The sequence below is a fragment of the Odocoileus virginianus genome, chromosome 15, assembly GCF_023699985.2.
Source record: "Odocoileus virginianus isolate 20LAN1187 ecotype Illinois chromosome 15, Ovbor_1.2, whole genome shotgun sequence".
NCBI lineage: Eukaryota > Metazoa > Chordata > Mammalia > Artiodactyla > Cervidae > Odocoileus > Odocoileus virginianus.
In genome coordinates, this window is record NC_069688.1 from 58576002 (window position 1) to 58720180 (window position 144179).

The 144179-nt window shown below is 40.0% G+C and overlaps 2 protein-coding genes and 1 long non-coding RNA gene across 9 annotated transcripts; 1 reads left to right on the forward strand and 2 right to left on the reverse strand.

Moving 5' to 3' along the window:
* The first annotated feature begins 7275 nt into the window (after positions 1-7275).
* On the forward strand, positions 7276-64826 carry NBN (nibrin). 5 transcript variants are annotated; one of them, XM_020870017.2, is made up of 17 exons: positions 7331-7417; positions 8030-8221; positions 9267-9397; positions 13668-13816; positions 14552-14711; positions 17111-17214; positions 26531-26648; positions 27179-27372; positions 37740-37837; positions 43224-43353; positions 44675-44953; positions 47435-47879; positions 52794-52862; positions 54101-54256; positions 55504-55617; positions 63318-63367; positions 64659-64826. In XM_020870017.2, exons 4-17 carry the CDS (start codon positions 13743-13745, stop codon positions 64687-64689), a joined length of 2022 nt encoding a protein of 673 aa, XP_020725676.2. In that variant the 5' UTR covers positions 7331-7417; positions 8030-8221; positions 9267-9397; positions 13668-13742; the 3' UTR covers positions 64690-64826. The 5 variants fall into 5 exon arrangements, with proteins under 5 accessions (XP_020725674.2, XP_070333525.1, XP_020725676.2 ...); XM_020870015.2 differs by lacking the exon at positions 8030-8221 and having other exon boundaries at positions 7276-7417; XM_020870016.2 differs by lacking the exon at positions 7331-7417 and having other exon boundaries at positions 7531-8221.
* Positions 64827-72406: 7580 nt separating this feature from the next.
* OSGIN2 (oxidative stress induced growth inhibitor family member 2) lies at positions 72407-98822 on the reverse strand. 2 transcript variants are annotated; one of them, XM_070477426.1, is made up of 6 exons: positions 98687-98822; positions 88843-88997; positions 82210-82346; positions 81450-81641; positions 79064-79155; positions 72407-74294 (listed from the first exon to the last, which is right to left on the reverse strand). In XM_070477426.1, the coding sequence occupies exons 1-6, from the start codon at positions 98728-98730 to the stop codon at positions 73265-73267; spliced, it is 1650 nt and encodes a 549-aa protein (XP_070333527.1). In that variant the 5' UTR covers positions 98731-98822; the 3' UTR covers positions 72407-73264. The 2 variants fall into 2 exon arrangements, with proteins under 2 accessions (XP_070333527.1, XP_020725681.1); XM_020870022.2 differs by lacking the exons at positions 88843-88997; positions 98687-98822 and adding an exon at positions 82861-83041.
* Positions 98823-100032: 1210 nt separating this feature from the next.
* Positions 100033-114377, reverse strand: LOC139038500 (uncharacterized). Of its 2 annotated transcripts, none has more exons than XR_011491541.1 (3): positions 114294-114377; positions 101522-101645; positions 100033-100993 (listed from the first exon to the last, which is right to left on the reverse strand). It is a non-coding gene; the product is annotated as an uncharacterized lncRNA (long non-coding RNA). The 2 variants fall into 2 exon arrangements; XR_011491540.1 differs by lacking the exon at positions 114294-114377 and adding an exon at positions 106512-107010.
* Between the last annotated feature and the right edge of the window lie 29802 nt (positions 114378-144179).

The following is a 144179-nucleotide window of genomic DNA, read 5'->3' on the forward strand; positions in this document are numbered from 1 at the left end:
CCTCACTTTGAGGAGAAAAGTCCCATTTGGGACTACTCCAAGGCCTTGTGTCTTGAATCTTCTAGAGGGGGGAAGGTGCCTTGCCCTTCTGGAAGGATTCTGTTTCTCAATGCCCGGACCTTTCACGTTAGCAGGTGGTGGACGGCAGCAGGGGAACTGAGCGCTCGGGTGAGGAGGAACCCCCCCCCGGGAAGGGTGGAAAAGGGGGCCCGACCACCCCCCTGGGAGGGACTAGAAGGGGCACAGACCCACAGGAGCCTGGAATAGGCAGGTGGCAGCGATTGCTTTGGAGAAGGCAATGGCACTCCACTCCAGTACTCTTGCCTGGAAAATCCCATGGACAGAGGAGCCTGGTAGGCTGCAGTCCATCGGGTCGCTACGAGTTGGACATGATTGAGCGATTTCACTTTCACTTTTCACTTTCACACATTGGAGAAGGAAATGGCAACCCACTCCAGTGTTCTTGCCTGGAGAATCCCAGGGACGGGGGAGCCTGGTGGGCTGCCGTCTATGGGGTCGCACAGAGTCAGACACAACTGAAGTGACTTAGCAGCAGCAGCAGCAACGATTGCTTGGTACGCAGGTCGACGAGCATGTTAGGGATTAGTAATGAAATTTGTGAAGGTCATTAGGAGGTGGTGTCCACGCCGTCTTGGGGAAAACTATTAGCAAGCAATCGCCAGGGGACTGTTAGGAGAAGAAACGTGCTCTTCGTGTGCTCGTATTCTGCCCTTTCCAAGGAGGTGTCCCATCTGCTGTGAAATTCTTGACCCCCTCGGAATTGTCAGGCTAGAAGGAGGGGGATACATAAGTGAGTACGAATTGGCTTTTCTGGAGACGGCCTGGGACATGGTATATTTAACCCATCTGTGTTTTCATCTGCACCTGATCAAACCCACCAAGGCAGAATGGACTTTCAAAGTTAAGGGAGAAACAGTCTCGGACCACGTGGTGCTCTGGTTCGGCCATACTAACTGGCAGGTGAAGACACGCCGATCCCCCTTCTCCCTCTGGGCTCTGGGAGGTAAGGCTCTTCTCACCCCAATTAGGAAGGAGGTAGAATGGCAATTTAAGTGTTGCATTGAGTGGAAATATCAGAAGTACATAGGGTACCACGAACTTCGTAGACAGAACGAAAAGGAAAAGTAGAAGACGGTCCGAGCAGGTAAACAAGATGGGAGGAAATTAATCTAAGGCACCTGTATTGGAGTGCATGATTAAAAATTTAAAGAAGAGGCTTGGAAGAGACTATGGGGTGAAGATGATGCCTAACTGCCTCCACATACTCTGTGAAGTGGAATGGCCCCCTATAGGAGTAGGATGGCCACCAGAGGACACCATGAATTTAAAAATGGAGGAAGCAGACTATATAGTAGTCACAGGAGAGCCAGGACACCCAGATCAATATCCATGTATTGACTCATGGCTAGGGTTAGCTCAAGATCCTCCTCCTTGGATGAGGTTCTGTATCCAGAAGGGAAAGAGAAAAATATTAATGGCATGAAAATTGACTGATGATAAAGAAATTCTACAGGATTTGGACGGGGATGACCTGCCCCTTCCCCCATACTGGATGATGACACGCCCGCCGCCCAGTTCTCTACCAGGCCCTGAGGCCGCCTTACCGCCCGATGATCATAGAGCCGCCGTTTCCGCAGGCTCCGATCCCAGCGATGGAGACCTCTGGTCAACACCCGCGGGATTCCACCTCAGCCGGACCTCCTAGACTGTATCCACCTCTCCCGGTGAGTACTGATGGGAAGGGGGAAGAAAACACAGCAATTAGACAGAGGCTGCACTCCACCAAGGAGCAGGGGAAAGAACCTCACTCCAGATGCCCCTCAGAGAGCTATAGCAGCCTCCGGGTCAGGACACATGGAGCACTACCATCAGCCCCCTGTAGCCTGTTATCACCAGCCATTTTTCTCTACGGATACATTAAACTGGCAGAGAGTACGCTCCACAGTACTCGGGGGAGCCTCAAGCCATGATTAGGCTAACGGAGGCTGTTTTTCAAACCCACTGCCCTACACAGGATGACAGAATCCAACTACTTGTCTCCCTTTTCAGCCCTGAGGAAAGACACAGGATCCTAACTGAGCTCCGAAAATGGTTCAGAGAAATGGCACCTGAGGGCACTGCCAACCCGCAGAGGTGGGCAGAACCAGCCGCCCCCGATGAGAGCCCCAACTGGGACTGTGACGCAGAGGGAGGGAGGGGTCACCGGAGAGACATCGGGCGGCTATTTTACAAGGCCTCGAGAGAGGGGCCCGGAAACCTTTGAGTATGGCAAAACCCTCTGAACTGATTCAAAGGGAAACCGAATCACCCTCTGAGTTCTACGATAGTGTGAGGCCTGTAGACTTTATATGCCAATAGATCCAGAGGCCGCTGGGTCTCAGATGGTGATAAATGCAGCCTTTGTGTCTCAAGCTTACCCCGAAAATGTCAGATGGGGGGGGGGCACCAAGTGATTCATGAATTTTTATACATCCCTGAATGCCTACTACCTTTGTTGGAAAGAGATTTGCTATCTAAATTGGGGGCACAAGTGACCTTTCCCCTCCCCCACAAAAGACTCACTCTTCTAGTGGGCTCAGTTCAGTTCAGTCCAGTCGCTCACTCATGTCTGACTCTTCGCGACCCCATGAACCGCAGGACGCCAGGCCTCCCTGTCCATCACCAACTGCCGGAGTCTACCCAAACCCATGTCCATTGAGTTGGTGATGCCATCCAACCATCTCATCCTCTGTCGTCCCCTTCTCCTGTCCTCAATCTTTCCCAGCATCAGGGTCTTTTCAAATGAGTCAGCTCTTCACATCAGGTGGCCAAAGTATTGGAGTTTCAGCTTCAGCATCAGTCCTTCCAATGAACACCCAGGACCGATCTCCTTTAGGATGGACTGGTTGGATCTCCTTGCAGTCCAAGGGACTCTCAAGAGTCTTCTCCAACACCACAGTTCAAAAGCATCAATTCTTCAGCCCTCAGGTTTCCTTATAGTCCAACTCTCACATCCATACATGACCACTGGGAAAACCATAGCCTTGACTAGGCGGACCTTTGTTGGCAAAGTAATGTCTCTGCTTTTTAATATGCTATCTAGGTTGGTCATTACTTTTCTTCCAAGGAGTAAGCATCTTTTAATTTCATGGGTGCAATCACCATCTGCAGTGATCTTGGAGCCCCCCAAATAAAGTCAACCACTGTTTCCACTGTTTCCCTATATATTTGCCATGAAGTGATGGGACCAGATGCCATGATCTTAGTTTTCTGAATGTTGAGCTTTAAGCCAACTTTTTACTCTCCTCTTTCACTTTCATCAAGAGGCTCTTTAGTTCTTCACTTTCTGCCATAAGGGTGGTGTCATCTGCATATCTGAGGTTATTGATATTTCTCCCGACCATCTTGACTCTGGCTTATGCTTCCTCCAGCCCAGCATTTTTCATGATGTATTCTGCATATAAGTTAAATAAGCTCAACCACCTATTTACTCTCCCTCTCGGTAACCCCTCAAGATGAATGGAGGTTGCAGGATCTCCTAAAGGGAAACTGGATGGGCTCAATAGTTGAGAGAGAAAGAGAGAGAGAGAGTGTGTGTTAACTCGACAATTCCCTGAGGTCTGGGTGGAAGACAATCCCTCCAGGCTTACGAAACAACAAGTTCCACTGGTAATAGAACTCAAACCCTATACAATTACATCAGCACTCGCCTTGGGCCTGCCAGACCTTGCTAAGCCCTTAACTCTCAGTGAATGTAAAGGACAAGGTGGCTATGGGCGTGTTGTCCCAGACCATGCGGACATGGGATAGACCCGAGGCTTAGCTCTCAAATTGGCTGGACAGTGTTGCCACTGGGTGGCCGAGATGTTTTTGGGCAGTTACTGTGGTTGCCTTACTGGTCCAGGAGGCAACCAAGCTGACTTTGGGCCAACATTTGATTATAAAAGTCCCACATGAGATCAACACTCTCCTGCGAGGGGACCTACATACATGACTGTTGACATCCTGGATTACTCAGTACCAGGGACTATTACCCCATGTTACTACCGAGCTTTGTCAGGTCTTGAATCTGGCCACTCTCCTTCCTGTGAGAGAAGGTGGGCACTCAAATGAGTACCAGGAAATCCTAGAAGAAGTTTACGCCAGCAGACCTGACTTGAGAGACCAGCCAAACCTGGACCCAGATTTGGTCCTGTACACCAATGGCCCCAGCCTGGTGAAACGAGGACAATGACTGTCGGGATATGCAGTGGTCATGGAAGAAACCATCATTGAGGCTAGCTCTCTGCCATCACACTGGTCCGCTCAACGGGCTGAACTATATGCTCTGATCCGGGCCCTCCAGCTGTCAAATGGTAAGAAGACAAACATTTACACAGACTCCAGGCATGCTTTCGCCACATTACATGTACACAGGGCTCTGTATAAGGAGAGAGGCCTTCTGACAGCTAGTGAAAAAGATGCTAAAAATAAGGAAGAAATTCTGACCCTATTAGATGCTGTCTGGGAACCAGAAAGGGTCGCAGTCATACACTGCCGAGGACATAAAAAAAAAAGATGCCTCCCAGGCTCGGGGAAACAGACTGGTAGATAAGACCACTAAACAAACAGCTGAGGGCTTGGGGGCGACAAGTGAAGCCCCTATTAAAGCTCTCGTATTGGCAGAGCTGCCTGAACTAGCGCCGGACTCTCCAAAATGTGCTGAAGCCCAAAACCAACTAGCCAAAGCGGAAGGGGCCATCGAGACTGAAAAGGGATGGTGGGAATTGCCAAGTGGCAAATTATTGGTACCAGAGGAGCTGGCACCCACTCTGGTGAACCAAACTCACCAAGCGACCCACCTAGGCCATGATAAACTGGAAGAGCTAATTTGAAAATATTTCTTGGGTCCCCACTTCTCTTCCCTATGCAGGACGGAATCTCAGGGCTGCACTGCCTGCTCACAGGTCAATGTTGGCTCTCGGCACAGACAGAAACCTCCAGGGATTCAGGTAAAAGGCACGCTGCCCTTTGAACACCTAGAAGTGGACTTCACTGAAATGAAACCTCACCGACACTACCCTTACCTGCTGGTCATGGTATGTATGTTCTCGGGATGGGTAGAAGCTTTTCCTTCCTGGACTGAAAGAGCATCAGAAGTAGTCCAGTGCCTGCTTAGGGAGATAGTTCCCAGATTTGGATTTCCTACCAGCATTGGATCGGACAATTGCCCGTCTTTTGCAGCTGGTTTAGTACAAGTAAGCAAAACTTAAAACATCAAATGGAAACTGTACATTTCATATAGGCCCCATAGTTCTGGGATGATGGAATGAACCAACCGGACACATAAAGAGACACTCTCCAAATGGATCAGAGAGACTCACTGCTCTGGGTGGACTTGCTTCTGATGGCTCTGCTCAGACTCAGGATGACCCCACAGTCCCATGGGCAATCTCCACATGAAATTGTGTATGGGAGGCCCCCACCCGTAATAAAACAGGTATCAACAAATTTGCCTCGGTAAGGGGACATGAGATTTCACAGCAGATGGAACAACTGGGTAAGATAATAAATCAGGTAACTAAGTTTGTACAAGAAAGGGTGCCGTTCCCCCTTGGGGAACAGATTCATGAATTTGTGCCTGGTTATCAGGTGTGGGTCAAGAAATGGAAACATGCCTCCTTGACCCCACATTGGGACAGTCCATATACTGTTGTTCTAACCACCCCTACTAAGTTGCAGGTATCACTCCCTGGATCCACCACACCAAGGTGAAAAGAGCATACCACACAGACCTGGAGGACGCCAAGTGTTCTACACAAAAGGACCCCACTGATCCCCATGAAACCAAGATCATCTTAAAAAAGAAGAAGAGATGAAGCTCTACAATCTGCTGCTGCTACAAGGACTTGCCAGTATCAGCACAAAGAGGGACCTGTGCTATAATTAAAGTTGAACATTGTGTGTATATTCCTGATTTATCTGGCAATGTATCAGCTGCTTTAGATGACATGAAAACCCAGGTAAAAGCAAGGTCATGCGAAAACATTCCTTTCTGGACTTCAGTCCTATCTTGGGTGAAGGGTGATTTGTGGAAAACTATATTTACCATTGCTATAGTTCTGCTTTGTGGATCCTACATTTTATAATGTATTATGAACCTTGAAACCCAAAGGTGGGTGTCGCTCTCCCAAATTGGTGGTCGGAAAGCCACCAATAGGGTGTAATATATCCCTATGAATGATGCTCATACTATGAATTAAGAGCATCAAGGGGGGGGGGAGGGAATGAAGGAGGAAACAGACAGAACAGGCTCCATCTTAAAAGCAGGACTCCATCTTGGGCTGGACTGTGGACTTTGAGCTATATGCCCAGTATCTGTGGAAATGGCATACCAACTGGAAAACCAGACCCCCCAGAAGGAAGAGCCCCAGAGTTCATACCTAGACTCTCCGTCGCCTAAAAGGATACCCTAATTATTTGTGTAACCGAATAGAATCATAAATTCTATTATGCTTATTGGGGTATGGCCACAGGCCTATGGATAATTGTGACTGTTAACTATCTAGGCTTAAAGCATATGAATCATGGGTTAACTCTGATTGTATCTTTCTTTTCCTTTGTTCAGACTAGTTTCAGGGAATTTGGGGAACTGGCTACAACATCAAGACACACTGGTTGATTCCTGCGTTGGAAAGATCCTTTGGAGTAGGAAATGTCAACCCACTCCAATGTTATTGCCTGGAAAATTCCATGGATAGAGGAAACTGGAGGGCTACATACAGTTCATGGGGTTGCAAAGAGTTGAACGGGACTGAGAATGGAGCCACGAACGTGAGCGGAAGAAAGAACAACAGTAAGAAGCAGACAAGTTAGGAGAAGTTGACTCATGCTTGAAAAAGAGTAAAAATAATGAGTTTATTTTGCGTGAAATTCTTATATTCACCATCATGACCATCCATCATCATTAGGATCCGTATCAAGGAATGATTGCAATTTAAGAAATTGCAAAAGTAGGGAACTACATAACTGGTCACCACGTTAATATCTTTAATTAGAAAGTCTCTTGAGATGGCTTTGAAACTGATTTTTAAAGTAACTTACATTCACAAGCAGGAAAAAAGAAATCGATAATCGTGTGGATTCCTTGAAGACCTTAAAATGGGATCCTAGACAGCATGTTTCGATACAGAGCGGCCATTCCTTTCCTAACCACCGGGTGGCAACCAAGTGCCAGTGTCACTTTCTTGTGTGTCCCTACCCTTTCCTACGCGGGCGCGGCTTCCGGCTCTCCGGGCTTCCGGGCTCCCGAGCGCGCACGTCACAGAGTCTCCGCCGCGCCCGTCTGTCAGCAGTGGCTCAGCTGCCGAACGTTGGCCGGACTCTGAGGGACCTAGCCTCATGTGGAAGCTGGTCCCGGCCGCGGGCCCTGCCCGAGGTAAGGACAAAAGGTGGAAACGCGGGGGCCCGATTTCTCGAGAGCAGCTGCGGCAGGCGAGGGGTTTGCGGAGCGCACTTCCGGTCCGTCGTCGCCTCTTCCGCCGCCTTCCCGCGCTGCCTCCGGTCGCGCGCTGAGAGGTGGCGGGAACCGGTGCGAAGGCTGCGTGAGGGCCTGCGCGGTCTTCCAGGCGGGGGCTGCAGTGCTTGCGAACCGGGCTTTGGCCTGGCGGGTGGGATAGGCGTGGGGCGCTGGGCCGCTCAGTGATCGCCCGGGTCCTTTCAGTCCGGTCGGCCGCCCCACCTGGCGGGCCCGGCTCGGAGCCGGGTTTCGATGATGCGCTCCATTGAGCCTTGGCCGGGTACCCAGTTGTGACAGCTCGTGTTTTCAAGCTTTTGAGGAAACGCTCAGAATACTTTGACAGAGGCTCCAGGACCTTGGCGAGCACGTCGTTTATTTTTGTTGGGAGCCACGGAGATAACTTGTGTCAATGGCAACTACGGGAAAAGAGTTTAAGCTTTGTTTCCAAGCTTTTTTTTTTTTTTTAACCTTTTGGTCATCAGAACAACAGAAAGTTTTTTGCTTTTGTTTTTTCCTCTTTTGCATTTCTAGCAATGAAAGATGGAAATTGCATGTAAATTGGTTGCCTAGAATGTGTAAGCACTTGTTAGTTGGTAGCTAAGCGGGTGTAGCCTGTGATTGGTCTAGCCCTCAGGAAGTTTACATTGTGATTGAAAAAAAAGATCTCTGTAGAAGCTAAATGGACCGGCTGTGTAAGGCCGTATGGAGAGACCCAGACGAATGGTAAGGAAAATAAAATCTGTAATAATACTGTAAGTAATATTACAAAGACTCAAAGATAAGGCGCTTTGTGGATTTGGAGCATTGCAGAGATAGAACATAAACTGTGATGGACGAGTTTCCAGGAACATTTCTAGCCTGTGGCTGGCTTTTTGAGTTCGCCTAAGAAAAATGCCCCTAGTGCCAATGGGTAGCATTTTTACCTTTCAGAGGATCTTGAACTGTTTTCAGAATGCAATGGAAGCTACGGGGTGCCATCCTTCTAGGGAAAATGTGACTAAAGCAACCGCAAAAGTTTTTTGTTGAAAGACTCCACTCTAGGTTAAAAATCTGTTTGACAAAGTATAATCTAAGTCTGGTCAAGGCTTACCTGGACTCTTTTCTACTTGTCTAATTTAACTGCTCTAATTATCCTATCATTCCAGTGGTCCCAGACTAAACTCTGCTAGTCTTCAACATATATGCTGTTCCAGAAAAAATTTGTTATTTACAAAATTTTTTAATAACCCTGTCCCATTGTTCTAAAAGTTACCTTTAACGTAAAAAAAATTCCCAAAATTATGCACTTGAACCTGGTTTGGAGTTTTCTTGCAGTGATCTATATTATTTACTCTTCATGCGATACCATACTTTTTAACTGCTATCACTTTATGGGATATTTTGCCAACTGGTAGAGAAAGTTCCCCTAATAATTACATTTTTCTTGACAGTTTTTCACATTATATTTTTGACGGAATTTTGAATTTGTTTATCAAGCGCCAGACAGTATTTTGATTTTGTTTGGTGATGCATTAAATGTATAAGTTAATTTGGGCAAGCACTGACAATTTTCAAAATTATTTTCTCTTTAGAAAAGTGGTAGAGCATTCTGTTTAGATTTGCCTCCTTCAGTGAAGCTTTAATAGAAAACATGTTTGATTTACATAAAGTTGATTGTTAGCATTTAAATAGCAAAATAAAAATATTTAAATATTTGCCATACCTATGTATAATTACATGTTTATGTTTATGTGTATCTGTAAATTTACTTTTTTAAAAAATGTCTTAGAACCATACAGACTTTTGACTGGTGTTGAGTACATCGTTGGAAGAAAAAACTGTGGCATTCTAATTGAAAATGATCAATCGATCAGTCGAAATCATGCTACATTAACCTCTAACTTTTCTGTAACCAACCTGGTAAGTCACTATTTCATTTGCTGACAGTAAGGGAATTGAAGTCACCACAGATTACCTTGGTGTATATGTAAGAGAGAGTTTTGGAGACTTTTCATTTTATAGAACTGTTTTCTTTAAATGTTAGCAAAATTAAATATGTTTTGGCAGTTGTACTGGTGGTATTTGTTTATTTTGAGATTTGAAGTTTCTATTTCAGTATTGTACTGTTTGCTTTAGTGACTGAGAAACTCAAATGAAGTAGACCATATGTATATTTACTTGAACATTTATTGAGTGGTTTTTGTTGTTGTCATTGTTCAGTTACTAAGTCATGTCTGACTCTTTGCAACCGCATAGACTGCAGCATGCCATCCTCCCCTGTCTTTCACTGCCTCCCAGAGTTTGCTCAAATTCATGTCCATTGACTCAGTGATGCTATCTAACCGTATCATCTTCTCCCATCCCCTTCTCCTTTCCTTTCGACCTTTCCCAGCATCAGGGTCTTTTCCAATGAGTTTCTTCACATCAGGTGGCCAAAGTATTGAAGTTTCAGCATCAGTCCTTCCAGTGAATATTCAGGATTGATTTCCTTTCAGGTTGACTGGTTTGATTTTGCAGTCCAAGGGACTGACAAGAGTCTTCTCCAGCACCATAATTCAAAAGCATCAATTCTTTGGTGCTTAGCCTTCATTAGGGTCCAGCCCTCTCATCCCTACATGACTGCTAGAGAAACCAGAGCTTTGATTATGTAGACCTTTGTCGGCAAAGTGATGTCTCTGCTTTGCAATAATACACTGCCTAGTTCTGTCATACCTTTCCTTCCAAGGAGCAAGCATCTTTTAATTTCATGGCTGCAGTCAACATCCACAGTGCTTTTGGAGCCTAAGAAAATAAAATCTGTCACTGCTTCCACTTTTTCTCCGTTTACCATGAAAGGATGGGTTTGGATGCCTTGATCTTAAGTTTTTTGAATGTTGAGTTCCAATCCAGCTTTTTCACTCTCCTCTTTCACCCTCATCAAGAGGCTCTTTAGTTCCTTTTCACTTTCTGCCATTAGAGTGGTATCATCTGCATATCTGAGGTTGTTGGTATTTCTCCTGGCAATCTTGATTCCAGCGTGTGATTCATCCAGCCTGACATTTTGCATGATGTATTCTGCATGGAAGTTAAATAAGCAGGGTGACAGTATACAGCCTTGTACTCCTTTCCCCAGTTTTGAACCAGTCAGTTGTTCCGTGTCTGGTTCTAATGTTTGGTTGTTTTTTGAAACACGTACAGATTTCTCAGGAGATAGGTAAGGTGATCTGGTATTCCCATCTCTTTAAAAGTTTCCACAGTTTGTTGTGATCCACATAGTCAAAGGCTTTAGCATAATCAGTGAAACAAAAGTAGATGTTTTCCTGGAATTCCTTTGCTTTCTCTATGATCCAGTGAATGTTGGCAGTTTGATCTCTGGTTCCTCTGCCTTTTCTAAACCCAGCTTGTACATCTGGGAAGTTCTTGGTTCTCGTACTGCTGAAGCCTAACTTGAAGGATTTTGACCTTAACCTTACTAGCATTTGAAATGAGCACAATTGCATGTTTGAACATTCTTTGGCATTGCCCTTGTTTGGGATTAGAGTGACAGCTGACCTTTTCTAGTCTTGTGGCCACTGCTGAGTTCTGCAGATTTGCTGTCATATTGCGTGTAACACTTTAAAAGCATCATCATTTAGGTTTTTAAATAACTCAGCTGAAATTCTCTCACCTCCACTAGCTTTGTTTGTACTAGTGCTTCCTAAGGCCCACTAGACTTCACATTCCAGGATGTCTGGCTATAAGTGAATGATCACACCACTGTGGTTATCCAGATCATTGAAACCTTTTTTGTATAGTTTTGTGTATTCTTGCCATCTCTTAAAATCTTCTGCTTCTGTTAGGTCCTTAGCATTTCTGCCCTTTATCGTGCTTATCTTTGCATGAAATGTTACTTTGATATCTCCAATTTTCTTGAAGAGATCTCTAGTCTTTCCCATTCTTTTGTTTTCCTCTATTTCTTTGCATTGTTCATTTAAGAAGGCCTTATCTCTCCTTGCTATTTTCTAGAACTCTGCATACAGTTCGGTATATCATTCCCTTTCTCCTTTGCCTTTCGCTCCTCTTCTTTGCTCAGTTATTTGTAAAGCCTCCTCAGACAGTCACTTTGCCTTCTTGCATTTCTTTTTCTTTGGGATGGTTTTGGTTGCTGCCTCCTGTAGACTGTTACGAACTTCTGTCCTTAGTTCTTCAAGCACTCCATCTACCAGATCTAATCCCTGAATCTATTCATCTCTTTCACTGTATAATCATAGATCACACCTGAATGGCCTAGTGGTTCTCCCTACTTTCTTCAACTTAAGCCTGAATTTTGCAGAAAGGAGCTCATGATCTGAGCCACAGTAAACTCCAGGTCTTAATTTTTGCTGACTGTATAGGTCTCCATCTTCGGCTGCAAAGAATATGATCAGTCCATTTCTGTATTAACCATCTGGTGATGTCCATGTGTAGGGTCATCTCTTGTGTTGGAAAAGGGTGCTTGCTATAACCAATGTGTTCTCTTAGCAAAACTCTGTTAGCCTTTGCCCTGCTTCATTTTGTACTACAAGGCCAAATTTGCCTATTGCCTCAGGTATCTGTGGACTTGCTATTTTGCATTCCACTCCCCTGTGGTGAAAAGGATGTCTGTTTTTGGTGTTAGTCCTAGAAGGTCTTGTCGGTCTTCATAAGACCAGTCAGCTTCAGCTTCTTTGACATCAGTGGTTGGGGCATAGACTTGGATTACTGTGATGCTGAATGGTTTTCTTGGAAACAAACGGAGGTCATTCTTTCATTTTTGAGATTGCACCCAAGAACTTCATTTCAGACTTTCGTTGACTATGATGGCTACTCCATTTTTCTAAGGGATTCTTGCCCACAGTAGTCGATATATTGGTCATCTGAATTAAATTTGCCCATTCCTGTCCATTTTAGTTCACTTACTCCTAAGATGTCAATGTTCACTCTTGCCATCTCCAGCTTAACCACTTCTACTTTACCATGATTCATGGGCCTAACATTCCAGGGTCCCATGCAATATTGTTCTTTACAGCGTTGGACTTTACTCTCTCCACCAGACACATCCACGACTGAGCATCGTTTCTGCTTTGACCCAGCTGCCTCATTCTTTCTGGAGCTGTTAATAATTGCCCTCCTCTCTTCCCCAGTAGCATATCGAACGCCTTCCAACTTAGGGGGCTCATCTTCTCAGTCATGTCTTTTGCCTTTTTCATGCTGTCCCTGGGTTCTTGTGGCCAGAATACTGGAGTCGTTGCCATTCCTCCCCCTCGGTATGTAAGCACTCACATGTTGAATGCTTACTGTGTGTCAGCACTGTGCCACAGCATGGGAACAGAGCAGTGGGTGGACTCGTGACTCCTCCTTTAAAGAGTTCTGTAGCCATATGAACACTCGTATTTGCCGTATATCTTAGGTTTTCAGAAGGAGAATGATTTGCTTTACTATCCCTAGTAAACAGTTGGTATATATGCCCCACAGCTCCTTTGAATGACTGAGTTTGTTTTGGTCTGTTGGTTGATTTAATTATAAAGGTGGACTTATAATAAACCAACCAAAACACATATATAATTAAACCAGCCAAAACAACACACATATATATATCCAAGAGCTGTGCTCATGGTAATGCTGGTGGTAATGATGAAAGAAAAACCACTATTTTGAGGTAAGATTGTATCAGCAGCAAACATTGAATCTGTTCAGTAATGTTTAGGTTTTGTGTCTGTATTCTTTTAGATTAAAAAAAAAAGCATTATTGTTAAAAATCTTAAAGAAAAAATAGAATTGTTACTTCAGGTTAAACACTCTGGCCTTTTCTCGTTGGACTGATTTTTTTTCTATGTGATTTTGATGATATTTAAAAAAAACAAAAACCTTAGGAATGAAACTGCCATGTTACATATGAAACAGTGTGTACAAAAGCAGATAGTCCTCACATTGAGAGGTCAGGAAAATCTCCACTGACTTAGCAAAAATAAAGAAAATATATGTTCTAAGAGGAATGATTCTGAAATTAAGACAGTTTTCTCTTAATCGCTAGTTGAGTAATCATTCTTCCATGCAACCAAAACAATAACTGTATTGTGTACTGTGTTGGGATGTTAACCACCCATCACCTATTCCAAAAGTTATCAACCTTTTCTTTTGAAACTTTTGCCCTTAGGAATAGTATTTATGGAGTAGTAAGAGACTTTATTTATTTATTTATTTTTTTTTTTAGAGTCAAACAAATGAAATTCCTGTACTGACAATAAAAGATAATTCTAAGTATGGTACCTTTGTTAATGAGGAGAAAATGCAGAATGGTCTTTCTCAAATTTTGAAGTCAGGGGATAGAGTTACCTTCGGAGTGTTTGAAAGTAAATTCAGGTAAGAATTTTGAAATTGATATTAAAATGGACAACTTTATTTTGGACCAATCAAATTCTAAAGGAAAAGGATTTTATAAATAATGAATTGGAGCTAGTCTATTTAGATCCTACTTAGCATAGTAGGATGGAGAAGGCAGTGGCACCCCACTCCAGTGCTCTTGCCTGGAAAATCCCATGGAAGGAGGAGGCTGGTGGGCTGCAGTCCATGGGGTCTCTAAGAGTCGGACACGACTGAGCGACTTCACTTTCACTTTTCACTTTCATGCATTGGAGAAGGAAATGGCAACCCACTCCAATGTTCTTGCCTGGAGAATCCCAGGGACAGCGGAGCCTGGTGGGCTGCCGTCTATGGGGTCGCACAGAGTCAGACACGACTGAAGCAACTTAGCAGCAGCAGCATAGTAGGATAGTAGTGAATTTTGCCTGGTAGTGAATTTTGCACTGTATGTGGTTAGTGCATTTTGTTAATCATACCTAACTGACCAAAAGTGAATGAGAATTTGAGTGGGCCCTGAGAATCTTGATGGAGCTACTTTTGATTGATTCTGCATAGGTCAAAATGTACTGTTAAGCTTTTGATCATTGGTTTTTTTCTTAATTGCAACTTAAGACTGATAGTTTTCTTGGAACTAAGTTGGAACATGTAGTAATACATAAAAATCAAAATAACAGTGTGTGATGTGAGCTTGAGTTTACTATACAATAAATTTATGTAACTTATTTTTATTTACAGAGTAGAGTATGAACCTTTGGTTGCATGCTCTTCTTGTTTAGATGTCTCTGGAAAAACTGCTTTAAGTCATGCCATATTGCAACTCGGAGGACTTACTGTAAACAATTGGACAGAGGAATGTACTCACCTTGTCATGGTATCAGTTAAAGTTACCATTAAAGTAAGTTCAGTGCATTGTTATTATGTGAAAGTAAGTTCTGTAAATTTAAGTTTTTTCATTTACCCACTATACAAAAATGTCTTAAAAGTCATTTACTTTAAAATTATCTGAACTGTTGGTTGTAGATATGTATATGCCAAACAACTCCATACCTACCGTATAGGCTAAGAATGGTTTTTCAGAAACATTGTTTATTATCTACCGCAAGCAAAAAGCACATGAAATTATATTTCAAATTTTGATTTAGCATTTAAATGATTTATGTAATCCTTTCACCAAGAAATGTTTTCAGTCTAAAAGCAAAGCATTTAGAGATCAACTGCCCATCTTCAAAGTAAGCAGTCTATGTCTTTTCTTCCTCTCGTCTCTGATATATCTTACTGTTTCATGCTCTTTTGTTTAATTTTTATTTGGCTTTAGGCCCTAATCACAAAAACTTTTTTTTTATAGTTTAATATTACCTTAATGAACTGTCACAGTCTAGAGATATATAGATATATGCTTTTAGAAGATGCTATTTGTTAAAATAGTGGTATATTTTGGTATGTTTTCAGATTTTGCATCTTCATCAGATTTGGTTAATCCAAAGCTAACTGAAGAATGACTTTGGGAGGTGATTTGTCTCCTTTCAACAGTTTGTCTATAGATAATCTGAGATTGTTTTAGGCTTATATCTATGGTGAAAAGCAACAAATATTTAGATTCCTTTATTAGATGATAAAATCCTTTGCCATATAATTAATTAAATTAGAATATGTGTGTTATAGCTAAATAGGTGTCATAGAGAAAGAAAGGTTTGCTGTTCAGATTGAACCTCATGTTAAAACTTGTGTCTTGGTGGGGTTTTCTCTGATCAGAAATTGTATAAATTCAACAGAGTGATTAGCTTCTTGAGTACTAATTTATGCTAATAAACCCAGATAATAGATTCATAATTCAGAATGTCCGTTTATTAATTTACAGTAGAGATACACCTTTATAGTGACCAGAACGTTTACATATGGCTCCAGCTTAGTCCCCTTAAAGATACCAAGGTCCCTGAGAAATGAAATAGGTAATCACGCCCTTGCTTGGTGAATATAAAGCAAGAGCAAAGTCAGTCAGTTAGGTGGTCTTGAAAGAAAAGGGAACGTAAACATTCAGTTCAGCTTTTATTTTCTAAAGAGGACACTGAGGCTTGGAGCAATTAAATCCTTTGCCCAAGATCACATGTATTGGAGCTTACTCAGTCCAGTGTTGAATTGCTCATTACTGCTTCATGCAGGAAGTCAATTATTTCATTCATATTTGAGGTTCATAACTTTCAGATTCCATTCTTGAGAGATACCCTAAATTGCTTGCTCACATTTAGGTAATTCCCCATGTTTATTAGAAACATACTTAGAAGTTCTTTAGCTGGATTATTTCTTAGAATTATGCTGAATCTTCTTTATTTTCATTGCCAAAGGTGATATTTTTTAATCTTTCTCAAACTGTGGATATAACTTATTTGAGGCTTATGGCTTAATTCACTTGCTAGGTGAAGTTTCTTCTCTACTCCACCTGTGTATACCGTTATTCCTTTATTTACTTTCTTAAAAAGACTATTCCATAATTATTAATATAATCAGTTTGAAAGGCAATTAGGCTGAAAGATCTCTCTCATGTTTATCTCTTGATACTGTCTTCTCTAGGGCAGATGTTACATTTCCTTAATTCTAAGATACATATTTTAATGTTTTTATAATTAGTGTACATTTTTAAATTGACTTGTATTTTGTTATGTTGTTTGGCCCTGCCTCCAGCAGTTTTTACATCAGTACTGTAATTTGTGACTTTTTTTCACCTTTAGTAGTGATTGTTTATTGATACTTGAATTTGCCTATATGTTATGTTTGTTTGTTATTTCACAGGTCTCACTGCTTTTTTAGCATATAGGCCTTTGTTTTGTGGGGGTCTAACTTATATGAGTTTTAGTTACCACAGTTTATTTTTAATTTTTGCTTTATATTGAAATATAGTTGACTTCACAATGTTGTGTTTCAGGTATACAGCAGAGTGATTCAGTTATACATAGACATATATCTATTGTTTTTCAAATTCTTGTCCCATTTAGGTTACTACAGATTATTGAGCAGCATCCCTTGTGCTATACAGTAGGTTATCTATTTTCATTATAGCACTGTGTTTATGTCAGCTCCAAGCTCCCAGTCTATCCCCCCCATATATTGTAATTGGTAGCTTCTTATAATCAAGCAATTATATAGGGATATGTACTCTAAAACTAAGCCATGACCCAAAACTGACTTCTGTTTTATAGATTGTGTCTCTGTTATAAATTTAAAGTGACGCGAGGAAAACTAGAATTTTAAAAAAGCTAGGGTATGAGTATATGTATTCACATGTTTTCTTCTTTTCAGACAATATGTGCACTCATTTGTGGGCGTCCGATTGTAAAACCAGAATATTTTACTGAATTTCTTAAAGCAATTCAGTCCAAGAAACAACTTCCAAAAATTGAAAGGTATATTGTGTATTTGAAATAACAAAATATGACATGCAAAATATGATTGCACTGGCTTGATTTAGGTTAACTACCTCTTTATTGATTGTTTCAGGATATAATGTTGCAGATCAGCATTATTAACGAAATTTTTTTGTTACTGTATGCTGAAAGTTTACCAAGCAATTCTTTGTTGATTTTTCTTTATCTTGGTAAAATAGATGTGACATGTGTGCCAATATTTAAAGAAAAATATTGAAGGATAGTAATGACCCCGAGGTAGGACCAGTGGGCACACATGCTGGTGCCGGGCATCACGACGCAGGGCACCTGGATTGTGAGGTGCAGCAGCCCTGTTACAGAGCTAAGATCAAGCTTATTGCCTTCTTTGAAAAATGGGGATAGTACTTGTACTGCTCTGTGTTTTAAGTATTTCGTATTATTAGTATTATTTATCTAGTGGTATACACCAAGGCTGAACTTGCTGAATTGTAATAGGTGTTTATTAAATGTAACTGATTGCAATATTTGGAAAGACTCATAATAGCTTTCTTATTTATGTAATTTTTTTGGATGCTATGCTAAATTTGTGAACCACTGGACTAAGATCTATATCTATTGCATTAGTCACGACTGAAGTAACATAAACGGTGGTTTAGGAAGAGGATACTTGTAATTTTTCTTTTTAGATTGCATGGTTAGAATACTGGACACTATAAAATGGGTGAGTGTTTTTAGTCAACATAAGAACATGCTTAAAATGTATGTCAGTAGCTTATAGTCCAAATGACATAACAGGTTTGAGGAAGTTTAAAAAAATCTAAAATTCTATGCAAATTAGTATTTTCTACAAATTTAAATTAAGTATTAACTGAGTTCAGTTCAGTTCAGTCGCTCAGTCGTGTCCAAAACTTTGAGACCCCATGGATTGCAGCACACCGGCCTCCCTGTCTACCACCAACTGCCGGAGTTTACTCAAACTCATGCCCATTGAGTTGGTGATGCCATCCAACCATCTCAACCTCTGTCATCCCCTTCTCCTCCTACCTTCGATCTTTCCCAACATCAGAGTCTTTTCTAATGAGTCCATTCTTCGCATCAGTTGGCCAAAGTATTGGAGTTTCAGCTTCAACATCAGTCCTTTCAATGACTATTCAGGACTGATTTCCTTTAGGATGGACTGGTTGGATCTCCTTGTTGTCCAAGGGCTTCTCAAGAATCTTCTCCAAGACCACAGTTGGAGTTGTTCTTCAGCCCTCAGCTTTCTGTATAGTCCAACTCTCACATTCATACATGACTACTGGAAAAACCACAGCTTTGAGTAGACAGACCTTAGTTGACGAAGTAATGTCTCTGCTTTTTAATATGCTGTCTAGGTTGGTCATAACTTGAATCCTTCCAAGGAGTAAGTGTCTTTTAATTTCATGGCTGCAGTCACCATCTGCAGTGATTTTGGAGCCCCCAAAAATAAAGTCAGCCACTGTTTCTCCATCTATCTGCCATGAAGTGATGGGACCAGATGCCATGATCTTATTTTTCTGAATGTTGAGCTTTAAGCCAACTTTTTCACTGTCCTCTTTGACTTTCATCAAGAGGCTCTTTAGTTCTTCTTCACTTTCTGCCGTAAGGGTGGTATCACCTGCATATCTGAGGTTCTTGATATTTCTCCCGGCAATCTTGATTCCAGCTGGTGCTTCCTGCAGCCCAGCAATTCTCATGATGTACTCTACATATAACTTAAATAAGTAAAATAAAAGTTAAAAAAGTTAAATAAGCACGGTGATGGTATATAGCCTTGACTTACTGCATTTTCTATTTTTGGAACCAGTCTGTTGTTCCATGTCCAGTTCTAACTGTTGCTTTCTCAGCTGCATACAGATTTCTCAAGAGGCAGGTCAGGTGGTCTGGTATTCCCATCTCTTTAAGAATTTTCCACCATTTCCACTGGTGATCCACACAGTCAGAGGCTTTGGCATAGTCAATAAAGCAGAAGTAGATGTTTTTCTGGAACTCTCTTGCTTTTTCGATGATCCAGTGAATGTTGGCAATTTGATCTCTGATTCCTCTGCCTTTTCTAAAACAAGCTTGAACATCTGGAAGTTCACATATTGCTGAAGCCTGGCTTGGAGAATTTTGAACATTACTAGCGTGTGAGATGAGTGCAATTGTGTGGTAGTTGAAGCATTATTTGGGATTGGAATGAAAACTGACCTTTTCCAGTCCTGTGGCCACTGCTGAGTGTTCCATATTTGCTGACATATTGAGTACAGCACTTTCACAACATCATCTTTTAGGATTTGAAGTAGCTCAACTGGAATTTCATCACCTCCACTAGCTTTGTTCGTAATAATGCTTCCTAAGGCCCACTTGACTTCGCATTCCAGGATGTCTGGCTCTAGGTGAGTGATCACACCATCGTGATTATCTGGGCCCTGAAGATCTTTTCTGTATAGTTCTTCTGTGTATTCTTGCCACTACTACTTTTTTTTTTTTTTTGCCACTTCTTAATATCATCTGCTTCTGTTAGGTCTATACCATTTCTGTCCTTTACTGAGCCCATCTTTGCATGAAATGTTCCCTTGGTATCTCTAATTTTCTTGGAGAGATCTCTAGTCTTTCTTGTTCTATTGTTTTCCTCTTATTTCTTTGCACTGATCACTGAGGAAGGCTTTCTTATCTCTCCTTGCTGTTCTTAGGAACTCTGCATTGAAATGGGTATATCTTTCCTTTTCTCCTTTGCTTTTCACCTCTCTTCTTTTCACAGCTATTTGTAAGGCCTCCTCAGACAGCCATTTTGCCTTTTTGCATTTCTTTTTCTTGGGCATGGTCTTAATCCCTGTCTCCTATACAGTGTCACGAACCTCCATCCATAATTCATAAGGCACTCTGTCTATCAGATCTAGTCCCTTAAATCTATTTCTTACTTCCACTGTATAACCATAAGGGATTTGATTTAGGTCATACCTGAATGGTCTAGTGGTTTTCCCCACTTTCTTCAATTTAAGTCTGAATTTGGCAATAAGGAGTTTATGATCTGAGCCATAGTTAGCTCCCAGTCTTTTTTTTTTCCCTGACTGTATAGAGCTTCTCCATCTTTGGCTGCAGAAAATATAATCAGTTCTGATTTCTGTGTTGACCATCTGGTGATGTCCATGTGTGGAGTCTTCTCTTGTGTTGTTGAAAAGGGTGTTTGCTATGACTAATGTGTTCGCTTGGCAAAACTCTATTAGCCTTTGCCCTGCTTTGTTCTATACTCCCAAGACCAAATTTGCCTGTTGCTCCAGGTATCTCTGGACTTCTAGTTTTGCATTCTAGTCCCCTATAATGAAAAGGACACCTTTTTTTGCGTATTAGTTCTAGAAGGTCTTGTAGGTCTTCATAAACTGTTCAACTTCAACTTCTTCAGCATTACTGGTTGGGGCATAGACTTGTATTACCGTGATATTGAATGGTTTGCCTTGGAAACGAACAGAGATCATTCTGTCGTTTTTGAGACTGCATCCAAGTACTGCATCTCGGACTCTCTTGTTGACTGTGATGGCTGCTCCATTTCTTCTAAGGGATTCTTGCCCACAGTAGTACATATAATAGTCATCTGAGTTAAATTCACCCATTCCAGTCCATTTTAGTTCACTGATTCCTAGAATGTCTACGTTCACTCTTGCCATCTCCTGTTTGACAACTTCCAATTTGCCTTGATTCATGGACCTAACATTCCAGGTTCCTATGCAATATTGCTCTTTACAGCATGGGACCTTGCTTCTATCACCAGTCACATCCACAACTGGGTGTTGTTTTTGCTTTGGCCCTGTCTCTTCATTCTTTCTGGAGTTATTTCTCCACTGATCTCCAGTAGCATATTGGGCATCTACCTACCTTGGAAGTTCATCTTTCAGTGTCCTATCTTTTTGTCTTTTCATACAGTTCATGGGGTTCTCAAGGCAAGAATACTGAAGTGATTTGCCATTCCCTTCTGCAGTGGACCACATTTTGTCAGAACTCTCCACCATGACCCGTCTGTCTTGGGTGGCCCTACACAGCATGGCTCATGGTTTCACTGAGCTGTGGTCGATGTGATCAGATTGGTTAGTTTTCTGAGATTGTGGTTTACTCATGCTAATTATTTTATTACCAGTTTAAAAATATTGTTTTTGTTGCTTAGTCACTCAGTTGTGTCTGACTCTTTGTGACACCATGGACTGCAGCACGCCAGGCCTCCCTGTCCATCACCAACTCCCGGAGCTTACCCAAACTCAGGTCCATTGAGTCGGTGATACCATCCAACCATCTCATCCTCTGTCGCCCCCTTCTACTCCTGCCCTCAATCTTTCCCAGCATCAGGGTCTTTTCCAACTAGTCAGCTCTTCAGACCTGGTGGCCAAAGTATTGGAGCTTCAGTATCAGTGCTTCCAGTGAATAATAAGAATTTTATTTCCTCTAGGACTGACTAGTTCGATCTCCTTGCTCTTCAAGGGACTTTGAAGAGTTTCCCTAGTACTGGTTCTGGTACTAGGTACTTTCAGTTCTGCAGTGCTCAAGTCTTTTTTATGGTCCAACTCTCAAACCTGTACGTGACTACTGGAAAAGTCTTAGCTTTGACTATATGGACCTTTGCCAACAAAGTGACATCTCTGCTTTTTAACATGCTGTCTAGGTTTGTCACAGTTTTTCTTCCAAGGAGCAAGCATCTTTTGATTTCATGGCTGCATTCATTGCAGTGATTTTGGAGCCCAAGAAAATAAAATCTGTCATTGCTTCCACTTTTTTTTCATTTGCCATGCAGTGTTGGGACCAGACTCCATGATCTTCATTTTTTGAATGTTGAATTTTAAGCCAGCTCTTTCACTCTCCTCTTCACTTTCATTAAAAGGCTCTTTAGTTCCCTTTTGCTTTCTACCATTAGGATGGTATCATCTGCTTATCTGAGGCTGTGGATATTTCTCCTAGCAATCTTTATTACAGCTTGTGTTTCATCCCGCCTGGCATTTCATATGATGTATTCTGCGTATAAGTTAAATAAGCAGGGTAACAGTATACAGCCTTGTCATACTCATTTTCCTGTTTGGAATCAGTCCGTTGCTCCATGTCTGATTCTAACTGTTGCTTCTTGACCTGCATATAGTTTCTCAGGAGGCAGGTCAGGTGGTCTGGTATTCCCATCTCTAAGAATTTTCCACAATTTGTCGTGATCCACACAGTCGAAAGCTTTAGTGTAATCTCCCTTTCTCCTTTAATATATATATGTGTATATGTATATAAATATATATAAAATACTACTAGCTATTTTAAACTAATTTGCCCAGTGCAGATATTTTTAGAAACTGTTTATTCCTGATAATATGTATCTGCTTTTAAAAGCAACTGAACGTCAGATTTTCTCTTTGTTTTCAGTTTTCACTTGGGAGATTTCATGTATTTTATAATCTGGTTAACAGATAATATGCTTTCCTCTAGAACAGAATCATCATATTTTATTTATTTTTCGGCCATACCAAGTGGCTTGCAGGTTTGAACCCAGGCGCTCAGCAGTGAAAGCATGGAGTCCTAACCACTGGGCAACCAGAGAATTCCTGAGGTTTTAAAATAGATGATTCTTAACCTTTTTTGAGTCCTCGATCCCTGTGAGAACTTGAAAGCTGATCTCTCCTCTAGAAACTTCACTTACTATAACTTGAAAGTGAAAGTTGCTCAGTCCTGTCCGACTCTTTGTGACCCCATAGACATAGTCCATGGAATTTTCCAGGCCAGAATACTGGAGTGGGTAGCTTTTCCCTTCTCCAGGGGATCTTCCCAACCCAGGGATCGAACCTGTCTCCCACACTACAGGCAGATTCTAGCAGCTGAGCCACAAGGAAAGCCCAAGAATACTGGAGTGGGTAGCCTATCCCTTCTCCAGAGGATCTTCCTGACCCAGGAATCGATGTGGGGTCTTCTGCATTGCAGGTGAATTCTTTACCAGCTGAACTGTCAGGGAAGCCCAACTTCCTAGTGCCTATTATGAGCCTCCTTAGAAAAGTTGATAAATCCTGTAAATAATGACTCTTGTTACAGCTAATAAACCATTTTAATTCTAGATTACTTAGGAATGGAGGCGTCTGATAAGGTTTTACTACTGGTGATATGTTTTATGGTTTTTGGAGTTTTTAGAATCAGTTATTGATTCTTACTCAGAATCTCAGTGTATTCAACTTGCTTTTTTGTTGTTGTTTTTTTACTTTAGACATAGTTTTTTTCTGACTTCAATTTGTGTGACTCTATTAGCTTAAATGGGTGTAATAAAACATCCCTCCTCTAAGATTGTTAAATAACTCCTAAGTCAGTGTTTACTAGGAAAGACTATTAGTTCATGTTTGATAATCAAGTTTTAATACTATTTTAAAATATATTGATTTTTGCCTTAATAGATTCCTATACCTATTGGGATCCATTTTGATATGTTTGTGGAAGACTGTGTACTCAGTTAATTAAATAGAAAAAAGATTAAATTTAAGACATTAAATAGTAGTAAGATGGTTTGTAAAAGGATATGAAGTAAACAAAATTGCAAGCAAGCAAACTATAATATTTTTGCCTATAACAGAAAGTGTAGTCCTTTTGTTGCAAGTATGCCTGCTTCTCTGTACTGTTAGCATGAGACAGAGTCCGTCACGGGGAGGATGGAGCACCTGATGTGGTTTGTGATGTCTGGTTTCCTTATACTGTTACAGAAGTACCGATGTAGATGATTCCATTTAAAAGACGTCTTTAATTTTGAGACTCTGTGCTCTCATATAGGAAGTCCATTAAAATATTGTTTATGTCTGAATATTAAAAAAAATGATCCCTCAAGAGAAAAAGGGAGTTTCCCTTTACTTGAAATTTTTCAGGGTTTCCCATTTTGTAGAGTGCCTTGTCAGTTACTTTATTTCAAACAACAAGCATGTTTTTGAGAAAACACTGTTGGAAGAGAGTCCTTACATTATACAAAAGTAGCTGAATATTCCAACAGTATAAGGCCCTGACTGCCCTATACCTCGGCCATTTCTCAGGGTTCTATTTACAGTGAGAAAGCTGGAGGGATGAAGTAGTATCTCCTGCCAAGGACAAAGAGCAGGCCTGCTGAGAGCTTATTATGAAACGCGTGGATTCCTAAGTTCATTGTAACACTGCTCTCGGGAGGTACCGTCCGTGTCAGCCCCGTGGAACTTGGTGTGGAAGGCGGGCTGCTGCAAACACAGCAAGGCTTCCTGCTGGCTTTTCTCTGACCCGGGAGTCTTGTGTCTTCTGCCAACATCCATGAAACGGGTACAGGTTAACTTATTTTCTTGCAATAAAATCTCAGACCCAAGAGATACATTAGCCTGAAACAAACATGGCAGGTGAAAGTTTAGGAAATTATAAAGTTTAAATGTGTATTGGTATCTCTTTGCTTTAATTTGCATTTTCTTGATGATATATGAGGATACTAAGCATCTTTTCGTATGCACATTTGCTCTCTCTATATTTCTTTGAGTAGGTATCTAATAAAGTCTTCAGCTGTTTTTAAAAATCAGGTTGTTTGTTTTCTTTGTTTGTTTGTTTTCTTATTGTTGAATTTTAAGAGTTCTTTATATATTTTTTAATAGTTCTATATCAGATATGTGTTTTGCAAATGTCCTCTCCCAGTCTCTGGTTTGTCTTCTCATTCTCTTGACGTTATCTTTCACAGAGCAGAACTTTTTATTTTTTAATTTTAATGAAGTCTTGCTCATCAGTTATTAATTTCATGGGTCAAGCCTTTGGTGTTATATCTAAAAAGTCATCTGCATGTCCAAGGCCATCTGCATGTGCTCCTATGTTATCTTGTAGGAGATTTATACGTTTGCATTTTATATTTAGGTCTGTGATCCATTGTGAGTTATTTTTTGTGAAAAGTGTATGATCTGAGTGTAAATTCATTTTTTTTGTATGTGAATGTCCAGTTTCACCACCAGTTGTTGAAAAGACTGTGTAAGCTCCATTGTAAAAGATCACTTGACTGTCTTTATCTGAGTCCGTTTCTGGGTTCTCTGTTCTCTTCCACTGATCTGTTTGTCTCTTTTTTTCGTCAGCACCACACTCCCTTGATTAAGGCCACTTTACATTAAGCCTTGAATTTTGGTAGTGTCAGTACTCTAACCTTGTTCTTCCTCAGTATTGTGTTGGCTATTCTAAATTTTTTCCCTCTCTGTATAAGCTTTAGAATCCGTTTGTTGATATTCACAAAGTAACTTGCTGGAAGTTACTTGGATTGTGTTTATTTTTATAGCCCAAGTTGGGAAGAACTGACATATTGACAACATTAAGTCTTTCTATCCATGAACATTAGTAATTTTTACTAGAAGGTAGAGAGAGAGACTAAAAGACTGGTTAGTTAATAGCTGTAATGAAAGAGCTGACTATGTAGAAAGTTGAAACTATGGACTGATGAGAAGTTTTAGTCATCATCTATTGATTTTACTTTTCTGTTTTCTTCTATTCCCTAATCTCTATGGATGACTAACATGTGTTTATAGTATTACCTTAAGGAGAGTATTACCTTAAACAGCTAAAAGATTGTATTTTAAAATCTTTGAAAATTTTATTTAAACTGACAGAATATAGGTTCTGAAATTTCCTGAGCTTCTCCAAAGAGATTTATAACCAAGCACAGTGAAGTTTCCCAGGGGGCTCAGTGGTCAAGAATCTGCCTGCAGTGTGGGAGAAGCAGCAGACACAGCTTCGATCCTTGGGTTGGGGAGAGCCGAGTAGGAAGTGGCGACCTGCTGCAGCATTCTTACCTGGAAAATTACTAGGCAGAGGAGCCTGGCAGGCTACAGTCGTTGAAGTCTCAAAAGAATGAGACACAGCGGAGAGACTGAGCACACACTCATGCAAGCAAGTCTAATATACAAATAGAATTTGATCTCTAACGTATAATATTTCAACCATTTGTTAGTGTGTTTCTTTTTCTAGTTTTGGTTTTACTTTTATTACTTTTTAAAAACTTCTTTGTATTACTTTTTCTCTCTCAGCCATTTGTAATTCATATAACTGTTTGATTTATATATATTTAATTGTCTCTTGTTATGATTGCCTACTTTTACATTATGTAGTTTTAGAAAATAAAGAATAGTTCTGCTGTTCTATGTTGCACCTGTCACTACATTTATAGTAAAGGCATTTAGGTACTTTCAGTACTTTAGTCCCAGGTAAAACTCTTTAAGTTTTTAACAATACAGTTGTATTATGGAAATTAAGGCTTTCTAGTTTTCTAGTCCAGATTGCCAAAATCTGTTTACAAATTTAATGTTATATGTACAGTGTAGTATGTAATAATAATATACTTTATTTTTTATAGTTTTTACCCACCTGTTGATGAACCAGCTATTGAAAGTAAAAATATTGATCTATCAGGACGCCAGGAAAGAAAACAAATCTTCAAAGGGAAAACATTTGTCTTTCTAAATGCCAAGCAGGTAGTGTTATAAGCTAAATTTTCCTGAAGAAAATGTTATAAACTAGGATAAATTATTATCAATTATCAGTTTTTATACATTTCTTTTTGAGATCTTGTGTTGATGTCTGAAGGGAAATAAAAAACAGCCCAGGTACCAGAACTTGCCCAGTGTTCATGTACATGACTGTGACATTTTTTAGTATATATTAATTGGCTTATTTATTAAGTTTATATAAATATATACAAGGAAGAGACAAAAAATTTTATTTAACTTTAATTTGTTTGGTTAGTAAGCAGCTGTTGAATATCTTCTATGTGATGAACTGAGAGTTCCAAAAGTTTATGTTATAGGTGGAAAAATGTAAGTAAGCTCACAGTTCCAGAACTGTGTAATGAGGGACTGTAGTGGTACCTGGTGAACTAGGGGTTTTCTCCTAAAGGAAGCTCAGATTGTCCTGTCAAGAAGTAGAATCATTTAATTTTAAACATGTGTTCAAGAAATTAATTATGGTTGTTCATTACTTTTTTCCTTTTTTTCCCCATTTTTAGCATAAAAAATTAAGTGCAGCAGTTATATTTGGAGGAGGAGATGCTAGGTTGATAACAGAAGAAAATAAAGAAGATGATAGTTTCTTTTCAGCTCCTGGAACTTGTGTTGTTGATGCAGGACTAACAGATTCACAGACTTTAATTCCTGACTCTCAGAAAAAATGGATTCATTCAATTATGGATATACTCCAAAGGTACGGAATTATTCTTTATTAGTTTTTTTTTTAAAAGGGAAAGTAGGTTATTCTATATGTAAATTTTTTATACTCCACATAGTAATGTAAAGACATATACAGTCTCAAAAATGACAGAATGATCTTGGTTTGTTTTAAAGCAAACAATTCAGTATCCCAGTAATCCAAGTGTGTGCCTCAACCACTAATGCTGAAGAAGCTGAAGTTGAATAGTTCTACAAGACCTTCTAGAATTAACACCCAAAAAAGAAAACTTTTTCATCATAGGGGACTGGAATGCAAAGTAGGAAGTGAAGAGATACCTGGAGTAACAGGTAAGGCTGTCCTTGGAGTACAAAATGAAGCAGAGCAAAGACTAACAGAGTTTTTGCCAAGAGAATGCACTGGTATAGTAAATACCCTTTTCCAACAACACAAGAGAAGACTCTACATGTGGACATCACTGGATGGTCAATACTGAAAGATGGAGAAGCTTTATACAGTCAGCAAAAGCAAGACCAGGAGCTGACTATGGCTCATATCATGAACTCCTTATTGCCAAATTCAGACTTAAATTGAAGAAAGTAGGGTAAACCACTAGACCTTTCAGGTATGACCTAGATCAAACCCATTACGATTATACTGTAGAAGTGACAGATTCGAGGAATCAGATCTGATGGACCGAGTGTCTGAAGAACTGCGGACTGAGGTTTGTGACATTGTACAGGAGGTGGTGATCAAAACCATTCCTAAGAAAAAGAAACCCAAAAGGCAAAATTGTTGTCTGAGGAAACCTTACAAACAGCTGAGAAGAAGAGAAGTGAAAGGCAAAGGAGAAAAGGAAAGATATATCCATCTGAATGCAGAGTTTCAAAGAATAACACGGAGAGATAAGAAAGCCTTCTTAAGTGAACAATGCAAAGAAATAGAGGAAAACAATAGAATGGGAAAGACTAGAGATCTCTTCAAGAAAATTAGAGATACCAAGGGAACATTTCATGCAAAGATGGGAGCAATAAAGGATAGAAGTGATACGGACCTAATAGGAGCAGAAGATATTAAGAAGTGGCAAGAATATACAGAAGAACTATACAAAAAAAATCTTCATGACCCAGATAACCACAATGGTGTGATCACTCACCTAGAGCCAGACATCCTGGAATGTGAAGTCAAGTGGGCCTTAGGAAGAATTCCTACCAACAAAGCTAGTGGAGGTAATGGAATTCCAGCTGACATATTTCAAATCCTGAAAGATGATGCTGTTAAAAGTGCTGCACCCAATTTGCCAGCAAATTTGGAAAACTCAGCAGTGGCCACAGGACTGGAAGAGGTCAATTTTAGTTTCAGTCCCAAAGAAAGGCAATGCCAAAGAATGTTCAAACTACCACACATTTCCACTCATTGCATGATAGCAAGGTAATGCTCAAAATTCTCCAAGCTAGGCTTCAACAGTACATGAACAGAGAACTTCCATATGTACAAACTGGATTTAGAAAAGGCAGAGGTAACAGATCAAATTGCCAACATTCATTGGATCATAGAAAAAGCCAGGCAATTCCAGAAAGACATCCACTTCCAGCATTCTGGCCTGGAAAATTCCACGGACTGTATAGTCCATGGAGTTGCAAAGAGGGAGACACGACTGAGCAACTTTCACCTTCAGTTTTCATAGGAAAGCAGGAAAAAAAAGGTATCAAATATACTAGAATAGTGTTTGTAATGGGGGGAGGACCATTTGAAAGCACTAAAGCAAGAATTTTTTCCCTGGATTCTTTATTGGTATTAATAATCTTTGCATTTTTGAAGCACAAAGTTAAAAATCAGCCTTGGCAGCCTGGACTAAATTCTTATTCACCAATTAAAAGTTATTAGGGTTTATGGTATTTGTATGTCTAAAATGTCCATAAATAAACAAGCTGCCTCCAGTATTCATTTTTCCTATCCCAGGAGTTCTGACTATGAAGGACTTTTTTAAAAAATGAATTTGCTGAAGTAAAAAGTGAAACTTCAGTCTGTGTCCCATAAATATTTTGCTTAATGGAGATGTAGTAAGTGCTGTGGAAAAGGAGACACCTGTTAACAAAAGCCCCATCGCACCGCTACAGCCCAAGTGTCTAGTTACGTTTTGGGCACTGGGGGTATGGTGGTGAACAAGATAGCCATGGTGCTCTAGGGGAAAATACAGACAGAGGCAAACAGATAACTACAAATGTGTATAAGGAAGCAGAGTGACAGGGCAGGGGGGAGAAGTTTATTCTAAGTAGAGAAAGCTTCTTTCAGGCAGTATTTTACCTCTGACCAGTTTTTAAAAGACATGCCGGACAATAGCAATGATACCTTGCTTACTGTAAGCTGGTCCTGTTCTAGGCATTTTACATATATTGAGACATATTTCACATATTTAAGCCACACAGAATCCTGTGTATTTTTTTGTCATGATTCTCATTGTGCAGAAAGGGCAACAGGGGATTTGAGTAGAACATGGGGACTGATAAGGGGAGCCAGCATGTTAACGCACAGAGTCTGGTTCGAGAGCCCATTCCATCTTGCTGCCTTTCATGTATAGGGGCCCTGAGTAAGAACAGAGCCAGGGTGCAAGGTTGCTCAGAGGCTAGTGACCCAATCATCAGGTGACATTTTGTTCTGTAGTCTTCGGCCCCTGTTTCAGTTTGGTTTTGGAGAGAGGATGATTTTACAGTTTGAGAAAGACTATCACTAAAATAACACCTGTCCAGTTAGTCTAAATCATTGATTATCATGGAAAGTGCAGTTATATCAAACCAGTAACATTAGCTATTGACTGAATTTCATGTAATACGCCAACATTGGGATTGGTTAGTGCCATGGTTCTGTTGATTAGTTGTCAGAAGTGGGTATAGGATATCAGTTAAATATCTCTGAAAAAAATTAGAAGTCTAGGGAAACAATATAGCTATAATGTTTGTCCTTGCTGAGATATATTCTCAGTATCTTAGCCCAAATTTAGGAACTCTTCTTGTTGCTGATTTTTTTTCTCTTTATCCTCTCTTCCTTTGCCTTCTTTTCTCACCTGTTCCATGGCTTTGCATAAAATTGAATGAATTACAATCTTCGGATTATATGATACACAGTCATCATTAAACTATGATATATATTCATTTTGTTCACTAATTAGTTATTTTAAATAAATTTCTATTATTGTAAACTGTTGAGACCATCTTTGTATGCTTCCTGCTGGTACATGTGCAGCATTTTCTTTGGGATACTGCATTACTGCATTACTAGGGTTAGAACATTCAGCAGTATCAAAGTGTTTTCCACTTTATACTTCCACCCATGGTATATAAGAGATCAAGTTAGATGCACACAATTTTCAAGACTTGGTATTTTCAGACTATCATTTTTGCCAGTTTCAGTTCAGTTCAGTCACTCAGTCATGTCCAACTCTTTGCAACCCCATGAACCCCAGCACGCCAGGCCTCCCTGCCCGTCACCAGCTCCCAGAGTCCACCCAAACCCATGCCCATCAAGTTGATGATACCATTCAACCATCTCATCCTCTGTCATCCTCTTCTCCTGCCCTCAGTCTTTCCCAGCATCAGAGTCTTTTCAAATGAGTCAGCTCTTTGCATCAGGTATCCAAAGTATTGGAGTTTCAGCTTCAGCATCAGTCCTTCCAATGAACACCCAGGACTGATCTCCTTTAGGATGGACTGGTTGGATCTTGCAGTCCAAGGGACTCTCAAGAGTCTTCTACAACACCACAGTTCTAAAGCATCAATTCTTCTGCACTCAACTTTCTTCACAGTCTGAATCTCACATCCATACATGACCACTGGAAAAGCCATAGCCTTGACTGGATGGACCTTTGTTGGCAAATGTCTCTGCTTTTTAATATGCTGTCTAGGTTGGTCATAACTTCCTTCCAAGGAGTGAGCGTCTTTTAATTTCATGGCTGCAGTCATCATCTGCAGTGATTTTGGAGCCCAGAAAAATAAAGTCAGCCACTGTTTCCACTGTTTCCCCATCTATTTGCCATGAAGTGATGGGACTGGATGCCATGATCTTAGTTTTCTGAATGTTGAGCTTTAAGCCAACTTTTTCACTCTCCTCTTTGACTTTCATCAAGAGGCTCTTTAGTTCTTCTTCACTTTCTGCCATAAGGGTGGTGACATCTGCATATCTGAGGTTATTGATATTTCTCCCAGTAGTCTTGATTCCAGCTTGTGCTTCTTCCAGCCCAGCGTTTCTCATGATGTACTCTGCATATAAGTTAAATGAACAGGGTGATAGTATACAACCTTGACGTACTCCTTTTCCTGTTTGGAACCAGTCTCTTCATGTCCAGTTCTAACTGTTGCTTCCTGAACTACATACAGGTTTCTCAAGAGGCAGGTCAGGTGGTCTGGTATTCCCATCTCTTTCAGAATTTTCACGGTTTGCCAGTTTGATGGATATTTAATCATATCTTGTGATTTTGATTTATATTTCTCTGATCATAAGTGATGACTAACATTTCTTCAAATGTTTATTGGACATTTAGTTTTCCTCCTTTGTGAAATACCTGTCTCTCGCCCAGTTTTCTTTTGGGATCATTGTATTCATTTTATTAAGGTACAGATTTCCCCAGATTTATATGTTCTGCTGTGTGTGTGGTGTCTGTGTATATATATTAATAGTTCTCTGTAATTTTATTACATGTGTATGTTCATGTACTCGCCATAGCTAAGATACAGGACAGTTCCATCACCACAAGAATCCCTCATGTTGTTCTTTTATAACCACACATCCCTCCCCACTTCCCACTCCCTGTCCCTAAACTTTGGCAACCAATAAATTTGTTCTCCATTTCTAAAATTTTGTTGTTAAAAAAAATAATATATAAATGAAATCATAGCAGCATATACCCTTTTAGAATTTTTTTCTTCACTCACCATGATTCCTCAGAGATTCATCTAGGTTTTGTATATCTATCATTTTTTATTGCCGAGTAGTGTTTCATGGTATTGATAACCATATTTGAGTACTTTTAATTACATTTTCCAGTTTACTGTTGATGTATAGAAGTTCAGCTGACATTGAATAATATCATATCCCACTACCTTGTCAGACTACCGTTTATTTCTAATAATTTATCTGTAGTCTTTTTGTATATAAACCATATCATCTGTAAATGATATTTCTCTCCTTTGTAATCTTTATGCCTTTGGTACTGCTGTCTCTCATTCTCTTTCTCTCTTGGTTTTGGACGAACTGGGACATCCAAAGTGGTGATACTAGCCACATTTATCTTACTATTGACTTTAAAAGGAATGCTTCCAGTGTTTCTCCATTTAAGGTGATGTATGTCTGTATAACATTGTTATGAAGTGTGTATTTTATAAAGCCAATTTATTACTAATTTTCATAATATAGTATACAGTTTCAGAAGTGTTAGTAGTGTAGTAAATTTTGAATTGCCTAAAATATTAAGTAGGTATTCATATATATCATCTGATGATACTTTTTAAAATCTGGGGCTTTTTTTAGTGTTGTTATAATTGCGCAGAGTTCAAGTCTAAGTTAAATTGTTTAGTCGCTAAGTTGTGTCCAATTCTTTGTGACCCCCATGGACTGCAGCCTCCAGGCTTCCCTGTCCTTCACCATCTCCTAGAGTTTGCTGAAACTCATGTTAATTGAGTCAGTGATGCCATCCAATCATCTCATCCTCTGTCCCTCCCTTTTCCTCCTGCCTTCAGTCTTTCCCAGCACCAGGGTCTTTTCCAATGAGTCAGGTTTTCGCATCAGATGGCCAAAGTATTGGAGCTTCAGCATCAGTCCTTCCAATGAATATTCAGGGTTGCTTTCAAAACAGTGAATGTTAAGCATTTGAAAAATACCTTTAAACTACTTCAGCCACTTAAAATACATATGCATATGTATATGTTATTTATTCTGTGGTATGGATATACTGCAGTTTATTGAATCATCCATCCATGAAGGAAGTGTGCATTTTTTCGGTTTTTGTTACAAATAAAGCTGCTGTGAACATTTGTGTATAGGTTTCTGTGTGAGCGTAAGTTTTCATTTCTCTGGAATAAATGCCCACAAGTGCAGTTTCTGGATCTTATGGTAATTGCATATTTGTGTGCCTTAAAAAAAAATTTGTAGTTCTTTATATATTCTTGACATTAATCCTTTTGTCACTTTTATGTATTACAGAATCTGTTACCACTTTGTAAAGTATCTTTTTATTGTGTTGATGAATGAAAGTCCTTACTTTTAGTATCCTAAAATTAACAATCTTTCTTAGTCAGTGTTTTTTTTTTTTTAGTTTTACATAAATCTTTTTCTACTCATAGATCAAAAAGATATTCTCTACAATTTTTTAACTAACATTTTGATACTTTGTTTTTGAAATTTATTTTTAATCTATCTGAGACTCATTCTGTTTCATACAAAGGGACCTTACATGTATGGGAATGTTTTTGGCCTTTGTTGCACTGAGCAATATAACTGTTCTTGTACCAACACCACATTTACCACATTGTCCTAATTACTAGAATAGTTTAAGCCTTCGAATCTAGTAGGACAGATCTTTTCTTTCTGCTCGTCTTCAAAAGCATCCTGGCTATTGACTTTTTATTTTTCCATATACATTTTGGAGCCATCTTTTTAAAAACTTTACAAAGAACCAACATTTTTCATTTTACAAAGAAAAGTGAAACATTTTTCAAATGTTGAACATTTGAAAAAGACCTTTTAAGCTACTACAATCACTTAAAATATCTCTATAGTACATATTAAAAGGAGTTTTATTTTTTTTTAAATTTTTATTAGTTGGAGGCTAATTACTTTACATCATTGCAGTGGTTTTTGTCATACATTGAAATGAATTAGCCATGGATTTACATGTATTCCCCATCACCCGGTCCCCCCTCTCACCTCCCTCTCCACCCAATCCTTCTGGGTCTTCCCAGTGCACCAGGCCCAAGCACTTGTCTCATGCACCCAACCTGGGCTGGTGATCTGTTTCACCCTAGATAATATACATGTTTCGATGCTGTTCTCTTGAAACATCCCACCCTTGCCTTCTCCCAGAGTCCACAAGTCTATTCTATACATCTGAGTCTCTTTTTCTGTTTTGCATATAGGGTTATCATTACCATCTTTCTAAATTCCATATATATGTGTTAGTATACTGTAATGGTCTTTATCTTTCTGACTTACTTCACTCTGTATAATGGGCTCCAGTTTCATCCATCTCATTAGAACTGATTCAAATGAATTCTTTTTAATGGCTGAGTAATATTCCATGGTGTATATGTACCACAGCTTCCTCATCCATTCGTCTGCTGATGGGCATCTAGGTTGCTTCCATGTCCTGGCTATTATAAACAGTGCTGCGATGAACATTGGGGTGCACGTGTCTCTTTCAGATCTGGTTTCCTCGGTGTGTATGCCCAGAAGTGGAATTGCTGGGTCATATGGCAGTTCTATTTCCAGCTTTTTAAGAAATCTCCACACTGTTTTCCATAGTGGCTGTACTAACTTGCATTCCCACCAACAGTGTAAGAGGGTTCCCTTTTCTTCACACCCTCTCCAGCATTTATTGCTTGTAGACTTTTGGATAGCAGCCATCCTGACTGGCATATAATGGTACCTCATTGTGGTTTTGATTTGCATTTCTCTGATAATGAGTGATGTTGAGCATCTTTTCATGTGTTTTTTTGCCATTTGTATGTCTTCCTTGGAGAAATATCTGTTTAGTTCTTTGGTCCATTTTTTGATTGGGTCATTTATTTTTCTGGAGTTGAGCTGGAGGAGTTGCTTGTGTATTTTTGAGATTAATCCTTTGTCTGTTGCTTCGTTTGCTATTATCTTCTACCAATCTGAGGGCTGTCTTTTCACCTTGCTTATAGTTTCCTTTGTTGTGCAAAAGCTTTTAAGTTTCATTAGGTCCCATTTGTTTATTTTTGCTTTTGTTTCTAATATTCTGGGATGTGGGTCATAGAGGATCCTGCTGTGATTATGTCGGAGAGTGTTTTGCCTATGTTCTCCTCTAGGAGTTTTATGGTTTCTGGTCTTACATTTAGATCTTTAATCCATTTTGAGTTTATTTTTGTGTATGGTGTTAGAAAGTGTTCTAGTTTCATTCTTTTACAAGTGGTTGACCAGTTTTCCCAGCACCACTTGTTAAAGAGGTTGTCTTTTTTCCATTGTATATCCTTGCCTCCTTTGTCGAAGATAAGGTGACCATAGGTTCGTGGATTAATCTCTGGGCTTTCTATTCTGTTCCATTGATCTATATTTCTGTCTTTGTGCCAGTACCATACTGTCTTGATGACTGTGGCTTTGTAGTATAGTCTGAAGTCAGGCAGATTGATTCCTCCAGTTCCATTCTTCTTTCTCAGGATTACTTTGGCTATTCAAGGTTTTTTGTATTTCCATACAAATTGTGAAATTATTTGTTCTAGTTCTGTGAAAAATACCGTTGGTAGTTTAATAGGGATTGCATTGAATCTATAGATTGCTTTGGGTAGTATAACCATTTTGACAATATTGATTCTTCCAATCCATGAACATGGTATATTTCTCCATCTGTTTGTGTCCTCTTTGATTTCTTTCATCAGTGTTTTATAGTTTTCTATGTATAGGTCTTTTGTTTCTTTAGGTAGATATACTCCTAAGTATTTTATTCTTTTTGTTGCAATGGTGAATGGTATTGTTTCCTTAATTTCTCTTTCTGTTTTTCCATTGTTAGTGTATAGGAATGCAAGAGATTTCTGTGTGTTAATTTTATATCCTGCAACTTTACTGTATGCGTTGATTAGCTCTAGTAAGTTTCTGGTAGAGTCTTTAGGGTTTTCTATGTAGAGGATCATGTCATCTGCAAGCAGAGAGAGTTTCACTTCTTCTCTTCCTATCTGGATTCCTTTTACTTCTTTTTCTGCCCTGATTGCTGTGGCCAACACTTCCAAAACTATGTTGAATAGTAGTGGTGAGAGTGGGCACCCTTGTCTTGTTCCTGATTTCAGGGGAAATGCTTTCAATTTTTCACCATTGAGGGTGATGCTTGCTGTGGGTTTGTCATATATGGCTTTTATTATGTTGAGGTATGTTCCTTCTATTTCTGCTTTCTGGAGAGTTTTAATCATAAATGGATGTTGAATTTTGTCAAAGGCTTTTTCTGCATCTATTGAGATAATCATATGGTTTTTATCTTTCAATTTGTTAATGTGGTGTATTACATTGATTGATTTGCAGATATTAAAGAATCCTTGCATTCCTGGGATAAAGCCCACTTGGTCATGATGTATGATTTTTTTTAATATGTTGTTGGATTCTGTTTGCTAGAATTTTGTTAAGGATTTTTGCATCTATGTTCATCAGTGATATTAGCCTGTAGTTTTCTTTTTTTGTGGCATCTTTGTCTGGTTTTGGAATTAGGGTGATGGTGGCCTCATAGAATGAGTTTGGAAGTTTACCTTCTTCTGCAATTTTCTGGAAGAGTTTGTGTAAGATAGGTGTTAGCTCTTCTCTAAATTTTTGGTAGAATTCAGCTGTGAAGCCATCTGGTCCTGGGCTTTTGTTTGCTGGAAGATTTCTGATTACAGTTTCGATTTCCTTGCTTGTGATGGGTTTGTTAAGATCTTCTATTTCTTCCTGGTTCAGTTTTGGAAAGTTATACTTCTCTAAGAACTTGTCCATTTCTTCCAAGTTGTCCATTTTATTGGCATAGAGCTGCTGGTAGTAGTCTCTTATGATCCTTTGTATTTCAGTGTTGTCTGTTGTGATCTCAAAGCCCTTGAAACTTGAGGTGCAGTTTCTATATAGCATTATTAAGTTAAATTTTATTTGGTTTATGTCATTATTCACATTACAGAATAACAAAAGATGAGTTCACCATAAGATTCCTTTAATAAGATTCATTAATACATGTAAATTTGGTAAAATGATTTGATTTACTAAATTTAAAATTTAATATATATATAGATGTAATTTATATATAGTTCTTTGTACTTTTTTCCCCTCCTCTCCCCCCCTTTTTCTTTCTCTCTTTTAAGTCTTATCTTAGGATTCTAGTAATCATAGATTTGCTTTAAAAAAATATGTTTTATTGCTTCATCTGAATATTACTGTTCTTAGTGTGAAAATTATCGAGTTTTAGAACTGGAAGGATCTGTATCCCTTAGCTTAGATCTGTATTTTAAGGGTGAAATTATTGAATTACTAAAAGGTGATGAACTTACCCAATGTAATGTTGCTCCAGTGAATAAGCTAGTACTATATGTATTTGCAGTTCTCTCTGTACCATTAAATTGTGATATAACTTGAAGGGGATAAAAGGATAGATTTGGTTGATATTATCTTAGTAAAAATTGTTAATTTTAATATATTGTTATGCTTAAACTATTTTATTCTAACAGGAAGGGTCTTAGACCTATTCCAGAAGCAGAAATTGGATTAGCAGTTATTTTTGTTACTACAGAGAATTACTGTGATCCACAGGGCCAACCCAATACAGGTAATTAAAATATTATTTTATTGATTCTTCAGCAACTTTGTTATATAAATGGACGATAAGCTGTATGAGCATTATACTTGCCAGGGTGACCACTTTCACCATCTTTTAAAGGTCATATGTTTATCCATTCATTTATTCATTCAGTGAATATTTGTGGCTACTAAGTACTTGGCACTGTTTAGTCCTGAAGGAACAGTGGTGAATAAAGGAGACAAGATGCCTGTCACTGTGAACTTTATATGCTAGAAGTCGGGCTTCAGACAATTAATAAGCATACACATCTGGTAAGCTCTGTTAAGGCCAAGTACAAAGAGAAAGCTGAAACAAGGTCACATGATAGTGACTGGGAGGCTCTTCTAGATTCGTAGTCACGTATGGTCTCATTTAGTATCATGTCATGTTTGAGCACCTCATGTCCTGAAGTGATGGGGAAGGTCAGCAGTGGAAGGATCTCGATAGCAGAATTCCTATCACAATCACATCTGTGTTGAGAATGGATTCTAAAGGCCCCAAATGGAAGTGGGGACATGGGTAGAAGCTCTTGTGGAGGTCCAGTTGAGAGCAGCCTGGTGCTTTGGACCAAGGTGGGTAGCACAGTAGAGAGCAGAAAAACAAACGGAGGCCAGGTTTTGGAGCTGGACCCAGCAGGTTGCCTGTGTAGGATTTAGAAACAACTTCTTATCTTTTGGCATGAGTAACTGGTTGGATGATGGTGCCATCTGTGGAGATGAAGAATACATATTATAATCATCTCCATGTTGACTATTACAAAAGCCATTTTACGCAAAGCAACTATTACCCTTTTTTTAAAAAAAACACAATGCCCCACTTTCTTAATAAGCTGATGTTGCCATTAAGAAGGTGGTTCATTCATTTTTTCCTTCTCGCTTCTTTACCTCAGATATTCTTAAATTTATTCTCCTTTCTAACTTTTCTTTGTCTAGCTATGAGTGCATCCATTCAGTATTTCTTTATACCTTTATTTGCATCCTAGGTTCTTTTTAATAGTTATTTGTCAGCAGTTACTGGACTTGAACCAAAAGGCAAGTTATGAAAACTACCTGATTATGCACTCCAGGCGGTGTCACAGGAGGTATCATTTATGCTGTAGCCCACTGAAATGGCACCTATGGAATTGGACAGTGTACCTTCTGATTGGTAATAATAGCTGCCGTCTCTTGAATTTGCAAAGATTGCAGTGCTTGACATATGGCATTACAATTTAATCTGCAAAACAATCCTTTTAAGACAGATGACATTTTTGCATTTTATAGGTGAGGAAACTGATGTACAGAGAGGTTAAGAAATTAGCCAGAGGTCACATAAGAAATAATTTAAACTGACTCTTTAAGTCAGAGCTGTTATGATATTATTCTACTGCTCTTGTGATTGATTGTGTGGGGGTTACTGGGAGCAGATATAAAAGGATAGACAGCTAGTCCTTAGATTTTATGATCTGGTGAGATGTTTATTCACCTGAAATCTCTACCCTTTTCCATGAGTGCACTGGATATACTTCTGTCTGTAAACAGTTAACCTTCAAATACAGTTTTAAGAGCTTGTGAAGTTTTCATTATAGTTGTGATATGGTGACTGTTTCCTCAAAATTCATGACTCAAATTCTCAGAATTTATCCTTAGAGTCAGAAGTAAAATATCACCTCTTCAGCCTCTCTTAGAAAACTACTTTGATGTAGATACCAAAAGTGAGCCATATTCTCGGAGAAGATGTCCACTGGGGAGCTCCCAACCCTTTAGAAATAGCATATACTGTAGATAGTATTTTGTTGACAGTGGATTTCTGTTCTGCTATAGAAAAAACAAAACCCTATGTATAATTTCAGATTTTAACAACACTACAAAAATTATGTAAAAATAAATAATCATTGAGTCTATGTGAGTGGCTCCCTTTCCCAGTACCTGTTCGGGACAACTGTCCTTTGTTTTTCTTTCAGAAAACTAGTTCTCAGATAGGTGCTTCAGAAATATTTTTTTAATGCAGATTTACATTCTCTATAATTCAGGATGTTGTGGGATGCAGCCAAGGCATCAGATTTTTTTGGTTTGTTTTGCTTGATTTTAACCTCCTGTTTATTATATAAACTCCCAAAAAACTAAGAAAGGACTGAGCTAGAGAGGAGGTACTCAGACCATAAACTTAAATCATTTTTTTACTCATCTAACACCTGAAATTCTCCTCTGTAGCTTCTGCTCAAGAGGCATGCTACCATCAAGACACTGCCCTGTTTGAACCCTCTGTATCTTTCTTTCCTGAGAGCTATTACAGTTGCCCCCAGTAAGAGTCGTGCCTCCATATTCATCTGTACAGTTAATTTTTCACTTTGCCATTAGAATCACCTTCCCATTTCCTACAAACTTGTACATGTTCTTATTATCTGTCAAATAAATCCTTAAGCCCTTTGTCTAGACTTTTGAGCTTTCAACAGTTTAGCTGTGGCCTATCTCTTCCTGTCCTCATCTCTTTTGTTTAGTATACTTCCCTAAAGAATCTATATGACATGTTTTTTAGAATTTCTTAATTTATTTGGGACTAATTCTAACATAAATAAAATAACATTTATAATATGCTATATTTGTATATGTGCCATACTCCTTGACCGTGCTCATCATGGTCCCTGTTCCTAAAATGCCAACACTGCTCTTCAATATCTGACTCATTTCACAAATGCACACCTCCTTCATGAAGTTTTTCTAAGTTTTTTTCCTCTCTCACTACTCTTCTCCAAGTCAGGTTATTCTGTTTTCTTTATCCCAGTAACTTTTTTTGCATTCCAGTTAGAGTTTCTCTCTACTCTGAAATGTCACCAATTGTTTCCATGCGTCTTTCAGCCACTAGATTGGTTGTTAAGCTTTTAAAGTTTCTAATTCTCTGACATCACCAAGCACGATACTTGTTTGTAGTTGATATGAATATTTGCTTAATTGAACTAAGTTATTGGTACATAAGATAATCTTTGCTTGAATGGGCCAACAAAGTTTTATCGTTTGTCAAAATTTTTATTACATTTCTGCTGTTAGAAAGGTATTTATAGCCAGAGGGTCCTTAGAGATCATCTAATCTTTCTAATATTAAGAGACCTGAAGGCTAAGAAAAGTTAAGGTCCTATAAATAAAGTGGCCAAGAGTGTGTGTGCTCAGTTGCGAAGTCATGTCTGACTCTTTGCAACCCCATGAACTGTAGCCTGCCAGGCTCCTCTGTCCATGGATTTTCCAGGCAAGAATACTGCTGTGGGTTGCCTTTCCTCTTCCAGGGGATTTTCCCAATCCAGGGATCAAACTCATGTTTCCTGCATTGGCAGGCAGATTCTTTACTGCTGAGCCTCCTGGGAAAAGCTCCAAAATGGCCCAGACAGTTCTAAAATTTGGGTTTTCTGACTACAAACCAGCACCTTTTCTATGGTGTTATTCCGTATAGAAGCATGGTCATGAGAAATTGGTAAAATCTATGTTATAATTTCTTGCACATATTCACAGGTAGGTATGTGTGGGTTCCAAATCATAGACATCTGACTTACAAACCATTTTAGAACACAGCTAGTTCAGGGGGAGCAGAGTGAATGCATTTCCTCCTTGTTTTTCATCCTTTGTTTCCTTTTTTCCTTTCATATTCGTTCATTTATCTTTCAACAAGTACTTTTTGAACAGTTGTTATATGCCTTTAATTATTCTGAAAACTTGGAATAAAGAGTTGAGCAAAGTAGAGCAAATCCCTATCCTTATGGTATTTTTAGCAAGGAGAGCATTGTCATTAATCTTACTGTTGACGAACAGTTACTCTGGTTCATTAGATTCAGTTTACGTGTTTCTTTTGGGCTTGCCTCATAGCTCAGTTGGTAAAGAATCTGCCTGCAATGCTGGAGACCTGGGTTTGATTCCTGGGTTGGTAAGATCTCCTGGAGAAGGAAATGGCCACCCACTCCAGGATTCTTGCCTGGAGAATCCCATGGAGAGAGGAGCCTGGGGGGCTACAGTCCATGGGGTCACAAGATAGCGACACAATTTAGCGACTAAACCACCACCACCGTGTGTTTCTTTTAGTGATTATATACCCATTTTTAATTACTGTTTTTTGTAAACTATTCAAACTAAAATGAATTTTAAGGTATGTATGTCAAAGGAATGCCAGTGAGCTTTTAAGATGTTCATATAATGAGAGTGATAAGTAAGTTAAATACCTGAATTTGGAATTAGTCATAAACATTTGAACACATCCTATGTCAGGAGGATCTAACAGTGATAATTTAGTTTTGATGCTTAGTAAATGTCAACTTAAATTTTTTTCAGTTTCTTTAATTCCATTAACTTGTTTATATCCATTATATACCAAACATTGCTCAGAGTTTGGAGGTGTAGAAATGAGCAAGACTCAGTCCCTGTTCTCAGGGAGGCTCCAAGTCTAGTGAGAGCAAGTAACAAGTATGGTAGAACAGGATGGTAGTGATAGCAGCTAGCACTTGCTTGAAGAAGGAAGTGGCAGCCCACTCCAGTGTCCTTGCCTAGAGAATCCTGTGGACGGGGGAGCCTGGTGGGCGGCCGTCCACAGGGTCGCACAGAGTCAGACACGACTGAAGCGACTTAGCAGCAGCAGCAGCGCTTGCATAGTTTGGACTATGTTCCAAGATTTTTCTAAGTGCTATCTATCAATCCATTTTGCCCTTAAAACATGTGAGGAAAATATTATAGTTATCCTCATTTCATAAATGAGGAAACTAAGGCACAGAGAGTTTAAGTAATACAGGTCACACAGCTAGCATTAAAAAGTTAGAAAGAACGTTAACAGTTGTGACAGAGTGATGTGAAGGGTGGTAGGGCAGCCAGAATAAAGGGCGTCTAATTCAGTGTGGGAGGTTTAAGGAAAGTATTCCAGAGGAGTGGCACTTGAGTTAAATTTCTGTCCCGGTATATAAAATGATGAAGTGATCATTATGGTTTTCTTGAGTAGCCAAAAAATGTATGTATAAAACTGTTTATTTCTTCAAGTAGTATATTCCTTCTGAAAATTAAATTCTCATTGATTTTGATTTGTGTAGATACAGTAGATATACTTTTTGTGGAGGGAGAAATTTTAATTTTTTGGTCTCCTGACTAAAGCATAATTTCAATTAGAATTTAAGTTGAGTTTATTTTTATTTAAGTTGATAATCATTTAACAGGAAAGATTTGATGTAATTTTAACATGATTTGGTTCAGTTAAGCCCGTCACAGATGCCAACAGGCTGCTGCTTACAGGCCGTTGAGTATCTGGAGAAAACTGTGTGCTGTAGTTAACTCCCTCAATGTGGCGCATTCCTGGCAACTTCCCGTGACCAGACGTCCTTTTTGTGTCTAGCAGTTGTGATTCTTTCTTTCACTTCTGTGATTTGCAGGATTGAAGACAACAACTCCAGGTCCAAGCCTTTCCCAAGCCTTACCAGCTAATGAAAATTTAATGCCAAATGCCTCAGTGAATACTACAGCGTATGTAGCTGACACAGAATCAGAACAAGCAGATACACGGTAAAGCTTCATTGATACCGAACTGTTGTTGTTATTCTGTCAATAAATTAATAGTATATTCAAGAAGTAAAGCCAATGCCTTATCAAGTCATTTCTTGGGAGATAAAGTATTTGGAGTGTGGGATGCCAGGGAAAATAATATTTGGGGACAGGGTTTAGCAAACTTTATAAAGTACTAGAAAATAATATTTTTGGCTCTGTGGGCTAAGGACCTCTGTCACAGCTACTCAACTCTGCCACTGTAGAATTAAAGCAGCTGTAGACACATGTAAATGAGTGAGTGTGGATATACTCAAGTAAAACTTAATTTTCAAAATAAAGTGGTCAGCCATATTTGTCCTACAAGTTGTAGTTTGTCAACTTCTGAAATAGATAAAGTTCTTTTTTTTAATTCTTTGCAAATGTACATAGACAACTACAAAGAATTACAGTTTTATTTATGACTGGTGTTTTATGGTCCTCTACGTACAGAGGGTTTTTTAAAATTGTTTTTTGATTTTTTTTGGAAAGCAGGGTTAGCTCATATGTATCCTATGCATTTTTTAATTTAAGACGCTATTTTAAATCCATAATGAATTATTCATATTGAAAAATACTTACAGTAGCACTATAATATGCCATAACTAAATTTTCACTGTACCTATGTTTTGTATCGAAACTGTGTGTAACTTTTAAAAGAAAAACTATTAATTTTTTGAAAGTCAGTTTAATGACAGCTCTGGGTTTTTTGTGAAATAAGAATGGCAAAAAAACCCATAAGAATAGCAAAGATAATATATATTTAACCATTCATGGTAGAACTGTGTGTTTATGTGTGGGTTTAAAACATTTTTCTGTTAATCTAGAGTTCAATTGTAGAGACTGCCTTTTGGTTGGAATGTCACCATTTCAGTTCACTGAAAGTGATTGAAATACCACATTATATTTGTTCTGAATTTCTAGTTTTTATCATTTATTTTTTACATGCAGGTAATTTAAAAATTTTAAACAAAGCAAGAAACACTTAGGAATATGATGGCTTAATTTATAATAAGAGACAGAGTTATTATTTCATGTGTGTTTGGCAGTTTTTTATAGAGCATGCCTGACAGCATGTGCTGTAGGGGATGGAGAGAAGGCTGTCATCTGTCTTCAGGGAGCTTTGATGTCAAAGGAGCTGCTTTCTTGAACAATATATTATAAAATATATTCAATAAACTGTTATCTCAAGACAGCTACATTCTAAAGCTGTATTATATTAGTACTATTTAAAGGACTTTATTTCTGGATAAAAATTGCTAAAACTTTGATTGTTTACCATGCATTCTTTCTTTTGCTGCAGTATGGATTTGAGTGAAAGACCAAAAGAAATGAAAGTATTTGGAATGGAACCAAAATGTAGAGTACTTTCACAAGAAACGTCCACTGTGAAGAAACCCCACAAAATAAGCTCTAACAATAATATAGTGTCAAATACTCTGGTTAGGATGAAAATCCCAGACTATCAGCTTTCACCGACTAAATTCCCACATGTAAATAAAAGTAGAGGTTGGCCTTCTCAGCATCGGCAAACCAACTCCATCAAAGACTATTTTCAGCCGCTTACCTCTCCCAAAAAAAGGTATAATTTTTAATAGTAGTGTTTTATGCCTGTAAAAATACTTGTTTTATGATTGTAGAATGGTACTAAGTTCATACTCTGTGTAAGTATGCTTCTGTAGAAAGCTGTGGCCCTTTGAGCTTATCCCCTCTCAGAAATGTCCACATTGCCTTCTTTTTTTTTTTATATTTTATTTTACTTTATTTTTTTTTTTTTTAGTGGTTTTTGTCATACATTGACATGAATCAGCCATGGATTTACATGTATTCCCCATCCCGATCCCCCCTCCCACCTCCCTCTCCACCCGATTCCTCTGGGTCTTCCCAGTGCACCAGGCCCGAGCACTTGTCTCATGCATCCAACCTGGGCTGGTGATCTGTTTCACCCTAGATAATATACATGTTTCGATGCTGTTCTCTTGAAACATCCCACCCTCACCTTCTCCCACAGAGTCTACAAGTCTATTCTATACATCTGAGTCTCTTTTTCTGTTTTGCATATAGGGTTATCGTTACCATCTTTCTAAATTCCATATATATGTGTTAGTGTACTGTATTGGTCTTTATCTTTCTGGCTTACTTCACTCGGTATAATCGCCTTCTTACCTGAGTTCATTTCTGCTGCTGTTGTTCAGCTGCCCAGTGGTGTCCGACTCTTTGCAACCCCATGGACTGCAGCACGCCAGGCTTCCCTGTCCTTCACCATCTCCTGGAGTTCCTCAATTCATGCCCATGGAGTTGGTGATGCCATTCAACCATCTCATCCTCTGTCATCCCCTTCTCCTCCTGCCTTCAATCTTTCCCAGCATCAGAGTCTCTACTGAGTTGGCTCTTTGCATCAGGTGGCCAAAGTATTAGAGCTTCAGCTTCAGCATCAGTCCTTCTAATGAATATTCAGGATTGATTTCCTTTAGGATTGACTGGTTGATCTCCTTGCAGTCCAAGGGACTCTCAAGAGTCACTAAGTTCGTTAGATAGATTTTCTCTCATTTTTTTTCCTTCTGTTGTTTCATTTTCTGAAAAGCTTTCCCACACCTGAGTTTTTTTGACCTACCTGTTTCCGTTGGTTAGGTCTCTCATTTCCTCTAGGACCATGCTTCATTTATTCTTAATTTCTAGCACCTTTAGTATCTTCTTCTAGGTGCTTTTCTTCTATATTCAAAGACTCTATCTCATTTTTAGTTTTTAAAACCTTCCCTTGACTTGATTTCTTCCTGGAGCTACTACTCTTTATCTTTTAAATTCACTGTTAAACTTATAAGAGGACATTATTGTTCCCATTTCTGTATGAAATATTTCTTAACTAACCATGTTTCATCATGACCTGACACCCTTGAAAGTAGTCGCTGACACACTTCACACCTCTAGTGGCCCTTTGATAACACTCAGCTCTTCAGCCTTTGTTCTCTTTGTGATTTCTTCTTGGTTTTTTGTGGTAGTGTCTCAGTTTTTCTTTTTCTTTTTTTTGCCTCTCTGACTTTGCTCCCATTGAGGACTTCTTTTCTTCCTACTATGTATGTTTCATTTCAGGTTATAAATGGTCAGTATATTTGGTCCTGACTTAGTAGTATATCACTCCTACTTTTCCACAGAAATCTGCTTTTTCCTCTAATCATAGGCGTAAAACTTTTTCACCCCTGTCATTGCACTGTATATGTAATTTTGTTAGCAGTTTACTGTATCAGCATCTTTGACTCTTTCTCCTCTGCCTCCCCAAACCAGTAGTGCTGATTCTTCTTTTAATTGTCTATAAATAACTCTTTCCATCTGTTTATGTTGCTATCTTTCTAATTCAAACTCTGATTATTTGGATTATTACAAAAATCTCTTGGTTGGTTGATCTGGACCCTGACATTAGTTTAGCCTCATTAAAGTGTCACTCTTAACTGGTCCAGTTCAACATCCTCTTGTGAACTGGAGAGCAGACCCGGTTTGTGTGTCCTCTAGGGGCCTCAGTACCGTTTAAATGAGCTAAGTATTCAGCACTTACGGAGTGAATTTAGTATTGTATGGAATATACGTAGTCATATATTCACACATATAGTCTTACACTATATGCTGGATTTAGCCACTTCAGCTTACTATCTTGAATTTGGCTCTCATGAACTGAACAAGTTTTAGTCCCAGGGCAATTTTTCCTTGCTCACAAGTTCCCTACATTACAAAATAAGCTGTTTTTTTCCTGACAAGTCTTTTGTATTTTATATTATTCTACCTTTTCCTTCACACTGATTCATCAACTATTGCAACTTTTAAAAAAGAAGATAAACATCTCTCCATTGTTTAAGCTGTGGGATTGATCAGTCCTATCAAAACAGTCAGGTGTGTATGAATTATGTACTGTTTTCAGATGTCTACTTTTTTTATTTCTGATGAGATTGTTAATCATTAAAACCAGGAATATTGTCAAATGAAGAAGGGGGTGAATATTGCCAAAGTAAAAAATTACTTAGCTGTGTTCATTTTCTGTTCTTGTTTTCTTCTCTCCTTTTTTGAACCCAAGGGAAAGGGATGAAGAAAATCAAGAAATGTCTTTATCCAAATCAGCAAGAATGGAAATGTCTTGTTCTCTTTTAGAACAAACACAACCAACTACATCGTCGATAAGGAAAAATAAGGATGAACACCTATCTCAGAATGTGCTTGTGGAAAAAAACCCAGATAATTCATATGCAGATACCAATTTAAAACCCACTGTGAAAAATTATGCCAATGAGTCTCTTTTTACAGAAAAACTAAAATCAAAAAAAAGAAAAGAAATTGATGATTTAGCCATAGAAGATGAAGTATTAGAACAGATATTCAAGGATACAGAACTAGAGTTAGAAAGCGAAGTGAAAGTTCAAAAACAAGAGGAAGATATCAGTGTTAGAAAAAGGCCAAGATTGGATATAGAAACAAATGTCACTTTTAATGATGAAACAATACCAGAAAGTAACAAGATATCTGTAAGTAACATTATTTATTGAGAAGTATTGCAAATAGGAACTTAGAATGTTAAAAAAGTACTTTAGATATTTGTGTTGACAGTATGAGCAGTCCTCCTGTTTATTTGGGGGAAAAAAATTAGAATCTTCTACACCCCGTGTTAAGTATAAGAGTTGGTTGATAAAGTAAATGTTAAAAATACAATGGTTCTTTGACTATTTATAATAGATGACAATAACTAAAATTGTTATTCATGATTGTTTTAATAGATTTCCAGGCTCTACTATTTTATTATATCAGACATTTGGCCATGATGTTAAGTATAGGAGGTGTTTTAATAGAGTAAACAGGCACTGAGAGATGAAGCAAGTTAGCAAAACAAAGTATCTACTTAAATAAATTTTTAAGATCGAGCATGTATAACATCATTAGAGATTTTAAATTTTCATTTTTATCTTTAATGTTCCATTCTCTTTTCATGAATATTGGTAATTGTTTTACTCACTTTCTTCTAAGACAGCAAAGATTATTTTTTAGATTATTTCATATTTTATGCATTATTAAGTAGCCTACTATTTGTAGATTAGTTGCCGCATTAGGTGAGGGCACAGGTGCAACAAGTTGATAAGCATTTGTTGAGAATCCGAAGATTCCTGGGTGGTGCAGTGGTAAAGAATCTGCCTGCTAAATGCAGGAGGTACAGTTTCGATCCCTGGGTTGGGAAGATCCTCTAGAGTAGGAAATGGCAACCTACTCCAATATTCTTGCCTGGAAAGTCCCATGGACAGAGGAGCCTGGTGGGCTACAGTTCATGGGGTTGCAGAGTCAGACACGACTGAGTGACTGAGGATGAGAATCTGGTGTGTATCAAGCACTATATAAATCTATAACTGTTACTGAAGAATTGGAATATATGGCCTGTTTAGCCTATACCCTGGAGATGGGAACGGCCACCCACTCCAGTATTCTGGCCTGGAGAATTCCATGGACTATATAGTCCATGGGGTCAGAAAGAGTTGGACACAACTGAGCAACTTTCAGTTCACTTAGCCTATATACTGGTATCTTCATATGAAGGAAAAAGTCCTTATTGTTCATTACTTCTTATGAGTGAATACTTAATACCCACTTTGGACCAGTGCATCACAATCACCTGGTGAGCTTTTAAAAATAAGGATTCCCAGACCAAAGGCCCAGAGATCCTGATTCAGCAGGTCCAGTTTTCTTTCCAGAAAAAATTCCTGCATTGTATTAGTTAAGAATTCTGCCATCTTTAAAAATCAGTGGCTTAAATAAGATAGGGTTGTTTTTTTTTTCCTATAGAAGACGCCCAGAGGTAGGTAACCAAAGCTGCTTGGTAGCTGCTAGTATTAATTTCCTAGGTGTCTATCTTTCTGCTTCATGAGATGGCATCTCTGGCCATCAGGTCAACTTGCCTGGGAGGGAAGAAGGTGGAAAGGCAGCAGGGTAAAGGGCTTTCCGCTTGAGTTCATTCTAAGGAGCTTTCTCAGAAACCCCACTTGACAGCTTTGGTTGTTGGCCAGGATTTAGTTATGGTCTTTGCCAACCTCAGCCCTAAAATCCCCAAGAGGGTCTGGGAAATGCTTCAAACTTAGTATATCACTTACGACAACATTGTCCCTTAATTAATATAAAAATTATATTAATAAGGGAGAAAGAGAATGGATACTGAGATATCTGTTAGCAAGGTGGAGAACTTCAAAAGCAGACAAGTCCTTTATTTTCAAAGTTTTAAGATTAGTTATCACATTACAGAAAAGATTAATTGAACCAAGAGGTTTATATATCCTATAAGTCACTTCTGTAGCAATTTCCATTGTAGTGGAGAATTAGATAAGTTGGTTTAATATGGCATTTGATGAAATCCAAGGGATGATGTCCTAAGTTTAATCAATTTATATCCCTTTATAAAGATGTTTATTAGATATGTTTATTATACTTTCACTCTGAGTTTTCATTGTCACTTCTGCTCTAGACTGTACAAGAATCTGTGTTCAGGCTAGTACGTAATACTACAGTCTTTAGAAAGTCAGGCCCTACTTACGTCACTTTGGGAATGCCTTTGCCTTGTGGGACCCTATCCTCCTATATTTATTTCTAATTTTTCCTGCTTTTTTTTTTCTAGTTTTCTTGTCCTTTTACATAGTTTATGTATTTTTTAATAGGCTTTTTTTTTTCTTTTTCTTAAATTTTTTTGCAGATGGGTCCACCACTTGGCAGTACCACAGGTCTGTCTGACAGAGTTGTAGTTTTAGTCACAGAATACATTGGTCAATCCTGCCTGCTAATTAATTCCAATGAAGTGCTTTGACCACACATTCTTCAAGGGCTCATGTCACCCAAGGAATTGGGCATTAGGGCCCAGAATGGGAGAGACAAGAAGTGAGCACCATATACCCTCCAGTGGTATGAGAACCATTTAACAGTTTTTTGTGGACCTGGAAAAACCTTTCATTTAATGCCAAGGTTTACATGCTGTATAATGATACCAGGAATATAATTATTTTATTTTGCTCTATGATTCTGCAGCATCATTTCCTTTGTCCTTTTTTTTTTTTTTTTAAGAACTTATGACATTTTGAATAAAAACATGGTACAATATAAATATGTTGTAGCATACTTTTGGAGAGTGAGTAGCAACTTGATTGTGACATGCTTCTGGAAATACTAAAGTTAAACCACTATTTTTATAATTTTTTAGTAAGAACCTTGTTAACAAAGGTATTTTTGCTTTCAATGTAAGATAACTTAAAAACTTTTTTGAAAACGGAAATCCAGGCGAGAATACTGGAGTTGGTTGCCATTTTTATCTCCAGGGGATCATCCCAGCCCAGGAGTTGACCCTGTGGCTCTTGCCACGTCTCCTGCATTGCAGTCAGGTTCTTCACCACCAAGCCACCAGGGAAGCCCAGGAAGGCAAAATTATGATGCTCCTCTCCGGTGTTGGGTTCCTCCGCTGTATGTCAGAAGGATGTTTTCTAACACATCAGAAAATATCAGAACAGGCATTTTTGTGTTCGGGGATTAAATATGGATTCTAGCATGTCTGTAAGAGTTCCTGTAAGCTAAAATAGAAAGCTGTTGGCTAGATTCCCGTTAGGAGTTTATCCTCATGTGAATGACAGCTGTCCCAGGGTCTTGGCTTTGCTTTCAGTTCCCCAGTCTTCATAAAATGCCGACATGACTCCACATCCTTGTTAGCATTCCTCCTAACAGCGCCCACTGTCCACAGAAGTCTCTTCATCACCTCATTTCTACCCTTGTGTTTTGAATTAAGGTTTCCTCTTCTCTTAACAACTATGTGCTTAATCAGTCAATCGTGTCTGACTCTTTGTGACACCATAGACTATATAGCCCACAAGTCCATGGGGATTCTTCAGGCAGGAATACTGGGGTGGGTTGCCATGCCCTCCTGCTCCAGGGGACCTTCCCAACCCAGGGATCAAACCTGGGTCTCCCACACCGCAAGCAGATTCTCTACCGTCTGAGCCACTAGGCAAGCCTGTGGCGTCTTTGACAGCCTGGCAGTTAGGCCTGTCATTTACTGGTTCCATCATGCTGTTCGCAGCAGCGTACTCTGAGGTAGTGCTCCACACACGAACAGACGTGGACACTGGCAGTAGGAGTTATGTAACTTGCCAAGCTGACTTACGTAGGTTTTGACAACTGGGACAGAAATCCTTGCTTCACCTTGTTCTTTTGGCTGTTCCCTTTGTCAGCTTTCTCAGAATGTCATTCATTCATTCTAGACATTGGGCGTGCTAACATGAAAGGCAGTCGGAGTGGATAAGTTTGATAGAACTTTAGGAGGTAGAATCTCTAGGACTTGGTGATTGACTTAATAAGAGAGATGAGGAGAGAGGAAAAAGTACTGGAAAATTCCCAAGCTTACAGTCCCAGGCTCTGGGTATGGTTATAGTGTGATTCTCTGAGGTAGGAAATAAAAACTTGCTCAAGCAGATGAGCAAGTTTGAGGTAGTAAGACAGAATGGGGAAAAAAACATAGGGGGTTAAAATGTGATTGTGGTAACAACTTAGAGTGGGTGATGTATGTGAAAATACTCAATAAAAGGGTATGTGGTAGCCTTGGAATAGACATTTTTAATCTTACTACTGATAAATAACATTAATTTCTTTAGTCTCTAAGCAAGCTCAAAGTACATTTTGCTTTTTCTTTCCAACTTTATTATTAACATTTTTCTGCATTTTTATTACTGAATCATTGAAAATTTGATGTAAAATGATATGCCCCCCTATTGTATCCAAAGGGATTGTAGTTTTTATTGAAAGTATTAGAAAGCTATCTGTGTAATGTACTTTTATCTCGTATGTGAGCTATAAGTATGAAGGATAGTATGATTTTATGCAGGAAAGTCTCCATTTTTTTATAGATAAATACCTTGAACAATTAAAATAACTCTGCCTGGATTAAGGATATTTAACATTCAATTCTAAATAAATTTAAATAGACTTCCTTAAAAATTTGTTTTTATTTTTGACTATAAAAGTAATACACAATCATGTAGAAATACGAAAAATAAAAATATAACAATTTGTTGATAATCCTATCCTCTGTAGATAACCACAGTTAATATTTTGGCATTTTCTTTTTTAAATCTTATTTTTTAAATTGGACTCAAATGTTAATGCAGTTTTATAGCCATTGTAATTCCTTTATATTATGATCATTTCTCATATTAAACTCTTTATAACTTATATGAACTTAGGTTGCTTCCAGTTCTTTACTCTTACAACTCATCCTACAGTCTTCTTCTAAATATATTTCTATTCTCATCTCATAGTATCTCTAGGAAAGATACTTGAAAGTCGTAGATCAAGAACATGAATAATCTAAGGTTTTCAGAAAGGTTCCATCTTATAACTCTTATGAACAATATTTTTTATTTCTTTAGCAAGAAAATGAAATTGAGAAGAAGTGTGAGCTCAAGAAAGAATCACTCTGGTCAACTAAAGAACTATCTGTGAGGAATTTTTAATTTTTATAAAAATTTGACTTATATTGACTGTCATTTCATTGATTTTTTTTCTGAGTCTTCATTCTTAGGATTAAAGCTGATTCTGTTTCTATAATTTTGGTCTATTTCATAGTTATACTTCCTCTGGAAATGGACAGATCATATTATGAACATGGTATAGCAAAAAGAATATGGAGAAAGCCTGAGTATAATTCTCTGCCCTCTACTCCATAGATCTGAGACCTTTAACAGGTCATTTTCACATTTACGAACTTCAAGTCTTTTGTTTATAAAAACACTTGATATTTCTACAGTAGAGTTGTTGTTTATATAAAATAGAGTAATGGATAGGAACTATTTATAAACTCTAGGACAAAATACAAGAATAGTAGGCTATTGTCATTAGAGTTCCTGATTACATTCAGTCACTGTCACATGAACCTTTTCTTTTGATTTTTCTGTTTTTTCGTCTCTTCCTGACTGTCTTTATCTTAGTCCTGTTAGCAGCTTGCAAATGGATATATAGTAAAGCAGCTTAAAAAACTAAGATGGTCAGCCTTGGGCAGCTGTAAGAACATGGATATGTAGCTGCTTAGTTAATAGTAAATGACATAAAGAATCTCTTCCAGCAACAGAAAGGAATCTTCACGCTGATTAAATAATTGTTAATCTGGAATTTAAAAAGTGGCTTTCAGTTAATGAGGTGGTGTGTGCCCAGAATTAGTGGTTGAATTTTTTGAGGTGTCCAAACTAATAAAAAACATAAATTATTGAAAATCAAGAAAACTAAAAAAAGAAAAGAAAAGAAAATCAAGAAAACTTAAGCATAGTACAGATAACTTGTAGAATGGATAATATATAACTTGTAGAATGGTTTTAATGAAAAGAAGCAAACTGTTTCTTGCCAAAAAAATATATACAAGAAGATAAATTGTTTATTGGGATGATTTTTATTAGAATATGCTATTAGATTTCAAATACTTTATGGCTTTTTAGTCTTTTGTCATACATGAGTATGTTATAAATGTTTCTGAAGTTAGAGTCAGAAATACTACATGAGTGATTTTCTGGTTTTGAAACAGATAAGATTTGATTTCAAGTACAAAGTTCAGATGTCAGAAATAAACCTTTTTTTTTTTTTTCCTACTGTTTTTTCAGATATTTGAACTTTTTTCTATAAGTTCTTTAAGTGACAAGTAATTTTCCTTTTCCTTCTTATTTTATCCATCTTAACACTGTTTAAGAACAATGGTGAACTTCAGGATGGTAATGAGATGCTTCCGAGGAAAGTGTTACTGACTGAATTTCGTTCACTGGTGGTTCGTAACTCCACCTCCAGAAATGCATCCAGTGTGAATAATGATTATGGTGAACTAAAGAATTTCAAGAAATTCAAAAAGGTATGTATTCCTTTAAAATGCAACGAGAGTGCAGTGTTTGAAATATTTTTAGAAGTATACTAAATAGTAGTAAAAGCGGTTTATGTTGAAAACTGATGTTATTTCTTCTGCTTAAAACAGTTAAAAGTTACTCTCGTAAGTATATACACTGACACTTAAATTAATATATAAAACAAAATATTAAGGTTGAATTCTTTAAAGGATGCTGTTTACCCGTTTTCCTATTGGCTAGGGTCCTCCTAGTTCTTTTTCTTTCTTTCCTGTTTTGGTCATCTTTTGGTTGCTCAGTGCAGCTTACAAGATCTTAGTATCCAACTAGGAATCAAACCTGTGTCCTCAGCAATGAAAGCATGGAGTGCTGAAAGAATATTTTTCATCCCGTCTGTATTCTTTCTGTTGTCTCTTCTAGGGTGTTTTATTTCTTGCTCCATACTACTACTGACCTGCTAGGTTTTACATATGCATTTGATCAGAATGTAGTAATTTTTTCAAAAGTGATTGCTGTGAAAGACTGCTTTTCTCTAGAACATGATCTATATGATTTTTGCCATGACTACAGGGTGTTATAGTTTTTCCCTCTCGAATGTGAGCTACTATTAATTAGCATTAGTTTTCTGCTTATGACTTTAGAGCCATTGAGAGTGTTATAGTATTATTGAAGTGTTGTGAGCGCCGTTTAACAGGAGGACTCTCTTCTGCTTAGAGCAGACAGTGGGAGCTATCTCCACTCATTTCCCAGCCTGCACGGACAGCACAGGGACACCCATGTTGAGTGTCGCACCGCAAAGGCTCACTGGGTTCAGATGCAGGAGGCATGCTGAGTTTGTTAATTAATGCAGCTGACCACATAAAAGCGATGTGCTGTTCACTGTTGGCGCAGGAGTGGTGAGAGTGTGAAGTAGTATAAACTTCTGGAAAATAGTTCAGAAACATTTAAAACCCTTATAAATACTAATATCTTTGGCCAAGGGAATTTTTTGAGACTAAAAGAAATTCAATTTTTATACAAAAAGAAGTTCAAAGGGATTGCCTGTCATGAAAGGATTTGTCTGAATTTTTCTGTATAATACTCAAATCAATGAAATGACTGTTTCTGCTCACTTTCACTCATTTTAATTTATATAATATAAATATGTTTAGTACTTATATGTGATTTACAGTCTTTGTGTTTTTAAGGTTTTGGGTTTTTTTTTAAATATGATTGTCTTAATTTTTTAGTGCATTTAACAAGGTTTTCTGTTCAACAGGTCACGTTTCCTGGAGCAGGAAAACTTCCACACATCATTGGAGGATCAGATCTAATAGCTCATCATGCTCGGAAGAATACAGAATTAGAAGAGTGGCTGAGGCAAGAAATGGAGGTTAGCAGGAACCCAGACCCAGTAACTTGCTGGATTATTTGATCCCTTGTGATTTCCTTAGAGCAAATTCTTCTTAAAAACCAAACTTAAGATAAGTGGCCTAAGGTTATTCAGAAAAATTCCTGAGTTACAGAGCATTAAGATTAATTTGCACCTTTCCATAACGCTTCTTTAAGGGACTTCTAAATTTATTGATCATATCTAGAACTAATTTGCTGCCTAAGCCTCAGGAACCCATACCTCAGTTATAAAATTGCTCTTTTGGGAAAATATGAACAGCTATACAGCTCTCCATGTTAGGAGTTGGTTTCCAAAATTTCACTGTTTTACAGATAATCAGCTGCATGTGTTATAAACTCTAATGGGAACTCAGAGGAGAGAATACAAAAATATGCTTCCTTTACTTTCTGGGTGTTGTGAGTCCCAGTGTATATATATTCTATAACAGGACTGTCCACCTGATCCATAATTCTTTCAGCCCCTTTTTTTTAAGCTGAAGAATTGAACAAAAATTCATTAAATTGAGGAGTCTTTTAGTACAGAAGAATTCAGAAACACAGGACCACTGACTTGAGAGATAATCAGAGTCCACATCCAGAGTTAGAGAGGCGTCTTCTTGGTTCTTTGTATTGCCTGATTATCCACTGTTCTGGAAACCAAAGGTGGGCTCCATTGATCATCTCAGCAGGCTGTTTGGTAATTAGGGAGTAGGGGCGATGTCACTTTCGTGCTCTCTGATGTGACCTAAGTCCCCGTTTCTCCTCAGTGTATCTCACCTCCTTTCTAGATATTTCACTCCTTCGTTTCTTTGGATTTTACTTTTGATAATTTCTTTAGATTGTCTTCCAGTTTAGTATTTCTCTCATCAGATCTGTCTGGTTGGTATTTCACTCATCCATTGAGTTTTCACTCGACATACTGCATGGTTTCATTTCTGAAAGCGCATTTCATTTATTTCTAAGTCTTGTTCCCTGATATTTTAAAGCTGCTGTTTTATATTCAACACATAAAGTGTTGATATGTTTAATCTAGTTCTCTCTCTGGGTGCCTTGTTTCCAAGTACATATTTTGTCATGTTTGAATGTTAACTGCTTCTTTTCCTTGGGAACTTGATCTGTTGGGAATCCTTAAGTCTAATTTCAGGTTTATTTCCTCCAGAAATATGAGACTCCTTTAATCTCTGCTTGTAATGTTTTTGGACCATTCAGCTAGTTAATACATATTTGGACCCAAAGCTTGAGTGAAGGCTAACCTGTCATTATAAACTTAGTGAGATTTTTAAAAATTCCTTTCTTTCAGTTTGTATCAGGGTCAAGACAAGCAAGTGTATTTGCTGTGTTTTTTGTGTGTTGTAGTTTGTTCCCGTTTCACCCTTTAATACTGGAGTCCTTTATTCCTTGTCTTGGGTTTTCTTTCATAATGCTCATTCCCCACACAGATGTCAGAGGAGAGCCTGGGCTTCTGTGGTCTGCAGACCCCCACAGAGCAGGTCGAAAGCTGACTTTGGTACTTGGTAACGTCTCAGGACTTGTATTTTGCTTTATTATGGGTTAAATGCAGTGTTTTATTTCAAAGAACTTTTCTATTACCTCCTTAAAGACATTTTTATATTTGCTGGGATCACTACACTTAAGGCATTGCTCTCCTTTATTAAATCACCTGCTTCACATCCATTTCTTCTACATTCACTGTGGTTTTCTTTATGCTCTTTATCAGAAATTCAAATTTCAGTTGTATCTGTTCTATTCCTCACCAGCTATATTATGTGATCTTGACTTCTTTATACCTAATTAGAAATAATTAAAATTCTAATTACCCATTTAAACATTTTATTATTCCTGTTTCCTCCTATGCAGAATGGGACCAATAATAGTACCTCCATTACACAGGCTTTTTGTGAGAATTACAGAAGACACTACTTAATACAACATTTATAATAGTGGAAACTGTGTTAGCTATTTCTTAATTCTGAAATGGTGTCATTACAGGTTCAGTTTGTTTACTTAGCATTCATTGCCATTTCATTTCATTGTGTTTTTCCTATCATTTAACTTTTTTGTTCTTATTTTATTGCTTTCATGTTCTTATTAATTTATGTATCTTTTGTTCATGGGTTATTGTTTCTTGCAGACCAAGTTCTTTAACTGTCTTTGGCATGTTCTGTTCTCACCTCTCTCTTTTTTCCCCCATCTGGATGTGGAGTGGCTTTGCTGTTTTGTTTAATTTTGCCACTATTTAAAGTAAAAGACCTGTGCAGATATTGTTTGCTATGTGACACAGCATGTGACGTCTTATGCAGGGATTATGTTCTAAAACCAGTCTGGGGCTTCCCTGGTGGCGCAGTGGTAGAGAATTCGCCTGCCAGTGCAAGAGACATGGGTTCGATCCCCGATGTGGGAAGATCCCCCACGCTGCCAAGCAGCTAAGCCCGTGAGCCACGAGTACTGAGCCCGTGCTCTGGAGCCTCGGAGCCGCAACTCCTGAGCCCACACCCCCTAGAGGCCATGCTCCACGATGGGAGAATCCGCCTCGGTGAGAAGCCCCCACTTGTTGCAACTAGAGAAAAGCCTGCGTAGCAGTGAAGACCCAGCACAGCCAAAAATAAACAAACAAAATTATTTTTAAAAGAAGCAGTTTGAGGTAGAAATTGAATGTAGTTAAAATCACTCCTACTCCAGTGCATCCATACTTGTCATTATGGCAATATATTCAGTCAAATGCATGTAGCATGTCCCATCTACTTGCTATTGCCTGAGACTACTGAACTTGACGTTTGGGGAGGTGGGGTGGTCAGGTAAAGCTATGTGCTGCTCTTTCTGGGAATGAAATTAAATATGTGCCAGGGAGGGTATCTCTTCCCAGAAGAGGATAACCTAGCATTTCAGGTTATTTGCCTGATCTGTCAGGGATGCCTGCAGCCTGTGTCTTCGGTCAGTGTCAGCCTCACTTACTCACCTTTCCACGCCGTTAACCCCCTCCCAGCAGTCCAGCAGGAGGTGTTTTCTCTTTCCTGCTCAGACTGCTCTTTCCCAAATTTGTAGTATTAGTAAGAATCCTCAGGTTTGGACAGTTCTGTAGCACCTTTTAATGAGTTGGAGGAGTGTTAGGAATCAGTTGCATTAGTCTTTGGCTTCTTTGCACGGCCACAGTTTTGAAATCAACATCTTGATTACTTATAACTGTTGCGTGTTACATGTTCTTGGATGGGGTGAAGCTGAGAGAATGATGGTGCAGCTGCTGACTTGTGTCTTTCTTTTATTTCATTAGCATTAGTAGAGGGACTGTTCTAGATTTATTCTATCAAATCTACTTCTTTTCCTAGAGCAATTCTGGGTACTCTGAGTAGAATTTGCTAAGATAAGAGTTGACTTTTTCCTTCTACATGGCCATAGCTCCTAAACGGATGTGCTACTGTCTTGATGTCTCATTTCCCTGTGCTTGCTCTAGCTACTCTCTGTGTTCCCTGCCTTTTGTTTAAGACCTTCTTTCTCTTCTTTTACTGCAGACCAGTCTTAGTTTTCACTATCACTTAGTTCCCATACTCTCTTTGAATATAGGATATTTTCTTTCTGTGCATTAAACATAACTCTTTGAATTCTACCCAACCTGATTTGGATTTTTAAAGACTGATATGTAGTTCTCCCAAGCCACTGATGAATGCCAGTAATAGGAATGCCATTTATTTGTTTTTTAACACTATTTTACTTAATAATTTTACTGAGATGTACAATATAAAGCTGATTTTTCTTTTTTAAATAATTTATTTTAATTAGAGGATAATTACTATACAATATTGTGATGGTTTTTGCCATACATCAACATGAATCGGCCATAGGTGTACACATGTCACCCCCATCCTAAACCCCCGTCCCACCTCCCTTCCCACCCCATCCCTCTGGGTGGTCCCAGAGCACTGACTTTGGGCGCCCTGCTTCATGCATTGAACTTGCACTGGTCGTCTGTTTTACATATGGTAATATACATGTTTCTATGCTGTTCTTTCACATCATCCCACCCTCGCCTTCTCCCACTGATTCCAAAAGTGTCCTTTACGTCTGTGTCTCATTTGCTGCCCTGCATGTAGGACCTTCTGAATCCCACATATAGGAGTTAATATACAGTGTTATATAAGTCTTTCTGACTTACTTCACTCTATAATAGGTTCCAGAGTCATCCATCTCATTAGAACTGACTCAAATGCGTTCCTTTTTGTAGCTGAGTAATATTCCACTGTGTGTATGTACCACAACTTCCTTATCCATTCATCTGTCAGTGGACATCTAGGTTGCTTCCATGTCCTAACTATTATAAATAGTGCTGCAATGGACATTTGGGTACGTGTGTCTCTTTCAATTCTGGTTTCCATCGGGTATGTATGTGTCCAGCAGTGGGATTGCTGGGTTGTATGGCAGTTCTATTCAGTTTTTTAAGGAATCTCCACACTCTTCTCCATAGTGGCTGTGTCACTTTGCATTCCCACCAACAGTGTAAAATGAGTCCCTTTTCTCCACACCCTCTCCAGCATTTATTGTTTGTAGACTTTTTGATGATGGACATTCTGACCAGTGTGAGATGGTACCTCATTGTGGTTTTGATTTGCATTTCTCTAATAATGAGTGATGTTGAGCATCTTTTCATGTGTTTATTAGCCATCTGTATGTCTTCTTTGGAGAAATAGCTGTTTAGGTCTTTTGCCCACTTTTTGATTAGGTTGTTTGTTTTTCTGGTATTGAACTGTATGAGCTGCTTGTACATTTTGGACATTAATTCTTTGTCGGTTGTTTAATTTGCTATTATTTTCTCCTCTTCTGAGGGCTGTCTTTTCACTTTGCTTATAGTTTTCTTCATTGTGCAAAAGCTTTTAACTTTCAGTAGGTCCCATTTGCTTATTTTTGTTTTTATTTCCATTACTCTAGGAGGTGGGTCATAGAGGATGTTGCTGTGATTTATGTCGAAGAGTATCCTGCATAGTTTCTGGTCTTACATTTAGGTCTTTAATCCGTTTTGAGTTTATTTTTGTGTATGCTGTTAAAAAGTGTTCTAGTTTCATTCTTTTACACGTAGTTAATCAGTTTTCCCGTCACCACTTGTTGGAGAGACTGTCTTTTCTTTATTGTTTATTTTTGCCTCCTTTGTCAAAGATGAGGTGTCCATAGGTGTGTGGATTTATCTCTGGATGTTCTGTTTTGTTCCAGTGATCTGCGTTTCTGCCTTTGTGCCAACACTATACTGTCTTGATGACTGTGGTCTGTACTAGAGTCTGAAGTCAGGACGGTTGATGCCTCTAGTTCTCTCCTTTCTCAAGATGGCTCTGGCTGTCCAGAGTCTTTTGTGTTTCCATACAAATTGTGAAATTGTTTGTTCTAGTTCTGTGAAAAATACTGTTGGTCATTTGATAGGGATTGCATTGAATGGGTAGTTGCTTTGGGTAATACTCATTTTGGTATTTAGGTATACTCATTTTCACAATATAGATTTTTACAATCCAAGAGCATGGTATATTTCTCCCTCTATTTGTGTCTTCCATTTGTGTTCTGCTCTACTTATTAGACAATGTAAAAAGATGTAATTTCATTTTGACATTTCATTTTATGAATAGAAAATCATCCTGGTAAGTTTGAATCCCTGCAAGTATAAGCTGGTGCTCTTATTCAAGTAGACCTGGTCAATCCCAGTTCTTCCATATGATAGTTTTCTGATTTTTCTTAACCTAAGTCTCTGTTCCTTGTTGGTTAAAATTGGGATAATAGTGTAAAATAGTAATGAAGTTATATGAATATTAAGTGAGTTTTTCTTAGAAACGGTTTTAAGATAGTATCTAGAAACACATAAATGTAAATTATTTATAGTAAACAAACAGTATCTGCATTCAGTGAACTTACACTTCTTTAGTGGAGACGTGATACAAATAATTATAACAGAAGGTAGAAATTGATAAGAATCTAGGGCTCACATAGCTAAAGTTTTGTGGGAGTTCTTCATATCAGACTCGTTTTTATGTTCTTAAATTATTTATTTTGTATTGGGGTACAGCTGATTCGCAATGTTGTGATAGTTTCGGGTGAACTGTGAGGGGCTCAGGCATGAGTCCCTTCACATACATGTGTCCGTCCTCTCCTGTCCAGGCTGCCACGGCACATTGAGCAGAGTTCCATGTGTGGTACAGTAGGTCCCTACTGTACAGTTGGTTATGCATTTCAGTCATGGCAGTGTCAGCCTTATTTTTAAATGAAGAGACTGAGAAAGCCATTGTTAAAGGTGAAGAACATATTCCTTGACACATAAGAGGCAGTAAATAATTATTGAGCAAATGCACCTTGAGAGATGGTCAGATGTGGACAGAGGAGGAAAAGGAAGTAATTTCTAGGTAGAGGGAGAAACATGGACAAAAGCAGAGAGGCCAGTATGTTTGCTGGGAGGTGTGGGTGGTGTTTTGTCTTTTTGTGTGATTCAGTTTATCTGGCTTTATAGGGTTCATGAAGAAGAGGGTGAGAAGTGATTGAGAAAGTAAATGGAGCCAGGTCATGAAGACCCTTTCCCATTATTTATGGGTCGTCAGACTCAAGAGTGTGTATTTTCTTTGGTAGGTTGGGGAAGTCATTGAAGTGTTTTGAATGGCACACGGTAAGATCATAGCTGGACTTGAGGAAGGATGCACGCAGCACAGGGTATTTCTGGTCCTAAGTCTCAAAGGTGCTTTAGGAGTTTGGTGAGTTTGTGTGCAAAATTACTTTGCGGATGAGGTAATTCAATAGCAGTTTCTGAGCCCTGATTTGGGACTGTGAGGAGGAGAGCTGCTTTAACTGGAGAGCTGCTCTGGTTGAAGGCAGGGTAAATATTACCTTCTCAGGCCTCCAGCAGTGGCATGATCTCAAAACATTGACATTTCATTTAGTAAAAGGGTTTTGCTGGAAAAAATTTTTAAAAACTTAACAAACTAGCCGTATATGTGTTGGTTGCCTTTGAGAGGAGACTGGCTGGAGAAATTTGATTAGGGGACTTCTGCAGTAATCTTGGCATGAAGGGAAAATGTTGACTGGGCGAGAACTGGTGACCTCCAGGATGTGGTCAGCTGCTGCAGCCAGCGCAGAGCAGGTAGGGGTGGAAAGTGGTCGATGCACAGTTTGGGGAAGAAGAAACTTAGAGACAGAATGAAAGTGTTGAAGATGGGACCAGGGGACTCAAGACCTCTTGGATCAAGAGCCCTGTTCCTTGGAGCCCTATCACATTTATTTAGTGTCTTGGCAACAGAAAGAATCTGTTGTGCTGCATGAAATCAGCCTCCTGTGTCCCCGGTCATGTCTCCCATTTTATTGATTACTTTAAACTGTCTTTGTTATTTTCCTGTACAAGGGTTATCACCTAGCTGGAGGTCGTAGACCCACATAAGCCTTGGGAAAACATCTTGGTGTGTGCACAAGCAGCATTCTGAACTTGCACTGACCTGGCATTCTGAGGTCCACAGTGTTTTTCTTTAGTTTAGCAGGGTATGATGATGCCAACAAATCAACCCAATGTACTTTTATTTGGGTTATGCTGTATCGCTATATTTTGCTTTTATTCTTTTCCCATGGTGATTTTCTCACGGCTTAGTCAGAGCAACAGGCGGCTGTTAACCCTTGCAGTCAACCAGCATGGCAGTTTCATTAACTGTGTATTCTTCCTTGAACAAATCTTTGAAATTATGTTAATTTTGACAGGTTCAAAATCAACATGCAAAAGAAGACTCTCTTGCTGATGACCTCTTTAGGTAAAGTTTAATTTCAGCTTTCTTGTGAATTGTTGTATATAACACTCAGTTCTGTTGATAGAGTTTAAATGTTTCGACCCCTTTCCTTAAAATTAGACACTTAGTATCTTCACCTAAATAATATTTTGTCTTGTTTAACTACTTGAGCACCTCTTTACTACTGGATATAGCTTTAAGGCTTGGGCTTAATTCACTTGCACTGTACCACAAGGTGTTTAAAATACATATGAGCATTTGGGCTTCCCTGGTGGCTCAGGGGTAGACAATCCACCTGCCAGTGCAGGAGATGCAGTTTGATCCCTGGGTCTAGAAGATCCCCTGGAAAAGGAAATGGCAACCCACTCCAGTATTCTTGCCTCGGAAATCCCATGGATAGTGGAGTCTGGTGGGCTGTAGACCATGGGGTTGCAAGAGTAAGATATGACTTAGCAACTAAACCATCACCACCATGGGGTATTTAGACAAATGAAGGTTCCTGAGCTAGGTGAATTTGACTGATATATTTTTGAGATTTTCAGCCCTGAGTAGAAAGAGTTATGAATGAATGGAATTTGAAATAAGATAAGTAAAATACCAGACATGAAAATAAGAAGCTGGATTAGAGTTTCAAAGCACGTTTTTGTGAGAGGGTTAGAGGAGTTATAATGGGTAATAATAATTTAATTCAGATTTAACATTTGCAGCATTCTTGCAGGCCCAACAAGTTTTATAATAATTAGCTCTCAAATATTCATAAAATACAATATAGTAGGTAGACATTCGCTAGGGTGGAATAACGTTTTCCCAAGAAATACTGTAATTTTGAGTCTGTTTTATAGCCAATTTGACTTTTAATTTCATTATTGAAAGTATGAGTCATTGGTGAAAATGTTGACAAATAGTGCTGATTTTTCATAAGTATAGTCAGATGAGAATACTTGCCCAACTACATTTGTTCAGTTGCTATAGGAGAAGACTTTTTATAACATAATTATATTTTACGTTCATTATGCTCTTTTGGGCAAATGGTAAAACTTAATGTGGGAGTAGAGAGATCTGCAGCTAGTCTGGAGGAAGTATAAAAACATGTATTAATTTTTAAACTGTTGTTTTCATTAATTACTTTAAAGCTTTTACAGGATTTTTTATGATGTTTTACTTTAAGTCTTCGCTTAATATTTGATCCTAGGGATAAAATTGGCATTCTCATTCTGTTTGCCAAAGTGTGTCTGTATTTTGAAAGCCCTTTAACTTGTGAAAGGAGCACCATTATTTATCTAGATATCATCTGACTCAGTTTCTTTCTTTGCAGATACAATCCTAATGTTAAAAGGAGAAGATAACAAGGTTTTATGAAGAAGCCACAGAAAAACATTTCCTGTTTAGTATTTACTTCGAGTTTCCTCTGCAGTACATTCATACTGTGTATAGAAGATTTAAGTTTATGGCCTAAATTTGTTAAATAAAACACACAAACTCAGTTTCTTTTGTTTGTGACAATTAGTATTGTTTGTTCTGTTTTTAGTCTTTGTCATCTCATCTTTTATAATTTTTTTTTCATTTTTAAATGTGATTTTAACTTATTGAATAGTTAATATAGTCATAGTTCAAAATTCTAAAAGTATAAAAAGGTAAAAGCTTAAAAAGTCTCCCTTCTACCACTGTCCTGGCTGTCTGTCTCCTCGCCTCTGAAAAAGTCCATGATACTCATTTCTTTACAGAGATTTTTAGTGCCTATTCAAATTTCTATGCATATCATTTTTCATTAATTTCCTATAGAAATGATACAATGTTATATACCTTACTCTTTTTTATTGACTGGATTGGAAGGTTATAGTAACATCAGAGCATAATATTTTTCCTTTTTATCATTTTTTCTTTTCCATTATGCTGTAGTCTTTCCTGAACTGAAGTAACCCAAGTGAAATGGATTCTAGTATTGAAGATGCCACCCACTTATTATTCTGATATCAAAAATGACAGTGGAGGGTGTCATCAAGCTTGGGAACATCTCCCTAAAATGAGGTAAGACCTGTGTGGTGGTCTTACTAAACTGGTTGTTGAGTAACACTCTAAAAAGTTGAGCTTTTTAGAATCCTAGTTTTTTTAATCTAAAAAGTAGAAATGGTAAGATTGTCTTCTTTCTACCTAAAAGGGAGATGGTAAGGAAAAACTTTGTTTTTCCAAATTTTGTCATATAGACAGCTTTCACTGTACATTTTAATTAGGATAAAGTCTTTTTGTCTCCTCTAAAGACTGATACATTTTGTCTTAGGAGATAGAGCATGCTTTTTATACTGACTGAAAACTTCCTAGTTTCACATAGATTCTGCCACCCTAACAAACTTAGGCTATGAGAGATAGCCTAGCGTGAAAAGTTATATCATTCATTAATTTGTATTGTTGTTAAGTCTTCATGGAAGATCTAGTGTTCCACAATATTCAGGCAAGGGAGGTCACCATATTTAAATCCTGACTAAGGCCCTTTGCACTCTTGACCAGCCTTCAGAACATGTTATGTGCTTTTAGGAGATAGTTTGTAAATGTCCTAGATTTTTCTTATTTATTTTTGTCTCACTATCCCTTCAAATTCTTTGTTAAGGAAACATTATTAAATGTGTATTCATAATGCTCTCCACAACACTGAAAGAATTTGAAGATAAATGAATAACGGTCTCTCTACTCTCCTAACAGTCTCTGTTCTCTCTAGGAGTAGTCTAAAAGCTCAAACACTCCAGAACTGGTGGTCTGAGTGTTTTAAATTTCCTTAAAGTTCTGTTTGACATAGAAAGTATTGTTAACTAGATGGAAGGTGTTTACCATTGCTTTGCATAGATCCTTTGTGCTGCAGTTTTTATAAAGCTGTTAGCTCTGCCCCGAACAACTTCAGTCACAGCCATGCTTCGATGGGGTGTGTACCTTTTCCCTTGGATCTTTGGGGGACTCTTTTTTTCCTAAGCATATATGTGTTTTAGGAGAAAGGGGGATGTGAAACTTGCCACCTCCCTTTCTTTAATGAATGAGAACTCTGCCTGCATTTTGACCTGGGGCTTTAGGTGGTGGCAAGGAAGAAGTAGCCTAACCTTTGGCCATAATCTCACAGTTGTCCATTGCCTAGCAGCACATTTGAAGTGGCATACTGCCTTTCCTTTCTTTAGCCGTAAAGTTCTTTCTGCCCAAAACTTTCCTCCTTTCTTCCTAAGTGGACAACTGAAATCTTGCAGGCGGTCACCCTAGTGGGAGTCTACCTTTGCTTCTTTGAATGATCATAATCCAGATGCCTTAAGAGATCAAAGCACATTGTGATGTTGGTACAGTGTTCTCCTCCCAAGTTTACAAGAATGATTGTATAACTTGCTTTTGAACATGCTTGCTCTTTTGTCAGGCTGTTATCAATTGTGAATTCACAAATATGATGCTGTGGAGTCACTTTGCTTACCTTTATAAGAGGTTGATATGGAGTAAGCAGACTTACTGGAAGTTACTTTATTGCTCTAAATCATGGAATCACTTCATGGCAAATAGATGGGGAAACAGTGGAGACAGACTTTATTTTGGGGGGCTCCAAAATCACTGCAGATGGTGACTGCAGCCATGAAATTAAGATACTTACTCCTTGGAAGAAAAGTTATGAACAACTAGACAGCATATTAAAAAGCAGAGACATTACTTTGCCAACAAAGGTCCGTCTAGTCAAGGCTATGGTTTTTCCAGTAGTCATGTATGGATGTGAGAGTTGGACCATCAAGAAAGCTGAGTGCCGAGGAATTGATGCTTTTGAACTGTGGTGTTGGAAAAGACTCTTGTGAGTCCCTTGGACTGCAAGGAGATCAAGCCAGTGAATCCTAAAGGAAATCAGTCCTGAATATTCATTAGAAGGACTGATGCTGAAACTCCAATACTTTAGCTACCTGATGCGAAGAGCTGACTCATTTGAAAAGACCCTGATGCTGGGAAAGACTGAAGACGGGAGGAGAAGGGGATGACAGAGGATGAGATGGTTGGATGGCATCACTGACTCAATGGACATGAGTTTGGGTAAACTCCAGGAGCTGGCAATGGACAGGGAGGCCTGGCGTGCTGAGGTCCATGGGGCTGCAAAGAGTTGGACACGACTGAGAGACTGAACTGAAACCATGGGATTGAGTGCCACTCAGATTTCTCTATCACTGTATAAGTTAGCCTCCCATTTGGTGTGATCACTTCTTTAAAATGGAGTCTTGGTTTTATTAATAAACTGCAAGGAGATCCAACCAGTCTATCCTAAAGGAGATCAGTCCTGGGTGTTCATTGGAAGGACTCATGTTGAAGATGAAACTCCAATACTTTGGCCACCTGATGTGAAGAGCTGACTCATTTGAAAAGACCCTGATGTTGAGAAAGACTGAGGGCAGGAGGACAAGGGGATGACGGAGGATGAGATGGCTGGATGGCATCACCGACTCAATGGACATGGGTTTGGGTGGACTCCGGGAGTTGGTGATGGACAGGGAGGCCTGGCGTGCTGTGGTTCATTGGGTCACAAAGAGTTGGATACAACTGAGCGACTGAACTGAAGTGAAAGATGCCATCAAAAAACCACAAACTATTAGAACTACTAAATGAATTCAGTAACACTGTAGCATACAAGTTAATATATAGGAATCTGTTGCATAGATTTCTACATCTGGTAACAAACTCAAGATTTTTTTTAAAATTCCATTTACTCTTGCATCAAAAAGAATAAAATACCTAGGAATTAATCTAACCAAGGATATAAAATATCTCTACTTAGAAAAGTATAAGATAATGATGAAAGAAATTGAAGATGATACAGCAAATAGAATGGCATACCATGCTCATGGATTGGAAGAATTAATGTCAAAATAACCATACTACCCAGAGCAATCTACAGATTCAGTGCAATCCCTATCAAATACCAATGGCATTTTGTCTAATTTTCAGAGAATCAGACAAATAATTTTAAAATCTATATGGTAACACAAAAGACCTCAAATAGCCAAAATTATTTTGGAAAGAACAAGGCTGGAGAAGGCATTATGCTCTCTGATTTCAAACCACACTACAAAGCTACAGTGATAGAAAGTTTTATGGTACTGGAACAAAATAAGGGAGCCCAGAAGTGACCTCATATTTCTATGGTCAATTAATCTATAGCAAAGGAAGCAAGCATATACAGTGGGGAAAAGACAGCCTCTTCAAAAAATGGTGTTGGGAAAACAGGACCCCTACATGCAAAATAATTAAACTGCACTACCTTCTCATACCATATACCAACATCAACTCAAAATGGATTCAAAGTTTAATAACACCTGAAACCATAAAACCCCTAGAAGAAAACATAGGTAGTGTATTAACATTAGTCTTTCAAATATCTTTTGGTGGGGATATATGTCCTCAGACAAGAGAAACAAAAGTAAACATAAGTGTGACTACACCAAACTAAAAAGCTTTGGCACAGCAAAGGAAACTATTAACAAAATGAAAATTTCTACTGAATTGCAAGAAAATGTATGCTAACTGTAGCGAAAGATGGTGGAGTAGAAGGATGTGTACTCACCTCCTGTGAAAAATCACAACTAGCTGCGGAACAACCATCGAAAGGAGGATCTTGGAACCCACCAAAAAAAGATGCCCCATGTCCAAGAACAAAGGGCAGGAGGGGTGCAATCACATTTAAAATCAAACCTCCTACTTGCCAGACTCTTGGAGGGCACAAAGAAAGCGTTGTGTGCACCAGGACCAGGGAAAGGAGTGGTAACTGTCACAAGAGACTGGGTCAGACCTGCAGAGTCTGAGGGTCTCCTGTGGAGGCCGGGTCAGCGGTGGTCTGCCGCGGGGACAGGGGCACTGATAGCGGCAGCGCTGGGAGGAGGCATGGTGTGGGGCAGAAGTCCTCTGGAGGAAGGCGATGGGACGATCCACAAGCAGGAGATCAATTATACCAAAGACGTTCTCGCACTGCTGTGCAAGTCGTAGGCCCCACAAGACTTCCCAACCTGGGGGTCTGGCGAAAGGAATGGGGATCCCCCGGGAATTTGGCTTTGCAGTTCAGCTGGATTTGATCGAACAACTTCTACAGGCCTGGAGAACAGAGACTGTTGGGAGGGCACAAAACCACGTGCACACGAGAATCCAGGAGAAAGGAACCGTGACCCAGTAAGAGACTGAGGCAGACTTGCCTGTGTGTTTGGGAGGCTCTGGAGCAGGCGTGGGTCGGCGACGGCCTGCCGCGGGGTCTGGGCACTGGCAGCTGCGGTCCCGGGAGGCGAGGAGTGCCGGCCTAAGTTCTCTTGAAGGAGGTCACCATCACCCCTGGACGGAGCCCATAGCCTGCCAGAGACTGCGAGCTCCAGGACTGGGCTGCCTCAGGCCAAACTACAGGCAGCACGGCCCCACCCATCACAGAAAACCGGATTAAAGACCTACTGAGCACGGCCCCGCCCACCAGAGCGAGACCCAGGTTTCCCGATTGCTCTGATGTGCAGGGCCGGGCGCAGGAAACGTGCATTTCCATTCACCCCATTAGATCTTACTTCCACATATCCTAGGTCTTCCTTCTCAATTTCTGAATTAAGTTTTTATTTATTTTCGTTAAATGCTGTCATTTTCCTCAATACTCAATTGGATTTTAAATAAGGAATTAGAAAAACAATTTAGAATTTTCATTTCTGAAATTTCTTTCCTTCATGTAGGTATGTTTCACCTGATATCACATGCCTTCAATGTGAATAACTTCCTTTAACATTTCTTTTGTGCATATTTCCTGGTGTCAACTTTTTTGTTTTCATTATAGAATTTTAGCTTACATTTTTTTTTTCTCTTCAGCATTTTAAAGACATTGCTCTACTGTATTCTTGATTTATGTTGTCCTAGTTGTTCATTCTTTCCATTGTTCAGTTATGTGTCAAAATCTTGACTGCTTTTTAAAATTTTTCATCTTTTTAGCAATTGATTGTCATCTTAATATGTATTGTTTGCAGTTCGAATTTCTTGATGGATGCGTGGGTTGCTTTTTATTTTTTAAATCAAGTTTGTAAAATTTTTAACCTTTATTTCCCCACATATATTTTCCTGTTCCAGTCACTTGATTTCCTCTGGATCCAACTATACATGTTAGACCACTTGTTATTTAGCTCATATGTCAGTTTTTAAAAATTCCTTTTATCTCTTCTTCAGTTTGAACAGTTCCAATTAAACTGTCAAGTTCATTGACCTTTACTCCTATAGTGTCTTGTATATTTTTATGCCCATGTAGTAAATCTTTCATTTCAGAGTATATTTTCTAGCTGTAGAAGATGTGGGGTTTTTATGTTATTGTTCTCAGACTCACTTAAGAATTAAATATTCTTTAATATTTTGAACATTTATATAGTAGCTTTTAAAGTGTTTCTGCTATTTGTAATATCCATGTCAACTCTAGATCTATTTTGATGACTTGTTTTTTCCCTCTGCTTATGGTCATGTCTTCTTGTCTTTACACCTAATTTTTTATTGCATGTTGCACACTGCGGATGCTGTAATGCTGCTGAGGACCTGGATTTTGTCGTCTTTAGAGAGCGTCAGGTTCTGTGGCAGCAGTTAATTAACTTACTGGCACATTTAGTGTGATCTTGAGGAATGGTTTTAGGGTAATGCTGATTTATAGTAACTATTTAAAAGGCTTGGCCAGTTTGGGGTCTCAACTGAATGTCAATGTCTGGCCTTTATTTACCTTTTACAAAAGTAAAGTCAAAAGTTCACATACTCAGACTGCTTAAAACAGAGAGCTATGACTAAATCTTATTTTTATTGTATTATTTCCAAAACTCCAAAGAGATTCTGCTTTTTAATCATTCTTTCAAGAGCTAGACTTTTGAGGAATGAAGGAGATGCCCATATCACAGTATGACTAGTCAAAATATTTAGTGCTTTCCTCTCTCCCTGAATTAAGTAGCTGATACTGATGGATAGATTTAAAATAATGGGACAAATTGATCAAGAGTATATTACAACAGAGAAAACACTTTGATGTTACACACAGCACAGGGCAGCTAGGTCTGAGGGGGAATTGAGAAATGGGAGGTTACTAAAAATGAAATTCTTAACCAGGTTTATTAAGGCTCTGTTGAAGTTTTATTTTCCCTGAAATCTTTCTTCTTTTTTGGTGAATATTCTCATTGTAAAAATGCTATTGAATGGTTAAAAGGGACTCCTCCTGCCAGAGGAGTCTGGCAGGCTACAGTCCATGTGGTCGCAAAAGAGTTGGACACAACTTGGCAACAACAAGAAATCATCTTCATAACAAACTCATTTTCAATTTAGAAGCAAAGAGAAGCATCCTATCAACTCATTCAGAGATCAAAAGAACAAACAAGAAAGTGCTCAATCAAGTGCACCAAAGGATGTCATACCATATCAACAGGTGTGAAATTAATTTGAAAAAGTTATGATGATAAAAACTGGTACATCATTTCCAAAATCAAGCTAATCAGACATGACATTATCAAGAGAATAAGAATTCATCTAAAAGAACTAGTTGTAGATGTCTCTTCCAAACAATATTTTAAGGTGAATTAATAATTTTTAATAAATTCTTAATAATAAATCTATAAGCACATGGACCGATAAATATTGACTTCTAGTCCATTATGCCAAATAAATAGAAATAGACTTTCAATAAAGACATTCCAGGTGAAATAAATTTAACCAAAAAGACAAAAAAGAAAGAGAGATAGAAAGACTGGGAAATTCAATTTGCCACAGAGAACTTTGTAACACTTCTTTGTCTAACACAAAATGTCTAGAGATTTGTATGAAAATACAGACATTAAGCACACCTAGGTATAAACCAAGACAGAACACATACTTCAATAAATAACCATAGGATTAAATGCTATGTCATCTCCAATAAAGCATTTCAAAGTAACCATCTTGAGAATAGGAAAGGCAGGTTTTAACCTATATTTTAACCTTTAATAATTCTGACAATACTCAAAAAGTACTGTGATATTAAAAGTACTTACACCCAAACATCTTTAAGTTTCAGTGACAGAAATTAACTCAGTGTTCACACAGAAATAAGTAGTTCCATTCAAAATTTATTGAACTGCAAATTCGTTTAAGGGTTATGCTCATTAACTAGAGAATATAGCTCCAGAAACAACCCTGGCAGGTTCCTGAATATATGCCAACATTATTAGATGGTTTATTAGAAGCTGAGAATATGAATTGCCTGTCAAGGTTTCAACAAAAAAAAAAATTTAAATCCCATCATATTTGTCAATAAGTTAGACTTATACAATTGATAATTTCAAAATAAATAAAACCTGAGTTGATTGTGCCCCCTATTTCCACCCACCCTCAGCATATACACATTTACCCCCCTTTCCTGTTAGACCAATGTCAATCAGACTTTAATAAGCGTATGTATTTGAGGATCTCAGTAAGATGCAGTTTCTGATTCAGTAAGCCTGCTACACAGCCTGTGAGGCTACCTTTCTAACAGGCCACAAACGGAGCTGACGCTGCCTCTGAACTGCCCTGTGGGCAGCACAGTGACTCAGTACATAGCGGGAGGCAGAGCTCTGGCCTAATGACTGCGGGTTTATAGACTCAATGCTGTTATAGTTTGGAATCAAACATAAATAACCAACAGTGATCACAAAGTTAAGTCTTAGAAGAAAAGAATGTTTCAGTTAAATGAGAACTTAAAGTATATCAGATTGGCAGTGTTTCTATTTGTCTGACAATTGACACCTTTGATACATTACAATGTAATCAGGACAAAAAATTCTAGTTAACTTTAAAAAATAGTTACTATCGCTTGAGGCTCTCCTAGTTAATTCAAGTTCAGAAAATTCAAGCCAGTACACTGTAAAATCTCTATTAAAAATCTTTAATGGTAAAGTGTCCATATAAATTACTTGTAAACCTGCTCTACACCATGCCATCTCCTCCTCTTTCAACGAATAAATGCTTTTTTTTCTTCTGTCTTATAGCTAAACAGCGTGTAACACCCAGTGCCCCTCCCTTTAAAAACCGAACAAAATTGTCTCCAACCAATGGACCCAACGCAAAAAGGTTGGCTTCTTTAACACACTCATAGGTATACGCATCTATTTCCACAGGATTACCCTTACATGTGATTGGCAGGCTTGAGTTATGGCCCAGGTAACGCCCTTGCTCCTTCAGGAAAGACAGATTGGGATGAGAGCCTATCAACACTACTGCTGCAGAGAGCTTAAATATTTTTTTCAGTCCAGAGATATTCTGAAGAATGCATTTCATGTCTGACTTAAAGGCAAGCACATGGTGCTCAGGAAAACTAGTATAATCAGATAAAAGATTTGAGTCTAAAGAATATGACTGAGTACACATCATATGATAGACTTTATGGTATTCTGGGTAAAGCTTTTTTGGAAGCTGCTTGAAAATTAAATCTGGATCAGTTACTCGTCTGCGAAATACATGAATCACAGGGATATTATTGTTGTAAGCACACAGTACCGCATCGGCTGCAGTAAGCCCAGAACCTACAATTAACACTGGGTCCACTTTGCCACGCAACTTTCCTTTGCTTACAGCAGCTCCAAATTCAGGCATTGAATGAAACACAAAAGGAAAATCTTCCCCTTCGATTTCCAGGCGGCCAGGAGAGTCTAATGTTCCAGTTGCCAGAGCTACATTTTCAGCAAAGAGACAGAAGGGAATATGAGAACCATCTCCTACTCGTTGATAACCCCTGATTTCCCAGTTTCTCTTGGTAAATTTTGACTTCTCTATCTGTAAATGCTGTGTTGAGACATTTCTGCCTTGACCATCATTATTAACTTGATCTCTGTAGAGTCTTGATACAGAGGTAATATAAGTGTTCTCTCTGAAGTTCTTCTGAAGACCCATGACTTTGACATAGTGTTTATAGTAGCGAGCTATTTCCTCTGGCATAACTCGATCCCCTTTTAGGTTCCTATGAAAAGAAAAGGAAAAAAATTCTAAGAGGATAATACTTTTAGTTTCCATGATTACTACTTCTCCATCTAGTCAACTATTATATCTTTTTATTTCTCTGGATTGTGTAAGCTAAGCTAACTCTTACCTAACACTTCACAAAGAAAGTAAGCCTTTCCTTTTCTTTAAAAATGTTAATAAATTAAGGGCTGTCCCTGGTGGTCCAGTGGATAGGAATCCGCCTGCCGATGCAGGGGACGCGGGTTTGATCCCTGGTCCAGGAAGATTCCACATGCCACGGAGCAGTTGAGACCGTGTACCACAACTGCTGAGACCACGCTCCCGAGCCCACGACCCACAACTCCCGAGCCCATGGGCCACACCGCTGAGACCACGCTCCCGAGCCCACGACCCACAACTCCCGAGCCCACGGGCCACACCGCTGAGACCACGCCTCCCGAGCCCACGACCCACAACTCCCGAGCCCACGGGCCACACCGCTGAGACCACGCCTCCCGAGCCCACGACCCACAACTCCCGAGCCCACGGGCCACACCGCTGAGACCACGCCTCCCGAGCCCACGACCCACAACTCCCGAGCCCACGGGCCACACCGCTGAGACCACGCCTCCCGAGCCCACGACCCACAACTCCCGAGCCCACGGGCCACACCGCTGAGACCACGCTCCCGAGCCCACGACCCACAACTCCCAAGCCCACGGGCCACACTGCTGAGACCACGCTCCCGAGCCCACGACCCACAACTCCTGAGCCCACGGGCCACACCGCTGAGACCACGCTCCTGAGCCCACGACCCACAACTCCCGAGCCCACGGGCCACACCGCTGAGACCACGCCTCCCAAGCCCACGGGCCACAACTCCCGAGCCCACGGGCCACACCGCTGAGACCACGCTCCCGAGCCCACGACCCACAACTCCCGAGCCCACGGGCTGCAACTACTGAAGCCTGTGCTCCACAGCAAGAGAAGCTGACGCTCTGCAGCTCAGAGCAGCCCCCCTGCTCACGGCACTAGAGAAAGCCTGTGGGCAGCAAAGACAACCCAGTGCCACCAAAAATAAATTTTTAAAGTGCTAATAATTTATTTTTATCAACAGAGTAAGTCCCATGAGCGTAGAAACTGTAGTTAAGGCATCTTTGTTTCCCCAGTGCCTCGTCTAAGTATCTGTTCAGGTTAGCCGTCTTTGTCAATAAACTTCTGTTAAATAAATGGATTAAAATGTGGTTATCTGAAAATCAGACTATTTTACTCTATCTCACAATTGTAATCTAAATAATTCAGTCTACAGCTATACTATCAGTCTGTGTTCTACACAACGGTAGACTGAATTAGATTATAACCATCGAGATACTACAGGTCTGACTATACATACTTCTTAAAGATAATATTTAGATACACTTTTTAATAAGTTGCTTTTTACTTTCATAATGACCAAAAATAATACAGATCCCTTTTGCTGAACAAAATCATCCTACATTTAAGTAGACAACATTTCTCTCTGTATTTTCCTACTCGTTTATTATTCATTCACCCAGTGGTGTCCGACTCTCTGCAACCCTGTGGACTGCAGCACGCCAGGCCTCCCTGTCCTTCACCATCTCCCGAGGTTTGCCCAAGTTCAAGTCCACTGCATTGGTGATGCCGTCCAGCCATCTCATCCTCTGATGCCCTCTTCTCCTTCTGCCCTCAATCTTTCCCAGCAACAAGGGCTTTTCCAAAGATTTGGCTGTTTGCATCAGGTGACCAAAATACTGGAGCTTTAGCTTCAGCATCAGTCCTTCCAATGAGTAGTCAGGGTTGATTTCCTTTAAGACTGGCTGGCTTGATCTCCTTGCTGTCCAAGGGACTCTCAGGAGTCTTCTCCAGCACCACAGTTCAAACGCATCAATTCTTCAGTGCTCCCCCTTCCTTACGGTCCAGCTCTCACAACCGTATGTGACCACTAGGAAGACCAGAGCCTTTGACCTTATGGACCCTTGTTGGCAGAGTAATGTCTCTGGTTTTCAATACATCATCTAGGTTTGCCATAGCTTTCCTGAAAAGAAGCAATCATCTTCTGATTTCATGGCTGCAGTCACCATCTGCAGTGATTTTAGAGCCCAAGAAGAGGAAATCTGTCATGACTTCCACCTTCTCCCCTTCTGAAGTAATGGGGCCAGATGCTATAATCTGTTTTCATAACACTTAGTTTTAAGCCAGCTTTTTCACTCCTCCTTCACCCTCATCAAGAGACTCTTTAGTTCTTCTTCACTTTCTGCAATTACAGTGGTATCATCTGCATATCCAAGGCTGTTGACGCTTCTCCCGCTTATCTTGATTCCAGCTTGTAACTCATCCAGCCCGGCATTTCTCATGATGTGCTCAGCGTATCGGTTAAACAAACAGGGTGACAGCAGACAGCCCTGTCTTATTCCTTTCTCAATCTTGAACCAATCAGTTGTTCCAAACAGGGTTAACTGTTGCTTCTTGATCTGCATACAGGTTTCTCAGGAGACAGGTAAGATGGTCTGGTACCCCATCTCTTTAAGAACTTTCCACAGTTTGTTATGATCCACACAGTCAAAGACTTCAGCATAGTGGATGAAACAGAGATAAATGTTTTTTCTGGAATTTCCTTGCTTTTTTTTATGATCCAGCAAATGTTGGCAATTCGATCTCTGGTTCTTCTTCTTTTTCTAAACCCAGCTTGGACATCTGGATCCGTTCTTGGTTCACATAATGCTGAAGCCCAGCATGCAAGATTTTAAGTGTAACCTTACTAGCATGACAGATGAGTGCAACTGTCCAGTGGCTGGCACATGCTTTAGCACTGCCCGTTTTGGGAACTGGGATGAGGATTGATCTCTTCCAGCCTGTGGTCACCGCTGGGTCTTCGAGGTTTGCTGACGCATTGAAAGCAACACCTTGACGGCTCTGTCCTTCAGGGTTCTGAATAGCTCTGCTGGAATTCCATGACGTTCTTCCCACTCATAGGAGATCTAGAAATATAATCTTCTCTTTATGGAAAAAAGCACATTAATACCTCTTGTATTTTCCACTTGAACTGTAAAGCAACGGGCATTAGTATCCATAAACACTGCCCCAATTAGAGGGAAGCAGCAGAAAAAACACCAAATCAGGGAGTTCCCTGGTGTCCAGTGGTCAGGACTCTGCACTTTCATTGCCAAGAGCTTGGGTTCAACCCCTGGTTGGAAAACTAAGATCCCACAAGCCACGTGGTGGGGCCAAAAGACAAAACAAAAACTACCAATTCATTTCACACAATTCAGTGGAACTTGTAACTGGAATAAGTAAAAAGTTTAATGACTACAGTAATTAAGAATGTATTAACTCTCAATTTTTACAGAAATTCCTATGTAATAATTATAATTACCTCAATTTTGCAAACTAGGAAATTGATAGCTAATGAAATGATAGCTGTTTTAAGTTATTTGACCAGGGTCACAACATCAGAAGTTACAGAGTCAGAATTCAAACCCTGCAATTAATCTTGAGAGGTCTAAGACTCTTCTCAACACTATGCAAGAGCAGGAACTAAAGCTGATGTTTATCACAAGAGTCATTTTCACATGTTACTTAAACACAGCATGCTCAACTTAAAAGGACGAACACTTCTGGTATAAATCATAAAGCTTCTCCTTGTTTACCTGCATCATAAAGGGAAAAATACGTTGAGCAATTTCACTTTTTTATGAAAATCAAGAATTTATACAATTTGCCTGATTTTGCAATTTTACATTTCAAACTTACACAATAAAACTTCTGTTAAAAAAAAACCCCAAAGTAATATCTGAAAGGTTTAATTTCAATTACCCACGCCGGTCTAAATTTGCTCTCCTTAAATCTTCTCACATTAAGGATAGCTACTGAAGATTAACATGGCTTTTATCTAGCAGGAAGTCAAGCATTTGAACATTACAGCCCCGTTTCAAAGGTTTTGTGTAACTTCCTGTTTTAATTTATTGTTTCTCTGAGCAGTCAGAGGAGATTCTCTGTATTGGTAATTCCTGTCTCTAGGAATGAAAATGGCTTGATAATGATTAGGCTTTTCATAATTTCTTTCTTTCAACTTTGAATTCTTTCTCCCAAATAAATATAAAATAAATTTGTATTCTTTCAAGTTGAGATTTTCATATTTTCTTTTCTCATACGTTACTATTCTCATTAAATATTTACCTCTATAGCTGAGTAGATGATCACATCATGGAATCTATTTTATCCCATCCTAAATTATTCATTATAGTTTTTCTGGTTTTTCTTCAGATTGTATGTGTCTTTTGCCTTTTTAAATTATTCATTATATATACTCTTCTACTCTGAAAATTCAATACTTTAGGTATCTGAGACATGCATTAAATGAAGTGATCCATTTATAAAACTGAGCAACTGCATACTTCAGGAATGTATACATAAGATATGTGTATATGAAGACATACATATTCACTTATAAAAAAGTTATACATCCATTCTTAATAAGTAGACAAGTAAAGGATATGTAGGTGGACAAGAAAATAACTAAACAGAGTGGTTTAAGAGTAGACTGGGATAAAACGGTGGTAACAATCTCTAGACAAGCCCATACCTCTGTGTACTTACTGTTATAAAATGTCCAAACAGAACTAGCTCATAACCACTGCTATCAGGAGGTTTTATTTGAAAGATACAAACATCAGTATTATTCATCTAAGACAGCGTCACAACTATTTTGAAATTTGCTGATAGACTCTTTCCCACTGTATATCAAAATTTTAATAGTTTGATCTTTACCTTCGTTTGCTAGATACCCAGTCTTTAAATTTAAGTCCAGGTAGCTCCATCCAATTTCCAAAGCTGATTGTCAACATTGAGCCTTCCATATTCTATTTGAATAAAAAATGCATAAGCAAAAAACACATTTTATCAGTAGCATGGTCTTTTTTTTTTTTTTTAAACCAAACCCATCTCATTTACTCTAAGTCTGGATAAGGAGAGCTCAAAGAAGTCCTAAATGGTCTGTAAATTACCTCTTGAAATTTATTCCAATTAACTTTCAAATACTTTCAATATTTGGTAGTGACTATACTCCACTCCAGTATTCTTGCCTGGAGAATCCCATGGACGGAGGAGCCTGGTGGGCTACAGTCCACGGGGTCTCAGAGTCGGATACGACTGAGCGACTTCACTTTTCACTTTATACTCCTTTCATATAGTTATACATTTATAAATCAGATTTACATTACCTGATGCCTACACAATGGTGATAGCTTTGGCCTATAAAACATAATTAGATGCAGAATACAGTGTTAGAGGAGCAAATCAGTTACTTTCACACTTTAAACAAAAGGGAAAAAGTTAATTCCTAACACTTTAAGAAACCAGGGAAATAAGCAAGTGGTCCCGTCTGATTAAGAACAGACTCACTGCTGAAGCCAGAGCGGCCTTGATGGAAGGGAGCCCTGCGAGCGTGCCCTACTTCCTTCTCTTTTGCTCAGCACACAGCAAGAAAAGCCCCAGGGCCAAAAGCGCCCTTCCCAACGACCTCTATGGTCTCTTTCAACCATCTCTTTTCAGCTGTGCTTTTTTTTCCTAATCTGAATCCTTCTTTCCCTATTTCTATACAGCCCAGTATTGGGAATGGGAGTCAATATTATTATTATTGGCTAACATTTATAGAGCACTTACTATGTACTATCGCTTATAAAGTCTTACTATTTGTGATAGTACAAAATCACCACAGGAAGACAATGCATAAGGCTGCCACTGCTTTGAAGCAGGCTGGGCCTGATACGAGGATAAGAACCAAGTTTCAGGTATATTTCACGTTACCACTGATTCAAATATGCTTCCAGTAATCAAGGCTTATCCATAGTTTTAACTTTCTGATATGTAAATGGGAGAAAAGAAAAGATGAATTATTGCCTACAGCACATTTTTCTAAGGAGAAAACAAACAAGTACAATAAAAACTTGAGAATTTATAGAAGGTAGCCTAAAACTTTAAAAATGTATCATGGCTGTTTCAATAAATGCAGTTTTATTAAGAATGCTATTTATTAACAAAGCAAACATAAACATGTAAAGCTAAAAGGCATATAGATATTTTGGTAGTTGCGATCCATTACCATAAAGGTAATTAAGATTTTTAAAAGTTAGTGATATATTTCATCTACAAATATTCCACAACAGTTGTTTAATAAATGTAAACCTTCAGTCATATAACACTGCACTAATACAGGAATATCCAACTGAAATTTATACTCAAGATTTGATATTAAATGTTAAAATTCCCATGAAGTCTGTATTTCATAACATAGCAAATATTATTTAACATTTATTTGTACAACAAATGAGTATTTACCATATGCTAGACACTATACTAGCTGCTGCCTGCTAAGGAAACAGGCTGGCTCTTTGTGTTGCTCAGTTTGTGGTTTACCTTCTGCTATGGACTGAACTGTATCATCCCCTAAATCCACGTGCTGAAACCCTAACCCCACATGTGGTAGTATTTGGAGATGGGGCTTTTGGAAGGTAATTAGGGCTAGATGAGGTCATGGGCTGATGCCCTCACAACAGGATTAGTGACTTTACAAGAAGAGTTTACCCTCTCTTTGCCACATGAGGATATGCAAGAGAGCAGCTGCCTGCAGGCGGGAAGGAGAGCCCTCAGCACAGACTGAGTCACTGGCACCACAGTCCTGGACTCTCCAACCGTCAAAGCCTGAGTGTGTTTTTAAGCCACTCACTCTATGGTATTTTTGTTTTAGCAGCCCAAGCAGATAAATACAATTTTTTTTCTTTTACAATACATTTTTTCATTTAAGCTCTTGAAAATATAGGGAAATAATAGGTAGTAGTATGAAATACTGTGTGAGATTTTGTAAACTCTACAATAAGTAAACATTTTTTTTTTACTATGCAAAACATTCTTGAAATATTCTCTATATAATTCTTAGAGAAACACTTATTCTAAGACACTATCACTAATCAAATTTGGCTTGATTTCTACTATCAATTAACTTGGATTTCACTGAACACATTAAAATTCTCAGACAAAGATATGATAATCATCATATATAACATTATAACATAATGTTTCAGAATCAAAATGGTCTTATCAAGATGTCATACAAAATAACTCACACTCACTAAAATGCTAAGAAAAATATACTCACGTGCCAAGCTCCACCAGGTGGACCTTTACCAAGAACTAAGTGAGGGATATAATGATGCTGTTCTAATTTCCAATGCAAAACAGATGGGTAATCATACCCAAAGTCAGCATCTGGATGAAGAAGTGTGTCGAAAAGTACTGCAACTGGATTGGATGATCGGCCCTCAAGGCCCTCAGACAAATACTCTAAGTCCTAAATAAGTTAAAAAAGAAAAAGAAAAAAAGACATAAAGAAAAAAGGCAGATAGAATTTGGAAAAAACAAAAAAACTCCAGCCAACATAATAGAGAAAACCATTACTCTAATCCAGCATTTTACAGACAGTACAACAAAACACTGATGTTCCTTAGAGATCTTAACAGATTCTCAGGTCAAATAAACATGGGAAATGGCTGGTTTCAAAAAGCTAGTCAGATCGTTTTACTACAAAATTTGAAGATGGCTTTAATATAGCAGTATGCCTTAATATATCTACCCTGACACTTTAATAATAAAAAGCAGTATTTCCAAAACTTATCTGAGCATAAAGCACCTACTAAACTCCATCAGGGTATAATTTGGGAAATTCTGCTCTAATTAATTCAAGAAAATAAATGGAAGTTAACTCAGCAAAATATATTTACAAATCTAAAATTAAAATGTTAAAAAGTGTTATTTAAAAGGAAAGGTTTTCAGCTAAGAAATGCAATGCTCATGGAGCAGAAAATTAACTTTGTCTCAGTATAAAAAATTGAAAAGGACTGACATGTAAAAAATAATACCTGATCAACAATGGAAAGATGTCTTGCTTCCTCTAATTTACTATGTAAGATTGTATTTGGATGGATTGCTTCTGATGATAAATACGGTCTGTAGCCTGACAGCATATAAGAAAGGCAGATTCCTGAGGGTCCATTTCCTATTTTTAAAAAAGTGGAGAGGGGTGTATCATTAATCTTAATACGTTCTTTGGCTTTTCCATTCCATAGATGGCTTTTCTCCTCCATCAGTTCTTCCATTCCTAAATTCTTAAAACCAAGTATTCACAAGAGAAGACTTTTACTTTCTCTCCTGTTTTCTTCAGGGAATCTCACCTACTCAAAACTTCAACTCTCTATGCTACTAACCTCAAAATTAGACTTCTAGGCTGACCTCTATCAAAATATATCCCATATTTCCATATGCCACTTCTTCACTCCAGCTGACTGAACAACTAATAACTGTGTTCAAAAGCAAATTCTTGATGTCCTCCATTTTTGGTGCCCTCTCCTTTAAACCTCATTCCTCCTAATATACTTACTAGCAAAATCCTAAGTTAACTAGATTATAGTTCTAAACCTCTTTTGTCACCTATATCCACTCAGCTGTTGTAGCTATTATCACTCATATAGTCTCACTCAGAAGACAAAAATCTCTTCTTGTTCAAGATTCACCCACTCCAAATCATTTCACATTTTACATTCAAATGACTTTTTCTAACACAGTCTTCATTATATTAACCAATCTCTTCTAAAGCCCATCACTGTTTGTTTCTGACTATCTCCACATTCTACTCTCAACTGTCTTCTAAGCCCCACTTCCTAACACCTTCCTTCCTGTATATGTATCTCCTTTACCTAAAACAAAACTGGAAACTGGCTTTTTTTGTGGAACCCTATTAAACTACTTTGATTTCTATAGCTCCTTTAGTCTGGATTGCCACTTCTCTATTATCTCCGTCTACCAAAAATTGAATCCACCTGGGACAACTTTTACCCATCAGAGAAAATTCTGATCCTTGCCTAATATTTTGCCCCAAATAAAAATACTGAGGAAAAGGGCTGATTTCCTTGAATGAAATGAAAGGCAAAACTAAAAAAGTAAAATCATGATAATACCAACAGTACAGAAAAAGCATTTGACAAAATCCAACACCTATTCATGTAAAAACTCTCAATGAGCAACAAAGGGGAACTTAACTTGTTAAAGAGTATCAACCAAAATCCAATGGCTAACATCATACTTAATGATGAGAATTTAGGGTTTTTTTTTTTTTTTTTCCCTATAAGATCAAGGCAAGCATGTCTTTTCTTATCATTCCTACTCAATACATCCCATAAAGTAAGTCCTAGCTAATGCACTAAGACCAGAAAAGGAAATTAAGACCAGAAAGGTACACAGATTGGGAAGGAAGAAACAAAACTGTGTTTGTAAATGTGGTAATTATACAGAAAGTCCAAAAGAATTTACCAAAAAACTCCTGGAAGTAACAAGCTTACAGTAAGGTTGAATGATACAGTCAGTCACGTCAGTTGCTCAGTCGTGTCCAACTCTTTGTGACCGACCCCATGGACTGCAGCACACCAGGCCTCTCTGTCCATCACCAACTCCCAGAGCTTGCTCAAACTCATGTCCATTGAGTGGGTAATGCCATCCAACCATCTCATTCTCTGTCATCCCCTTCTCCTCTTGCCGTCGATCTTTCCCAGCACTGGAGTCTTTTCTAATGAGTCAGCTCTTTGCATCAGGAGGCCAAAGTATTGGAGTTTCAGCTTCAGCATCAGTCTTCCAATGAATAATCAGGGTTGATTTCCTTTAGGATTGACTAGTTTGATTTAGGTCATACCTGAATGGCCTAGTGGTTTTCCCTAAGTTCTTCAAATTAAGTCTGAATTTTGCAATAAGGAGTATATGATCTGAACCAGAGTCAACTCCCAGTCTTATTTTTGCTGAGAGTATAGAGCTTCTCCATCTTTGACTACAAAAAAAATAATCGATCTGATTTTGTACTGACCTTCTGGTGATATAGTCATCTCCTGTGTTGTTGGAAGAGAATGTTTGCTATGATCACCACGTTAGACCTAATATAAAACACTAAATCATAAAACTTTTGGAAGATAACACAGGAGAAAATTTAGGTGACCTTGGGAGTGGTAATGAGTTTTTAGATGTTTAACACCAAAAGCAAGATCTATGAAGGAAAAAACCGATATGCAGTACTTCATTAAAGTTTAAAATTTCTGCTCTGCCAAGTCACTAAGAAATGAAAAGACAAGCCACAGACTGGGAGAAAATACTTACAGAGCACATACGTGATAAAGCATTTGTCTTCCAACAACATAACAGACAACTATACACGTGGACATCACCAGAGTCAATACCGAAATCAGACTGATTATATTCTTTGCAGCCAAAGATAGAGAAGCTCTATACAGTCAGCAAAATCTGTGAGCTGACTGTGGCTGAGATCATAAACTCCTTATTGCCAATTCAGACTTAAATTGAAGAAAGTAGGGAAAACCACTAGGCCATTCAGGTATAACCTATATCAAAGCCCTTATGATTATACAGTGGAAATGACAAATAGATTTAAGGGATTAGATCTGATAGAATGCCTGAAGAACTACGGATGGAGGTTGGTAATCTTGTATAGAGGGTGGTGATCAAACCATCCCCAAGAAAAAGAAATGCAAAAAGGCAAAACTGAGGAGGCCTTACACACAGCTGAGAAACAAAGAGAAGAGAAAGGCAAAGGAGAAAAGGAAAGATATATCCATCTGAAAGCAGAGTTCCAAAGAATGGCAAGTAGAGGTAAGAAATCTTTCCTCAGCGATCAATGCAAAGAGATAGAGGAAAAATGACAGAATGGGGAAGACAAGAAAATTAGAGATACCAAGGGAACATTTCATGCAAAGATGGGCACATAAATGGACAGAAATGGTATGGACATAACAAAATGTATTAAGAAACAAAAGATATTAAGAAGAGGTGACAGGAATACACAGAAGAATTATACAAAAAAGATCTTAATGACCCGGGTGTTACCACACATTATGGTATGATCACTCACCTAGAGCCAGACATCCTGGAGTGGGAAGACAACTGGGCCTTAGGAAGCACTACTACAAACATAGCTAGTGGAAGTGATGGAATTCTAGCTGAGCTATTTCAAATTCTAAAAGATGATGCTGTTGAAGTGCTGCACTCAATATGCCAGCAAATTTGGAAAACCCAGCAGTGGCCACAGGACTGGAAAAGGTCAGTTTTCATTCCAATCCCAAAGAAGAGTAATGCCAGATAATGTTCAAATTACCACAGAATTTTACTCATTTCATATGCTAGCAAGGTAATGCTCAAAATTCTTTAAGCTAGGCTTCAACAGTATGTGAACAGAGAACTTCTGATATACAAGCTGGATTTAGAAAAGGCAGAGAAAAGAGATCAAAATGCCAATATCCGTTGGATCATAAAAAGCAAGGAAATTCCAGAAAAAACACCTACTTCTGCTTTCTTGATTACACTAAAGCCTCTGACTGTGTGGACCACAACAAACTGGAAAATTCTTAAAGCAATGGGAGTACCAGACCACCTAACCTGCCTCCTGTGAAACCTGCATGTAGGTCAAAAGCAACAGTCAGAAGCAGACATGGAACAAAGGACTGCTTCCAAATTGGGAAAGGAGTACATCAAGGCTATCTATTGTCATGCTGCTTATTTAACTTATATGGAAAGTACATCATTCGAAATACCAGGCAGGATGAAGCTCAAATGGGAATTGATACTGCTGGGAGAAATTACCAATAACTTCAGGTATGCAGATGACACCACTAATGGACAAAGCAAAGAGGAACTAAAGGGCCTCCTGAGGAAGGTGAAAGAGGAGAGTAAAAAACCTGGCTTAAAACTCAACATTCAGAAAACGAAGATCATGGCATCTTGGCCCATAACTTCATGGCAAAGAGATTGGGGAAAAATGGAAACAGTTTTGGACTTATTTTCTTGGGCTCCAAAATCACTGTGGAAGTTGACTGCAGCTATGAAATGAAAAGATGGTTGCTCCTTGAAAGAAAAGCTATGACTGACATAGACAGCATATTAAAAAGCAAAGACATAACTTTGCCAAAAAAGGTCCATATAGTCAAAGCTATGGTTTTTCCAGTAGTCATGTATGGACGTGAGAGTTGGACTATAAAGAAAGCTGAATGCCAAAGAACTGATGCTTTCAAACCATGGTGTTGGAGAAGACTCTAGAGAGTTCCTTGGACTGAAAGGAGATCAAACTAGTCAATCCTAAAGGAAATCAACCCTGAATACTCACTGAAAGGACTGATCCTGAAGCTGAAGCTCCAATAACTCTGGCCACCTAATGCAAAAAACTGACTCATTTGAAAAGACCCTGATGCTGGGAAAGATTGAAGGCGGGAGGAGAAGGGGACAACAAAGGATGAGATGGTGGGATGGTATCACTGACTTGATGGACCTGAGTTTGAGTAAACTCTGGGAGTTGATGATGGACAGGGAAGCCTGGCGTGCTGCGGTCCGTGGGGTCACGAAGAGTCAGACACGACTGAGCGACTGAACTGAACTGAGTATCTGAGACAAAGAATTAAAAAGAAGTAACACTCAAAAGACTACACAAAAAGAACACAAACAAGCCTTTCATTGAGAAACATACACACAAGCAGAATGCACCTCAAGTCCCAAAGATTTTCCATTCTTAACGCCAAGAACCTGAGTGTGTTATGTTACAGAGAAAAAGGACTTTGTAAATGTGATTAAAGTAAGGACCATGAGCTGGGGCAGAGTACCCTGGATTATCCAAGTGGGCCCAAACTAATCACCCAAGTCCTTAGAAACAAAGACCCTTTCCCACCTGTGGTGAGGAGGAACCATAACTACGAAAGGTTAAAAGAAAAACAGCAGTGCTAGCTTTGAAGATGTACAAGTGGTTCAGGAGCCAAGGAGTACCAGTGGCCTCCAGAAACTGGAAAAGCAAGGAAACATGCTATCTACCCTAGAGCCTCCAAAAGGAATGCAGCCCAGCTGACACCTTGATTTTAGTCCAGTGAGACCAGTGTTGGACTTCCATCCTATAGAGCAGTCAGATAACACATTTATGTTATAAAAGCCACCAGGTTCGTGGTGATTTGTTATGTTAACAATAGAAAATCAATTACATATATTAAGGAAATTAGCCCATTATGGTGCTAGTGCCAGCAATAATGGCCCTATCATACATGAGGTTAAGTCACTCTTTGGCTAGCTAAGGCAAAACAGGAACAAATTGTTTTGGGGGACATGAAGTGGGTGAGTAGGTACAGATGAAAGGAGTTTTTCCTTTTGTAACCCTGCTATGGCCTAACCAGAAGAAGACAAGCTTCCTTTACCTACTGCAAGATATCCATAGTGGAAAACCAGGTTTGGACACATGGGAAATGGAGCATGACGTTTGGTTTCCAGCATGGGACTGCTGCAGATGCTCTATCAGCTCCCTTACAGGAGAATCTAGTCCAGAACTACCTTGCTTCCCCTCTTTCCTTCATTTATTACATCTCCTGGGGAGAGACGTCCATATGCCAGACAGAGGGCAGAACTTTCCACTGCATTAACTTTGAAACAGGCCATCAAAGAAGCTAAGGATGTTGTATGCCATCAAGGTCCATCATGTCCCGTAATTCTTTCCTTTGGCTTGGCTTCACACCAGATTACTTGTCCACATTAACAAGTCCCTCCAACGGCTCAGCAGGTAAAGAATTTGCCTGCAGTGTAGGAGACGTGGGTTTGATTCGTGGGTCAGAAAGAGCCCCTGGAGAAGGAAATGGCAACCCACTCCAGTCTTCGTGCCTGGAGAATCCCATGGACAGAGAGGAGCCTGGTGGGCTATAGACCATGGGTTGCAAAGAGCTGCTGATGACTGAGTGACTAAACATACAACATACATACTGGGTTTGCCAAAAATTTTGTTCAGGTGTTTTTGCATCATCTTCTGGAAAATTCTGATTGAACTTTTTGGTGAACCTAATACATAACAGGTAATTAAATATATACAATAAAACAAAATCCTAAAATTATATAATTCCGAAGTAATCAAGTTTTGTTAATAGCTTCATTTCTAATATCTTAAATACCTATGTATTGAGGTGGATGGACATGTAATAGTAACAGGTGGTTAAAACACTATGAACCTAATGTAGAGTACTATGACGTTTTTACTGCGCACTGACTACTAACGTGCACAAGTTACTCAACTACTGAGTTTCCCTGACTGTCCGTACTTTAAAATATCAGTGTGCTATAGGGTTGTAAGGCACAATTCAATAATGTGCACAGAAATCCTCTGTACTGGGTTCTAATAACATTTGATTATCGTCACGACCATGACACTGTCATTAAAGTAACATAAATGATAGACTACTGATATTTTAAAATAACAGAGCAATCTCAGCCCTTCAATGAAAAAATGTTTCACTCTAGTACAGAATCTAATGTCAGAGAAACCAATTCCTCTCTCCAAAGACTTGGTTATTGGTTATCAGGCAACCTAAGAATACTTTTCAATACAATCCTAAGGATTTGTGCTATATATAACCATACATTTATAAAAGTAGTTAGGATCATAACTGTAATTTTAAGAGATAAAAGGCAACAAAACTTACCTATTACTACCACAGGCAAAGTCACTGATGAATCTTCAATTAAAGAAGTTTCTTCAACTAATGGCATAGCTTTAACTTTTTGCCCCAAATTATCACCAAAATATTGCACTAACGAATTAAAAATCTCTCCTTCAGTTTCAGTGTCACTGTAGTTTCTTTTAAAAGAAAAACAACAGATATATAGTCAATATAGCCTTTATAAAAATCTGTCTCTACTCAGTTTTCATTTAGGCCACAAAATATGCAATAGTTTCATAAAAGGAGAAAAGGAAATCCTTCCGATTAATGCTTTCAAATTAACTTAGCTACATGTCAATGTACACCACTTTGTCAGAAACCCTAAATACAGTGGTCCCTTGCTATCCAACAGGGGTTGGTTCCAGAACCCCACCCCCAACCCCTGAACACCAAAATCCATGGATCCTTAAGTCCCTTTTATAAAATGGCATATTATTTGCATATATCTACCTACACCCATCCACAGAATCTCAACTGTCTCTAGATTAATTGTATCACCTAATTCAATATAAACGCTATGTATGCAGTTGTCTTCATGCAGCAAATTCAAATTTTGCTTTTTGGAACTTCTTTCCCAAATATTTCCCATCTGCAGTTGGTTGAACCCATGGATGTAGAACCTGTGGATATGGAGGACTGACTATAGCTGCTGTCTCTTTAATGACTTGAAGGCAAGTTTTAAGTAAGAAGCTATTTTTAATGACCAAAGACACAGGATGTATTAGGCATTTTTACATTCTCTGAGAGCTCCTAGGACTGGCATGTGTCTCCTTCACTTTTTTCCCTCATTAATAAAAAGGTGTGTGCATTAGAGGCAGTACATATACATGGGCTTTCCTGATAGCTCAGACAGTAAAGAATCTACTTGCAATGTGGGAGACCCAGGTTTGATCCCTGGGTTGAGAAGATCTCCTAGAAAAGGGAATGGCAATCCACTCTAGTATTCTTGTCTGGAGAATTCCATGGATAAAGGAGCCTGGCGGACTATAGTCCAAGGGGTCACAAAGAATTGGATACGGCTGAACAACTAACACTTCCACTTTTCATGCAGAACAAGCTAGCTACATACAGTATTATAAGGAAAGGTTACTGAACTTACATATTACCAATTGTGTGTTTTGGCTAAAAAATAAGGTTTATACATCTTATTCTCAGAGATACTGAAAAGTGCAAAGATCTTAAATGTTGATTTCCAATCTACCTTCTTTCCCAACTGCCTCTCTAGAAACTACTTTTGGCATTTTGACACGTTCATGCAACAAATGGAGCATCCTCTGAGCACAGTTAGTGTTCTGCATCATATAAAAGATCACTTCAAAATAGAATTCCTAAGTTATTCTTCATTTGTATATAGTCAGAAACAGGCCAATTATCTGAAAATATTAACCTGAGTACTGACTAGTGGGGGAGTGTGGTTATTGCTATTCCCCAAATGACAAACATGGGAATCAATCAGTTATTTCACAAGACTCACTGATCCTAGGGGAGGAAGACAAATGGAAAGAATTAGGCAGACAGCAATAATTTCTTCCTTCCTTTCCCAAACTACCCTCGGAAAGGGCAGAGTTCCCCAGGACACACTGACAGCTTTCCTTACCCCAATAGCTGGACTTCCCTATCCATATGCTGGCCCATTTCGACCCAAGCAGATTTCATTTAATACGGCCACTCCTCACACTGCAAAGCTGCCCCTGGAAGAGGCAACTTAGGTCAACCACCCCTTTCAGACCACTTCATCTCCCACCACTGGTCAGATCCAGATGTACTAGCTGTCTTGCCTTCTGCTTGACAACTTCTGGCTTGACGACTGAACTCAGCATGAGTGAATTACACTTGGGCTTGTCCCTCATGCTTCTCCTAAATGTGTGTCAAGGACAGGTTCCTCAGCTTCCTTTGGAGGCTTCTTTTTTCTTAATATATATACTTTATTGAAGTATTCTTGACTTACAATGTTTCTGGTGCAGTCATTCAGTTTACATATACACATAAATTATTTTTGAGATTATTTTTTATTATAGATTTTATTATAGGTTGTTACGAGATATTCACTATAGTTCCCTGTGCTATACAGTTAACCTTTAGGGCTTTTTGCATATCTATTTCTTTAAAATTAGAACTCTAGCATTCTTAAGTCAAACAAGTGGAATCAAAATATCATGAATTTTTCAGTTAGGCAAAAATTCATGTTTTTAAAAATATATGTATTACATACTATTTAAAAGATTTTCTACTATGCTTGATAAAGGTTTGAGAAAGAACATCAAAAAAAAAGAAGAGATCGAATGGAGAAACTGGAAAACAAACTAAATGAAATCATGGGAGAACTGACTATGAAATACAAAAAGTGAAGCAAACTAGATAAAAGATCATCATATAGTCCAGTAATTTTTAAACAAACCTACTTATCAGAAACATATCTGGGGCTTTGGAGGAAAAAAAAGCAATATCTGGGCATTTGTATTTTTCAAAAAATTCCAAGATAATTCTGATACACATTTGGATTTTAAAAAGTGATTACAGGTTTTCCCATTAAATGGTAGGTTTGATGATATAGAATTCTATCAATTTTCTGTTGACCAATCATGATATGATGTTATTGAGTAATAGTTACATAATCACAATAGTAAAAGATATTAATCAGTTTTCACAATCAATAGGGAGACAAAGAGTTGCAAAGACAAAACAGGAACATGATTAACATAACAATATAAAATAATTACATACAATTTGGGGGATCAAAGAAAAGATATACCAATCTGAGTGGAGAGTTTCAAAGAATAACAAGGAGAGATAAGAAAGCCTTCTTAAGGGAACAATGCAAAGAAATAGACAAAAACAACAGAATGGGAAAGACTAGAGATCTCTTCAGGAAAATCAGGGCTACCAAGGGGACATTTCATGCAAAGATAGGAACAATAAAGGACAGAAATGGTATGAACCCGACAGAAGCAGAAGGTATTAAGAAGAGGTGGCAGGAATACACAAAAGAACTAAACAAAAAAGCTCTCAGTGACCACGACAAGCACGATAGTGTGGTCACTTACCTAGAGCCAGAAATCCTGGAGTGGGCAGTCAAGTGGGCCTTAGGAAGCGTTATTACAACAAAGCTAGTGGAGGTGACGGAAATCCAGCTGAGTTATTTAAAATCCTAAAAGATGATGCTGTTAAAGTGCTGCACTCAATATGTCAGCAAACTTAAAAAATTCAGCAGTGGTCACAGGACTGGAAAAGGTCAGTTTTCATTCCAATCCCAAAGAAGGGCAATGCTAAAGAATGTTCAAACTACTGCACAATTGCACTCATTTCACATGTTAGAAAGGTAATGCTCAAAACCCTTCAAGCTAGGCTTCAACAGTATGTGAACCGAGAACTTTCAGATGTACAAGCTGGATTTAGAAAAGGCAGGGGAACCAGAGATCAAATTGCCAACAATCAAGGGATCGTAGAAAAAGCGAGTGAATTTCAAAACATCTACTTCTGTTTCATTGACTGTGCTAAAAGCCTTTGACTGTGGATCACAACAAACTGTGGTAAATTTTTAAAGAAATGGGAATACCAAACCACCTTACTTGTCTCCTGAGAAATCTGTATGCAGGTCAAGAAGCAACAGTTAGAATTGGACATGGAACAACAAACCAGTTCAAAATAGGGAAAGGAGTACTTCAAGGCTGTCTATTGTCATCCTGCTTATTTAACTTACATGCAGAATACATCATGTGAAATGCTAGGCTGGATGAATCACAAGCTGGAATGAGGAGTGCTGGGAGAAATATCAATAACTTCAAATATGCAGATGACATCACCTCAATGGCAGAATTGAAGAGGAACTTAAGAGCATCTTGATGAAGGTGAAAGAGCAGAGTGAAAAAGCTGGCTTAAAACTCAACATTCAAAAAATGAAGATCAGGACACCTGGTCTCACCATTTCATGGCAAAGAGATGAGGAAAAAATGGAAACACTGACAGAATTTATTTTCTTAGGTTCCAAAATCACTCTGGATGGTGACTGCAGCCATGAAATTCAAAGACATTTGCTGCTTGGAAGAAAAGCTATAACAAACCTAGACAGCATGTTAAAAAGCAGAAACATCATTTTGCCTACAAAGGTCTGTATAATCAAAGCTATGGTTTTCTTCCAGTAGTCATGTACAGATGTAAAAGCTGGACCATAAAGAAGGCTGAGCATCAAAGAACTGATGATTTTGAATTGTGGTGCTGGAGAAGACTTTTGAGAGTCCCCTGATCAAGGGGATCAAGCAAGATCAAACCAGTCAATCTAAAAGAAATGAACCCTGAATATTCATTGGATGGACTGATGCAGAAGCTCAAACTCCAATACTGTGGCCACCTGATGTCAAGAGCTGACTTACTGGAAAAGACCCTGATGCTGGGCAAGATTGAGGGCAGGGGGAAAAGGAGGTGAAAAAGGATGAGATGGTTGGAATGACACATGAGTTTGAACAAACTCCAGGAGATAGTGAAGGACAGGGAAGCTTGGTTTGCTGCATTCCATGGGGTTGCAAAGAGTTGGACACAACTCAGCGACTGAACTGAAATAGAGGGAACTTGGAAATAAATTTTTTAAAGACCATTCATGAAATATAATTCACAAATATCAACGAATTTCACCCTTTTATTTATTTTTTGCCAAGTCATACAGCATGTGGCTCGTAGTTCCCTAACAGGGATGGAACTTGTGCCCTCTGTATTAAATGCACATTCTTAACCAATGGACCACCAGCAAAGTCCAAAATTCACTCTTTTAAAGTGTACAATTCAGGGTTCTAAGTGTAGTCACAGGTTTTGCAACCATTACCAACAACTCCAATGAAACTTTCCCATCCCAGAAGTATGCACTGCACTCTTTAGCACTCAGTCCTCACTCTCCTCCCCACAGCCACTGGCAGCCGCTAATCTACTGCCTGACTGCACGTGCCTACGCCAGAAATTTCAAGCAAATGGAACCCCTCATCCATTATGTGACCTTTTATATCTGGGTTCTTCCATTTAGCATGACTGCAAGGTTCACCCATGTTGTAGGATGTATTGGTACTTCATTCCTTTCTAGGCCTAAATAATATTCCACTGTTATAACACATTTTGTTAATTCATTCATGAGCTGATGAGTATCTGGATGATTTCTACTTTTTAGCTATTACAAATATGCTATGAACATTTGTGTATTAATCTTTATATGAACATATGTTATTTCTCTCAGGTATGTTCTTAGAAGTGCATGCAATGGCTGGCCCCTATGTTTAACGTCTTGAAGAATCGGCAAAGTGTTTCTCAAGTGTGTAACATACTCCCATCAGTGATATGCAGGTTCCAACTTTTCCACATCCTCACCAGCATGTGATTTTTTGTGTTTTTTATTTTAGCTATCTTGGTAGCCATAAAGTAGCATGTCAGTGCAGTTTTGATTAACATTTCTCAACGACAACTGATGTTAAGCATCTTTTCATGTGCATATTGGCCATTCTTTGTTCTTCAGAGAGTAATTCTAATCACTTGCCCACTGTCCAACTGGGCTGTTGTTTTTACTGTTGAGTTTTCAATACTGTTTTATTTATCCTGTACATATGATTTGTAAATATTTTCTCCCATTTCATGGGTTGTCTTTTCACTTTCTTTATATTATCTTTGGAATCACAAGTTTTAATTTTTGATCAAGTCTATTTTTTTGTTGTTGTTGCTGTACTTTTGGTGTCATATCTAAGAAAGCTCTGCCTAATCTCACAAACCTGTTCTCTTCTATGAGTTTTATAGTTTTGATTTTTAAATTTATGTCTTTCATCTATTTTAATTTTTTCACATGGTATGAGGCAGCAGTCCACTTCATCCTTCTGCATGTGGGTATTCATTTGTCCTGGCACCATCTGTTGAAGACACTGTTATTTCCATTTGTCTTGGGATCCCACAGAAGTCAATTTAACACAAATGACGGGAATTATTTCTGGACTCTCAGTTCTATTCTACTGATCTATGTTTACCTTTACGCCTGCATCATACTATCTTGATTACTGCTTCTTTGTAGTAACTTGTGAAATTAGGAAGTAGAATCCTTCAACATTGTTCTTTTCTCAAGAATGTCTTGGCTATTCTGGGTTCCCTGCAATTCCATGTGAGCTTTAGAGTCTTTCCATCAATTTCCAGGAAGAAAAAAAAAAAGGTAGCTAGGAGTTTGACAGGATTACATTGAATTTGTATATAAATTCAAGGAATACTGTCATCTTAAGAACACTAAGCTTTTCAACCCATGAACATAGGATTCCTTATCATTTATTTAAGCCTTTCATTCTTCTCAGTGATGTTTTCTAACTTTCAGTGTACAAGTTTCACATTTCTTCTGCTAATTTCTAAATATTTCAATCTCTTTGATGCTAGTATAAACTGGATAGTCTTGTTAATTTCATTGTCAGATTGCTCACTGTTAACATATAGAAATATGACTAATTATTGTATGTTGATCTTGGATTCTGTAATATCACTGAATTCATTTATTAGGTCTAGTAGGTTTTATGTGTGTGTGGGGGGGGGGGGGCCTCAAGCAATTTGATATTAGCCTCTCCCAAGACTCAAGTAGCGTATGTGGAGCCAAAGTTTTAACTTCTCTTAATTCTCCACTGAGTACAGGTGATTTGTTCTGATTTTCCACCACTGGTAATAAGTTTAACCTTTGTGTACATAATCCATAATATTGGTATAAACTATTTGTAATAAACTTTCATGGTGCTTAGTATATACTGGTTTAACACAGGCATGAAAAACTAAATCAAGAGATGAAATGAAAATAAGGTTCACTGAATTTACATAAAGCAACAGTGAAAGAAAGGCCTATTAGTAGGTATACTTTGTAAAAAATTCAGAATCTAAACTACAAATTTAGTATTTCTGAACATATTTTACAGTATATGCATATCATATCACGGTCTAAGAACAGTGAAAATTTCCACTTTAGATATCCAACTTGCTGACTGTTCGTTCTGTTTAAAACAAATACTTGAGTAATAAAAATATCTACTTTTCCTTTACTCAGGGCAATAAATTATAAAACGTAATTAAATTTTAGGAAACAGTAAAGAACAGCACTTTATCCACATGCAAAAATAGTTACCCTATTGGTAGGCATCAAATTAGATGACTATTTGAAATTTAAGATGGTTTTACATGCCTTCCATGTTTTGTTTTTGAAACAGTATGATCCAAAGTCTCAAAACAAATTAAAAGGATGGCACAGGTATAATGTTTGAATAACAAGATTCTCACATCTAGCAATACTCTTCTAAATGATCATTCAAACTAAAATGAAACACTTTACTACCTGAGTTTAATCTTTGGAAGCATAAGCTTAGATTGTTACCAAATTGATACTACCATAAGAAAAACTGCTAAGTGTTAGTCACTCAGTTGTGTCCAACTCTTTGCAACCCCACAGAATGTAGCTCACCAAGCTCCTCTGTTCAGAATTCTCCAAGCAAAAATACTAGAATGGGTAGCCATTCCTTTTTCAAGGGCATCTTTCCCAACCAGGGATCAAACCCAGAGTCTCCGGCATCGCAGGGAGAATCTTTACCATCTGAGCCACTAGAGAAGCCCAAAAGAAGGTTTTAAAGTCACAAATGCAGCTACTCTTTATCTTCCAGAACAGTAAGTACGGGAAGTTTTCTTTTTTTTGTTTGTTTTTTTTTTTTTCCCATTTATTTTTATTAGTTGGAGGCTAATCACTTTACATCATTACAGTAGTTTTTGTCATACATTGAAATGAATTAGCCATGGATTTACATGTATTCCCCATCCCGGTCCCCCCTCCCACCTCCCTCTCTACCCGATCCCTCTGGGTCTTCCCAGTGCACCAGGCCCGAGCACTTGTCTCATGTACCCAACCTGGGCTGGTGATCTGTTTCACCCTAGATAATATACATGTTTCAATGCTGTTCTCTTGAAACATCCCACCCTCTCCTTCTCCCAGAGTCCACAAGTCTGTTCTATACATCCAAAAGTTAGGAGACAACTTTCTCACAGTCCTTATCCTTCCAGATAAAAGACCAGATCCAAAATGTAGACGTTATCACAATTGGTTTTAAAATGCATTCCTAATGAAATTGCTCCCTGCAAAAAATAGTAAATTATAAACCTTTTCATAAGAAAATGTTTTAAATATTAAATATTTTCTTTTAAAAAATTTTATATAAGAGAGCTGTTTATGCAATAAAAATATGGCTTATTAACCACAATTTTTATCCTTTGGCTAGCAGGCTTGTTTTCTTTTATCTCTCAAGATCAAACTACAGCAAATACCTTGTTTTCATCTCCTCCTCCAAATTTCCGTACAAACAGGTAAGCATATGATATCCACTACCTAGAGTTAGTTGAATGGCTATGAATCCCACGCCATGTCCTCAGGATTCAACTGTATTAAAAGGTGTCAAAAGGTTTTTGGACAGTGCCTTCTAAAGGGCATATTATTTTCTCAAGCGCTTCAGTCTAACAAGTTTTCACTAGGAGAACTTGTTTTCTAGAGTTCTCCAAAGGGTATCTGATACTCTCAAATCACTGTTAGGTAGGTAACAAATTTGCCTAGCATTTAAAATTCAGCAGTTTATTACATAAAATAATTTCTAATATCCAGAATTTAGAGACTCCTCCAAAACTCACTGAGAAGGTGGGCAAACCTGGATTACCGCGCTATTACAACAGGAATTTTGAGTTTTCTCTGTGCCTAACACTCAACTTTTCCAATTTGGTGAAGCCTCTGGACCTCTTCTTTGAATATTACTATTAAACACATAATAGGATTTTCAAGGAAACTAAAAAGTAAACTTGGAACATGTCTTTATGTACCCCTCCACTATATTAAATAACCAGTATAATCTTGAAGAAATAAACAGTATCTCTAGGTATCTCTAACAACCAGTGTGGCATGAAAACATCTGTGATTTCTACTGACGACCAAGTCACAAATACTACTGTGACTTACTGCTTATGTTCACAATTGAAGAACATAGATTTTGGTTAAAGTTGAGTGAAAATGGCTAGTACCATTCTTTACATCCAAGTTCATCATCCATTAAAGTCTATATATGCACGCCAATTAACTCGATCAGAATCTCATATTTTACAAAAGAGGTTTTGCTTATCATCATCCTAGCACATTTGCAGTATATATAAAGCACAGCATTTTATGAAAGTCTTCGTTAAGTTTAACTTGTCTTCACGACAAGGTTAAAACTAGTTTCAAGTTGTTTTTGGTCTTTCTGTAACTCAATGAGACGCTGGCCAATTGGGCTAGACCTCGTGCATTCACTTTCATTTTAAAACGTATCATCTGTATCAACCCTAAAAACGGTCCCCATAATGTAGGTCAAGAGTCGTTTCACATGTTTCAAATTTCTACGATATGCCTGGCTTACAAGGACTAATGTCTTAAAAGTCAGAAACCTATTTGTACCCAGAGCATCACATTTTAAACATAAGTCCCTGCCTTCCTTCAACCCAATAACTTAGGTTATCAAAATGCTTTTACAGTAAAAAAAAAAAAAAATGTTTAAGATGTCGGGGGCGGGCGGTACCTCAGAAGCCTTCACTAAAACTTTGCTCTCTCGTTAAGTCTCGGTTCGCAGTGGCCGCCCGGCTCGGGGCCGCGCCGTCCTGTGACCAGCACGGCCCAGGGCGAGGAGGAGGGGACGCCGGAGCGGCCTGAGGAGCCGAGGCGGGGGCCGCGGCCGAGCGGGGCGGCCTCGGCGTCCCCCTCTGAGTCGTCCCGGGTCCCCGCCCGCGCGGCCCGGCCCGGCGGCTCCCCGCCCGCCCCCGCCCGAGAAGTCACCTGAAATGAGCGGCCAGGGAACAGCGGCAGCACCACACGGGCATGGGTGGCGGAGCCCCGGGCGCCCGAGCGCGGCCGCCTCCCGCGGCGGAGTGGCCAGGTCGGGGCGCCCGCCGTGTCGCGGGGGTCCTCGGGGCGCCCCGCACCTCGCCGTGGTCGCGGCCGCCTGAAGCTGCGGCGCGGCGGCGGCGGCCGAGCTCTGAGGCGGCCGGGCTCTGAGCGGCGGCGGCCCGGGGCCCGCCTCAGGGGAGCCGCTTCCGCTCCCGGCCCGCGACCGGCCGAGGTCTCGGGGCGCCGCTGTGGGGGGCGGGACGCGGGGGCGGGCGCGCGGAGACGGCGGCGGAGGCCGGCGGGCTCCTCCTCGCAGGTGCGGCGGCGGCCGAGGCCCGCGATTGGCGCAGCCGCGCCCGGGGCCGGCCGGGGGCCGGGCCTGACGACGCGCTGGGGCGGCTGGGGCTGCGCCGAGGCCCGGGCCCCGCGGCCGCCCTTCTGGCGTCCGGCCGGCTGGGCGGGCGCGGCTGTGAGGGGGCGGCCGGCGCCGGTTACCGGGGAAGAGTGGACGCTGCTCGCCCCGGCGGCCGGCCGGTCCGCGGGAACCCGGCAGGCCTCGCGGCCTCTGAGGCCGGCGCGTCGCGGCGTCTGCAGTCAGGCCGCGCCGTCTTCTCGCCGAGGGCGCCCGGGGACACCGCGACTCCCGCTCCACGAAAACCGCTTTTTAATTAATTTATTTATTTTTAAGCGCTTTCCCTCGCGCCGGGCCCGGGCCCAACCACCCGGAGCTGCCGCGCGCGCGCTTTCCGCTGTGGACCCGGCCTCACGGTGGCCTGGGAGAGCTCGGGGAACAGGGTTCTGGTCGGGGACGTCGGGCGTCCCCGCCGAGGTCCCCCTTCCTTAAGTAAGTGGTGATGCTGCTAAAAAATCCGGGTGCCCTGGCCCAGATTCAGGGACTCGGTGTGTTTTATTTCAGTCCCTCCGAGTGATTATAATGCAGGAAATTGTTAAGAGAGGTACCAAGTAATGAGTGTCCCGCATCCGGTATTTTCAAGAAATGAAGAGGGGAGGAAACCTGGGCAGAGTGCGTGATTGCATATACTGTTCCACGGGAGATGTCTTTCGATCCCTCCTTCCAAAACGTGCTGAATGTTTTTGCAGTGAAAATCTTTGATGCAGAAGTTTCTGCTTTTAAATACTTTAAGTTCTCAATTTTTGCTGAATGTCGTCATGAACAAACCTGTACTTAGCAGGTATTTTAGAGTCTGTGGCGCTTAAAAGGAAATTTTAGGACTCAGCCTCCCTCCAGGATTATATAATCAAAGATAATATTCATATACATATATATATATATATTCATTTTACTCTGTTTATTTTTACTTTAGTGTTTCAGAAAGTGAAGAATAACTTTTCTGTTGACAGTCACTTTATCCTTTTAAAGAACTAAATTTGTAAAAGCTATGCCAATCCTGAGAGTTTAAATATGAAGGTTTATGAGTATTTTTTTATTTTTTTTTCTTTTCATTATGCCTTTTTCACTTTGAGTTTTCTTGCAATATCTTCAGGTGAAATAATAAAGTGGGCATATCAAATTTTAGCCTTAATCAGGCTTGTATTTAAACCTTGTTAACTTGCTATCATGGTTTACACTTGATAAGAGCTAATGATTAAACCAGGTCACAATAATTACATAGAAGATTTTTCTTAGAGCAAATAGGGCACATCAGAGTTTTTTTTTTTTTTAATTGTAGATGAGACACTATTTAAATATAAAATTCTAGTTTGATGAGGTTGTGGGGCAATAGACTCAGATACTGCTGGTGAGAGTATAAATTAGTATGTAACCCCAAACTCCCGTATCTTCATAGTAGTCTCTGATCCTCCTCCAGCAGGTGTAGTCACACATTTAGGGTGGAACTCATCTCACACCGGCATCCATTCCAGTCAGTGGTACCTTCTGGGCTTGCTCAACCCTCCTTATTGGTATATAATATACCAGCATTTTATACATTAAGTTATGGACTCTGTCTGCCAAGCAGGAGACACATGTTTGACCCCTGGGTCAGGAAAAGCCTCTGGAGAAGAAAATGGCAACCCGCTTCAGTATTCTTGCCTGGAAAATCCCGAGGACAGAGGAGCCTAGCAAGCTATTGTCAGTGGGTTTGCAAAGTGTTGGATACAATTTAGTCACTAAACAGCAACATGGATTAGATTACAGTATAATAGTTAATAGGACTGTGTGTATTGGAATCTTCACTGTGCTGGCAGTGTGATCTTGGGCAAGTTCCTTAGCATCTCTGGGCTTTGGTTCCGCATCTGTAAAATGAGATAATACTTAGTTCGTTGGTTGTTAAGAATTAAATTCACAAATACTTATAAGGCACTTCCCACAGGGCCTGGCGCATGTTAATCACTGAGGAAGTGTTCTTTTTCATTATTATAAAAAATACGTTCACATTTTCTAAAATCAAAATTCCAGGACGTATTTGCCCTAATATGACTATCTGGAAATAGGGCCTGTAAAGAGGTAATTGAGGTTAAATGAGGTCCTGAATGTAGCACCCATATCCAGGTGCTGCTGCTGCTAAGTCGCTTCAGTCGTGTCTCTGACCCTTAGACAGCAGCCCACCAGGCTTCCCCGTCCCTGGGATTCTCCAGGCAAGACCACTGGAGTGGGTTGCCATTTCCTTCTTCCAATGCGTGAAAGTGAAGTCGCTCAGTCCTGTCCAACTCTTTGCTACCCCATGGACTGCAACCTACCAGGCTCCTCCATCCATGGGATTTTCCAGGCAAGAGTAATGGAGTGGGTTGCCATTGCCTTCTCCAATCCAGATGGGTTTGTACCTTAGAAGAGGAGCTCTTGTTCTGCCAGATGAGGACACAGGAGAGGGGGGCAAGCCAGCAAGAGAGGTCTCAGCAGGAACCAAATCAGTAGGCTTCTTGGTCTCAGACCTTTCAGCCTCCAGAACTGCGAGATAAGAAATATCTGTTGTTTCAGGCACCCACAGTATGGCATTTTGTTATGGAGCCTGAGCTGACAGAGATGGTATGTTTTTACATTTTCTAGAAGCAAACAAAGAAATTGAATAGAAATTATTCAAAATAAACTGTTGCATTTCATATACTAGGTAAACCTGTCAGTTGTTGTTATTTAACTTATATGCAGAGTACATCATGAGAAACACTGGGCTGGAAGAGGCACAAGCTGGAATCAAGATTGCTGGGAGAAATATCAATAGCCTCACATATGCAGATGACAGCACCCTTATGGCAGAAAGTGAAGAAGGACTAAAGAGCCTCTTGATGAAAGTCAAAGAGGAGAGTGAAAAAGTTGGCTTAAAGCTCAACATTCAGAAAACTAAGATCATCACATCGGTCCCATCACTTCATGGCAAATAGATAGGGAAACAGTGGAAAGAGTGGCTGACTTTATTTTTCTGGGCTCCAAAATCACTGCAGATGGTGATTGCAGCCATGAAATTAAAAGACACTTACTCCTTGGAAGGAAAGTTATGACCAACCTAGACAGCATATTAAAAAGCAGAGACATTACTTTGCCAACACAGGTCCATCTAGTCAAGGCTATGGTTTTTCCAGTGGTCATGTATGGATGTGAGAGTTGTACTATAAAGAAAGCTGATCACTGAAGAATTGATGCTTTTGAACTGTGGTGTTGGAGAAGACTCTTGAGAGTCCCTTGGACTGCAGTGATATCCAACCAGTCCATCCAAAAGGAGATCAGTCCTGGGTGTTCATTGGAAGGACTGATGTTGAAGCTAAAACTCCAATACTTTGGCCACCTGATACGAAGAGTTGACTCATCTGAAAAGACCTCGTTGCTGGGAAAGATTGAAGGCAAGAGGAGAAGGAGACGACAGAGGATGAGATGGTTGGATGGCATCACCGGCTCAAAGGACATGGGTTTGGGTGGACTCCGGGAGTTGGTAATGGACAGGGAGGCCTGGCATGCTGCGGTTCATGGGGTCGCAGAGTAGAACATGACTGAGCGATTGAACTGAACTGAGTCACCAAGTTGTGTCTGACTCTTTGCAACCCCATGGACTGCAGCATGACAGTCTTCCCTGTCCTTCACTATCTCTCAGAGTTTGCTAAGACTCATGTCCATTGAGTTGGTGATACCATCCAACCATCTCATCCTGTCGCCCTCTTCTCATCCTGCCCTCAATCTGTCCGAGCATCAGGGTCTTTTCCAGTGAGTCAGTTCTTTGCATCAGATGGCCAAAGTATTGGAGCTTCAGCTTCAGCATCAGTCCTTCTGATAAATATCAGGGTTGATTTCCTTTAGGATTGACTGGTTTGATCTCCCTGCAATCCAGGGGACTCTCAAGAGTCCTCTCCAGCAACATAATTCAAAAGTATCAGTTCCTCAGCACTCAGCTTCTTTATGGTCCAGCTTTCACATCTGTACATGACTAGTAGAAAAACCATAGCTTTGACTATACAGTCCTTTGCAAAGTGATGTCTCTGCTTTTTTAATATGCTGTCTAGGCTTGTCATAGCTTCCCTGTCAGTGGATCATATCATACACTTGATAGTGTAACACTCAGAGAGGTCTAGAAACTATTCTAGAAAAACGGTTTCCCCTTTTCAGAAACTCTGGGAAGTTCAGATACCTTTCAGATCTCTTTATCCTTAAGCCCACTGATACTTTTTAGTACAGAGAATACCTCTGTTTAGCTGTCAGTTTGGAATTCTCATCAACTCCATTCTCTATCTGGCCTTCCCTGGTGGCTCAGCTGGTAAAGAATCCACCTTCAATGTGGGAGACCTGGCTTCATTCCCTGGGTTGGAAAGATCCCCTGGAGAAGGGAAAGGCTACCCACTCCAGTGTTCTGGCCTAGAGAATTCCATGAGCTATATAGTCCATGGAGTCACAAAGAGTTGAACTCGACTGACCGACTTTCACCATTCTCTATCTAGATGGCAGTTTTTTTTTAACATGCTTCCCTGACTACATGGAAAATTGGGGACTTACTGATGCTGACGACTTAAGATGAAGTTTGTTCCTGCAGTTTGAACTCAGGGGATTATAAAATTCTATACCAAGAAGGCTGCTTGCTAAAAATACAATTTATTTTTGTGATTACTGTAGCAGTCACATTCAGTTATAGAGAGCAGAACTCATAAAATTCATTCTAGCTCTTAAGAATCACTCTTAAGAGTAAGAATTTTTACAGGATATTCATAGGAGAGCTGAAGACACATAGGTAGAATTATGAGAAAAGTACCCAAAATCACATTGTAAGAGAAGTTCACTGTTCAGGAGACAGGATTTCCCCCCTCTGCCCCTCTTGCATCCTTGGGGCTGTTGTTCAGTTGATAAGTTGTGTCTGACTCTTTAACAACCCCGTAGACTAACCCACCAGGCTTCTCTGTCCACAGGATTTCCCAGGCAGGAATACTGGAGTGGGCTGCCATTTCCTTCTCCAGAGGATCTGACTCAGGGATGGAAGCTGCATTGGCAGGCAGATTCTTTACCACTGCACCACCTGGGAAGCCCTCCTTCCAGTTAGTTAAAGGCTTATCCAACAGTACTGAACAGTAGTCGGAGACAAAGTATGTCAGAAGAGAGAAACCGTACAGAATTCACTGAGGTTTACAACAACAGAAGTTTTTAGAATAAAAAAAAATGATTGAAACATAAGTAAAAAAGTTCAGAGCTAAAGGGAGACGTGAATATGCAAATGTGTAAGCTGGCTAGCACTGAGCAGGACAGAAGAGAAAGTCTGCGTGTAGGCGTACGTGATATAAGGACAGCAAGAAGAAAGGGCGGTCCTAAAAGGGTCTTCCGTAGGGAGTGAGAGTTAGACTGGGGACAGACTTCTCAGCAACAGGACTGGCTATTAGGAAGTAAGCAGTTCCCTCCAAGCTCCACTTTCCTGAATCAGGGAAACGACTTTGACCTTAGAATTCTATACCAAGTCAATCTACTGACAAAATATGAAGGCAGAACGAAAAAGAAAACTAAACATAAACTGAAACTTTTATGTCCCAAATCCTCTTTTTTAAGGATGTTACTTGAGAATGTTGACTGGCAAAACAAGGGAACTGTCCCAAGAAATGGGAGCAGGTTGGATCTGTTAACAATAGAACTAATTCAGCGAAGCAGTGAAGGTAAGTTCCAGAGTGACAGCTGGGGCGCAGGCCTAAGAGCCACCCATCCAAACAAAGATGACAGAGTTGTGAGAGTTTTCCGTAGCAATGAAAAAGCCCCCAGATGTGAGAGTAAATGGACATGTTGGAGGACCTTATACTAATGATGCCATAAAAATAGACCATTCAAGAAAGAAAAAAGGCAGAAGTCTAGTAGAGGTGGGTGTGTAAGGCAAAAAGTATTTTTTTAAAAAAATATGTGTAGTCATAGAATACAACTTATCTGGGTAGATGTAACCTACACATTGTTGACTGATTTTTCAGTTACAGTTCACCTGTACACAAAGCAAGACTCCCTTAACTGTGGCTACAAATGAGATTATAAATGTTATCCATGATGAAGTAAAAGAGAACGAAACAGATGAAGAGTGCAGTATGGGATACAATGCTTTTATTTGACTAAGTGAAGAGATACTACTTATAGTTGAAATAAGAAGTACAAATGTAAGTATATTGCTTAACCTCACAAATGGAAGCAATGGAAAGCTAACAATAGTGATATAATTTATTAGGTATTGAAGATCGGGAAAACTTGATCTAAGTAAACATTGTTAATTTAGTAAAATCCTTACCTATCTTAGCAGAAAGTGAGTACGCAAGATCTAATATTGATCCATCTAGAATGAGCAGCATAAATATATTATTTAGAGCTGATATAGGGTTAACAGTAAGGTAAATGCGACTGCCTGTGGGGAACAAAATTGGAGAAATTGGGAAGGACGGGTTGGAGACTTGTCGCCTTTGGTGTTAAATTGCTTCATTCATTTATATAACAAACATTTGTTGCATGCCCAAATTGTCCCAGACACTCATAAATGAAACATGATTGGGCAGAATTTCTTTGGCAGATAATGCCAAAATTTGAAATTGAGTTTTAGACAGCCTTGTCCTTAAAATTTTTTATTAGGCAGTTGATGCCAGCATGTTGCTTCCGTCTTCTCTTTCCCTTGCTGTTACATTGTTATTCTCTAACACAAGTTTTTTTTAGTCCTCTGGTACCCACACCCAGTCTTGTTTGTTGGTGTGTGGGGAACTCATGAATGGCGCGATCAAGGAGAACTATTACCTGTTCTACCTGTCCTCTCCAACGGCAGAGCTGGGAGGGTCCCAGGATTTCTGTGGTGGGGATTTGTGTTGTGGGATTCCAGGTAGTTATGAGATATTGCCGTGAGCTGAAGCAGCAAGGATGGTTAGCAGACTGAGTGGACTAGTTGGGAGCAGGGCTGAGAAAGGCCTTCTCTTTCTCACAGATGCAGGTACTAGACTAGTGCTTCTCAGTCAGGGTTGCATGTCAGAATCACCCGGGAGCACTTTAAAAACTGAATGCCCAGGCACAACCCCCGCCCTTCTTACCCTCTCCACTACCGATTCAATTTAGAAGTTTCTGGTAAAGGGGCCTCAGGCACAGGATTCAGATCATTAGCATACAGTTCATAAGCTATTTCAGCACACTTGATTGAGGTGAAACATCAGAACTTCGAAACACTTTTCATTCTGATACTCATAAAGTCTGAGAAAGACCAACACTCACTTCTTTGACCTTAAAATACATAATTACAGTGTAGATACAAAATACATAGCTTTTACTCTGTTAATTAGTTTAATTCAGTAGTCAGAGAGCCCCCTAAACAAACATCCTCGTTTGCAGTTCCAACCTCACCTCTTACCCTCAGTGTCCACATGCTGTTTCCACACATGACAAGGCCACTCTCCTCAGGTTTTTCATGAGCTGCTCTTTCTGCCTCAAACACTGTTTCTACCATATCCGAAAGGCTAAATGCCTCACCACCTTAGAGTCTACTCAAATATTATTACTTCCTCAATGAGGCTACTGATGAAACAAAATCATTTTAAGGCAGGAAAAAAATTAGCATGAAATTTTCTCTGCTGTCTGAGCCACTGCTGCTGCTGAGTCGCTGCAGTCGCGTCTGACTCTGCGCGACCCCACAGACGGCAGCCCACCAGGCTCCCCGTCCCTGGGATCCTCCAGGCAAGAGCACTGGAGTGGGGTGCCGTTTCCTTCTCCAATGCAGGAAAGTGAAAAGTGAGAGTGAAGTCGCTCAGTCGTGTCCGACTCTTCACAACCCCATGGACTGCAGCCCACCAGGCTCCTGCATCCATGGGATTTTCCAGGCAAGAGCACTGGAGTCGGGTGCCATTGCCTTCTCCGTTGAGCCACTGTATCATCCCCTTAATGCGCATTGTGCACCTGCATTAAACATTAACTAGTTTATCTAAGCTGGCTTAACACTCAACATTCAAAAAACTAAGATCATGGCATCTGGTCCCATCACTTCATGGCAAATAGATGGGGAAACAGTGTAAACATTGACAGACTTTGTTTTCTTCGGCTCCAAAATCACTGCAGATGGTGACTGCAGCCATGAAATTAAAAGACATTTGCTCCTTGAAAGAAAAGCTATGACCAATCTAGACAACATATTAAAAAGCAGAGACATTACATTACTAACAAAGGTCCACCTAGTCAAGGCTATGGTTTTTCCACTGGTCATGTATGGTTGTGAGAACTGAACCATAAAGAAGGTTGAGTGCTGAAGAATTGATGCTTTTGAACTGTGGTGTTGGAGAAGACTCTTGAGAGTCCCTTGGACTGCAAGGAGATCAAACCAGTCAATCCTAAAGGAAATCAGTCCTGAATATTCATTGTAAGGACTGATGCTAAAACTGAAACTCCAGTACTTTGGCCACCTGGTTGAAAGAGCCAACTCCTCAGAAAAGACCCTAATCCTGGGAAAGATTGAAGGCAGGAGGAGAAGGGGTGACAGAGGATGAGATGGTTGGATGGCATCACCGACCCAATGTACATGAGTTTGTGCAAACTCCAGGAAATGGTGAAGGACAGAGAAGCCTGGGGTACTGCAGTCCATGACTCACAAAGACTCAGACACGACTGGGTGACTCAAAACAACAACAAGATTACCTAAGAAGACAGGAATTCCTACGTGTAAACACACACACACACAGAGTTAATTTCCTGCTACTATCAGCAAGGAAACTCCTTAGGAGATAACATTCCCTACTTAAGCATGTAAGGGGTTATGATGACCCACTACTCACCTTACTGGAATATGTGAACTGTCAATATGTTCCTTTGATATATAAACCTTTTATGTATAACCCTTTGTCTCAAAAACTTACATAACTGTGCTTTGATCTCTAACAAGCAGAGCATGCCTCAGAACTTTTGAAAGACTGTCTCCCTAGTTAGAATCCTTAGATAAGCTTGATTAAAATTTTCCGTTTCTTTCTTAGATTACTTATTTTTTCCATCAGCACTGGGGTAGCATAGTTGGCAAGATATCAGAGATACCGACCCGAGGACCCCTGGAGTCTGCCCTGAACCGGTGCTTGGAACCAGCATGGCCACCCGAGCCTCTCTGGCTTCTCAGTACTCCTCAGATGTTCCAGTGAGTTCTCCTGATATATGGACTCATTGCTTTTAAGTGGATAGTTTTATTTGAGCTGTTTTACTTATGATTTGGAGTCTTAAGTGACACTGATGCATTTCCTAAGCAGAGACCAAAGGGGGAGCTTGGTGGTAGGTCAAGGGAAATACAGGTGACTGTTCTTTTTTTAATTTGACTGAAATTGGAAAAAACCCAAACAAACCCAGTTTGTCTGAACAAGCTATTTGCTAGTGAAATGAGAGATTGAATTATTTAGCTCTGGAGAACTGAGGATATTTGGTTCTTCTGGCCTTAAGGTGTCCTCAGGGGACTGAGCATCTAGTGCGTAAGGATCCATCCCCATGATGTGCAGTAGTCCCACAGAGAATCCGACCACAACCATTAAGCAAATACTCTTCTTCCAAGGATGCATAAGGCAAAGACTGATTCTCCAGTATTACAAGCACCCACAGTGGTTTCAGACTGTCAAGGGAGAAGTTAGGGCACACATAAGAGCTGAACCAACTCAGGGGCAAGTCCGTGGGGAGCTCAGCCCACGTCCAGTCCACCACGCTGTCCTCAGGAAGTTGTTCAGATCATGCTGCATATCTGAACTAGGCAACTGAATTAATAATGGGAAATTGTTCCCCAAAGGACGACCAGCTTTCTGATGGACAACTGGGTTTATGTCTCACACTTAGGAAACCAATAAGCTGCAAGTGCTTAGTTGGGAACGGACAAAAGTCTCATCCTGAAAATGGCCAGGATGGAACTCATCTGACATTCCAAAACTGGCTTTGGTAGACAGAGAAGGCTGGTTTGATGAAACAGCTTTACAGAATTCTGACCCTAAGGGAACAGAACTTGTTTCTTTCTCCTTGTACATTGAGAAGTAAATATTCTGTCAGGGCTCCCAGGAACTTTTATCTTACTCTTATCTAGAGCATCTCCAATTGCTGAGACTGAGAAAAGGAAAGGGGGCGTGAAGGAAACTTTTAAACTGAAGCAGGAAAACTGTGAGAGCTCTGTCTGTGTCTGTATGGATGGATGGATACCTGTGTGTGCATTACAAATATATCTTCACCTCCAGATAATATTACCAAGGTTAATTTGTGAAAGAGCTCTGTTTAATTGGCTTAAATAAAATTAAGCTCATATAAATACTCAGAAATATAAAAGAAACTAACCCCAAGGAATTTGAGCTTCAGGTGATCTGGAAAATAGTGTTACGGTACTATCTGGTATTAAAGTTAGTTTAAGTTTGTTGGTTTAATCAACAGACATGTCTCTAGAATCATCAGTATTAAGTGCAATTTTATTATACTGAGGTTTGAAAGAAAGAAAAGAAAGTGAAGTCCCTCAGCCGTGTCCAACTCTTGTGACTCCATGGATTATAGCCCACCAGGCGCCTCCATCCATGGAATTTTCCAGGCAAGAGTACTGGAGTGAGAAAAAAAAAAAAAAAGAGTACTGGAGTGGGTTGCCATTTCCTTCTGAAGGGGTTCTTCCTGACCCAGGGACTGAACCCAGGCCTCCCACATTGCAGGCAGATGCTTTACCATCCAAGCCACCAAGGAAGCCCCATACTGAGGTTTACTAGACGTCAAATAAGATCGTCAATCACAAATTGGGAACCCCAAATTGGCACTTACCGTGGGTGCTTGCCAACTGCGTCTGTAAGGATTAAATTTTGCACCGCTGAAGCTGCTGGCCTCCAGCACCCCCTGAAGGAACTTAGGCTGGAGAGTAGAAATGAGGCAATCTGTGCTTCTGGAAACTGGCCAGAGAGGTCTTTGCATGGTTAGGTATTCTCAAGAACTGGTTTTATGAGCCCAGTTCTTGTATCTCTTCCTATCTAGAAAAACACTAAAATCCTTCATAGTGACAGTTGTTTCTTGTGACTAACAAAAGCTTCACAAGACCAGCAGAAACTTTTAGCAAAAAAAATGTGTGCTTGATTGCATGCACTCCCTCATTATCCTATACCCTATGTCCTAAAGAGATACTGTCTTTCCTCCCTCCCTCTCTGGAGCAGTTTCTCAGAGCTATCTGTGGTGCTTTTTCCTGGGCTACCATCCTTATTTACCCCAAATAAAATTTAACGCACAACTCTTACACTGCAATTTTTTTTTTTTTTAAAAGTCAAGTTTTGGCGACCATGAAGGGACCCAGAGTGGACTTCCCTCCTTCCTTTGCCTGAACTCTACAAGGAACCAGACCCTTAATACCAGCAGTGGCCCCTTGAGCCCATCCACCTCCCTGGGGAGTCCAGGCGAATTTGGGTAAGTCTCCTAGTTCTCGGATCTCCTCTTCTGGTTAAAGATCCTGAGTTTTATTTGGTGGCAGAGCAGGTTTTCTGCCCCCTCCCAGATGAAAGATACTGAGGGGCCAGCTGAAATGTACCACGGCATACCTACCCAGGGTCTGGATACTGGGTGGAGCTTGGTTGAAAGATACTGAGGAATATACCCAACCAGCTGAAAGATACTGGGTAGGGCTCGGCCAAGGAATACTCACCCAGTTGGAAGATACTTTTGAAAAATATCAGAGTTTTCTCCGTTGTAGGAGACTGAGTAGTCTTGCCTGAAGTGCTTAGGTAAGAGGCTGATCTGACGCTTTTCCTCAGTTTGGCTGCCTTAATAGAATTTGTTGGGGTAAAAGTGAAGATATTGCATAAGAGCTTTGCTCCCAAGAAAAGGGACCAGTCTCCTCCCAGCTGGTTATGGCTTTCTCTGGTGACTGAGAAATTTATGGAGTGGTGGAGGCCAAGCCCTCATACCATGCAGTGGGCCCACAGGAAAACCCACTCATTAATTAAGCCACTTGCTCACCTGAGAGCTGCAGATAAGAACTGGCCATTCAGCCGTCTGAGTACCCATGTTGGTCTTAGACGGCCGGAGGGAGAATCCATGATGTGTAAGACAAGCTGAAATGTCTCTGGGGTGACGCCTAGAGGAGTTACGCTCACCAGCAGCGCACAGGCCCACCACACAATTTCACTAGAGAATTCTATCCCTGACGAATTCAACTTGAAATGGGAAATACAATCTCTCAAAGACAGAAATGAAGGGTGTCAGAAAGTCAATCTTCGACTGACACCCCAGCCAGACTCATATACAATACATAGGGAGTTCATCCTTACAAGGACTGAGTTCATTGGGAAAATTATACTAAAGGAAATCTCAATCTAAAATGGCCAAATTGGGGTTCTTTGATATTCTAAATTTGATATTTTTGCATGTACAGTTAGAAACGGCCAGCCATAAGATCAAACAGAGTGAATGGAATGCTTACTTTGACTGGTATTTAGGATCTTCTAAAAGAGGAAACAGTAGAGTAAGTTCTCTGTAGGAAACCAACAAGAAATTGCTTGAAACTGTACCAGAGCTAAAACAGGCCGCAAACCCTGACCCCGTCTCCCCCTCTGCTCCTCCTACGCCTTCGTCTATCTGAGCTCCCTGCTCCAGAAGCTTTCTCCTCTCAACCTCCTGCTGCTCCCCTTTCCTCAGAAGAGGAGAGTAAAAGATCAGAATTATAGCTCCCTTTAAGGAGACACCTGTTACATGGAGAGGTAAGCCATCCTTGGCAATCACCTATACACCCTGGACCAGAAGAGAACTTAGAGCTTTGGCTAAAGAATTTCCTGATCCAGTCAGGATCCATTGGGATAAGAAATTTGAATTAACCATCCAGACCGTTGAGCCCAGGTTTTCATATCTATATCAACTAATATAGCTATTAATTTCTGAAAGCAAAGCAAGGGAATGGGTAGAGAAAGCAGGGTGGAAACACCCCTTAATGGACTTTGAATCACATAATCCAGAGGTTTGCAATGAATGTCAGGAATTAGCTCAGAAATTACCTGATCTTATCCCAGAACTTTCCCCTAAAACTGTAGACTGGGCAAAGATTCAACAATGTAAGCAAAAACCAGATGAATCAATTCCAGAATGTTAGGAGAGATTTGAAAAAAACTTTTAAGCAATGACCTGAGTCATTCTCTAGCCATAAAATGGATCTTTTGCTCAACTCCACATTTTTAGAAGGTTTGGATAAGAATTTGGCCACTGATCAAAAGACACAATCTAGGTTGGTCTGCATTACATACTAATACCCTTGTTACACTGGGTGACCAAAGTTCCAAAACCATTAGAAAAAAAGGGGTTATTTGCAAAATCATGAACCTTCAACTGCGCCAGTTAAGTACCTAACATCAATCCAAGGTCAGCCAACCCCCATTTATTTCTTAACTGAGAGCAAAGCAAAAAGTTTGTTTTTACTGCAAAAACCCAGCATATCAGAAAATGAACTGAGAGTTAAGAAGAGGCCTAGAAGCAAACTGGATTTTAGATCAGAATTTCAAGTTGAACAAGAATAGGGCTGCTCCCAGGGAACCTGGAGAGTCTTTCCTCTTCTCTCTTAACACCTTGGGAGTAGTAGAAATGATTATACAAGGAGAAGCAATGAAAGCCCTTATACATAGGGGTCACCTCTTCAGTTTTGAACATTACCAAAATTAAAGGGTCTCTTCCTCAGAGTAATACCTTGGTACAGATGGTGGGGGCTTCTAATGTGCCTATTAAGGTTATTTAATCATTACCTTTAGAATTGTACTTAGGTGAACTTAAAAGAAGATACTCCTTTCTCCTAGTAGAAAATGGTCCTGTTGACCCAATAGGTAAAGACCTATTGGAAGCTTATGAAGCCCATATTTCTTTCATTCCTCAGGGAGAAATGTTTCTAGATCTAAAGGGTCAAGCAGACTTCCTTCATCATATAATGTTTGTGACTCATGATGAGGATGACACTGAACAAGACAACTTGCTAGGCTTAGTACCTAAAGAATTATGAGCACTTGATTCTACTAACATTGGATGAATACATTCCACATCCCCTATTCAAATTACTATAAGCCCATGCCCAGTATTTGTCAGTATCCATTAAGGCAGGAGGCTGTAGAAGGAATAAACCTTTAATGTCAGCTTACATTGAGAAGGGGCTTATTCTGCTTTGCACCAGCCCTTGTAACCCTTCCATTTTGCCAGTTAAAACACCAAATGGCAAGTGTTGAAAATTTGTACAGTACTTGAGATCTAGCTCAGTTGGTAAAGAATCACCTGCAATGCAGGAGACCTGGGTTTGATCCCTGGGTTGGGAAGATCCCCTGGAGAGGGGAATGGCTACCCACTCCAGTATTCTGGCCTGGAGAATTCCATTGACTGTATAGTCCATGGGGTCGCAAAGAGTCGGAATGACTGAGCAACTTCACTTCACTGAGATCTATCAATGCTGTTATTATCCCTCAACATTCTGTAGTGCCAAGCACTCACACCTTACTGTCCTATATTCCAAAAAAGAGTGACTTCTTTTCAGATAGATCTCTGCAGTGCATTTGTTAGTATTCCTGTCCATCCTGATGATCCCTGTCTCTTTTACTCAGCGATATACATGGACTGCAGTGCCACAGGGCTATACTGAGAGCCCCACTTACTTCTCTCAGATGTTAAAAGCTGATCTAGATGACTGGACTTTCCTCATAAGTCAGTGCTGATACAATATGTAGATAATTTACCTCTGTGTTCAAACTCTTTGTTAAACAGCCAACAAGACATTCACTCCAAAAGAAGTGTTAAAGGGACATAAAGTGTTCAAAGAAAACGTGCAATACCATAAGACTAGTGTAAAATATTTTGGACGTAGGATCTCTAAAAAAGAACTGTTAATTGATGTGGATAGAATTGAAAGGCCTTCTAGTCTTCCCTGCCCCGAAGACAAAAAGACAATTAAGGGTATTTCTAGGACTTGCAGGTTACTGCAGGAAATGGATCCCAGTTTTTTTTAATTGCTCAGCCACTGTATAATCTACTTGGACAAGACCAACCTGAACCTCTTTGCTGGAAAGTAGAGCATTCTGAAGGCAAGGAGAACTTAAAAGAATTTCTGACCAAGGCCCCAGCCTGGGAGCATCCAAATTATGAGTGACCCTTTGCCCTCTCTGTTTCTGAGAAAAAAGGCACTGCATTAGGAGCACTTACCCAGCAACATGGTGGTTACTGCTGACCAGTAGAACATTAGAGCCAACAGCTAGATTCGGTAGCAAGCACCACCCCCTTGCCTCCGAGCTGTCACAGCAAGAGCTGTGCTGTGTTAAACCAGAGAAGAGATGCTCATGAGTCACCCTCTCACTGTCTTTGCTCCTCACATGACTGAATTCTCATCACACACAACATTGTTCAGCAAGTTGATTAATTTCTCATGAGATTGTCTTGCTCTTACCAAATGTAACTCTACACAGATGCAGCAAGCTTAATCCAGCTACCTTGCTACCAGAGGAATCAGATGTCAATGATGAAAAAAATATATATATGATTATGTTGTTTTAACTGACAATTTTTTATCTCCCAGGATTATCTCCGAGAAAGCCTTATTGATAGTCCTGATTTTGTATTATTCACTTATGGTTCATATTTGCAGGGACTTCATGGTTATGCTGTTGTTTTTCCAGTATAAATTCTGGAGAGTGATCCCTTACCTAACATCTCCTTTGCCCAACAGACCAAATTAATAGCATTAACAAGAGCCTGCCAGTTGGCAAAGGGAAATCTGCTAACATTTACACTGACAGCCACTACAGTTTTGGGGTAGCACATGATTTTCTCATTCTTTGGAAACAAAGAGGATTTCTAACATCCTCGTTGTTATTCAGTAGTTCAGCCCTGTGTGACTCTGTGACTCATGGACTGCAGCATGCCAGGCTTCCCTGTCCTTCACTATCTCCCTGAGTTTGCTCACACTCATGTCCACTGAGCAGATGATGCCATCCAGCCATCTCATCCTCTGACACCCCTTCTCCTCCTGCCTTCAATCTCTCCCAGCATCAGGGTCTTCTCCAATGAGTCAGTTCTTTGTATCAGGTGGCCAAAGTATTGGAGCTTCAGCTTCAGCATCAGTTCTTTCAATAAACATTCAGGGTTGACTTTCTTTAGGATGGACTGATTGGATCTCCTTTTTGTCCAAGGGACTCTCAAGAGTCTTCTCCAACACCACAGTTCAAAAGCATCAATTCTTCGGCACTCAGCTTTCTTTATGGTCCAGTCTCACATCCATACATGACCACTGGAAAAACCATAGCTTTGACTAGATGGACTTTTGTTGGTAAAGTGATGTCTCTGCTTTTAAATATGCTGTCGATGTTGGTCATAGCTTTTCTTCTAAGGAGCAAGCGTTTTTAATTTCATAGCCACAGTCACCATCTGCAGTGATTTTGGAGCCCAAGCAAATAAAGTCTGTCACTGTTTCTATTGTTTTCCCATCTACTTGCCATGCTCTTTAGTGCATAAAAATTAAAAGCCATCTTGGTAAAACCTTAAACAAGGCCTTCTAGGGGGCAGCTCAGATTTCTCTGTGTCTTTCAGACGTAAATGTTCTATCTGATCTTCCAAGGTTGTTCTATTGTGTGTTTGTTCCTGTTAGGCCAGATAAGAAGTCTTTTTTTGTTTGTTTTTTCTGGCATTCTTAATGGATTGCATCTCTCTTGAGATATAATTTATTGTTAGCCAAATGATGCATCCTTTTAAAATTAGAGAAACTAACAGATTATTAAATCTAGAGTGCTCTTGCTGCAAGCAATTGTATTGGTACCTACAAAAGTCAAATTACCCTAAGAACTTTTTAGAAGGAAAAAAACTGGTTTAGGAAGCTTCATTGTGGCCTTCCCCTTAGGGGAACTTACAGATGCTAATAAGAACAATTAAGAATATCAACAAAAAAACCTTTAGAGAAAAAGAGTCTAGCTATTATTTCAAAGAGGTAAAAAAAAATTTTTTTAAGGAGTTACCTCAAATGAATAAAAATCTTTGGATGGTTGCTTAAAATGGGATAAATAAAATAGACATTTGTGTGATTAAAACAAGATTTGATTTTAATCAAGACAGTGATTTTTGGAGTTCAAGAAAATAAAGTCTGTCACTGTTTCCGTTGTTTTTCCACCTATTTGCCATGAAGTGATGGGACTGGGTGCCATGATCTTCATTTTTTGACTGTTGAGTTTTAAGCCAGCTTTTTCACTCTCCTCTTTCAGCTTCATCAAGAGGGTCTTTAGTTTCTCTTTGCTTTCTGCCATTAGGGTGGTATCATACCTGAGATTATTGATATTTTTCCTGGCAATCTTGATTCCAGTTTGTGCTTCATCCAACCCACCATTCTGCATGATATACTCTGCCTGTAAGTTAAATACTCAGGGTGACAATATACAGCCTTGACAGACTCCTTTCCACATTTGGAACCAGTCACTGTTCCATGTTCAGTTCTAACTGTTGTTTCTTGACCTACATACAGGTTTCACAGGAGTCAAATAAGGTGGTCTGATATTCCCATCTCTTAAAGAATTTTCCACAGTTTGTTGTGATTCACACAGTCAAAGGCTTTAGCACAGTCAATGAAGCAGGAATAGATGTCTCTCTGGAATTCTCTTGCTTTTTCGATGATCCAGCAGATATTGGCAATTTGATCTCTGGTTCCTCTGCCTTTTCTAAATCCAACTTGAACATCTGGGAGTTCTTGGTTCATGTACTGCTGAAGCCTAGCTTGGAGAATTTTGAGCATTACTTTGCTAGCATGTAAAATGAGTGTAATTGTGCGATAGTTTGGACATTCTTTGGCATTGCCCTTCTTTGGGACTGGAATGAAAACTGACCTTTTTCAGTCCTATGGCCACTGCTGAGTTTTCCAAATTTGCTGGCATACAGAGTGCAGCACTTTCACAAAATCATCTTTTAGGATTTGAAATAGCTCAGTTGGAATTCCATCATCTCCACTAGCTTTGTTCATACTGATGCTTCCTAAGGCCCACTTGACTTCACATTCCAGAATGTCTGACTCTAGGTGAGTGATTACACCATTGTGGTTATCTGGGTCATTTTTTTGGTATAGTTCTTCTGTGTATTCTTGCCGCCTCTTCTTGATATCCTCTGCTTCTGTTAGGTCCATACTATTTCTGTCCTTTATTGACCGCATCTTTGTATGAAATATTCCCTTGGTATCTCTAATTTTCTTGAAGAGATCTCTAGTCTTTCCCATTCTATTGTTTTCCTCTATTTTTTTGCATTGTTCACTTAGGAAGCCTTACTTATCTTTCCTTGCTATTCTTTAGAACTCTGCATTCAGATGGGTGTATCTTTCCTTTTTTTCTTTGCCTTTTGCTGTTGGTCCTTTATTGGAACGGAACCTGATGGTCTGGAGTCGACGATGAGAGAGTGAAAGAAGGAAAGAGGCTAATATTCCCTGGGTTATGCAGCTGGCTTTTGCACTCCAGGGAATCAGCCACAAATAGAGAGAGAGAGAGAGAAAGGAAGACAGACAGACATGGGGACTCAAGCTCTGATGGAGCAAAGGTGTTTTAATAAACATGGTGTGGGCATATATACTGTCTTACAAGGTAGTTTTTTCAACAAAGATAAAGATTAAAATTCCCGACTTAAAACATAAGGCAATCCCTGTTAAAGAGAGAGTTGTAAACAATCACTTTTTACCGTATGGTTCATAAGAAGGAAGAGGGTTCTTACCATCGTATTGAAAAACTAACGAAGGAAATGCCTGGATTCCTCAGCCCCAGGAAAGGCATGCCTTTCCTATTAAATCCTAAATATTCAGGAATTAATAAGGACCAGAGGATTCTGACAGATCCGAAACAGCACACAGGAAGCCTCCTGTTAAATGCTTCCTGATATTTTGCTTCTCTTCTTTTCTCAGCTATTTGTAAGACTTCCTCAGACAACCATATTGCCTTTTTGCATTTCTTTTTCTTGGGGGTGGTTTTGATCACTGCCTTCTGTACAGTGTTACAAACCTGCATCCATAGTCCTTCAGGCATTCTGTCTATCAGATCTAATCTCTTGAATCTATTTGTCACTTCCACTGTATAATCGTAAGGGATTACGAATCATAATCTTTACAATAATTTGATATTCTTTGTTAGTTCACCTCAGTTCCAGAAGCACCACTCAAAGTATCATCCTTCCTGGTCTTATGAATGTTCACAGGGTGCTGTATTACAAAAGAGAAACATGCCTTATGTGTAAAATAAAAGTTTCCAAAGTGCTTTGGACAAGAAAGTGCCTGAGGACACTCTGTGTGTGCTCCTGCGGTTGCAGATGCTGTGAAGTCAAAGACACTTGTAAGTATGATGGTCAGGACATTGCCTTGACTCTCGAATCAGGTGGATAGGGGCTTGGCTTATTCTATGATTCAATATGTAGTGTTCCCTTTAAATATATGAAAGTATAACCCTTGATAATTAACATTTTATCTTGAATCTCAGGTGTGAGATTTGTGATAGCTTGTATCATGGAAATAAAATTACATTATGCAGTTTTCTTCATAATAAATACTGTCATTATACAAACTTCCACACTAAATTTCTTTCTGTTTTAACTCATGTTTAGCTTTGATGGGAATACAAGATTTTCCTAAATGTTCCACTGCTAACAGTAGAATGAAAAGAATAGCCGTGAATAATCTGCTGCTGAATAATCTATGTTTTGAATCATAAGGATTGTCAAAAATCACTCTGTTGTTTGTCAGTTTATCAAATAAAGCACTTAAAGCTATACCTTACCCAAGTCAAACCATTCTAAGTAGACAATATTTCATAAGAGGGAAAATAAAATAGGTTGGTTTTTCAAAATGGTTTTAAAATCTTATTTTAGGTGTCCACTGACATTGGCTTCAGGGTTCACATTAATCCCTTTCTGTTTCAAAGGGTAACATGACTACCACCCAACCCCTTCAAAAAAAAAAAAAAAGGTTGAGAAACTGATCCCATCTGAATAGGGGCCTGTCTGCTGCTGGGAGCTGACTTTCTGAGTCAGCAGAACTGAGGTCTGTTTCTGGGAGTGATGCTGCCACTGTTGGCAGCCAGAACCGAGAGGCCTGAACGCGCTTCAGAGTCTGATTATACCGAAGACAAAGGATTGTTGGCATCATCAGTTCCCTAAACAAGCAGCAAGTGGGCATTCCACTGCAGGGGGGAACTGGCTGACCTCATGATCCTTCCCCAACTGTGAGAAAGTTACTTTCAGCTCAGTCATTAGGAAACAAAGAAAGATTTATATTCTGTGAAAACTGTCGCTTGAGGGTTTTTTTTTTTTTTCAGGATTTTTGATTTGAGAGAAACTAAACATGGTTCGAAGTATGCCTTGTTTGAAATATTAGATATTTCTATATATTCAACAAATTTAAAAATTAGGTTTTTTAAATTAAACATTTATTGAGCTGCTTTGTCAAGTACCAGAGATACAAAAATGACTAAGACGTACTGTGCTCAAGGAATACAGTTTAGTGAGCTACACGAACATATACATATTTTACATGTAAGATAAATCCAATCCCTCTGATCATTACAGATTTACCTGTACAGAACACCTGGGTGGGGTGCCATTCTCGTCTTGTAAAGTCTGTTTCCTCATCTATAAAATGAACACAATACCACCTGGATGAAATTGCTATATTATCTGCAAGTGTTTAAAGAAATATCTTTTACTAATTGTGGGGAGACAGCAAATCAGCCAAGATGGCATGTTCAGGCTCTCTCATCCCACATTTGTAAATAATGACTACTAACAGCCGAGAGCGCTTAGAGCACTGGGCAGGCACCTCAGGAGGTCCTTGGCTTGGTCATGGACTCCTTTGTGCTGTGCTGATAAATGAAAGTGAAAAAGAAAGTGAAAGTCGCTCAGTCGTGTGGACTCTTTGCGACCCCATGGACTATACAGTCCATGGAATTCTCCAGGCCAGGAAAGCCTGTCCCTTCTCCAGGGGACCTTCCCAACGCAGGGATTGAGCCCAGGTCTCCCACTTTGCAGGCGGATTCTTAACCAGCTGAGCCACAAAGGAAGCCCAAGAATGCTGGAGCGGGTAGCCTATCCCTTCTCCAGGGCATCTTCCCGACCCAGGAAGCAGGGTCTGCTGCACTGCAGGCTGACTCTTTACCAGCTGAACTAAGAGGGAAGCCCTGCCGATTCTCTGAGCTCCACCTGAAAAGAGGCGGCATTGCTGCTGCATCACGGCTGTGGCCGGTGGGTCAGCCAGGAGTGAGAGTGCGGCTCCGGCTGCTGCATCAGCCGGGAGAGGCTGTGTTGTGGTCGGTTTCGGTGTGGCCGCTGCTACAGCTGCGGGCCAGCCAGGGGAGGACACAGGCATCCGCAGTTCCCCCGGCCCCGTGAGTTTTCCTCCCGCTTCGCTGCCTGCATCTTGGCTCCCCGGGTCCAATGAACCGCGCGCGCAGAGGGGCGCCGCACGACAATCGGTGCTGTGCACAGCATCAGCAGGACACTAGTATTTCTCAGCTTGTCATCTACCTGCATTTATACCACGTTGGGCGCTGCGCGTGTTTTAAAGGACAGCTTCTTGGGCTCCCTCCCGGACCGGTTTTATTAGAGTCTGAGGGTGGGGCCCAGAGGCCTGTATCTTAATGATGGCCCTCGGCGGGTTCCTGTGCCCACCGAGTTTGAGAAACTTTGCTTTATTCAAACGTGTTATACAGCTATTATTAAATTATTGCATTCAGAACTAAAATCTGGAAACCTGCACAAGATCACTTAGTATGTGGTTGAAACGGCCCCAATTCAATTATCTGTAAATCTAGTTCTCTTTCCATAACATCAAGTTGTGTCTTATACGAAAGGGGCTACCTGAATGAAAAATTCGATTACTTTTCCTAGTGGGAGCCACAAGCTACATTTCAAAACTAGTCATGTTAAGAATAGACAGCGGTAAGGGGTGGTGGTTCTCTTCCGAGAGGTTGGCAGAGATGATTCTGGGAAACGGTGAATTAGCAGGCCAAGAGGTTAGCACAGGTGGATCTTACCACTTGGATGACTTCCTTTTCTAGCCTCCATCCAGAACAGGTCTCTCCAGAGTAAATACTAAGAAAAGGGAGGTGTTCCACCTGACTTCCTTTTCTGAGAGTACAATATCCATAGCTTAGTTTCCAAACTGTGTTCTTCAGTGCTCTCAAACTCACAAGGAGCCAGTGGAATATTTTAATTTTTCAGGGGATCACGGTGACACCTTTGCGAATTTCTAGTTTGAGATGGTTCACAATTTCAGCATTAGAGCATGCTATGTTTCTTTCTGTTACATAGTAACAAGGGAGGTGGTATAAAATCTGGTTCCAGGGCTTGAGAATTTGTGTGGTGCCCAAGCAGCACATTTGTACCATTAGTAAGTAGTTGGGGACCTTTTCAGAGCAAAGTGATATTTTGTCAATTTATGTGTATCATTATTTTTCAAATGGCTACTACATTGATAAAACATAATCAAATTGTTTGGCCCTAACTACTTAACTAACCTGGAGAAGGAAGTGACAACCCACTCCAGTATTGCTGCCTGGGAAGTCCCGTGGACAGAGGAGCCTGGTGGGCTACTGTCCCTGGGGTCGCAAAGTTGAACCCGACTGAGCAACCAAGTACAGGCATGCATGTAACTAACCCTTAAGGTCTCGGGCAGTGTGAAAAGGTACTGAGACGCCAAGGATGCCATGAAGCCATAAAGTTGGGGGATTTCTGCTTAGGGTGGAGAGAGGAAAGAATTTGATTGAAACTTTCAATTCAGTTAAATACATTTATTCATAGAGAAAGCGTTCATTTCTTTAAGCATCAGAAGGCAGTGGCCAATAAGCTGATGGCCTAGATAGTCTGGGCCCTCTTAGATGTGACGGAGCTAACGAGGATGCTGGGCTCAGCTGTTACTTCCTGAAAATAAGACTGTCTTTTCTGATATTTCCTCTGCAGTCTACCCAAAACCTTATCTGACTTACTGGGCTTTACCACTTCTGTGACTTTGTGTCTCAGAGCACTGACTGCTTTGAGCCTTCTCTAATTGAAAGATGAAGATGGAAAAGAAAAGGCTGTCCCTATCTCCCGACTCTGCTAATTGCTCATAAATAGGTGTAAAAGGGTCCAGTTTTATGCTTTTGAGAGTACTCAACATAGAGGTGACTTAGCAAATTATTATCATTACATTTCTGCTTTTTCTGGGACTTCTAGTCAGTTTACAGAAATACCTTAGCATATTTTTCAAGAAGCACAACCAGAAACTGGAAAAGAAATTGATTCATTTTGCTGGTGAAGTGAAAGTCGCTCAGTCCTGTCCAACTCTTTGTGACCCTATAGTCTGTGGAATTCTCTAGGCCAGAATACTGGAGTGGATAGCCTTTCCCTTCTCCAGGGGATCTTCCCGACCCAGAAATCGAACCGGGGTCTCCTTCATTGCAGGCAGATTCTTTACCAGCTGAGCTCTCAGGGGTCATTTTGCTGGGATGTAGCATTAAGTAGTGAGAGGCTGTTCTAGGTGGGAAATGTGTGGGGCTCAGCGCAGCTATAGAGACGATGGGCACTAAATTCTTGGCTTTTTTTTCTGGCTTCTCATTTTGTGAAATGGGCATAATCATGTCTATCTCAGAGGGTTATTAAAAGGATGTACTTAGTAAAAGGTTATTAAAAGTCTGTAAAGTGAGTGACAGCATGGGGCTTGGAACATTTGAAACATCTGATAATTGTAGTGTTTTCCACACATATCTCCCGAACGTTACTTTCATTACACTTCCGAGACTCGGTTTTCATGCTGACCTCAGGGTTGCAGATATCTACATTTGTAATATCAGGAAGCAGACTCACATGTTGCCTCAGGCTTTCTGAGAAAGAAAGCTCTGTCTCTACCTTCTTCTCAAACGGTCTGTTTTTTTTTTTTTTTTTTCCATTTATTTTTATTAGTTGGAGGCTAATTACTTTACATCATTGCAGTGGTTTTTGTCATACATTGAAATGAATTAGCCATGGATTTACATGTGTTCCCCATCCCGGTCCCCCCTCCCACCTCCCTCTCCACCCGATCCCTCTGGGTCTTCCCAGTGCACCAGGCCCGAGCACTTGTCTCATGTATCCAACCTGGGCTGGTGATCTGTTTCACCCTAGATAATATACATGTTTCAATGCTCTTCTCTTGAAACATCCCACCCTCGCCTTCTCCCAGAGTCCACAAGTCTGTTCTATACATCTGTGTCTCTTTTTCTGTCAAATGGTTTGTTTTAGCCACAGCTGCTTGGCTTGTTCCTCCTCTGTCAGGAGTGGCTTGGCTGATGGAGCGTCATCGTGCCCTGACCCTGCTCTGTGGAAGCGGAGGCAAAGGCCCCCCCACCCCCCAGAGCTGCCCCCCACAACTCCCGTCCTGCTATTCAGGCTTACCTACATGAGGGGCCGCTTGCTCTGCGGTGCAAATAAATACTCAGTGCAAACTTCCTGCAGAACGGCTCTGTGTCTTTGCTTATGCTCAGAATTACCTGTTCTCTCTCCAGTTCCTCTCTCTTTCTATCCAAAATTGACACATTCCTTGAATTACCTTTTCTGGTTAACGCATCTTACAAGAGTTCTTCCCAGTTCAAAATCCCTGAGCGCTTACAGTCCTAACTATTCATTTAGCACATTGAATATCGTATAGCACAGTGTATTGCTTTTCCTCCCTGCCCCAGGTTTGTAGTTCATCTCCAGAGCCATAGTCTCAGCTCCAGTTCTGGTTATGAAGCACTTTGTAAGTTGGTCTCCTTAAGCCTGACTTATCTCAGGTGTAAAAACCCAGGGTTACCTTCTATTGCCGCCTTTTGTATCCTTGTTGCATGAGGCCTTGTGTGCAGCAAATTTCCCTCAAAGTCTCAGTAAATACTGTGGAGGTTATGGACTTGCAGAGAGGCACAAGTGAAGAAGACTGTATAAAATATCAACTCATATCCTAAATTAATTTTATTCATCTGCTGAATGTGGTGTTTTTTTTTCCCTGAAACTGAGTTTGTTAGAGTTTGCTAAAATAAAGGCCTCTCTTCTGTATCTTCAGCACAGATCTAAAGGAAGAGATGAGACCATTAGCTTCTTGATGAAAAGCTCTAACATTACCAGACAACTAGAGTTCACTGAATCAACAATAAAAACCACAAGTTCTACATAAAAGATGTTAGTCAAAGTCACACTCAGTTGTGTCCGACTCTGTGCGACCCCATGAACTGTAGCTCACCAGTGAGAACTCATGGTGAGCCGTGAACGGATTCATGGTCTCTGAAGGAGAAGATTTAAATCTGGGACCAAAGACAGTCTCCGACAGTCAGAGCTTTGTGTAGATTTATTTAAAGTAAAAGTGACAAAGAAAGCTTCTGACATAGACATCAGAGGGGGTCAGGAGAGTATCCACGTCACTAGTTTAAGCGGGGTCTTCCGTACTTCTCAACTAGCTGCTGAGAATAGATTTAAAAAAATTACCTCAAGGCTGTGAGAATTTCACCCAGATCCTTTCCCCTAACACACATCCTGGGATAATATCAGCATGAGATTAGCCAAAAGGAACAGGTTAACCCAGAGCTTAAGGCAGTGGAAGTTTTACCCAGACCTTTTCCCATGACATTCGCCCAAAGCTCAAAAAAAGGCATGCCTTTGAACAAGAGATATTGCTGCCTAGAAGGCTTATTTGTCTGAGGCAAAAGAATGCGAAAAAGAAAGAATGTTTACCTCCTCCTTAAAGGGGCCTTAGGCTTGGACTCCTTATCCACCTGCCTAAGTTAACGCTCTCACCAGGCTCCTCTGTCCATGGGATTCTCCAGACAAGAATACTGCAGTGGGTTGCCATTACTGGAGATTCTTTACCACCTGAAGTGAAGCATTCGTCATTCAGTCGTATTCAGCTCTTTACAACTAACACTATACAACCTGAGTCACCGGGAAAGCCCAAAAGTTGTTACGTGTGACATATATCCTGAGCTTACAATGTGTCAGGCAGATTTCCTTGCTTTTTAAATATATGATTGAAATAATCTGCCCAAACACCATATAAAATATGTAGTGCTATTGTTCCTAATTTAGAGATGAAGAAATAGAGACAGTTTAGGACACATGCTTCAAGTTTAGAGCTAAAATGATAGGCTGAACAATGGCCTCCCAAGGAAATTCATACCCTAAATCCTTAGAACCTGTGACTGTTACTTTATGTCATAAAAGGATGTTATGGATATGATTGGGTGTCCCTGGGGGCTCAGGCAGTAAAGAATCTGCCTGCAATGCAGGAGACCTGAGTTTGATCGTTGAGTTGGGAAGATCTCCTGGAGAAGGAAACAGCTTCCCACTCCAGTATTCTTGCCTGGATAATTCCATGGGTAGGTGAGCCTGGTGGGCTATAGTCCATGGGAAAGAGATATGATTAAGTTAAGGATTTTGAGATGGAAAAAATGATCCTGAACCATCCAGATGGGTCCAATGTAATTACAAGGATTTTTCTTTTGTGTTTGCTTTTTTAAAATTAATACCTGCAACTTGTCTTTTGGGTTTCCCCTTGGCTTAGCGGTAAAGAACTTGCCTGCAGTGCAGGAGACCCAGGTTCGATCCCTGGGTCAGGAAGATCCCTTGGAGAAGGAAATGGCAACCCACTCCAGTATTCCTGACTAAGAAACCCCCTGGACAGAGTCATGTCAAAATGCTGAGTACAGTTCCTGTCTCTACAGTAGGTCCTGTTGGTTACCTGTTTCATATACAGTAGTAGTGTGTGTATGTTGACCCCAAACTCCTGATTTATCCTGCCTCCGCCCACCTTTCCCCTTTGGTAACTGTAAGTGTGTTAGCCATGTCTGTAATCATAAAGAAGGAGATGAAGAGGATCAAAAGCAGGAGGAGATGGCATAGTAGAAGCAGATCTTGGGGAAACGTGCTTTGGAAATGGAGAAAGAGGGCCATGAGGCAAGGATAGACCCGCTCAGCAGCTGGAAAACACAAGGGAATGGACTCTCCCCAGGAGCCTCCAGAAGGAACGCCGCCCCGCCAAAACCCTCAAGACTCACTCTGGACATCTAGCCTCCAGAACTCTAAGATAATAAACTTGTGTTGTTTCAAGACACTAAATTTGTTGTAATCTGTTCAGCAGGAAAAAATTCAACACACATTATGTTTAGTCTTGAAGGACTTAGTCTAGAAGTAGAAACAGGCTGAAACTGGAAAAAAAAAATGTACTTCTTGGAGATGCTGACAGAGGGCAGGCATACTAAAAGGGGATAAACTCAAAGGATTTTGTCCAAAAAAAGAGCTCCATGAGAGGTACCATTTCAAGACCTGGTCCTGTCACTAGCTAACTTTTCTTGTGCAAACAAATCACCTCAGCTTTCTGAACTGTTTTCTCATCTTTAAATTGAGAATATTGTACTAGTGTGGTCTGATCATAAAGATACTATTAAAAAGTTATTTGACTAGATAATATATACATGCTCATATGTATGCTCATTACAGAATTGAAAATGTTCACAGTGAAAATGAAGTCTTTCTTTCACTTCTTGTCGTATAGGTGTCCAAGTCCCCTTTGCAGGGGCAATTGTTGTTACCCATTTTCTTCTGTGTCCTTTTAGAGATATTTTATGCATTTACAGACATATACATATCAATATATATATGTGTGTGTGTGTGTGTATATATATATATATACATATTATTTTTATCATAAATGATAGCATATTAAACACATTGTCCTTCACCTTGCTGTGAAGTTAACAAATAACTTGGTGATTATTCTGTAGGATTCTGTAGTAGTATGTATGTGATTCCTTTTTCTTTTTAGTAGCAGTGTAACGATTGTTTCATTGTATCAGAAAGTATATAACCTGTTTCTTGTTTCTAGAAACATTTAGATTGTTTCTAGTTTTTTAGCTGTTGCAAACAAAGGTGCAATGCATAGCTTGTTACAATATTACTTTGTGTTCTAAAACATCTTTAGGATAAATATTAACGTGCGAAGTTTCTAGGTGATGACATGTATTGATTAAAATTTTGATAAATATTGACAATATTTATCAAATATTGAGAGTGTATCATTCTCAAGAGGTGTCTTCTAGCTATCTGTGTATCAAACCACTCCAAATTTAGTGACTTAAAACAACCATTTATTATTATTTTTCATTCTTCTGGGGGTTGATGAGTTCAGCTGGGTTCTTGCCTGGAGATTCCCATATATTTGCTGTAAGATACAGGGCTGTACGGGTTTCCCTGGTAGCTCAGCTGGTAAAGAATCTGCCTGCAAAACAGGAGACTTTGGGTCAATCCCTGGGTCAGGCAAGATCCAGGCGGCACCCCATTCCAGTATGCTTGCCTGGAGAATCCCGTGGACAGAGGAGCCTGGTGGGCTACTGGTGGGGTCGCAGAAAGTCAGACAGGACTGAGTGACTAGCACAGCTCAGCACATGTGTCTGTAAAGGCAGAGTTTTTTGAAGGCCTCTTTATTCATCAACAAAAGTAGCAATAAGCAATCAGTAATAAGAATAGAAGAGTTATCTGAGCCAAACTGAAGACCAGCCTGCTTCCCCAGTGGCTCAGAGGTAAAGAATCTGCCTGTAATGCAGGAGACACAGGAGACCTGGGTTCAGTTCCTGGGTCAGGAAGATCCCTTGGAGGAGGGCATGGCTACTCACTCCAGGATTCTTGCCTGGAGAATCCCACGGACAGAGGACCCTGTGTGCACGCACGCGTAAACACTAGCCCAGACGCTTGCTTCCCAGATACTCTGAGAAACTGCTCTCAAAGAAACATGTTTTCTAGGACAGCGTTGCATCTTGTCAGGACAAAGAGCATCAAACTCGTCAGGACTACATTTCTTCAAGGTCTCAAAAAACAAAAACAAAAAATAGACCAACACATTCACAGTAAGTCAGTATGGCCTTGGTGCCTGGGAAGGGAGTCTTATCATCAAAGGAGTACCAGCATTGGCATCCCAGGAAGAGAGAGATTTAATCTTTATGTTTAACTTGGACATCCTTTACTTTTGGTCCACGTTTTTTTTTTCTCTAATAATTTAAGCATATTTACAATGTATGTTTGATAGGCCATAAAACAGGCTATTTTAGTTAGCATAAAATTCAAGTTAAGCCAGAATAACCGGCCTATTGTCCCAGTTATGTGAACATTTCTTTTCTCAACTTACATGTGGGACACTTGGTCTAGGAGGAACTGGCAAATGGAGACTAAGAATTTTCAGACAACCTTTACCCTAATGTAGGGTCAGTCTATATCTTCTCCTCACTCCCAGCAATATATTCTTCTATATAAGAGAAGAAAGGCAGAGTCCATCTTGATAAGTTAAAGATGGTATCTCATAATTTTTACTTGCTTTTTTCCTTTTTGTGAGGGAAGTTTAGCATTGTTTCATATGTTTAAGAACTATTTGTATTTACTTTTATGTGCATGTCCTCATAACTGTTCTCATAATTTTTCCCATTTTCCTATCAAGTTTTTAGTTAGGGAAGCAAAAAAGGTTGATGGGTCCATGGAGTAAACTTCATGGGCTGACAGGGGAGAGAGAGAAAAAGAGGGCCAGGGGTCAGTGGTGCAGAAGGCATCCACTATTCTTTGCATTGTCTGTGAAAGTGATAAGGCCCCAAAAGACATGGATGAATGTTTCGATTTGTGGATACAGACCTTCGTGTAGGCAGCCTTGTGAGAAGGTTCATGTGTTCCAGACATGTTGTAGAAGCTAGAAAGAGTCACAGATCTAAAGAGACCGTGCAGTAAGGAACAGTGGGTAGGCATTACATGTGTCCAGATAATACAGATATCTGGACACGTGACTGATCTCATCTTCAATGCTTTGGTCGTTTATAGGATCCGGTAACTAGGACTCAACAAGTAGGCAAGATGTAAAAACTCCTCAACATGACTGAACTTAAGTTTTCTGCCAACCCTGTACAATAGGGACACAGAATATAGAAAACTAAATCGTATTTCTTGCCCACTTGATATGGTGGATTTGTTAGTTCACAGTCACTTAAAACCTACAAAGTTTTTGGTTTATTCAAGATGTATTTTGAGTGTGTGTTGCTTTGCTAAGCATTGTGTTAGTTACTATAGACCCAGTGGTGAATTAGCAGTCAGGATTCCTATCCTTGTGATTTGAACAGGTCAGCATAGTTAAACAAATCATCATAAAATGAACTATATGATTACAATAGTGAAAAATACCCTGAAGGACAAGTGAAAGGTGTGATGAGACATTATAAAAGAGGCCTAATCTAGATCAGGGGCTCAGGAAACTGCCTATGGAAAAATTACTCTGGGAGGAAGGGGGAGCTTTTCAGGAAATATGTTCAGAGAGAAGTGAATTTGTTGAATTTGAGATCAATGGGGGTGATGATGTACTTGGACGTTGTTTTATGAAAAGTTATTGAGGACCTAAAAGAACATATTTTATTTTTGAAATAATAATTTTTGAAAAGATTAAAAGGTCTTAATTTCTAAAAAAAAAAAAATCACTCAAAAAGAAATAAGAAAGAAAAAATGCAAATGTCTTGCAAAAAATGGATCTGCAAGAATTTTTTAGGAATTTATCTAATAGCCAAAATACAAGAACTACCTAAAGTGTCCAACAGTAGTGAATTATTTAAATATAGTACAAACACTCAATGGAATGCTATTCAACTTTTACAATGTTGATGTAGATGAATTATTAGTTGGTTCCATGAAGAAAAAGGTTTAGCAAACAAAATGAATGATATCCTATTTTTTTGGGCAAAAGATTTAATAATGAATACATGTTAGCATAGAAAAATGGATTATTTCTGAGCAGTAATTTTCTTCATTTGGCATGACTGACTTTTCTAATTTTTCTAGAAACATCTTTTTACTAATTTTTGTAACAAGAGAAGAATGATAAAGAGTGCCTTCTAACAAAAATATGAACAAGCTTGTAATGTTCTGCTGCTAAGTCGCTTCAGTTGTGTCCAACTCTGTGCAACCCCATAGACGACAGCCCACCAGGCTCCCCCATCCCCGGGATGCTCCAGGCAAGAACACTGGAGTGGGTTGCCATTTCCTTCTCCAATGCATGAAAGTGAAAAGTGAAAGTGAAGTCGCTCAGTCGTGTCCGACTCTTAGCGACCCCAGGGACTGCAGCCTACCAGGCTCCTCCGTCCATGGGATCCTCCAGGCAAGAACACTGGAGTGGGGAGACATTGCCTCTCTGGCTGTATATAAATAGTCTAGGTGGGAGGGGCACGGGGCAGGGGAAGAAGGAAGTAGCTCTGGAGCGTGTCTTATCTGTGTTCACATTCAATGCCTTTCATGAGAACAACAGCAAAAGACTTTTTCTGGCTTGTGAAAAAACCAGGCTTATAAAAAAAAGTGTGATATTAATATTAAAGTGGGAGATAGGTGGAGATAGCGTACAAGAGGTAAACAATCTTGGTTATTCTTCAGCTATTACTACTAACAAACACTTGTCGCTGGACTTGTCCTTCATAAAGCCAATCGCTGTCTGAGCCCATGTAGATTATACTCCATATCTGGCATTCTTCTGCCCCGCCCTACGTTCTCTTGCAACATTGTGCATTTCAGAAAGAAGGTCATGGGCCGATAACTTCAGGGACACCAGACCCAATCACTGAGTTGCATGATGCCCGCTGAGTTTGTTTTGAAACTTTGCAAAAGAAAAAAGTGCAAGACCTTCAAGAGGGCATAAAACCTCTCCCTATCCTTGAGAAACGGGGGCACAGTTCTTGAGGCCCTAACCTGCTGTGTTTCCCTTTTGCCTGACAAAAGTAATAAATCTAATCTTTTCTGTTTCCTCCAAACTCTCTCTTGTATTTCTATTTGGCATTGGTGGGCAGGGAGCCAAGATTTTGGCAAAAATATTTTCTTCATTTAAGTAAGTTATGTCTATGAGGCCTAGAATTGTCTTTTGCTGTTGTCGTTGTTTAGGTGCTAAGTTGTTCAGCTTTCTGCACCTGCATGGAATGTAGCTGCCAGTTTGAGCCATAAATAGTGGTGACAAAATAAAGGTATCATTTGTTTTTTTAAAAAATGTATCCATCACAACAGGTGTACTTATGAGCAGTTCCATATAATAATAACACAGACTTTTATTTTCTTGGGCTCCAAAATCACTGCAGGTGGTGACTGCAGCCATGAAATTAAAAGATGCTTGTTCCTCGGAAGAAAAGCTATGACAAACCTAGACAGTGTATTAAAAAGCAGAGACAGCACTTTGCTGACAAACGTCTGTATAATCAAAGCTATGGTTTTTCCAGTAGTCATGTATGGATGTGAGAATTGGACTATAAGGAAGGCTGAACACTAAAGATTTGATGCTTTCAAACTGTGGTGCTAGAGAAGACTTTTCAGAGTCCCTTGGACTGCAGGGAGATCCAATCAGTCAATTCTAAAGGAAATCAACCCTGAGTATTTATTGGAAAGACTGAAGCTGAAGCTCCAATACTTTGGCCACCTGATGCAAAGCACTGACTCATTGGAAAAGACTGATGCTGGAAAGGTTGAGGGCAGGAGGAGAGGGGGGTGCAGAGCATGAGATGGTTGGATGGTCTCATTAATTCAACGGACATGAGTTTGAGCAAACTCCAGGAGATGGTGAAGGACAGGGAAGCCTCGTGTGCTGCAGTCCATGGGTTTGCAGAGTCAGACGTGACTGAGCGACTGAACAACAAGGGTGGAGTATCATTTGAGGTCCAGATTCTGTTCCTGAGATAATTGTGCTTATCCCCTGTATAGACCCCCCTCCTGAGACTGAGTGAAGCATATCTCATGCATCACGTTCGAGTCTCCACTCATGCATTCCATTTTGTACCATTGCGAAGAGAATGAGTCATTTCAGAGGTGCTTTCAAAAAAGTGTGTGTGTCATTTTGACAGTGGCCTTACGGAGATGAAGATATTTATGCTTGCCCCATGTACAGTGAAAAGCATGAGAATTAGTGCTTTAAGTCAATTTCATTTTCTTGGAAAATTAATGGTGTTGGTTTGTTTGGAAACTCTTCAAACAGCACAATGGAATGCCCATGGGATGTGATTGCCCAGATGTTGCACTCTTAGAATATAAGTGCTGAGCTCCCTCTAGTGACAATAAAATAGATACACTTGAGAACTGTGACACTTGTACTTATTTCGCAATTCGATTCAATAATTTTTAATTTCATTAATTCAGTTACTTTCCATTCCACTTAATCTACACAACAAATATTTTGAATCAGAAAGCTTGCCAAGAAAACATTTATAAAACTATAATTTTAAAAGATCATTAAAAAAATAACAAATTATAATTGTGATAACTGAGAATGTTTCATGTGAGTATAGCATAGTGTGAAAAAGACAATATTCCAGCTCAGTTAATTTGTACAAGGGCCCCCTCCACAAAACATACACACACACACACACAGACACACCAACACATCCCCAGCTCTGTTCCAGTATAGTACTCATCACAAAGCCCACACCTTCCTTCCTTCTGTCTTCAGCCTCCTTGCAGAAGGTCAGATGAGGGCTGCTGCATAGGGGTACAGGGGGATGAGGATACAGGGGGACTAACCTGCTACCACTGCTGGAAAACCAAAGCGACATAAGAGTGTGTCCTATTGGTGAACCATTAAGATTATGCCTTTTTGTTTTTAGAAGTCCAAAGAGACTTTGGGACTGGTTGTGAGTTTTGCTTTTCCAGACCAAAACAACTCATCTCACAAATCAACTACCATCATACTTTGTAGTAACGATTAAGTATAAGAAAATTTGAAGCCAAAAGAGTTATTACAACAGAAGCATCTATTGGACACGTGTATCCGTGCAATCCCTCCCCTACCTTACCATCAGAATGACATTTCAACAGCCCCAGTCTCATCCTGTTACTTCTCTTAAAGTTCTCTAGGCCTGAAAGAGGAGGCACAGTGCAGTAATTGGAGCTTGGGACCTGGAACCACACTGCTGGACTTCAAGAGCTGCCTCTGACTCTTGAGAGCTGGGTGACCTTAAGCAAGCAAACTTTGTCTGAAAAATGACAGTGAGTAATAACAATGTCAGCTTCAAATGACCAAAGGATCCCTTGGCATATGGTAAAGCTCAACGACTATGATCTGCTCTCTAATGGGGATGGCAGGACTGGGTCCTGGGCTGGCTATTTACGTATGTCTCTTATTACCAGGCTTTTCCAAACAGTACTTTTCTCTTTGAGGGATGAGATTTGGTAGGGTCTCCTCAATAACAGAAGCCAAGTTCTTCCCCACTTTATCTTTACGGCTCAGTGGAGTCCGTATTCTTTGGCATGTGCTGAACATTTCTCAGCACTCTACCTGAGACACATTTGTTACAACCTTACCACGCTACTACTTGGAATATAAGTTCTTCACTGCTGCTAACTGGTTTATTCACTGCCTTTAGCACAGCCTTATCTCTTCTGTCCCTCTCCTCCTCCCTTTTCTACCTCCAGCCCTCCTGTCCCCTTGCTTCCGTCCTTCCCTCCTTCTGTCCTTCCATCCTTCCCTCCTTCCGTCCTTCCGTCCTTCCCTCCTTCCCTCCTTCCGTCCTTCCGTCCTTCCCTCCTTCTGTCCTTCCGTCCTTCCGTCCTTCCCTCCTTCCGTTCTTCCGTCCTTCCCTCCTTCCCCCCTTCCGTCCTTCCCTCCTTCCCTCCTTCCGTCCTTCCGTCCTTCCCTCCTTCCGTCCTTCCCTCTTCCCTCCTTCCCTCCTTGGCTGGCATGAACACCAGCCATTCCTTTTACTATCCTTTAGGATTAGCTCAAACTCTACTTCTGCAGTGGACATTTTGCTCAGGGAAACTGTTGTAGAGTATAAAGTACACTATATGAATTCTTCAGTAAGTAAGAATACACTGCAAGAATAGAATGCAAGGTTTGGGGCATCTTAGGCAGAACACACTTAAGGTCTTGCCCTGAACGTATGTTAGCTTTCTTCCCCTCCTGGCTGCTCTTGTGGTGGGAAAAGAATGCCGGGCTTACTGCTCACCAGAGGTTGCCTGGTTAGCGTCAGAATATCTCCCAAATCTCTGATTTTTGCCAAGTTATAGGCCCTGACACTTCTATGACATAAAGAATTTAGTTTAAAATTTTCCCTCCTGTTTAATTTAGGGAAATTTATCATTTAAAATGAAGATGATAAAATCACCAGTTTTTATTAACATGACTGAAGACATTAAAGAGAGAATTTATCTTCAAAACTTTAACATCGTGATTTATGCCTGTTAACTTACTTAGTTTTTTATTAAATTTTTTAAAAATTTTATTTTTTATTGAAACGTAGTTGAGTCACAATGTTGTTCAGTTTCAACTGTACCGCAAAGTGAATCAGTTTTATTTATATATATGTTCTTTCTTCTGCAGTATAATTGCTTTACTATGCTGTATTAGTTACTGCGGTACAAGGAAGTGAGTCAGTCCTGTGCGCACAGATATCCCCTTCCGCTTGGACCTGCCTGCTACCCCGCCCCGTCCCGCCCTTCCAGGTCATCACAGAGCACCAGCCGGAGCTTCCTGGGCCTTTATCAGCTTCCCACTGACTATCTTGTTTCACACATGGTGGTGGATAGGTGTCCACCCCAGTCTTCCAGTCTGTCACACCCTTCCCTTCCTCTCCACGTCAGCACGTCTGTTCTCTATGTCTGCATCTCTGTTTCTGCCTTGGAAATAGGTCCATGTGTACCATTTTTCTAGAGTCCATATACACATGTTCATATATGATGTTTGTTTTTCTCTTTCTGATTTTGCTTCACTCTGTATGACAGACTCTAGGTCCATCCATGACTCTCTAAGTGACCCTGTTTCATTCCCTTTGGTGGTGAGTAATATGCCCTTGTATATGTGGACCGCATCGCCTTTATTCATTCATCTGACAGTGGACATCTCAGCTGCTTCCGTTTCCTGGCTGTTGTGAATAGTGCCCTAATGTGAACGTGTGTCTTTTTCAATTATGGTTTTCTTGGGGTACATGCCAAGTAGTGGGATTGCTGGGTCATATGGTGGTTCTGTGTTTAGATTTTGAAGGAACTTCTGTACTGTTCTCCACAGTGGCTGTATCAATTTGCATTCTCACAAATAGTGTAGAAGGATTTCCTTTTTCCCACACCCTCTCCAGTATTTGTTATTTGTAGACTTTTTGATGTTGGCCATTCTGACTGGCATAAGACTATATCTCATGGTAGTTTTCATTTGCATTTCTCTAATAATGAGCATTGTTGAGCTTTTTTATATGTGCCTTTTGATCATCTGTGTGTCTACTTTGGAGAAATGTTTTTCTAGAACTTCCACCCATTTTTTGATTGCATTGTTTATTTTTTTGTTTTTGTTTGGTTTTGTTTTGATATTAGCTGTATGAGCTATTTGTATACTTTGGAGATTAATCCCTTGCTGATAGCATTGTTTACAAATATTTTCTTTTGTCTATAGTTCGTCTTTTTGTTTTATGGTTTCCTTTGCTATGAAAAATCTTTTAAGTTTAATTGGGTCCCATTTGCTTATTTTTGGTTTTCTTTTCATCACTCTAGGAGACAGATCCAAAAAGATTATGTGGCAATTTTTGTCAAAGAGTGTTCTACCTATGTTTTCCTCTAGGAATTTAGAAGTATTCAGTCTTACATTTATATATTTAATTCATTTTGAGTTTACTTTTGTGTATGGTGTTAGAGAATGTTTTGATTTCATTATTTTGCATGTGTCTGTCCAATTCCCCCAACACCACTTGCTGAAGAGACTGTCTTTTTCCATGGTATATTCTTGTCTGTTTTGTTGTAGATTAATTGACTATAGGTACAGGGGTTTATTACTGGGCTTTCTATTCTGTTCCATTGATCTCTAATTCTTTTTTTTTTTTTGGTGCTGGTACCATACTGTTTTGACCATTGTAGGTTTGTAGTATAGTCTGAAGTTAGGCAGCCTGATTCCTTCAGCTCTGTTTTTATTTTTCAAGATTGCTTTGGCTATTCGAGGTCTTTGGATTTCCATTCAAATTGAAATCTTTTTGTTCTTGTTCTGTGAAAAATGCCATTGGTAACTGGTAAAATTGAGATAATAAAATTTGCCAATTTTTCTTACTGGAGACATTAAAGGCAGAATTTATTCCCCAAAATTAACATAATAATTTAGGCCTACTAACTTTTTAATTTTCATGCAGCCACGAAATTAAAAGACACTTACTCCTTGGAAGGAAAGTTATTACCAACCCAGACAGCATATTAAAAAGCAGAGACATTACTTTGTCAACAAAGATCCATCTAGTCAAGGCTATGGCTTTTCCAGTGGTCATGTGTGGATGTGAGAGTTGGACTGTGAAGAAAGCTGAGTGCCGAAAAATTGATGCTTTTGATCTGTGGTGTTGGAGAAGACTCTTGAGTCCCTTGGACAGCAAGGAGATTCAACCAGTCCATCCTAAAGGAGATCAGTCCTGGGTGTTCATTGGAAGGACTGATGCTGAAGCTGAAACTCCAGTACTTTGGCCACCTGATGCAAAGAGCTGACTCATTTGAAAAGACCCTGATGCTGGGAAAGATTGAAGGCAGGAGGAGAAGGGGATGACAGAGGATGAGATGGTTGGATGTCATCACCGACTCAATGGACATGAATTTGGGTAAACTCCGGGAGTTGGTGATGGACAGGGAGGCCTGGTGTGCTTCGGTTCATGGAGTTGCAAAGAGTCGGACATGACTGAGTGACTGAACTGAACTGAACTTTTAAAAAGCACTTTCACACCTGTCATTTCATTTCATACTCCCAGCAAATTCAGAAGAATTGTTCTTCAAATGGCTTTAAGTGATCATGACTGAGAACTCGAGGAGCGTACTTAGCTTCCTCGTTTCCAATCAGTGAGCCACTTACTGGAGATCTTTCACTGGGTCTCTGTATGAATGATTATTTACTTTGAATCATGTAAGTAAGGTCTTGGTTCAAAATCTGGGCTGGATTAGATTTCCCTGCACCTTCTTGTATGATTTTTTTTTTTTGTAATTGATTTTCGAGGATGTGGAATGTGGGCAGAGGAGGAAAGACATAGGAATGGAGGGAGACGCGTCTAAAGTCTGGAAAGTATGATATGTACACCAGAAAGTGTGGAAACTGAGTGCATTTTGAAGGACAGAAAGGAAAGGCATGGTCAGCTGTCCTCGGCGCTGGGGGAGTGATTGTCTCGGTGTTGTCTGACCGTCTTCCTCCAACAGTGCACACTCTCTCTCCTGCTGCTCTTAGTAGAGGATTGATTTCAGGGAGAAAGTCATCATGAATGAGACATTAAATAAAAGGAAAATATTCTTCAGAAAATTCAAGAATATACAAAATAATATGGATATTCACCAAACACTAATTGAACAGCTCTTATATGCCGGACTCTGGGGATACAGTTATAAGAGAGACAACCCCGCTCTCAAGGAGCTTACCGGTCAGTGAAGGACGAAAGTGGTGATAACAGCCTTTTATTAAATGCTTACACTATGTGGAGCTTGATTGCGCTTGACGTAATCTTCACAGCAACTCTGTGATGCAGCTAGTAGTATTTTCACTTTGGAGATGTGGCAGCTGAGGAACAGAAAGGAGAAGTAGCCTTTCTAGAATCCCACAGCTGGCAAGCGACAGAACTGGAAATTTGAGTCCAGGGAGGGGATATCACAGTGTTGACCTGGCCCTCTGTTTTCCTCCCCAACAGTGCTTCCCTGATGGAAAGGAAGAAGACATTATGTTGAATGCGTTTAGTGTACCAGCTCTGTAGCGGGTTCTGGGGATTCCCGGTGTGTAGGATTCACTGCGAAGATGGAGGCCAATAGATAGGCATGAAGCAGTTGTCATAAGCGGAAGTACACGTTGAGAAAGGAGCTTGGGGAAAGAGTTGGTTATGAGAAGCCTCTCTAAGAGTTGATGCCGAGCCTTGATGGGTGAGTAGGGGCCAAACAAAGAACAGAGGGAAGCACCTCCAGGCAGAGGACGCTGGATGTTTGAATGCTTGAAAGAGCATAGTTTGCTGAGAGAATGCAAGTAATCAGTATAATACGAGGCAGGAGCTACAGTAAGGACTAGGAGAATAAAGAGGAGAAATGTCAAAGCTGACTAGGCCAAGAGGAGATAGTGAGGTCTCTTTATTTAGTATTGTTAATGTTTTATTGTTTCTGCAAAAGTGAAACATTTATTTTTGAAAAGGATTTAAATATTGTATTATAATAATATATAAAAGTAAAACAAGCAAAAATCACTTGAAAGTCTTCTCAATCTGAGATTACAACTGTTGATACTTTACTGAGCATCTTTCTGTACTCTTTCCCTCTATATATGTAATCTCATGCAAGTAGAAATATACTATGCACATTGTTATGCAACTTCCACCCATTTTTGGTCAATGATGAGAATCTTGGACTTCATTCTAAAGAACAGAAGTGATTTTCAATGGGGAGATATCATAATATTTGTAAATTATGAAAGAACACACAATAGTATTGTATAGTGTCAGCTTGAGGCAATGGTGGGGGGAATACCAAAGAGCCAGGGGCAGAAATGCTGGTGATGTGAATCGGCAGTGGTGATGGGCTGGGAAAAGGGAGGAGTCCAGATGGTACAGAGTCAGTGGCGCCCTGCGATTGTGCAGGTGGAGTTGTCAAGCGGACGGAGGTGCTGAGGAAGGGAGAGAGAGAAAGAAATCGCCAGCGATTCCTGGGTTGCTGGCTGGGAATGTGTAGGTATTAGCATATTAACTAGCGGTTTGGAATGCCTGTGGGATGTTCAGTTGAAGAGTGCAGGTAAGCATTTACATACATGGGACTGCAGCTCAAGGTAGAATTCAAAAGTAGGAGATAGAATTCTGGGCATATCATCAGTGGTTAAAGCTAAGAGCCAAGCACTGAACAAGAGGTGACACAGGCCAAGCAGGAAACTTTGAGTGGGGACCTTGTTTTGTTCAGTGTTAGATCCTCACAACTGCCCCTGGCGCGTAGCAGGGACTCAGTGTTTCTTGAATGAGTAATCAAATGATAATGAACGTTTATTTCTATTTCAATAGGGAAGCTTCTTATCGTGGCAGCATAACGTTCCACTGAGTAAATATATTACAACTGGTATATCCATTTTCTTATTTTCCCAGTTATGGATAGCTGTATAAAAACCACCCCAAATCTAGTGGCATAGGAAACTACTTTGTCATGCACACAGCTTCTGTGGGTCACGGATTTGAAAGAGGCACAGAAGGAGGGCTGTGTATTCTCTACAAAGTTTGAGACCTCAGCTGGGAAGATGTGAAGGCTGAACTAATCTGTCAGCTTGTTCACTCGTTTGGCAGCTTATTCTGGCTATTAACGGAGGCCTCATTGGAACTGTGCATATAGCATCTTGGGTTTCAAGAGCGAGTGTCCCAAGAGGACCAGGCAGAAACTGTATTGTCTTTTATGACCTGGCCTGTGAAGTCACAAGATGGCATTGCTGCCATCGTACAAACTAACTCAGTTTCCAGGGGAGGGAACATAGATCCTATTCCTCAGTGGGAGAAACGTCCGAAGTCAAAGTCGCCTTGTGAAAAGAGCTTGTGGGATAAGAGCTATTGTTACGGTCCTCTTTGGAAAACGCAATCTGCCACAGCTCTCCTGTGTTCCTCACTGTTTGTTCATTACTAAAGCCCTTTCTTAGCTTTCCGGTCAATCACGTCACAGTGTCAACAACCCTAAGTGGATAACTAGCCAAGACCCCCGGATTGTTCCTGTAGGGTAAGGGAGTTAGAGAAGGCGAGGTTTGGGAAAAGAACCAGACCGGCACTTGACGGGAACAGATCACCTTTAATGAGGCGAGAAGGGGCAGCAGTCAGATGAGTGAGCTGCCGCACTAGCCCAAGAAAAGAGTAGGTATTCTACAGGCATGTATGTGGAAATCGCTGTTCTAAGGGGGCCTGTCTTCTCTGAGGTTGTTCCTAGGGGCAAGGAATTCTGGAGATCGGCCAGAGGCTGGACCAGCCGGGAGCTGGGTGTAATCAACCTTAATGTCCATTTGTTTTCTTCTAGTGTGGGAGTTCTTTGTTTTGCATAGAGTGGTGGGGAGAACAGGAGGGGAGTTTTAACTCCAGGCTATTTTGAGCCGTGAAACTTTCCTTCAGTTCCCCAATGAACTGAGAAGCTAGCTATTCCCCTTTCATCTGATGCATAATTTTACACTTTAGTTTTGTGTTAGTTACCATTAAACTTAATTATCATCCAATACATATTTATTGAGAATCTGCCATTTTTCTAAATATACTCTAGGCAATTGGGATAGATTGAATACAATACTGTAGAAAATGCTTCCTTCTCTCAGGAAGTTTACAATCTAGAGGAAAAAAAAAATTAAATTAGAGATTTCCACAGTAGGTGAACACAAACTTCTATTAGCTTGCTCCTCTATCAACAGGATGCCTGAATGCATGCTAGGTCGCTTCAGTCGTGTCTGACTCTGCAACCCCCTGGCCTGCAGCCCGCCAGGCTCCTCTGTCCATGGGATTCTCCAGGCAGGAACACTGAAGTGGGTTGCCATGCCTGCCTCATCAACAAAGAGAGGTAGAATATAATTTGTTTCCAGGGCATTGTGTCTAGAAAAGTTTTGTTTGGTAGCTTGCTAGACTCCAGACAGATGGGCTGCCAGTGTTCCCCAATCCCAGCAGTCTGATGACCTCTCAGAAAAGGAAGTGAACTAACTGAAGCATGACTTATGCTTCATGAATTCATGCTGGCTTGGAGTGATCACTGCTTCCCCTTTCCCCCTCTCTTTGTAGATCTCATTCTAATTTAAATAGTCTTAAATAACTTTCTTACGTGTTTAGTAGTCATCCCTATTTCATTTTTTTTAAAGGTTCAGAACCCCCTAGAATCTCTCTGAAGATACTAATATGCTTATTTTAGCATTTTATTCTGTGTTCCTGTATTGTGTATCCTCTGGGGTTAGATTTATTCACTGAGTTTGGTGCTTTTATTTCCATCTTCTTGGTTGTTTTATTGTATTTGTAGACAAGACCCTACCTTTGTGGCTGGGGGTAAGAATTCTTATTGGCTTGACTGGAAGCTCAAGTTTGGATTAAATCAGCTTTGACTTAAGTGGGCACGTGTGGCAGGAACATGGGCTTTCATTTAAGATGTGGATATGGCTTGTCTCAAGGATATGAAGCTCTCTTTCGCTTGTGACAAAGTCCTGATTCTCTGGATATGTTGTCCATTTTGAAAGCCTCTTGGGTAAAAAAAAATCTCACAATTCACAGCCTAGGGCAACAGAGCTCTGCCTTTGCTAGTTACCTGGCCCCTGGCCAGGACTCTTGTCTTCCTGCCAGCTTCTGCTTATTTTGATTATAAAGCTTTTGCATAATTCTGCTGGGACAGCTTGTATTTTTGAAGTTCTTTTTCATGAGTCAGGACTTGCGGACTGCTTATTCCATTGTATTTTAGCATCAGTATAGCCCAGAAATTTGTCACTATTTGGATTGACAATATCTCCCTTCTGAATTTTCTAAAAGTTTTTCTAAATATTTACCCTTTTAAAAATATTTCTATGGGTTTTGGAAACAGAGGTAAATGCATGTATTCAACCAGCTCTGGTGGGAAGTCACTGATTTCCTTCTTTGGTGACCAGTAGAGAGTGCTCCTGGGAATCACAGCAACCTCTCCCAACGTGTTTCTAGAAGACATTGTTTTCTCTGTTCTGAAATTAGGGCACGCGTGTATCCATGTATCTTGCATCTCTCCCATTCTCTGTAGGTTTTCAAAGATTGCCAGTGGTCCTTTGCGGACACTGACAATTCCTTTTAGTGCTCTGTGAAGTATTTCATGGGGACATTGAAAATAGCTAAATGGTCTTAACATTTCTCACCTATTCAAATGAACTTCAGTTCTCTCTTAGATGTGCTTGTTTTATCTTTTCAAGTGTTGGAGCTTTTCACTGAAGATCTTTTTATTGATTGAAAAGAAGGCGGCCAGACCTGAGTTGTATAATTCTACATTTCCCCCCTGCCTATTAAATATTGCACCATCACCACTAATAATAAGGAATCCCTTTTGTCCTTATTATCTCTGACCTTTAATTTTTTCTCGGGGATAAACTCATTTCAAGCTTTGGCACTCCTGGCATTATTCACAGAGGCCTGGCCATGACTCTAAGTTTGTTCTTAATTTTTACCTCTGCGGCTATCTTGTGTAGCTGTTCTTTTAAAGTCTCAGTGCTTGAAATGACTCCTTGCACCATCTTAGCAGCTCAAGGGCAAAAAAGGTAGAAGGAGAAACTGAAGGCCAGAAAGTAAGGAGTAAATAATTGGTGATGAAATATAGGCAGTGTGAATAATAAATTCTGAAGAATTTGCTGATAAAATATCACATATATAATAACTCCCCTGCTGAGATGCTGGGTTCCACCTGTCACCTCCAACCTGTGTCCTAATAACTGTTTTCTACTGACAAGACGTGAATGAGTCGTCTAGACCAAGAGACTTCTTCATGTACACTGTGTTTTACAGATTCCAAAGCCCTGTCATGTATGCTATTGCAGTTCAATTTCCTTCCTATTTTTATAACACTCCTTTGAAAGGAAAGAGGGGACTAGTAGCTAGGGGAGAACAGACTATTTTCAGACCCAGAAGAAGAGATGAGAGAGGGAGGGGAAGTCGTCCAGTGAGAATGGGCTGCAACTGACCTGCTTCTCGGTTCTTTGCTGTCTGTAACTACTCTCTCTACTCCTTGAAACTCTGACCTTGGCTTCTTCAGTAGTATACTTGATTTTCCTTTTGCCTTTCAGGCCCATCGCAGTCCCCTTTGCTGACTCATTTTTTTTTTAATCCATCAAAAATGGAAATCCTTTTGGAAAGGCAAAATGCTTTTGATATAGCCCAAATGTCATGCTTTAAATGAAACTTAACTCAGAACATTATTTTTGCCATGTGAGAATTACTTGCAGATTATTCAAAAGGAACTCGGACTGGAAAGGAAACGAAAGCAACCAGAAGTCTGGAAGGGTTAAAAAATGTTCTCAGACAGTCCTTAGCTTGAAAGTAAAGGTGGTTTCTTAACAAATGGCAGAAATACTGTCACTTTGACTCATTCATTTAAAATGTGCTGACAGGAGACAAGATGGCAGAGCAGAATGACTCAGACTTCTTCCTCTCACCAAACACTGATATCTCAAGTACCTGCTGAATAATCGGTGACATAAAACCCTGGAACCTACCAAAGACGTATTCTAAGCCAAAGATGAAAAAGAAGCCGCAACGAGATGGGAGGAGGGGAAGTTTTGTGATATAGTCAAATCCTACACCTGCTGGATGGGCAACCACAAACTGGAAAATCCTGCACCGCGGCGTTTCTCTCGTAGGACTGAGAGCTGAGTCCCGGGGCAGGCTCTCCAGCCTGGGGGCCTGGCGTTGAGAGGAGGAGCCCCGGAGCTTTGGGCCGCGAAGGCCAGCGGGGCTCGAGTGAGGAGCTGCAAGGACTAGGGGAAAGGAGGCTCCACTCTTGGAGAGTGCCCTTGAGGCTTCGCGGGCACTGGGACCCAGGCAGAGCAGTGACTCCGCAGGAATCTGGGCCCGCCACATCTGCGGTTGCGGAGGGTCTCCTGGGGAGGCAGGGCCAGCTGCTGCTCACGGTGGGGCGAGGACACCAGCGGCAGAGGCTCCGGGAATATTCATCGGCGTGAGCTCTCTCGGAGGCCGCCATTTCGGCACAGAGCTCCGACCCTGCCCAGGAGCCTGCAGCCTCCGGTGCTGCGGTGCCCCAGGCCAGACAGCCCGCAGAGTGGGGACGCAGACCGCCTCTCAGCCACAGGCTGTCCAGAGTCCTCCCGAGCGCACAGCTCCCCGCCACACGCTGCCACGGCCGTGCCCACAGAGGGACACACCTCGCTCCGCCAGAGTGCGCAGGTGCCAGCCTCTCCCGCCGGGGAGCTGCCAAAGCCCCTGGGCCAGCCTGACCCACCGTCCGCCTGCAGCCTCAGAAACGGAGACCGCAAACCCAGGAAGTTAGAGCAAGGTGATAGAGAAACACATTGCAGATGAAGGAAAAAGATAAAACCCCGGAGGAGAAGCTAAGTGAAGTGGAGACAGGCAGTCTGCCTGCAGTGAACTCAGAGTAATGACAATAAAGATGATACAAGGTCCCAGGAAA

Excerpts from the sequence above, each read along its gene's own strand:
- OSGIN2 (XM_070477426.1), bottom strand. The coding sequence starts at position 98,730 with ATGCCCGTGTGGTGCTGCCGCTGTTCCCTGGCCGCTCATTTCAG. Across the intron at positions 82,347-88,842 it reads TTTGCCTGTGGTAGTAATAG|GAAATGGACCCTCAGGAATC; the intron begins GTAAGTTTTGTT and ends TTTTAAAAATAG. Across the intron at positions 79,156-81,449 it reads CACCTGGTGGAGCTTGGCAC|AATATGGAAGGCTCAATGTT; the intron begins GTGAGTATATTT and ends TTATTCAAATAG.
- NBN (XM_020870015.2), top strand. The coding sequence starts at position 7,381 with ATGTGGAAGCTGGTCCCGGCCGCGGGCCCTGCCCGAG. Across the intron at positions 37,838-43,223 it reads ACAGGGCCAACCCAATACAG|GATTGAAGACAACAACTCCA; the intron begins GTAATTAAAATA and ends TGTGATTTGCAG. Across the intron at positions 55,618-63,317 it reads GGCTGAGGCAAGAAATGGAG|GTTCAAAATCAACATGCAAA; the intron begins GTTAGCAGGAAC and ends TAATTTTGACAG.